At 39.3% G+C, this 144179-nt stretch overlaps 1 protein-coding gene across 2 annotated transcripts; it reads left to right on the forward strand.

The window, feature by feature from the left end:
* The first annotated feature begins 20986 nt into the window (after positions 1-20986).
* hk2 (hexokinase 2) lies at positions 20987-106810 on the forward strand. Of its 2 annotated transcripts, XM_041788479.1 has the most exons (19): positions 20987-21255; positions 31306-31468; positions 31948-32096; positions 33354-33473; positions 33810-34052; positions 39418-39513; positions 48319-48418; positions 57503-57686; positions 62827-62988; positions 66523-66756; positions 71326-71630; positions 71750-71898; positions 80745-80864; positions 82679-82774; positions 94119-94218; positions 94404-94587; positions 100000-100155; positions 100867-101103; positions 105067-106810. In XM_041788479.1, the coding sequence occupies exons 1-19, from the start codon at positions 21193-21195 to the stop codon at positions 105209-105211; spliced, it is 3006 nt and encodes a 1001-aa protein (XP_041644413.1). In that variant the 5' UTR covers positions 20987-21192; the 3' UTR covers positions 105212-106810. The 2 variants fall into 2 exon arrangements, with proteins under 2 accessions (XP_041644413.1, XP_041644414.1); XM_041788480.1 differs by lacking the exon at positions 33810-34052.
* Positions 106811-144179: the final 37369 nt, after the last annotated feature.

Below are 144179 nucleotides of genomic sequence, written 5' to 3' on the forward strand. Positions count from 1 at the left end.
ACGACTGGTTTTGTGACGCTTAAAGCTTTGCTACTTCTTTGCTACTACGTTGAAGTAGAGACTCAAAGGTGAGCTTTAAGGTAAACTTGGAATATAAATTGGCTTATAAAGCTGCCAGACAGAAGATGTATTTTCCTCTTCATTGAAAACATGCTGAACATTAAGATATCTGCTTGTATTAAGCATGAGAATGATTTAGTATTACACAGGGCTGTCAGAGTTTATCACATTTATGGTGGTTCAATTAAGGTTAACCTTTGGTGCAATATTTATTCTTTTAAGGAATCCCATGTTTTATTGTCCCCTTAAATCACTGCTGGCGTTTTCCTGCAGTCATTATTATTACTGTGGTAATAAAAATCATAATAATAATAATAATAATAATAATAATGATAATAATAATAAAAAACTAAAGATAATAATAATAATGATAATTAGAACGATAAAACTGATATGATTATGATGTTAATTATGATTGCTATTATTATTTATATTATTTTATTTTTATAAGTATTATTGTTTTATTATTGTTTTATTATTATTATCAAGACTCTTGTAGTTATTATAATTATTGTAATTGTAATGGTACTTTTATTTTTATTATGATTATAATTATGATTTTGATTATTATTATTATTATTATCACAATTACTACTTTAGTTACTATTATTATTATAATACTTATTATTAATATTATCCTGATGGTGATGATGATTACTATGTCATTATTGTTATTATTATTATTTTCTATTATCATTAATTTTATTATTATTATCATTATTATTATTATTATTAATAACATCACAATTACTACTTTAGTTACTATTATTATTATACCTATTATTAATATGATCCTGATGCTGCTGCTGCTGATTATTATTATTATTTTTAAAGTTATTATATCACAATTAATTCTATAGTTACTATTATTATTGTACTTATTAATATGATCCTGATGGTGATGATGATTATTATGTTATTATTGTTATTATTATTATTATTATTGTTATTATTATTATCACAATTACTGTTATATTTCTTTATTATTATTATTGTTATTATCATTATAATTATTATCATAATTACTATTATAGTTACTATTATAATCACAATTTCTGTTATAGTAATTATTATCATACTTAATATAAATATGATCCTGATGATGATGTTGATGATGATGTTGGTGATTTTTATAATAATAATAATTATTATTATTATAATTTTTATTATTATTATTATGCTAATGTTTTACGATCCACTGGAACCCATTCCTCCAAAATTATTCCCTTTTTCAAAGAAAACAACCAACATGGCCTTAAATCTTGACTTACTTTGTTGCCCTATCCTTGGTGACGATGGTGTTTTCCAGTGCTCTGACTGCTGTTTTGTCTCAGGATTCTATTGGAAGATCCGTGTTTCACTCCTTCTAAAAAAATGTGGGTTTCCTTCAATGTCTCGCCAAATGTCTCCACAGATTAGCTTGTGTTTTTCCTCTTGATCAGGATTTAGAAGTTTTGGGACAACCTTGGCTCACACATTTGTCATGTTCAATTTTCCATGCAAAATTTGTTGAACTGCCCCTTTATCAATCAAGAGCATTTCTGTTATCATTCTTATCCTGAGTTGCAGGATCATTTCCAAAGATTTGTTGAACGTTTCAGAAGTTTTTGATGTGCATGGGCATCTGGGACATTCATGATCTTGGACATCCTCTCTGCCTTCTCTAAATCTTTTGTGCCGTTCAAACATGTCACTTATTTTACCTTAATTTTATTCAGTTCCAATTACTTTGTAGAAATCTGTTTCACTTTGAAATTAAAGAGGCTTTATTGTATTTTTTCTGTCAAAAAGCCAAATTCTATTGACTGTAAAATGAGACATAACGTGAGCGTGACGGGCTATTGCTGCTGTAGTTTCTGTTTAAATAGTGGAGCTTGTTGGTGGATAAAACTCATGCCTTGGCTGTATATGGAACAATGCAAAAACATCTTTTCTGCCAAGAGAAGCTTTCAGCGTGCCTCTGTGCAACGCTGAAAGGAAGGGGGAGGAAATACTTTTTCACAGCACTGCAGCAAAAATAAATAAAAACCCTCAACAACAGATCAACTCACAGACAAATGACATTGATGTATGCACTTTTACCATGAAAAAAAAACACATTTTTTTAAGTCTGAAAGAGAAAGCAGGGGGTGCTGATGTTAGAAAACCCTTCCACAAAACCATAAAAGGCATTTTATAACAACCAGAGTGAGAAGGTGCTGATCATGGCAAGTGATGACGAGTGGGGTCGTGAATGCTGCTGCAGCTGAGCTTTCATTGATTTAGCTGATGGGGTCGAATATCTGGTTGGTTTGTTTCCAGGCAATATTGCATTCAAAACAAGTTGAATCATTTCTATGTCTAAGGACAAACATATGTTATCAGATCATATTTTAATCACCCTTTATCTGTTTTATGAGTTGTAGATCTTGTGGATGTCCCAAAGCTTTAACAGGTTTTTAGTCTCACAGGAAGCTTCCGGATATTGAGCAGAGATCTTAATAAGGCTCGCTGTGCTCCGATGTAATGATCTCCTATTGACTGGCATGTCCACAGATCTCTATATAGAGCAGGTGCTGATAAGATATAAGACAAGTAGTGGCCTCATTATTCCGTTAATTTTTTTCTATACTGGAATGGATAGTGTGTTGATGCGGTGACCTTTCCCAGGTGTCACCTGGGGCAGATGAAAAGAATAGAAAAGAAAATTATCGTCAGCCAAGTGCTGAAGGCACTGATAACACCCCGCTTCAGCCAGTCACAATCTGGGATCTCAAGACATCCAATCTAAAACAGTAATCAGGTTCAGGATGTATGACTCAGTGAGATAACACACCAGACCAGACACATTCAGCATAACAACCCCTCTGGCCATGCAGCCTCACTGATGATGATGTTCATGAGGAAGGGCGCAGGTTTTCCACAAGGGTCAGTCAGCCATTGGGAAAACAGTGGCCAGAGCTGCTGGAAAAAGCTCGATTCTTACGTTACTTAACACATTTTAAAAAATATGCTTTGTATTTTAAAATAGTTTTCTTCTCTCTCTCTTTTTTCTCCAGTGGAAGCCAATCAGCGACGAGGGGCCGTACTTTCAGGCGCAGCAGAGTCGTGACGTTAACAAGCAGCAGCAAGAGCTGGTGCAGTTATGGAGGAAGAGATTAGCGTGGATGCTGCTAAAGCGCCAGTTTTATCAGAGCTTGACAACAATTCTTTGTTAAAAGAAGAACAAAGAACAGCAGTGAGTTGTCCTCTTTTCAAAAACGACCAAAGTCGAGTACTTAGAGTGCTTAACAAATTTATTAGACCACCCTAACCCTAACCAAAGTAAGGTTTATGTCACAGCTGCCCTAAATTAACAGCATTGGTAATTACCAAAATCATTTTTTATGTTTCTGCAATGGTTAATACACCAATATGTAGAAGCTCTTTAACCCAAATGATATTTTTAATGCTAAAATAGAATTATTATTGTTATTCATGAATTTTCAAATTTACTGATTTACAAAAAAAACTGAAAAAATAGTAAAGCACATTAATATTTCTTGATTTATCTGTCAAATTATAGTTATTTACTTGCATTCCTGAACAGAAAAATAAGTTTTAGTGGTTGAATGTTATGCTTGATTGATTTCTGACTTCTCAGAGAAGCCCAGTGAGCCGGCTCAAATTTGGGTGAAATCAGTTTGAAATCCCTCATTCCTGTTCAAAATGGTAAAACGTGGAGAGCTGACTGAAAACGAAGAGTCTGCATTAAAGCACTTCATGATGCTGGATGGTCTCTGAGACAAATATGACAGGTGGTTTAATACATTTGTTAAGCACTGCACATGTCTATAGTCGCCATGTTTCGCGTTATTCCTCAGTAGCTGCACATGCGCAGCTCGATAGCGGCTACGTCACGTGTTTTGTTGCTCTGATTGGCCCGTAGAGATGTGACAGACAGAACCTTCATCCAATCACACTCCGAGATTTTTTCAAAGCCTCTGCCTTTTCTCAAGCGTTTCCTATTGAAGCTTTCCCAGGTGTCAGGTTACCTCCACTCACCTTGGAAGAATTTCCACAAGATTTTGGAGTGTTTCAGTGGAAATGTGTGCCCATTCATTCTGTTGAATATTTATGAGGTCAGGTGAGATTTTGGGTCAGAAGTCCTGACTCACAATCTCCGTTCCAGTTCATCACAAACCATGTCTCATAGTCCTTCTTTGTGCACTGGGGCACAGTCATGCTGGAATAGAAAAGGGCTTTCTCCAAACTGTTGCCAACATTGGAAGCATAGCACTGTCTTGGTATGCTGAAGCATTAAAGGGATATTTGGGGATTTTTTAAGTTTGAGGTGCTTGGGTATAGTAGTGGCATTAGCCTCCAGTGATTGCTGTGAAAGTTGATCCGGTGGTTATCACGAGCTCAGAGAGATCCGCGGCATAGTGGCTGTAGATGGGAACATTTTATCTGCGTAGTTTAACGAATTTTACATAAAATGGGCCAATAAAATATGCTTGCTCGCCTGTACGCTGTGTCCAAAACGTACAAAGCACTTAATTTCTCCCCAAAAAACACCTCTGTGTCAGGCACTAATTTACGATGCAACTTTTTTGTCTCCTTCTGCAGCGCACTGATGCTCTGATCAGCTGCGTAGATCTGCGGGTTTCTACAGGAATAATAAAACCACAACAAGCTAGAACAAAGATAATATGAGTGATTCCGACCTCCCTAGTGGTGTGGGTGTGAAAATGTGAACCCATGCTCGGGATCTCTCCTGCTCAAAACTTTTAAATGAAGTTTCTCTGCTCTCTCTTTCAGCCCGCTGACTCTCCATCTGTATAACTTCTTCTTTGGTGTACTCCGGTTCACACAAATATCCTCTGGTATCCACAGTAAACGGCACATCATCGTCACTCTAGTCGAAATCACTCATATTATCTTTGTTTTAGCTTGGTGTAGTGTTATTAATCCTCTAGAAGCCCCACACCAAAGTGACGCAAGTGAAGTGCTTTGTACATTTTGGACGCAGCGTACAGGCGAGCCAACATATTTCATTGGCCTATTTTTACATAAAACTCATTAAACTACATGGATAAAACATTCCCATCTACAGCCACTATGCCGTGGATCTCTCTGAGCTTGTACTAAGCACAGGATCAACTTTCTCAGAAATCACTGGAGGCTAACGCCACTACTATAGCCAAGTACCTCATAAGACTCAACTTCAAAAATTCTGAAATATCCCTTTAAGACTGGCCTTCACTCTGAGTCTAGCCCAAACCCTGAAAAACAGCCCCATACCGTTATCCCTCCTCCACCAAACTTCACTGTTGGCTCAGTGCAGTCAGGCAGGTAAAGTTCTCCCAGCATCTGCCAAACCCAGACTCCCCCATCTGACTGCCAAAAAGTGGAGTTTGTTCCGTCACTCCACAAAACATGTTTCCACTGCTCCACAGTCCAGTGTCGGTGTGCTTTGCTCCACTCCATCCAACCTTTGGCATTAGACTTGCTGATGCAGGGGCGTAGCTAAGGATTTTGGGCCCCCAGAAAGAATTTACACAGGGCCCCCCCTTAACCTGTGAGACAAGCAACATATGTTGAGTCTTTCTATTATTTATTTATTTATTTTGCAAATATCTATGCATTTTAATGTGTTTTTGAAGCATATTTTCTCCATTTATGGGGAAAAACATTTTTACTATGGTTAAATTACATTTACTTGCAATATTTCACAGCGCTGTACTACACCATTTGGACATTTTTAAGGGAGGAGCACTATTGTATTTTACTCTATTTCAGTCTGTTGACTAATTCAGTTAGTCCAGTGTTACTCGACCCTGCTTAACCAAAGAGCCAAATTTTTGAAAAATGCATTTGCAAGAGCCACAGTCTAAGTGGTGAAAAGTGGCAATGAAAATAGGTGAAAGGTAGCAAAAATGGGCAAAAAACAGCAAACACTGGGTGAAAAAGTGGCAAAAATGTGAAGAAAAAGTGGCATAAAAGGACAGAAAGTGTCAAAAATGGGTGGGAAGTGACCAAAAACTGAGTTAACGGTGGCATTGATGGTTCCAAAGTGGCAAAAACGTGGAGAAAAATGAGTAAAAAATGACTAAACTGGGCAAAAATCAGAAAAAGGTGGGAAAAATGGGCAAAAAGTGGCATTTTATTGCAAGGCGGCTTAAATAGGGGAGAAGTAGCAAAAAATGTAAAAAGGGGCAAAAAATTGCAAAAAGCAGGATAAAAGTGTCAAAAATGAGCAAGAAGTGACAAAAAGAAGTGGTAAAAATGGGCTTAAAGGGGGAAACACTGGTAGAAAAATGGTAAAAAAAAGGGCAGAAAGTTAGAAAAATGGGTGAGAAGTGACCAAAAAATGAGTTAATGGTGGCAAAAAAGATCCCAAAGTGTCAAAAACGTGGCAAAAAATGAGTGAAAAGTGACTTAAGTGGGCAAAAAGCATCAAAGAGTGGCAAAATGGGGATAAAAGTGGCATTTAACTGCATAAGGCAGCTTAAATGGGCATTGAGGATCACTGCTTTAGTCACTTTTGATTTAATAATGTCACTAATTACTAAGAAAAAATAAATCAAAATACACTTTTTATTGCAAGCTTCCCAAGGGCCCCTCCCTACTGTGGGCCTGGGTTATCAGTACCCTTTTACCCCCTGTGCTACACCCCTGGTTGATGTGAGGCTTGCATGTTGCTGCTCAGCCATGGAAACCCATTCATGAAGCTCCTGCTGCACAGTTTTTACACTGATGGGAGTGGAAGTTCAGAACTCTTCAGACCCTGCTCTGGGATTTTGCGTAGTTGCTGTTGTTCCTAAATGCTTCCACTTTCGAATAATATTTATTTGTAAATAAATATATCCCCTTGAGATGAATCATCTCGTTCTCAAGGGGGTCCCAAACAAAGATACATACGAGACAGGAACATTGCAAGACAACCCGTACAGTACAGACATTACAAAACATTAGAAGAAACATCAAAACACAGACATTACAGAATATTATAAGAGAAATACAATACAGACATTGAAAAGAGAAAACAATGTGACACAAACATAAACAAAACAATACAAAAAACTCTCCCAACCTGACTGAAACCAGATTGTTGTGGTGATAGAATAAAGAAATCATTGACATACAGAGGAAGGTGATCAAAAACTAATTTCTCAAATGTTTTGGCTACAAAATTGATTATGGAGATAGGCCTGTAGTTATTCATGTCATAAGTATCACCACCCTTATGCAAGGGTGTGACCCTGGCACATTTGCACTTCACCTGTGCTTAAAGAAAGATTCAACAAATCTGACAGTGGATGTGACAAAACATGAGATGCACTTTTCAGAAATGTAATCTCCAGGCTGTCAGGGCCAGTACCACTGCTTGAGCTAAGTTCATCTATGACCTGCTGGACATCACTTGGACTGACAGAGGTTAAGAAAAAAGAGGTGTCACAGACAGGGTTGCTCAGTGTGGGATTGTGATGGGGAGAGGGAAAAGGGTTTGAACTAACAGTCTTAGAGAAATGCTGACTGAAGGCATCATCATCTGGCGGCCCGGGGGCCATATCCGGCCCCTCAAAGCTTTCTGTGTGACCCCTGAAAGATCATTAAATTCAGAAAAGGAGGAAAAGAAGATGTTGTTTTAAGAGTATCCTTTGGCTGTAAATAACTGCAGCTTTTTAATCCATCCCACAAACAATTAACATTAAAATAGTTTTAGAATGACTTAACATTTGATCTGTTTACAGAAATTTACTGTTATAATGATTAGATATTTAAAAATAGGGTTAAGGTTGGCAGAAGTGCTATAAAAATGACCAGATAAGGTAGTGAAAAGGGGCTAGAGAGTTGCAAAAATGGGTGATAAGTGGCAAAATGGGTTGTGGAGTGGCACACAGGGACAAATATTGGCATAAAAAGTTGTGAAAAGAGGTTAAAATTTGGCAAAAGAATGGTAAAAGAGGAACAAAAAGGGGCAAAAGCTATCAACAGTTGGTTACAATGACAAAAAATTGTGCAAAAAAGTAATGACAAGGGTCTTTTACAGTCCAACAGGAAGTTCAGCTTCTGTGGTTAATGCTGTAACAACTGGTTATTACAGTACTACATTACTAGTAAACAACATTATGATGAGTAGCTTACAGAACTGCTCATAAACATTAAGAGGGCATCAAGTCAGCTAAAATAGGTAGACTAGTAGTATGAATGTCTTTGGAAGCATCAGACTAGTTAACAGTGGTTCATTTAACTTACTGTAAACCTGTCATGAACCATGGACTGAACACAGATAAAGCAGGACCCAAAATGCAGACACAGGAGACAGGTGATCGTGAAGCAAAATTCAGAATCTTTAATTCAGTCCGAAGTCAAAAACCAGGGGATCCAAAAACTCACAGGCAAAGGTACAATTCAGGGAGCAGGCTGGAGCAGAGTCGGTAAGGCAGCCGAGGTTGTGATCAATGTAACTAGACGAGAGTAAACAAGAGTGCTGGTACGAGACTGAGAAGGTCAACGGACTAACAAAGGAGGTGAGTGAGCAGGTGAGTATTATACTATGACTAATTAGTGATGCAGGACCGGTGTGAGGAGCAGCGTGCAGGACGGAGAGCAGGAGAGGGAGGAGATGAGGTGAGTGACACAAGAGGTAAGGAGAGTCAGTGAGGAAAAGGCGGGGTACGGTGAGTGGAGCGTGATCAATCTATAACCGAAAAGAGAAATTAGAACATGCAAAAATAAAGCAGACATGAATGTGCGAAAAAATAAAAGCGGAAAATAAACTTAACAGACAGGGATCGTGACAAAACCAAATATAAATTATAGAGGTTGGACATCTGACCAATAACAATTAATGACACAAACAGTCCATCAGTTTCAAAAGAAACATATGTGAGGTGGTGATTCATTCAAACAATATAACTCAACCTTTAGAAACCCAGCTTTGAAGTGTGAGCTTTTGGGAGTCTAGTTAGAGTTCACTTCACATCACATCGCTTACACTTGCAAAGCTGAAACAGTCATTTAACAGTATCCACGTTCATCAACAATCTATTTCCAGTATATATCTTTGCAGTACCGTAATAACCAGTTGTTACAGCGTTGAAGCTGAACTTCCTGTTGGACTGTATAAGAGCTGTCTTGTAAAGGTAAATCTCATAATAAACTCTAAGTATGACAGCTGACCACTATGTCACTCGACATTGAGTAAGATGTCAATTTGACATTGAAAGTGATATAATAACCATGTATGAGTGGATATGTAGGTCTGTATTTATGTCAGGTGTCATGTTATGTGTATGTTGGTGTTATGAATGCTTATACCATCTTCAAATGAAGTGTTACTGAAAGTTGTTTTGTTGGATTGTGGTTGTTTTCACGAGGTTCTGATTTGTTGGAAATCTGTGAAGTGAAGAGGTACATTTAGGGAACCTCTGGGGTCTCCAGTGCTGCTCAGAAGCTCATCTGAGCTGGAATTCTGGTCTCCCAAGGAGGTAAGTCCATCACCCACTCAGTAAGACCAGGATGTAGTTGCATGTCCCTGAGTATTTGCACATGTGCGCTGCGTGGAACTGAAGGTCTGCAATTTAACCCAATAGTCTTTCTGTTGTCTCAAATCCAGTGTATATAACATTCTTAGATTCTTAAAACACAAAATGTAGAACTCTGGACTGAAAATGAACATATTTATTACAATATCTGTCAAGTATTACATTATCAGATTTGAGAAAAATGTTATTACAATATCAGTCAGGATATTTTATTACATTATTGGTTAAGTTATTACATTATTGGGTTTTATTACATTTTTGACTGAGTTAAAGGCAAATTTTTATGACAATTTTAGGCGTTTTTACATTATCAGGAAATGATTACGTTATAGGGTGCTACAAAGCGACAAACGTGGATAAAAGAGTGGCACAAGGGGGATAAAAACATGCAGAAAATGTGGTTGGAATGGGTTAAAGAATGGCAAAAATTGAGTTAAAGAGGCAAAAAGTACCAAAAATGAATTAGAAGTGGCAAAAATTGTTGAAAAAAATGTAACGAAAAGGGGTTAAAAAGTGGCAAATTTAGAAGAAAAGTGGCAAACATGGATAAAAGAGTGGCACAAAGGCAATAAAACATGCAGGAAAAGTGGTTCAAAAGGGGTTAAAATCTTGCAAAAATTGGGATAAAGAGGCAAAAAGGGGAAAAAGTATCAAAAAAGAGGTAAAAGTGTCAATAACATGTAAATATTGGTTCTAAATTACAATTGTAGAGGGCCCATTCTCTGGGATTTTCAGGGGTCCAGGCAGTTTTGTTGTCAGGCCTGCTGCATTATAGATAATAGAGATAGATCTCACTGGTAAAATGCCCAGGGTTTTGAAAGAAAATACAAATACTACTGCAATAATATTCAAATCAGACCAAAATATTTATTTTAATTCTTGTGTATTTGAAAGTCTGGCCCCTAAAGTTTCTGTTGAGACTCAGGGTCAATCCCGTTTCTAGCCCTTCCTCTTGCCCCTTGAAACAGAGTTGTAAGGGAAGGGGTGAAAACATTCCCTTAAGAAACGAGACGCCATCACCACACATTGCCGATAAACAGCTGCGTCATCAGAGGTGACTATAAAGCTTCGACCATCCCGTTCATACTGTGTTGAACTTCAGTGGCTAAAGACTGAATTGAGAGAAAATACAACTGTTGTGTTTTCTATATTGATTATGCCGAAAATTGAAGATATTGATTATGGTATTGATGACATTCCAGAATTTCTGGGGTTTGTTATAACCATCAGCTAACAAATCAATGTAATACCTGGATTTTGCGTTTCTTGTTTGAGTTGTGCATGTATTTCTCAGGTGTTTTATACATGTTCAGGTCAACCATATCCTTTGTAGATCAGTATTATTCCCATGCCTTGTCCCTTCCTTTAAATAAGCGAATGAATTCAGCATTTATCCACGATAAATGTCTACCCTTAACCCTCATTGTAGTCCAGGGTGTGTGTCTATTAATAACCTCATTAAGCTCAGTATAGAAATAGTCCCAAGCATCATTAACAGTGGGTATTATCTGAAATCTATCCCATTTTATAGCAAGGATATCATTAATAAAGTTTTCAACATTGAAATATCACTTACAGTTGATTGAGGAATATCCAGCAGGGATGAAATTGTATTAACTGTCTTATTATTAAAGTAGCATCCATCTCAGTACCACACTTGAAGTCACAGAGCTCTTCAAAACGACCCATTTAGGATCACAAATAGAGACTACATGGCTTGGTGATGGATTTTTTACACAAATTCACTTTTTTCTTATACATGTGATTTCAGATGGTTGAGGAACAAGAACAGTGCCAAACAAGCTCAAGTGCCATTCCATTATTAACCGTGATTTAAATCAGATTAGATTGTCTTTACTGTCCTCGAGGGGCAATTTTAATTACATGTAATACAAAACCCCCATGGATTTCATCATTATAGATGAGATATGATACAACAACAGCAGTAATATTCACTATGTGTAATGGCAGAGGTGCCTACAGCTTATTAAAAAGCTGATGGAACAAATGAGCTCAGAGATCTATTATAGATTTGGTGCTCATGGCATGAATAAACCTCCCTGATGGCAGCAGTCTAAACATCATGCACCAGTCTCTCAGGAATAACTTTGTCATGTGTGGCTCTTGTTTGAAAAACGTGACGTGTTGATGCCAACAATCTTTGGCAAACTTGAACAATATTTAACAGCATGTTTTTGTTAACATCACAGGTGTTTCCAAACCCACAGAGCATTGCAAAAGTTCAAATGAACTCAATAAAAAAATGAGTAACATATTTTTTTAAAGAGAGCAATCAGCGTTAAATTCTCTCAGTTTTCTCAAGAAGTTCCCCAATCTGTGAAAACTGTGTCTAAAATGTAATCAAATAATTCCAGAAAAATGTTCCTCAACGTGAAATTGCGAAGGCTTTTAGTATCCCACCATCTACAGTCCATAGTATCATCAACAGATTTAGAGAATCTGGAGGAATCCCTGTGTGCACGGGACAAGGCAGGAGGTCAGTACTGGATGCTCATGATCTTAAAACTGCAGCACTCAAATCAGACTCCACCACCCCCACCTGCTCCTTCATGTTAGATCCTTGGTTAACAAAACATTTCTGGTTAATGACATAATCTATGAAAATAAACTTGACTGCATCCTTCTTACAGAAACATGGCTTGATGCAACTGGGAACAAAGAGCTGATAGAAACAGCACCTACTAACTTCAAATTTTTACACTGTACAAGACAAAAAAAAAAGGTGAAGGGATTGCATTTCTCTACCATTGCAATCTAGACTGTCGGACTGTCTGTCTTGGGGATTTTTCAACCTTTGAATATTTAGCTGTTGTTATTAAGTCTGTTGTTCCCACAGTCATGCTCACAGTATACCACCCACCTAAACTAAGAACAGGATTTATTGACGAATTTACTGAGCTGATTTCAAAAATATCTATTGACTACGACCACATTGCCATTTCTGATTATTTTAGTATACATATAGACAATTCTGCTAATCTAGACACAAAGCAATTTCTTAATACCCTGGATACACATAAGCATGGACACACCCTCGACATGGTTCTATCTAAAGGTCTCAATATAACCATAACAATCACTGATATTCTGGATATCGCTGTCTCAGACCATTTTTGCATCTTTTTCAATATAACCTGTTTCACCAGAAATGACAATGTGGTCAGAACAGTTAACAAGCATTTTATTGGTGAAAATGCATCTTATATGTTCATCCAACAATACATTAGTCATAATTTGCCCATTATATGTCATCATGCAGTGACATGATGGACTATTTCAACAATACAGTGAGTCACGTTGATAATATTGCACCCCGATCTCATTCTTTTGGTCACAACCCACAGCTCATGACCATTGGTGAGAGCAGGAACGTAGATCGACCGGTAAATTGAGAATTTCGCCTCTCGACTCAGCTCTTTCTTCACCACGACAGACCGATGCAGAGACCGCATCACTGCTGATGTCGCACCGATCCGCCTGTTGATCTCCCGTTCCATTCTTCCCTCACTCGTGAACAAGACCCTGAGATACTTGAACTCCTCCACTTGGAGCAGGATCTCATTCCCAACCTGGAGAGGGAATTCCACCCTTTTCCGACTGAGGACCATGGCCTCAGATTTGGAGGTGCTGATTCTAATCCCAGCCGCTTCACACTCAGTTGCGAACCGTTCCAGTAAGAGCTGTAGGTCACAGCCTGATGAAGCCAGCAGAACCACATCATCCGCAAGGAGCAGAGACCTGATCCTGAGGCCACTAAACCGGACCCCCTCAACGCCCTGGCTGCGCTTAGAAATTCTGTCCATGAAAGTTATGAGCGGAACCGGTGACAAAGGGCAGCCCTGGCAGAGTCCAACCCACACCGGAAACGAGTCCGACTTACTTCCGGCAATGTGGACCAAGCTCTGGCGCCGGTCGTACAGGGACCGGACAGCCCTTATCAGGGGGTCCAGCACCCCATACTCCCAGAGCACTCTCTACAGGATTCCCCGCGGGACATGGTCGAATGCCTTCTCCAAATATTGCACCCATAAAAACAAAATGAATTAACAGAAAAACAAAGGCTCCTTGGAGAAACGGGGAAAAAGCGAGGATGCTTAAAAGATCCTGCAGAAAGGCTGAAAGAAAATGGCAAAAGAGCAAACTCAATGTAAATTATGAAATCTACAAACACACACTAATCACCTACAACAAAGAAACTAAAATGTCAAGACAGCAGCACATCTCAAAAATGATGAATGAAAACAAAAATAATACCCGCTACCTGTTCTCTACAGTTGACAAATTAATTAATCCCACCAGATCAACCCCTGCTGACTTTCTCTCCTCAAACAAGTGTAATGAATTTGCAACACAGTTCAAGGAAAAAGCTACCACCATCAGATCTAACACTCTTCAATTACAAAACAGCAATTCTGACCTTCTATGTTCCTCAATTTACAACAATGCCAAGACCAACATGTGCAATTTTAAACCTGTGAACATAAGTGACCTTGAAGAAATTATCAAACACCTCAAGTCCTCTACCTGTTCTCTCAACCCCATTCCTACAAAATTATTTAAGTGTGTCTCTCATGTAATGTTACAGGATCTACTCTATATTATCAGTGCATCTCTTCAGTCTGGTGATTTCCCCATTTCTCTTAAGCACGCCATTATCAGTCCATTACTCAAAAACAACAAGCTTGATCCATCCAGTAATTAGCAACTACAGGCCCATCTCCAACCTTCCCTTTGTCAGTAAAATCATAGAAAAAGTCGTCTACAATCAACTACACAATTACCTCACCCATAACGATCTGTATGATGTCTACCAATCAGGATTCAGAACCAATCACAGCACTGAAACAGCACTGGTCATTACTGGTTATCAATGATTTAAAACTCAACAATGATTCAAACAAACTCTCCATCTTTGTATTATTAGATTTAAGCTCCGCCTTTGATACGGTTGGCCATAACATCCTACTCCATAGACTTGAAAATTCCATAGGCCTCTCAGGATCCGTCATTCACTGGTTTAAATCATATTTAAAGGAAAGAACATTCTCAGTTTCACTCTGCAAATTTACATCTGTAAATTTCAGTCTGGACTGTGGGATACCACAAGGATCAGTTCTCGGTCCACTGTTTGTTCAGTCTTTACGTGCTCCCACTTGGTTCAATCATTCAGAAACACACTGTCTCCTACCACTCATATGCCGATGATACACAGCTTTATGTCTCACTCTCCCCTAGCAATCTCAATCCCATAAATCATCACTGGATGTCACAGAATTTTCTTCAGCTCAACACAGATAAAACAGGATTTCTCTGGGAGCAGGTGGCCAAGTGGTTAAAGGCGTTCCCCATATATGCGGGCGGCCAGGGTTCAAATCCTGCCTGAGGTCCTTTACCCCATGTCTCTCCCTCACTCTTGACCATGTTTCTGACTCTATCCACTGTTCTCCTCTTTCTAAGGAGGGCAAAAAAAAAAACAAAAACAAAAAACCAGAAATCACCAAAACAGCCTTCTCCCATCTAAAAAAACGATTATCAGATTAGATATCAGATTAGATTACTGTACCGCTCTCTATCCTGGACTTCCAAAAAAGACAATAAATCACCTCCAACTCATCCAAAATGCTGCAGCCTGCATTCTAACAGGAACAAAGAAAATAGAACACATCACACCCATTCTGAAAAATCTTCACTGGCTTCCCGTCCAATATAGAATCGATTTTAAAGTGCTTCTTGTTTATAAATCACTGGATGGTATGGCATCCCAGTACATTTCTGACATGCTCACTCACTTTTACCCAACCAGGCCGCTCAGATCTTCAGGTATGGGCCTTCTAAATGTGCCTAAAGTAAAATACAAATCAGGTGAAGGTGCATTTAGCCACTATGGTGCTGTTCTGTGGAATAAGCTGCCAATTGACCTGAGGTCGGTAGACACTTCAAGTTCTTTTAAGAGTGGTTTGAAAACACTGCTTTTCTTGTATACCTTTGACTGTTAGACAAAGTATAATATATTGACATTTACTCCTTAGAGTACACATGACTTGCACTGTACACGTGTGTGTGTGGGTGTGTGTGTGTGTGTGTGTGTTGGGGGGGTGTCTTCAATTGTTGATTGCTTATTCTGTTCGTTTTTAACCTTCTATAAAGCACATTGAGTTTACACCTGTATGAAATGTGCTATACAAATAAAATTGAATTGAATTGAATTGAATTGGAGGCCCCAGGGGCCACTGCATTGAAAACAGGCATGACTCTGTACTGGAAATCACTGCATGGGCTCAGGAACACGTCCAGAAATCATTGTCTGTCAACACAGTTCACCGTGCCATCCACAAATGACAGTTAAAGCTGGATCATGCAAAGAAGAAGCCGTATCTAATCAGGGTCCAGAAACGCTGCCTTCTCCAGGCCTATTCAATTAGCGGTCCGGGGGCCACATGCGGCCCAGACCAACCTCCAAGTGGCCCAGCCTGTGGTCATGCCAGAGATGCAGAGGGCAACCTGTTTCACAAGTTTTCATAAATTCCCACAGTATTTTAAGACGTGAATGCAACATTCCGCGCAGCCTAGCAACAGTCTACCTATAATGCACTGCATTGTTTTGAAGCATGGATAGCAATGCTGACAGAAAAACGTCCCTTTCAACTGTAGCTAAGACTGTGAAAATTTCGTTTTTGTGCACTTTAAGATATGCCTGGGTAAGATGTGACTGAAATTATTATTGACAGTATTTCATTTTTTTTATTCTACTTCTTTTATTTTTATTCAAGTGAAAAAAAAAAATTCTACTACCTCAGGTTATGTTCAAATACAGCTCTGTTGTTGTGTTTTTATGCACTTTTTCATGTGCTTTCGTCATGTTGCCCTATGAATAAAAAGTGCATATTTTTCATCAAATTAATCTGTATCGGTTTGAAATGTGACATTACCAGCTGCTTTCTGGGCGCCGAACATGTCTAACCCAGCTTCATTTCAGCTCTTAAAGGTATAGCAGCTCCAAAATCCAAAACCTTAATAAAGACTTGGATCACTAATCCTCCTGTGGTAAACCTTTCTTTTTTTTCTCCTTTTTTTCATAATTGTGACTTCCTGTAGCAAACATGTCATCAAAGCTGTAGCTATAGTTATGTTTCTGATACCAGGATCAATACTTATTTTACCACGAGGGGCTAGTGCTGTACGATTGGGAATGATGTGCAATTGTAATTTTACTGAAAAGCAGTGATGATGATATAATACGTAAGTGGTATCATGAGTGTAACTCAGGGATGGGCAGCCCAGGGGCCACACAGCCCTCACCTTCATTAAATGCAGCCCCAAAGTCAATTCCAAATACTACTAATAATAAATCTAAAGAAAACATTTGAAATCTGCCATGAAGGCATGAAAGCAGAAACATTTTTCATCTCGATCTTTTGCTACTGGTATATAGCTAGTTATTTTATTACATTTTTTAAATTTAAATCAAACAATTCAATTTTTTTCCAATTCATTTGATTAAAAAAACATATGTATTACTTTTATTTTATTTGTATATATTTTCTTATTTTTAATTTCTTAATAAATATGTTTTATTAAACTTTATTTTTAGTTTTTATTTCATTGGAAAGTCTAAATGTATTCAACTTCTGAATTTCTTTTTTGTGTTTTTATTTCTATTTTCTTTTTATTTTATTTTTCATTCATTAATTCTTTATTCATTTTCAATTTATTTTTATTTGTATCAATAAATTTAATTTTAAGTTTTCTGCTTTCATTAAAATTACAAATGTATTCATTATATGTGTAACTATTTTCTTTAATTTTTGTTTCACTTTTACATTTCTATTTTATTTGACTTAATTATTATCCGTTAAGTTTTTCCTCAATTGTCATCTAAATTTCATTTTATATTTTTAATTTTGCTTTTTTTTTGTTTTTTATTCCATTAAAATATTTCAAATGTATTTTTTTCCTGAATTTATTTTAATATTTTATTTAATTTGATTATAATATTTTTGTGTTTTTTATTTTTCTTTATTTTCTTTTTTTAGTAGATTTTATTGGCTGCAAGTGTTTCTGTGAAAAAAAAAAGCGCCACTAAATACAATTAAATCCCAAGTAAGTATCGTTATAACTGCATCAAAAAAGCAGCTGAAATTGATTTAATTCTGTGTTTATCTCATTAAATCGATTGTTTCTATTTACACATGAGTTTAAATGCATAAATGCTGGTATAATAAATGATCAGGTAAGCACCATGTTCTTCTTTTCATTTAATTATTAGTAATCACAAGAGTTAAACTGAGAATATCTAAATCTGTAATAATTTGGCCCTTTGGCATTGAGAGTAACATTAATGCAGCCCTGTTGGTAATCAGAGTTGCCCATCACTGCTCTACTTACTCAGTTATCAAGGAAAATGTAGAGAATAATGACATTTTTGAGGTGTGCATTTCTCAACTAAAAAAAAAATATATATATATATATATATGTAACATAAAAAACACACAAAAATTGAAGTTTTTATAGCACTGCTTTCAAAATAACTTGATACTTTCCTAAAAAAAAAAAATTTCCCTTTTTTTTTTTTTTAAATAAAGGTACTTCTACAAAATGCAATTATGGCACTATTGTGAACCTAAAGGTCTCTCTGTGGGCTACTTAATGCAAATATAGTTACAGTCATTTATGTGATAATGTCACTGCACAGCCTGACATCCTAATTGTGGTTAGGTAAATTGTGCAGCACTGTAAGGGGTGTCCATGCAGGCTTTGAGTCCTGTTCTAATCAATGTGACCAGTTAATGCAGAGTAACAGTGTGAGTGACCTTCCTCTTTACCGAGAACTGATAGTCATACACTTGCAGACATCTCTCATGCTGCATTATAGATAAGTACCCTACAGTGAGGGATCTCAAGCGCTGTCACGATTACAGGGAAAAAACTCAAAAGGGAGGACCCAAATGCAGATAAAACAAAACTGGTTTAATTAACAAACAAAAGAACTACTACAACTAAAACACTGGAATCAAAATAAAAGAAACAAAACAAAATCCACAGGAGCACGAGGGAAGCACAAGGAGTGACTGCCACGAGGACGACATCAACAATGAACCGACACAGACACAGGGAGACACAGAGCTTATATACACAGGGAGTGATTAACAATGGCGGACAGGTGTGGACAATCAGACACAGGTGAAACTGGTGAAGGATAATCAAAGTGGAGGGAAACTCAGGCAGGAAGCAAAACTGGAATCACACACAAGGGAAGGCAACTACAAAGTAAAACAGGAAACATGGGACCTAACACAAGAAGCACACAAGGACTGAAAACTGGACACAAGAAGCTAAACTAGAGAAACACTGAAAACACAGGAGGATACAAAGAACCAAGGAGGGAAACTCAAACACAGGGAGTAAAACTAAAACATGAAACAACAAAACAAGAAGCACAGGGAAACTTAACATGAAACAGGGAATTAACTAAACATAAAACACAAGGAGCAAAAACTGAACATGAAACAGGGAAATAAACTAGACATGAAATACATGGAGTACTACACATGAAACACAGGGGAAAACCTAAACATGGAACACTGGGAATACTTAATACAATAAAAAACTAGACACATGGAAAATAACAAAAGTCCAAAATACACAGAAACAAAGACTATATAAAACACTAAATGAACTGAACTAAACACTAAAAGCTGAACAAAGGAAACACAAGGGCTACAGATAACATCTAAGAACTGAACACCAGAAATATACAAACTAGAAAACCTAAGTACAATGTAAAACTAAAAACATGGAAAACACAGAACAAGGAAAATGCAAGGGATCAAAACTAAACACAGGAAATACACTAGAAAAACTCATAACCTAACAAATCAGAACCTGGATCATGACAAGCGCTGCCATTCCAAGGACCCAAATCATGTAAAATTCAAGCAAGGAGCCCCCTTTCTATTACAGTGTTTCTTAGATTCCTTGTATAGAATTGCAAAAATAAAAAATTAAAAACACTACTTCCTAACCAATTTCTTATTGTTATTAACATGGTATAACATTTGTTTAATTAAATGTCTTTTTCTATAGACAGCCTTCTGTTTCAACAGTAATCTACAGTAATATGGTAAAGCAAATCTGTCATTTTCTCTGTCATTCATGATTCACAGCACGTCCTTCAGTGTCTGTTATTATTTCATTATGAATGATTGGCAGTGAAAAGGACACGCAAAACCAGGAATGTTTGTGCACCACTTTCAGTCTCTCACTTTCCACCTATTAATGCCACTATTAAGCCCTTTTCACATTTGTCTATTGCCTGTTATTGCCTCTATTAACCACTTTTTGCCACTTCTTAATTCTATATCTCCACCTTTTCTGCCTATTTTGCGACTTTTAAGTCATTTTGCCTCTTATTAAACCCCTCTCCACCACTTTTTCCTGCCTGTTTTTGTTGCTGTTAACCCATTTATCCCACTATTATCCCCTTCACCATTTTTATGCCAGATTTGGCTTACTTTAACCTCATTCACTGGTGTACCCATTTATGCCACTTATAACCTCTTTTCAACACCTTTTCTACCATTTTTTGCCCCTAATAACCCATTTTTGGCACTTTATTAGCAATTTCATGTCAATTTTGCACACTTTTAACCCATTTTATCACATTGTAACCCCTCTCTATTACCCCCAACTCAATTTTTGCTTCATTCTCACACATTTTAACCACTCTTTGCCCATTTTTGCCACTTTCCACTTATTGTTGCACAAGTTAACCTATTCATGCCACTACAATCTCATTTTCACCACTTTTTATGCCCATTTTTGCTCATTTTGACTACACTCACTCTTTGATGTACCCATTTATGCAATTTGTAAACCCATTAAACCCATGTTCTTCCTGTTATTGACAGTCTCTATCAATTTTTGACACTTTTCACTCAGTTTAATCTGTTTTAGGGACGGGGGTTTAAATTTTGAAGAAGGCTATAAACTATGGCAGGAATTTTTATATTGTTTAAAAAATGTTGCGTTTAATAAAGTGGTTATTATTCAGGTAAAATAGAATATGGTTATTACAGCTTAACTTTACAATGGACTATGATTTTGCTGACCGGACATTCCCCACCCAAAAAAAAAAAAAAAAAAAAAAAAAATGTCTGGGCGGCCTTGCAGAGGACTAAGAAATATATTATTAAAATCCAACAGCCTTGCACAATGTATCATGGCCTCTTATCAATGATGGACAACCCCGAATGTTTAGTTTAATGCGTAAGAAGTACTTTTTATTCCGGTTTTTCCACTTTTTCATCAGACCAACTTTAAGCAGAAAAAACGGATCTCCCCTTCTTTGCAGCCAATCAGCGCCCGCATTTCATAGTGACGTCACAGAACTACCAACTCCAGGAAGTTGAAAGTGACTCAGTACGACTTTCTTTTCCAAACTTCTGGTTTGTTTTAGCCGTTTTAGGCGTACAAACGATTTCGGTGGTTGGATAACGGTTGTTTAATTACTTGTAGAAGCTGTTACCGTCGGCAAACGTTGAGTCAGCGTTGAGCAGGAGGACGAACAGGACGTAAAGTTTTATTACATCACTAAAATAAGATGTCAGTCTCCAGTTTACTGGCTATTTGTTCCTCGGAACAGCGCGATGACCAAGTGGCAAAGGTGAGTATTTCAGTAAATTGTGCCCGGAAGTTGTTTCGGAAGGTTTTTAGACGGGATATTTGACTGTGTATCTGTCAAACAGTGACAATAGGGGTCAGGCAGATAGCACGACTCCTAGCATGTCGGTACGCGGTGATGTCACTACGTCACTTGTCGCCCGGTTTACTGTCATCAATATCACTGTTGTCCAGCCGGGAGGGTCTATAATGCCACGAAGGGGGCCAGCATTTAGCACAGCATGCACTGAAACACTCTGCCTGTCCACTGCAGGGATAATTCCCTTTCTTTTGAGCCTTTTTCTCACAGAGGACTCGGCAGCTTCAGGAAGCAGCTTCAGTTTTGGAGGCCTGGCAGCGTAAATGCTCTCTTTCTGTCACGGTGCCATGTAGGGAAACACAGGGAAGTACATGTTTCTTGTTTTGGCAGTATCAGCTTATACTGTACACAAACTAGGTGCCTTAATATCACTTAAGGCTCTTGGGATACAGATTTTTTTAGGCCCTCCCCTTTCCAAAGGGAACACTGGGACTGGGTGACAGTTTAGACTAACCTGACACACCAGATATATAGACTGTATAGCATTGGATATAAACTCTGCACAAAAAGTGAGGAAAATGGCTCTTATACCGCTGGAATGCCTATTTTATTTTCCTTTTAAATGGTGCCACATCTGTAGGGAACATGCATTTGTAGGATGAGCAGCAGAGCTGATTGCAAACTAAGATTTGGGTTTTCAGATTAAACATACAGTTTAACAGACTTTTACAAGGGCAGGAGCGAAAAGAAAAAAAAGGGCACATACATCGCGTTCTCGCCACTGAATAGGGCACTAAGTTTGGAGTTTAGTGTGTTTTTTCCACCCAAGAGGGCAGTTTAGTGTGTTTGCCACCAGGAGGGCACTTTAGCACACGTTTTGGCTCCCAAGAGGGCACTTAAGTGCACGTTTCACCTGCCAAGAGGGCACTTTTACAAGCATTTTGCCTCCCCAGAGGGCACTTTAGTGCGCGTTTTTCAACTATTGGGTCACGAGGGGGGGTGCCCGCCCCCCCGCCCCCCCCTGTGCACACCACTGCTGAGTAGTAAGTGAAATCCTAAAGCTCGTTCTACAGGCAGTAATGTGAAGCCTGGATTTCAAAGTACAGGAGGGGGCTCTATTTCAGCATGGCTACTATACCTAGAATTAGTCGTTAACACAACCATCATTTTACATTTTAGTTGGCTGTGAAGAGTTTCCCTTCTGGTATTCTGTCAGGGTGGGAAGCTTTGTCACCATTAGATGCATATCAAATTGAGATCAAAATATCAAAATGAGAAATAGGGATGCATGATGTTGGATTTTTGCACATATCCGATATGCCAATATTTACAGATTTATTTTAGCTGATGCCGATTAATACCAATACTGATATTTAAATATGCTTTTTGGACAAAAAAATGTCAGTTCTTTTGGACACTTTAAGGTTTAAGGATGACCAGGGAAACGAACTTTAGTCCTTTAAAAACACTTAATTTAAAGAATGAGGATAAATAAAGTAAAAGACCTCAACTGACATAAGTCTGTTGGTTCAACTCCACTAATTTATTAGCATATATGGACAAAATTTAATGTCAATTTATGCTGAAATACACAGGTAAAATATAGGATGTAAATATCGGCAGAAATTTCGGTGTCTACCGATATCGGTATTTGCCTTTTTAAGTTAATATCTGCCAATACCGATACCAGACCAACAATATTGTGCATCTCTAATGAGAATTTTTTTTTTTTTTTTTTAACTATAAGAGCTCATAGGGTAACAACGGTATCGGCTAGGTGTGTGTATTGGCAAGAATCTGGTGATACGATACATATCCCGACACAGGGGTGCCAATATCGATATATTGTGATATTTATTTATATATATATATATATATATATATATAAATATGTGTGTATATGTGTGTGTTTTATATAGGGCTGTAGTCAGCCAAAGAAAAACTTGGTCGACCAAAATCGCACCCAGACACCAATTAATCGATTGGTCGTTCAGGTTAAAAAAAAGTCATTCATTAAAAAAAAAAAAACTCGTTGGGGACTAATTCAATCCATCCAGGCTCCTCACTGCACCTGCTTGGAAGCATTAATATATCTTTACGGCTCATCCTGTCTTACTATATAAAATAATTAATTGAGAGACGATCAGCGCGCACCTGCCTTTGATCTCCGTGGTCCAGGCGCGGTAACTCTTTAATACAGCCTACAAAATAACCTCAGATCATCTCTTTTTCATTCATTTATAAGGGTAACTATTAACAGGATCACTTGATCCAGCCCGTGCCGTGTCATTTACGAGCATAAAGCAGACAGCATGCAGCGTTTGTTTACGAAGGTGAGAGGGAAGTTCGCTTGTTGGGACTTAATGACCAGCACACATCGCCTTTTATCACCTCTACTTTGGCCGACCAGGGTGATCTTGGTCGAACTAAAGCTTTTCGATCAATTAATTGGCCAATTGAATTGAAGTTGTCAGCCCTAGTTTTATATATATATGTATATATAAAACAACTATGCAATTTTAAGTTAATATGGAATATAACAGAATTAATATATTAATAAAATGTATTAAATTTATATGTATAGTATATAAATAAAAATATAAAGTGTATTATAAAATATATGGTCCTGCATGCAGTCTGAAGATGCAGATTTTTCCCATCTGTTGTAGTGAGTTAAAATGCTTGACTGATCCTCATGTCCAGCTTTAAGGACTGATGGACTGTGTTGTGAGGAGGGCAGGACGTGACGGGCTACTGTATTTTTATTGTACTACGGAAGCCGTCATTACTAACGTTCACTACACGGTGCAGGTCCTTACAAACAGAACAAAGTATTGACCGTATTTATGGTTACATGAGTAAAAATCAGAGGTAGCTTCAGCAGGCTTCTTTCACGTTAGCTGTTAGCTGCTAAGCTATCACTATGTTGTCAGGTCCGCGTGTTGTCTGAGTACTCTGCCGTGGCATATCTTTCAAATGACTTGACTTCTGTAGAGGTCTGAACCGTCTTTAATCTTTTAAAAGCTAAAATAAGTCCACATATCCACAAGGAATGCAGCAGAAGCCGCACTGCAGCGGCAGACATGAACAACCGGCTCGCTCAGATTGGGGGTGTTTTTCAAACCGCCATATTAAGTCCATCCCAAACCAATTAGCAGGGAGTGGTAGTGGGCAATAAAACCCTCCACCAGCGAGTCTGCACTGATGCCGACTCACCGAACACGTGCGTCGCTCATTGTGTCCGGTGGTGATCATGGAAGAAACAACCTTCAAATGTAAGTTCCGCGCAAGTGCCTGTAGGAACACTGTTAAACTGAGATAGTGATTGTCATACAGACGTTTACAACTTAAAATGTACATGGTATTGAGTATCAGATAAGGGCCTACCCTGCATTAGTCCAGAAAACGGCTGATGTGTTTATTTTGTTGTTAAGTGTTTTTTATTTACAGGGACTCTTTTATTGTTTTTGATGTCTGTGAAATTTCAATACAAACATAAGTAACAAGAAAAAAGAAGCTTTTTGCTGCTCTGACACTCAAAAATATTATCCTTGTTTTTGCATTAATTTCGGACAACCTGTTCTATGACATGATGATTAAATTACAATAACTTGACTTAAAATTAAATAATACATTAAAGGATTATTTATTAGTTTAAACTAATATAATTTCCTGAAGAGGAAGAAAATTAATATCTATACAGAAAAAAAAAAAACTCAAGCCTTGGACACTTACTTCTTCTGTACGATCTAATCCGCTCATTTTCTTGCTGCTGGATCAATGCAATAACAGCCGCTCCCGCAAGATGCTGCTGCGAAGCCATAGTTCCTGTTTCCGACTGAAAGAGGGAAGTTTGTCCCCAAGCCTGCCGCTGTATTTGTACCCTACACCTCGATGAAGGGGACTTCACTCAGCTGCGAGTGTCACTTGTGTGCACTCCGTCACGGAGGGGGAGGGTGTAGGGGTTGGTTTGAAAAACACCCTGGAAGTCTTGCGTGATCTTGTTGTCTAAGGAGAGGAGAAGAGGGAAGAGTCAACTGCCTGCAGCCGGTTGGCGGTGCCTGCCACCAACTGGAGGTCAGGGGGTGAAATTACACCACAAACTACTGCACCAACAAAGTAAATGATCAATTAATAAAATATCTGTACTGCATTTTAAAATATTGATACAGTATTGCGCCATGAAATATCTCGATATATCAGTGCATTGATATTTTCTTACACTGGCCGATATCGGCCGATATTCACCCTTTTGACAGACGTTGGTCATCAGCAAAAAATGTGGGCGTGAACCGAATCGTTTCATTTAACTGCTGATTTAGAGAAAGGATTTATTATCAGGCCCAACATGTGAGCTGTTGAACAAACTCTGATCAAAGTGAAATTAAAACATTCTACATTCTTGAACTACTTTTGTGTCCCAAAAGTAGTGAAATAATCAGGCAAAAAGTTTTAAAAAACTCGCAGAGAAACTGCAGAAGGCATGGATTGAAAAGCCTTCATCTAAAGCCTGGATAAGTAATGTCACACAATGTTTGTGTATGGTCCAGTTCCACAAAGCAGTCCGGTTTTGTTCAGTACAGTTCTGCCATGCTTTAGGACAGTAAACTCTGATCTTACCCCGGTTTCCTCAGCTGATTTCCCTCCAGTCTCACTCGTCAGGTGGGATTCCATCTCTTTTAAGAGATACAGATCACTTAGCTCAGCTCAGAAGAGCTGACTGTTTTGCTCCCTATCGCTCCCTAATTTGGTACCAGTTTGACTTTTTAAATGCTAAATAACAACAAAGGATGGAGGAAAGGAATTTCCCATAACTGGTGTACTTGGTCAGTTATTAAGGAAAATACAGAGAATAATTATCATTTTGAAGTGTGTATTTCTCAACTCAAAACATTCAAATATTAAGTACTTTAACTGTGCTGTTGTCAAAGAAAAGAAGTTTTTCCTTTTTTTGAAATAAAGGTACTTCTACAAAGTGCAATAGTGGCTCTATCATTAACTTAAAGGCCTTTCTGTAATCATTGTTTTTTACCTTTCAATTACTACTTGATACAGTAATAATTCTGTGATTGCACAGCCTGCATCTCGCTATACTTGTCACATTTTTATGAAAATGATCCAGCTATGATCAGGTCTTGATCAATCAACATCTCTAGTCCTTTTCTTTTACATATGCTCTGAAATATCCCGGATAAATATACTATATATCGGCCAACCATGGCTATAATTTCAGGTTCTCATGTGTGGAATAAGAGTGAGATGAAGAGCAAACACTCAACAGAACGCAGAAATGGAGGGGAAACAGCCGACAAAGTGTGTCAATAAAAACAGAGCTGATTTTCAGCAAACAAAAGTTTTTTTGTATATATTTTAGTTGCTTAGTGCCGTCACATGTGTTTGTTTAAATTTACATACACCCCCTTCACAGACCGTGAACACTCTTAGCTGGACAAAACTTTAAACACCATGTTTACCGTTGTGTAACATCCCCTCTTCTTTTAACAACAGTAAATGTCTGGGAACTTGTTGGAGTTTTGTGAGAGGAGTGTTCTGCTCTGATGTAGGATTCTAGTGGTTTTCTTTGCTGGATTTATCGTTTTATGATGCTCCATAGGCCTGGGCGATATGGCCTAAAAAACATATCACAGTATTTTTCTTGCCGTTGACGATAACGGTATTATATCACGGTATTACAAAATTAAAAAGAGATAATGCTTTTCAATCCACACTCAAATGTTATTAACCCTCTTCTCCCCTTAAAACAAGTCTTTGATGGTATACTCAATTTATGTCTAAAGCATAGGAACACAGAAAAAAATGTTTTTTAAAAGTCTCTAGGTTTACTTCTGTCTAACTACACTCCAAGTTTCAAGGGCTGACAGCTTCAATTCGATTGGTTGATTAATTGATCGGAAAGCTTTAGGTCGACCAAGATCACCCTGGTCAGCGAACCCCCCCCCCCGGTCTGATGGCAAAATCGTGTGAGCAGCTGGGAGTGCTGCTGGGAACAGGAGCAATGCAGCTCTTGGAATTACAGGTAGAGAAGCACACAAAGCTACCAGAGTGGGATAATTTCTGATATTTTACAGCACTGACGCTCAGAAACAACACATCAACTCGTCACAAACATGCAGGCTGTTTGTATTGAAGTGGCGCTGCTGAGTCTCTCTGCTCTGCCCTCCCTCACTGCATCAACTCCTGCAGTCAGTTTAATTTACCTGTCGGCAAATAGGCTGCGTAGTATCGTCTCCTTTTATAATCTCCTTAAAGTGTTCACGTTAGCGTTAGCTCCTCTTACGGTCACACAGAAAGGAGAGGTGATAAAAGGCGATGTCTGCTGGTCATCAAGTCCCAACGAGCGAACTTTTTCCCTCTCACCTCCGTAAATAAACGCTGCACGCTGCCTGCTTTATGCTCATAAATGACACAGCGTGGGCTGGATCAAGTGATCCTGTCATTAGTTACTGTTACAAATGAATGAAAAACGATGATCTGAGGTTACTTTGTAGGCTGTATGAGTTTAAAGAGTACCTGCACCGGGATCATGGAGATCAAAGGCAGGTGCGCACTGATCGTCTCTCAATTATTTCTATTATATAGTAAGACGTGATGAGCAGAAAAGATATTTTAATGCTTCCAAAGGCTTGTTACGTTCATTTAAGGATCATTTAGAGTACCACGCAGGTGCAGCGAGGAGCCTGGATGGATTGAATTAGTCCTGAACGACCAATCGATTGATTGGTGCCTGGGTGCGATTTTGGTCGACCAAGTTTTTCTTTGGTTGACTACAGCCCTACAAGTTCCTCATTTCATCAATATACTGATGAGATGTGTTAAGCTGCTAATGACTTGAACACATTTCCTGGTGAAGGCGTTCGCAATAAAAGCGTTTCAGAAAAATAACAGCCGTGGACTTTTATTTTGAAGAGCTTGATGGAAGTATTGTGTTTAGCATTGAGTTAGCTTAGCTTTGGCTGCTGTACCGGAGAATACGGCTAGTTTACAGCAGCTTTTCTGACCTTGTTTAACATCGCAGCCTGGATCTTTGACTCACTGTGGACTTAGAAAAGAAAGTCAAAAGTTAAAATAGACTTTTAAACAGTTCTTTATGCCGTTGTAAGAGAAAGAGCTGCAGCGCTGGGCTCTGAGACCAGCCGAAGCAGCACTTAGCTTGTGTTAAAGCTCCAGGCAGGCTGACAGAGACGGCACACTGACTTTGTTGCTGTACAGCCATCAGGCTTTGAGAGGAAAAAACACGTATTTTTACCTGCTAACTGTGCCTAGTTATAGCGGCAAGAGTCCTTGACTTTGGTTAGTTACTAGGGGTGAGTATTGGCAAGAACGTCACAATACGATACGCATCACGATACTTGGGTAACGATACAATAGTGTCACGATATATCAGGATATTATGATATTGTGATATATTGCGATATTTTACACAGTTAACTAAGAAAAATATAGAGATGATGTATATGTAAATCACACAATACATTGGTGGTGTTCCCGCTATATTTCATGGCAGCAAGACAGAGCTTGCAAACGGCATTTCCTTTCTCTAACTCGCTGTTTGTGCACCCCGTTTTAACTTTGAAGCCTAAATGCTTCCAAACGTCTGCTTTGAATTGTGCAGGTGTTGGTATTTTGTAAGCCATGTGGAGGTGCAGAAGTCGTATTTTACTAACAACTCGGCTAAAATATGAGTTTGTACTTTTTACAAAAAAATCGATATTAAGAGTTGAAGTATCGATATTGTATCGGATGTCAAAGTATCGCGATATATTGCGGTATCGATATTTTTTCACAGCTCTGTTAGTTACCTGGCTACACGTAATGCTAGCGCTAAACATGCTATTGACTAGACTCAGCCTGAGCTGTGTGTCACAACTCACTCGCTCTGCCAGCTGTGGGACGGTATAAATACCGCTGTAAACCGGTATTAATACCGGTTTACTGGCCACCTCTAATGCTCCAAGTGTTTTTTTATTGGTGAAAGGTCTGGTCTGCGCTGTGATGGATGTGATATGTGGTTTAGCATCGTCTTGCTAAAATAGTCAAGGCCTCTCTAAAAGAGACCTTGTCTGGATGGGAGCATATGTTGCATTAAAACCTCTGTCTACTGTTCAGCATTGATAGTTCCTTTCCAGATGTGTAAGCTGTTCATGCCATAGACCATGGATAGGATTTAGGACGAAGTTTAACATGTTGATTTAAAATAATTGAAATTAACCAGGTCACACTCAGTAAATAAAAAAAAAAAGACTGGATTCAAACTAAGGAGGCAATCAAGCAATCGAAAGAAAAAGTTACCCAAAAAACCCCCCACAATTACTAGAAAAGGACCAACTAAGACTATAAAACAAAAGCAAAGCTATGGCTACACTAGTTCAAAATACTAAGAAAACACAGTTGTCACTATAATTTTGGAGTCTAGGATCAAACAAAGAGGTGCTGCTGTCAGTGAGGTTCCCCCCTCAACTGCAGGCCGCCGTATTTTAAAGAGGTAGAGAGCCAACCAGCGCCGCGTCTCCTTGCTGCCACCCTACCGACCAATTACGCAGCACCACCTGGAGATATCTAAGATCCACACACACGACAAGCCGCACACTCACTCACAAACACACAGGACGAACAGAGGACTCACTCTCACACAAACAAGACAAAGATCCACATGACAACAGAGCACTCACTCCCACACAAAAGAACAATACAAAATACAAAACACAGTAATACAACAATCGAACACAATACAGCCACAGCTGTAACTACATGAAATTGAAAAATAATGTTTTTTTAAAGGCAGAAGTCAAAATCATGAGTTTAAAAGGTCAAAAATGAAATAAGTTTCTAATCATGAAATAAAAATCAAAATATGATTCAAAATTTTAAGTTGTTAGTCTAAAAGGTCAAACTGTGGGATTATGAAGTCAAAGTTTGGAGTTGAAAATGTGAGATAAAATACAAAATAATTGGTTAAAAAGGTCAAAATCTGAATTGAAAATTAGAATCATGAATCTTAAAACTCAATACTCAATGTACGAAATAAAATGTAAAAATCCTAAGTTTGAGTTGTGAAAAGCTAAATTGAAAATATGAAATTTAAACACAAATTAATTTCTTTTTCCACATTCCTGACTTATCTAAATATTTTTACTCCTTATTTTTTCAGATTTTATGACGTAACAAGGATATCCTAAATCATCAAGGATAAATTCACATTTTTATGCTTGAGGAAATCTGCAGACCTCAGACTGATGGGACAGTTATAAAAGAAAAATGAGACCATCCTGCGGGCCAGATTGAACTGTTCCACGGGCCAGATTTGGCCCCCGGCCCTTAAGTTTGTCACCCCTGCCATAGACACTAATGCACCCCCATACTATCAGAGAAGCAGGCTTTTGAATTGTACGCTGATAACAAGCTGGGTGGTCTCTCTCGTCTGTAGTCCACATGACAGTGTCTTTGGTGTTTCCAAAAATAATTCAGAATTTTTATTAATCTGACCACAGAGCAGTTTTCCATTTTTCTTCAGTCCAGTTTAAATGAGCTTTGGCAAAGAGAAGAAGGCAGCGTCTCTGGATCATGTTCACATACGGCTTCTTCTTTGCATAATACAGCTTTAGCCTGTATCTGTGGATGGTACACTGACTGAACTGTGTTGACAGACAATGACTTCTGTAAGTGTATTTGAGTCCATGCAGTGATTTCCTGTACAGAATCATGCCTGTTTTTATGCAGTATCACCTGAGAGCCCACAGATCACAAGCATCTGATACTGACCTTCTGCTTTGCCCTTTGTGCATGTTACTGAAATGTTGCCAGTTATCTTAAGTAGTTGTGAAATGCTCATCTAGCTGCTTTTCATTAGAACCACTTTTCCAGCCGTTTGATGCCCTGTCCCTACAATTTTCAGAATTTCTTTTTTGGAATTGGGGTTGGTTATCTTTAATATACTGCTGAACCTCATGTCATAATCCTTAACCCAGAAGACGTTTCTCTTCTCAAATGATTTAGGTTGACAGATACCTGCAGCATCTTCGGCTGTCAGATCAGACGATCATGGATGTGTCGTTAAGATTTCGACGAGAAATGGACAAGGGCCTGTGCAGAGACACCAACGCTACTGCTGCTGTCAAGATGCTGCCAACATTTGTGCTCTCAACTCCTGATGGAACAGGTAATTTTCAGTATGTTGAAGGTTAGAAAAATACCAAAGGGTATTGTAAATGTTCAGTTCTTTCTATTTTAATGGGATGATATGCATAAACTCTTCATTTAAAGCTTGATTCACTGATCTGAGATAAACTACTGGCCATTAAAAAAAGAGTATTGTTGGAGTTACTTTAACTGCAAAGATGCCTAAAATGTGCAAGAATTGGCCAGAAGCTCTTGTAATTATTGAATGACATTTCATTTGGTACTTAGAAATAAAATAGAAATTAGAATGATGTTTTCGTTCATTTGCATCATTTTAGAGGCATTATATTAATCAATTAGTTGGAAAAATAGTCCCCTGATTTATAAAAATTAACTGTGTGTTGCAGCTATATGGACTGCAAGCTTAAGTTTTATGTATGGATTGTATGGAGAAACTCTTGTTTTATATTTTGTAAAATAGTCTGTGTTCATCATGCTTTCTTTTCTTTCTTTTTAAAGAACAAGGTGAATTTTTAGCTCTTGACCTCGGAGGATCGACCTTCCGTGTGCTCCTGGTCAAAGTCAGTGCAGGTGGCAAGCAAGAAGTGGAAATGGAAAACCAAATTTATGCAATTCCTGAAACCCTCATGAGAGGCAGTGGCTCTGAGGTGAGAGACATTTTTCATGATGAACTTTGTCGACAATACTGATGAGCTGTCTTTGCTCCCTGAGGGTCTGAGTGAAGAGAAGCAGTATGCACATACATACTGTGTCTATGAAAAGTATTCCGCCCCTTTAATTGATTTTCTGAATCAATCATGGTCAGTAGGATTTGGCTTTTTTGAAACAAAAACCTCTTTAATGTCAAAGTGAAAACTGATTTCTACACAGTAATGCTAATAAAATAAAAATATGTGAAGTGAAATAAATGGCTGCATAAATACTCTCCACTTCAGAGTAACTGACCTAATTTAATGGAGATCGGCCAATTGGTGCTAGTAGTCTCACATTTAGTGAAATGGGGATCACCTGAGTGCAGTGAATGTTTCTCGAATGATTGTAGTATAAAGACACCTGTGTCTGGAAGATCCAGTCACTGGTTAATCAATATTCCTGGCTACCATTAAACCATAGGCAAAAGAACACTCCAAGCAACTTAGAGAAAAGGTTATTGAAAAGTACAAGCCAGGGGATGGATACAAAAAAATTTCAAGGCTCTGACCATCCCCAGAGTTCAGTTAAATCCATCATCAAGAAATGAAAGGAATTAGACACACGAGTAAATCTGCCTAGATCAGACCGTCCTCACAAACTGAGTGAGTGTGCAAGAAGAAGACTAGTGAGAGAGGCCACCAAGACACCTATGACTACTCTGAAGGAGTTCCAAGCTTCAGCAGCTGAGATGGGAGAGCCTCTGAATGTTCTGGAGTGGTCGAGTCAAAGCCCAGACCTCAATCAATAGAGAATTTGTGGCTGGATTTGAAAAGGGCTGTTCACACCTGATCATCATGTAACCTGACAGAGCATGAGCAGTTCTGCAAAGAGGAATGGAGTAAAATTGTTTTGTCTAGATGTGCAAGCTTGATTGAGACCTAGCCACACAGACTCAGTGCTGTGATTGCAGCCAAAGGCGACTCTGACCTGAACAGGGTGAATACTTATGCAAACATTCAATTTACATTACACATTTGTCTTCAATTGACATTACTTTGTAGAAATCTGTTTTCACTTTGACATTAAAGAGTTTTTTCCTGTGAAAAAGCCAAATTATATTGACAAATATTGATTTATAAAATGAATAACAGGGTAAACCATACAAAGGGGTGAAAACTATTTATAGTCATTGTATAACACTATACTAAGAAACAGTGAAACAGGTGTTCAGCTTTTTGATGATTATGCTGTAACTTTGTGCCTCTCTGAAGTTATTTGATCACATCGCTGATTGCCTGGCTGATTTCATGGAGAAACTTGGCATAAAGGACAAGAAGCTTCCCCTGGGCTTCACCTTCTCTTTTCCCTGTCAGCAGACGAAATTGGATGAGGTGAGTCATTTACAGCAGCAGTTCTTAAAAATTCTAGCCTCGTGACTCACCACCACCTTACTGAGAGACTGATGAACAGATTTCAATTTTAATCACTGAAAAATATTGCAGTTTGAACTTTAGATGGAACAAAACTTATGATAGAACAGAGGGGCAGGACTAGAGGTATAACTATACTTAAATTTAATATCATGATTGTTGTGATGCGTTATATGAAATCACCTCGTTTCGCATCAAAAAGTTACAAGTGCACAAGGACTTAACTCTTTTAGTATGCAGAAACATTAAAATATAATAAAATCATTTCCATTTTTCTACACCGCCTATCCCGTTCAGGGTCACAGGGGGCTGGAGCCTATCCCATCTGTCATTGGGCGTGAGGCAGAGTACAGCCTGGACTGGTCGCCAGTCAATTACAGAGCTGACATACAAACAACCAGGCACACTCACACCTATGACCAATTTAGAGTCACCAATTCATCTAACGAGCTGTGGGAGGAAGCCGGAGTACCCAGAGAGAACAAGCAGACTCCACACAGAAAGGCCCAGACCGGGATTCAAAGCAGGAACCATCTTGCTGTGAGGCCACAGTGCTAAACCCTGCCGCTGTGCAGCCTTGACAATGTGAAGTGTGAACATGAAAACCTTATCAGCTGTGCAATAGAGTGATGCAGGAATGAGTCCTAAAACACGGACACTTTTGGTTCCCTCGTCTAGGCGTCCGTGGGAGTTTTAGCCGAGTTTTCGGTTAGAAATGCTTAAAAAAAAAATCAGTGAACACAAACTCAAGGCATTTTTATGTTTATTTCTACGACATGAAATAAACACGAAGCACCCCACTTTTGAATTTTACATCTTTTTGCATCTTAATAAAGACAGTTGCTAAGGGGCAGCTAACTAGGACTACAGCATTTGTCGGGACAATTATACGTCATCACCCTGCGGCAACTGAGCCTGCCTGTCACTCGTATCCTCCAGTGATGATGTTAAATTTAGTCCACAGTGTTGTAGTTCAGTATAGCATGACATTAGCTTTTTACTTTCATCAATTATATTTGCACACCAAATATGATGCTTACATTATTAATTAATGAAAATTATCTGTACAAACAAAGCGCGGAGGCTTCATCAACTTTTATTGGACATCCACTGAAAAATCCCACTGGCTCGTTGCCGAGGGAACCCATGCGATGCCAACGTCCGAGTTTTGCCTACAAAATTACGTCATGACTGCACCACTCTATTACTCGGGTTGGGTATCATTTGGGTTTTTTACGTTACCAGTGCTAAATTTATACCTTTAAAACGATAGCGGGGCCAAAATGGTACTTAAATCGATACTCTTAGTAGGGGGAAAAGATAATGATCAACATTAAAAAATACTTCCAGAATTACAAAGGAACCTTTAAACTACAATTTCAGCAATATTTTATATTAAAAAAACATTATGAACAAATCCAGTGAACTGATTAACGTATTAAACCTTACTAAACTCTGACAATTTGTAATTCCTACTAACAACTCTACCCTCTCCTTTTAGCTACTTATTTTTTACTGACTTATAAATGTGTTATTTCTACTAGAATTTGCAACCTTCACTTAACATTTAACCACTTTTTTAAAGACTGCCTTTTTTTTGGTTAATTTGACTCATAAATTTAAATCTAATAATCCATGAAAATCCATTGTCTTAATTTTCCCCCCTTAAGGGCCTGGCCCCCCCAACCAAAAGTCTAGATTCACCCTTGCTCTGACATTAATGAACAGACCTTACATACAATGGGATAGAAAGGGCAACAAGAACAGGGAAGCAAAAGGTCTAAACATGATAGATAGATAGATAGAGAGATAGAGAGATAGATAGAGAACTTTTTTACTCTCCCGTTCATCGATCTGATCCATAGAGGTCCTGCTGCTCCTGCTCAGAGGTCTCTGTCTGCTTCCAACCTTTAAAACATTTCATTTTGAGACTGACCAATCCCAGAAAAAAAATGTAGAAAAGACAGGAGGTAATACTTAAAGATTCTGCATCGTCTGACAGTGTATAAATTATATTTTCTGTTGAGGTGGGCAGAGCGCTGTGCTCCCCACAAATAAAGTGCATTGCCCATCAATGATTTCTCCCCCCTCTGCCATCTATGTAAACCAAAATTGATCAATCCAGATCATCAAAAAGAGATTTTTTTCAAACAGAATCTCAGTGATCGACACCATCAATACTCTTTTTGCACTTTTATATTGGTAAGCTGTAGTGCACTCAGGTGAGTCAAATAAAGCATCAAAGATGGTGCATGAAATAAAGCTGTCCGTGTAAAAATCTCAGCCAAAATGGATATCCTGGCGCTGCACCAGAGACAACACAATAAGTCAATAAAACATGGAGGCACACGAGCAGAGCAGACATAACTCTGCAAGACCTTCATGCTCTGCTGAAGTAATTGAATGTAGGCCTACATAAATTACATTGATTCCAGCTGTTGTTCTGTGACTTTCATTTGGAATAGCAGGAGTTTGCATTGCATTGGCCAGGTACTGAAATGAAGCACCAAAATCTGCGTTTTGATTCGGTTCTGTAGGTATCGGATGTGTTAGCACTGTAGTCGCGCCGTTACCGGATTTCAGTAAACAGGTAGCAACAACAAATGCAATGTTTATGTACAAGATATTTGAAACTGCAGTGTGCTGTAGAAACTGCAGCAACAGCTGTACGAGGGGGGGCTGAAAGTTCATAGGCTGACCACGATGCAATGGTTGAATTTGACCAAATGTTTATTTTTCAACATGGTCTCCCCTGCGGTCCACACATTTCTTCCATCTGTGTTGCAGCGCTTGGATTCATGTGGTATAGAAGCTCTCATCCTGATGCTCAAAAAAGTCCTCAACAGTAGATGTGACCTCATCATCGGTCTGATCGTGCTTTCCAGCCAAAGGTTTTTTTCATGTTGGGGAACAGAAAACAGTCAGATGGTGCCAGTCAGGAGAAAATAGAGGGTGATCAACCGGTTCAAAGCCACAGTCAAGCACAGCAACTACACACTTGTGTATCGGAGCCTTTCCTGGTGAAACAAGACCCCCTTAGTCAGTCTTTAGGGCCGTTTTGACTTGATTGCCTTTTGCAGCTGCCTCAGCAAGTTGGCGTATTATTCTCCATTAATAGTTTGGCCTTTTAAGGTTGTCATTGAACACAATGCCCTTAGCATCCCAGAAGATCAAGGCCATTGCCTTCCCTACTGATTACACCACCTAGGCCTTCTTTGGAAGGGGAGAAGATGGGTGTTTCCACCGCATAGAGTGCCATTTGGTCTCTGGCTCAGAGTGGTAGACCCACATTTATCTTGGGTGAGGAAATGTTCCAGAAAACCATCTGAATGTGGTTCAAAAAGTGCCAAGTTAACCTGCCACATGACTAGCCTGGTGTGTTTTTGAGCAGGCGTCAAAAGCCATGGCACCCACCGAGAGGAAAACTTTGACATGCCAAGAATGTTCTCAGGATGCCTACAGCATTAGCTATGATTAACAGTTAGATGTCTGTCATCCATCACCATGTAGTGAACATGGTCAATGCTTTTTGGGTGGTGGCTATGGCAGGACGTCCAGACCTTGGGTCATCTTCAAGGCTCTGCAGCCCTTTAAAATTCAGCTGCCCACTTTTGCACAGTTGATAAAACTGGAGCATCATCTCCTAATGTAGCAACCATGTAGGCATGAATGTCCATGGGGACTAAACCCTTGATAACACCACAGTGCCAAATTTGATCCATATTCAGAAAATGTCTCTAGAACTGCTTTTCAAAGTGCTGAATTACTTCCACGTGGGTTCATCCAGAAGGAAACAGTGCAGTTAGTATAAGGAAAGGTTGAATTTAATGTTTATAAAGTTTCATTGCTTTGGAATAACTCCTTCTTGGCTAACCTATGAACTTTTCAGCCTACTCTCATAAACAGCCAACAGCACATACAGCAGCAAACAGAATATTTAAATTAAAAGTGTAACACTAGAAGAAGTGAATATGTAGAAATACATATCTACAAAAAAGTACTCACATAAAAGTAATCAGACAATGATGCAACTTAACAGGAAATATCTAGGTGCAGTTGCAGCAGGGAACAACAAATGTGAAGTTTTCAAAGTAAAAATTGACATAAAAGTGCTAAAGAAAGAAGAACGTCTATGTACATCACTTGGTTGTATATTTCAGGAATGGCAGTTTTCTGGGTGGCAACCTGTACCCCCACTCTAAACGCTTGTACGCCAACATTTATGGTGTTAAATCACAGTTTAACATACAGTGCCATGAAAAAGTATTTGCCCCTTTCCTTTTCCTGATTTTTTTTTGTACATATTTATCACACTTAAATGTTTTGGATCATCAAACCAATTTTGATATCTCACAAAGACAACACAAATAAATACAAAATGCATTTTCTAAATAATGATTTTATGTATTAAGGGGAAAAATTCCAAACCTTTCTGGCCCTGTGTGGAAAGGAAATTCCCCCTTTGTTAAATCATGAGTTAACTATGATAAACTGCAGTTCTTGAAAGCTGAGTTCAGTTTCACTGGCCACACCCAGGCCTGATTACCGCCAGATTTGTTGAATGAAGAAATCCCTTAAATAGAAGCTGTCAGACAAAGTGGAGCAGGCTACAAGATCTCAGAAAGAAACGCATCATGCCACGAGCCAAAGAAATTCAAGAACAAATGAGAAACAAAGTGATTGAAATCTATCAGTCTGGAAAAGGTTACAAAGCCATTTCTAAGGCTTCGGGACTCCAGCAAACCACAGTCAGAGCCATTATCCACAAATGGAGAAGACTGGGAACAGTGGTGAACCTTCCCAGGAGTGGTCAGCCAACCAAAATTACTCCAAGAGTGCAACGACGACTCATCCAGGAAGTCACAAAAGAACCCAGAATGACATCCAAAGACCTGCAGGCCTCAGTGGCCTCAGTTAAGGTCAGAGTTCATGACTCAACCATAAGAAAGACACTGGGCAAAAATCCGTCATGGGAGAGTTCCAAGACCAAAAACACTGCTGACAAAAAAGAACACAAAGGCTCGTCTCACATTTGCCAAGAAACATCTTGATGATACCCAAGACTTCTGGAGAAATATTCTGTGGACTGACGAGACAAAAGTTGAACTTTCTGGAAGGTGTGTGGCCCGTTAAATCTGGAGTAAAAATAACACCATTTGATAAAAAGAACATCATGCTAACAGTCAGACATGGTGGTGATGTACTGGGCTGCTTTGCTGCTTCAGGACCTGGACCACTTGCTGTGATTGATGGAACAATGAATTCTGCTGTCTACCAGAAAATGTCCGGCCATCAGTTCATGACCTCAAGCTCAAGAGCTCTTGGGTTATGTAGCAGGACAACAACCCAAAACATAACAGCAAGTCCACCTCTGAATGGCTCCAAAAAAAAAAATAACAAACAACTTTAAGGTTTCGGAGAGGCCAAGTCAGAGTCTGGACCTAAATCCAACTGAGAAGCTGTGGTCTGACCTTAAACAGGCAGTTAATGCTGGAAAACCCTCAAATATGGCTGAGTTAAAACAATTCTGTGAGGAAGAGTGGGCCAAACTTCCTCCACAGTGATGTGAAAAGAATTATCAACAGTTATCACAAACGCTTGATTTCAGTTATTGCTGCCAAGGGTGGAACAACCAGTTATTAGGTTCAGACGCCAATTACTTTTTCACATAACCCTCAACAAATAAAATCATCATTTAGAACCTGCGTTTTGTATTTCCTTGGGTTGTCTTTGTTAGATATTTAAGCAGGAAGGGTGCATGGCACTGTAGATGTCACTTGCTTTGTCTAATTTCTGGCACAAACATAATGATTAATACATTTGCACATTTGAGTAGCACATCTAATACTGCTGAGGTTTAAGTTGATGTTTTCCTTCCTGTTTCATGCTTTTGTGCTCTTTATAGAGTATTTTGATGTCATGGACCAAAGCTTTCAAGGCAAGCGGAGTTGAGGGAAAGGATGTTGTGAGCCTTCTGAGAAAATCCATCAAGAAACGAGGGGTAAGTGTCCTAATTACAGTTTAGTGGCTCTTTATGCAATTTTTTATTTCTTATACAGTAAATGCAAATCAGTATGTCTGCAACTAGACTAAAAGCAACACTTGGAGCTTTAAACTTTTTCGTTTTTTAATACTGTCATTCAAGTTTTGCTAAGGTTCCTCCCATTTCTCTGGATCTTTGTTGAGATGTTTCTACACCTTGATAGGAGTCCACCTGCACTAAATGAAATTGATGTGCATGATTTGGAAAGGCACACATCTCTCTATAGAAGGCCTCACAACTGACAACGATGTCAGAGCAGAAGCTCAGCCATGAGGTCAATGCTGCAGAGCTGTAGAGCTCAGAGATAGGATTGTTGACAGATCTGGAGAAGGTTACAAAAAATTCTGCTGCACTAAATGTTCCCAAGAGCACAATGTTCTCCGTAATTCTCCCTCCTTATTCTCAAGTTGTAGGGGGTTGTAGCAAGGTCAACAGTTTCTGTGCATGAAAGCTGGGAGTGCATGGAAAGAACTTGTGAAAGACAGTTCAGACCAGTCAGTGGATTTGTATAAGGAGGTATAATGCTGGCTGAAGGCTGAATAATTGTTCATAGTTGTATGAGTAGAGTACCTGGAAGGGGAGGTAGCCACTTAAGCTAATTTTCAAGTGTTTTCTCAGTACTTATTTCATTTTTTTAAATTTCTAATAAATCTGGAATCATTTCTAAAACTCAGTTTTCACTTTGACATGATGGGTTACTGAGTGTAGTGTATCTGCTGTATATCACCTCAACTATTTCCAACAAATTTTGAAAGCCAGAAAAATCCTTCGTTTTCATAACTATGATGTAGGGATACACAATTTTATCTGCATATCTGTGTTATTTCTACTATATTGTTTGGGCTTTTATACCTTTATTCATAGAAAAGGACAGTGAATGAAGTCAGAAACAGGGATGAGAGAGTGGGAATACAATACAATACAATACAATACAATAAGTTTATTTATCCCCGCAGGGAAATTCAATTGTTTGGAGTCTCTCTCATCAAGGAAGCACAGACCACGTAGGATTGAAACCAGAAGTTTCCATACACTATAAAGACACATAAGCTTTTTTCTAACTGTCTGACATTAAATCAGTTTAAGGTTTCCTGCTTCCTGGATAAAAAAGTAAATAAATTTAGAAAATAAGATTTCTTAGTCTCATTATTCTGGCATTTAGCAAATAGAAATAATTTTGGTAATCCTAACTTAGCTATAACAGGGAAAGTTCAGTCTGATTCATTGTCAGACAGTGAGAGTAAATAAGGGTTATGTGTCCTCTTTTTACAGTGTAAGTAAACTTCTAGTTTCAACTACATAGGGCGCCTTAAACCACTTTTAAAAGCATTAAGTATGACGTAAAAATAAACAAACTAAAAATCAAAACAAGGAGTTTGTTTTTCTTTCCATCAACTACATGAAACTGGCCAGTTGTTGTCTTTCACTACAGATGACGGCCAGTGCACAGTGAAGAAATGATTGCACATAACATCCAAAAACAGCTGTTGCATTTCCCTTTGTTATAAATGTGTAACTTCCCTGAAGAACCTGTTAGAGATCCATATTCTCACATGATTTTACTGTGCAGCTCCTTAGTTGCTTCAAGGGGTGGGCAATTAATCCAAAATTACAATAAATTGCAATATGGCCTGCTGCAATTTTCAAATTGCAGCAGAGATTACATATCATGCAATCATTCCAGTTCCTTTTTTTTAGAATAGTCTACAAAAAAAGTCACACTTTCTTCATTTTTTTACATTTTTCTGATTAAGTACAAGGATGACATAAACATGATCATTCCCTTCAATACAAGTCAAAATCATCACACAGGTATTTTTTTCAAAATTGTTCAGCCCTAGTTTAATCTAATATTGTGTTGGTTATAACATAGAAAGATTTAATGCTTTTGTTTGTTGGAAAATACATAAGATGAAGAGATGAGAAATACTCGCAGAGCAAATCACTGTGTCAATATCGGGGACAAAAATAGCAATTAGATTATTTTTCTAAATCGTTCAGCCTTTGTAGCTACTCAGTATTTAGGACTTAAAGTAAACTTTAAATTAAATACTTGTACTCGGGTAGATTTATAGATCATTCATTTTACCTCTAAGAAGTAAATTTTACTTGATTAAAATAATCTTGTACTTTCTAGCTCTGCTGTTGCTGAGCTTTCCTCCTCAGGTCTGTTTACCTCATTCTCTCCACTTTGATTGATCTGGAGTTCATTTAATCAGGCTGGAGGGTGGCGGAGCAGGGAATCACTCCCATGACTCCTTGATATCCTTGCCATCCTTTGGTCATTGCTTTGATGATTACATCCGGTGCATTTAAAGCAGTAATAGATATGTTGGAGCTTGGATAATTCATAATGTTTCAGTTAGAAAACAGAATTGATGACAGGGTTGCCCTGAGGGCTCAAATCTACAAAGAGCTGAGGGAAGAGAGAGCTATACCTGACTCAAACTAATTCTCTGGTGCCTTCCAGTCTTGGTCTTCTCTCACTGCTGTCACCATATAGATGAACTCTGCAACTTCTGCCTTCAGGCTGCATGCTTAGGAATGCATCTACATCCCAACATGTTCAGTTTTGATCAAGTCATCAAGTACATAATGTTGGTTTTAACTTTAGCTATCAAAATGATTTAGCTTGTTTGCAGGTGTATGTTTCATTGCATTAGTAGAGCATCTGTGTAAATGTGGTGTTTCTCTGAGTGGGAGTGACAAATTAATTATCACGATTGCTTTTATAAACATTGAAACTATGATTATTAATCTAGTATTTGTAATTTAAAAGGATTTTTTGTGTTGTTAAGGTTATATTGTAAACATAAATGTCTTGCGGTTTATCTGTTGCCAGGGCTGGACTTTGACAAAAATCTGACCAGGTATTCTTGGCCCACGTCTCCCTCTAATAATTAGTGAAATATGAACCAACATTGATTCACATTACCCATAATAAAGGTTTTTAAATGTGATCAGTAATCAGCCTCATCTATGAATGTGCTCTCTTGAATGGTACCTAATATTTAAGCTTAATATGAACACATTTAAATACAACAATTGCTGTCAATCATGTGACTTTGATTATGAGAAGGCAACAATCATGATCACAGTTAAATTGTAATAATTGTGCAGCCTTAGCTGTGAGTTCTGATTTGAACTTTTTTCAAATCCACAGAATCAGCAAAATATGGTGTTTATGGTGAAGTTTCTATGAGAGGGAGATAAAAGGAGATGCAGTAGAGATTGATTCAGACCCCCCCCCCACACACACACACACCCTCCGCAAATAATAGATAAAGCTCTCTTTCCCTGTAAGGGTACGGTGCAGTCGTCTGACCATTGACCAGTGAGATATCGACTGTATCAGAGCTCACTAACCAACCAAGCTGAGAGTGTCAGCCCTGCTCTCAACACTCTTTTCACACCAGATGTGCTCTTTATCTTTATGCTAGAAGGTACGCCATAAAGACAAATGTATTTGGCCATACCATATTGATTTCAGGTGTTTTATTCAGAACTGTTACTGCAGGCATACAAAATGGAGCACATCGCCATGCAGTCTCCATTTGCAAATGTTTGTGATCCTAAATATGGGTTCTGAAGAGCTCAGTGACTCCAAGCGAGGTACTGTGATGAATGCCACCATTAGATTTCATCCCTGCTGGTCAACTGTAAGTGATATAATTAGAAAATGCAAGGAGCAGGTTCAATGACTGGTGAAACGCATGGTCCGTTAAAGTCGCTAACGCTCTGCTGATTGCATAGCTGAAGAGTTCAGAACTTCCACTCTCATTACTGTAAAATAGTGATGCACGATAAGTATTTTACTTATCGATACTGAAAACCGTTAATTTCCTACTCCTGTTGGCCGATAACCAATAATAACTGATATATTTTTTTCAATTGTTTATTTAAAAAAAGAAGTTTATTTGATGTGTTTATGCACGTCTGGGGGTAAGAAGGGGTTAATATGTACTGAGCAAAGGTATTTACAACTAATTTTAACTAATATCACTCGTATTTTTCAAAAAACAAAGAAATGTTCTGACTTTATAACTGTTATTATAGTTCACTTTTTTTAGTTAAACATTTTTGTACCAAGTACAACATACACAAACAACTGACATAGGTTTTCCCCCATAAAACCGAATGATAACAGGGTGTTATGCTTAACAAATGGAGATATTAAGGGCTCTTTTTTTTTTTTTTTTTTTTTTTGCTGCTTAAGCTAGAATTAAAGCGAGCTGATGTTTTACATAAAGATGAAAACTATGCACTGACATAAGTCATATTAGATATAGGTTAAGAATGTAAAGTCCACCGTGGTCTGTGGCTAAACTTCTGTTCCTAACGTCAATCAGACTGAATGAAACCATGTCAAACAGAGCAGGCAGGTATATAGTGCTTAACAAATTTATTAGACCACCCTAACCCTAACGAAAATAAGGTTTATGCCACAGCTGCCCTAAATTAACAGCATTGGTAATTACCAAAATCATTTTTTATGTTTCTGCAATGGTTAATACACCAATATTTAGAAGCTCTTTAACTGAAATGATATTTGTAATGCTAAAATATGATTATTATTGTTATCCATGAATTGTTATCCATGAGTTTTAGTTGTTGAATGTTATGCTTGATTCATTTCTGACTTCTCAGAGAAGCCCAGTGAGCCGGCTCAAATTTGGGTGAATTCAGTTTGAAATCCCTCATTCCTGTTCAAAATGGTAAAACGTGGAGAGCTGACTGAAAATGAAAGAGTCCACATTAAAGCACTTCATGATGCTGGATGGTATCTGAGACAAATATGACAGGTGGTCTAATAAATTTGTTAAGCATTGTACGTCTATGAAAGTAGCGATGGATCAGGAGACTTTCAGACTGATTTTGTTGATATAACGTTGCGCCTTTTGGGTCTGGCAAACTTTCTGCAGTTTTCAATGCCTGCTTACGATCAGCGCTCTGCCTGGTATTAGCCGTTAACTCAGTCCTAATGCCTGTGGCTGAGGCTAGTGGCTACTGCTGCTTCGTTTTAACGTCGTTAGGATGATGACTCTTAAGTGACTTATAAGATCCGTCGAGGACTTCTTTCTACTCTTTGTGACCTTTGCAGGGCAAATTCTACACACACGGTCGTGTTGTCCTCCCCGTAAATACTGACTAACGCCACCGTGTTGTTAGCATTTTAGCACAGGGGCTGCTTCCTCTTCTTCTCTGGTGCTTAACAGCGGGTCGTGTACTGCGTGTAGTCTCGTGAGAAAGAAAACAAACATCAGCACTGCTGTGCTGACAAAAATATATATGTTATTGGGGCAAGTCGTCATGATATCGGACTTATTGGAATGACTTAATAATTTCCTGTTATCGGCCCGATAATTACCGGCCTCGATAGTTATCATGCACCCCTGCTGTAAGCACAGAAACTGTGCAGTGAAAGCTTCGTATATGGGTTTCCATGGCTGAGCAGCTGTATGCAAGCCTCAATTCAAATGCTCAGCATTGGAGCTGTGTAAAATACACAAACGCTTGACTGTGGAAGAGTGGAAACATGTTCTGATGGATGAAAGATCACACTTCTCTGTTTGGCAGTCAGATGAGCGAGTCTTAGTTTGGCGGATGCTAGGAGAACATCACCTGGTGGTATAGGGCTGTTTTTCAGGGTTTGGGCCAGACACCTTATTTCCATTGAAGGCCATCTTAATGCTTCAGCAAACCAAGACATTTTAGACAATGCTATGCTTCCAGCTTTGTGGCAGCAGTTTGGGGAAGGTCCTTTTCTGTCCCAACATGACTGTGCCCCAGTGCACAAACCAAGAGCTATAAAGACATGGTTTGGTGTGGAAGAACTTGACTGACCTGAAAACAGCCCTGAACTCAACCCCATCCAGCACCTTTGGAATGAACTGAATTGAGATTGTGAGCCAGGCCTTTTGGTCCGACATCATTGTCTGACCTCCTAAATGCTCTACAGAATGAATAGAAACAAATTCCCACAGAAATACTCCACAATCTTGTGGAAATTCTTCCATGAAGAGTGGAGGCTGTTAAATCTGCTAAAGGAGGCCAACTCCATATTAAAGTACATGTATTTGAATATAGTGGCATTAGAGTCCCTGTTGGTGTAATGGTCAGGCAGCCAAATTCTTTTGTCCATATAGTGTATTTGTGTCTGTAATTAGCAAGATGTAAATGGCTCACTCTGGCAAAGTATTAAATGCACTTTTTTTTTTCTGAAAATTTTTTTTCTAAAAACCTAACTTCATAGTCCAGCTTTATAAGCTAAAATTATTTTATCCAATCAACCTTAAAGGTCACATATTTTACCCTTTTGAGACAAGTTTATTCTGGTCTCAGAGGTCCCCAAAATATGCCTGTGAAGTCTGTTGCTGAAAAAACGCTCCAGTATTGGATTTTTGTATATCTAAAAATCAATCTGTTTCAGCCCTGCTCAGAACGAGCTGTTTCTGTGTCTGTGACTTTAAATATTAATTAGATCTCAAAATGGATGTGTGGAGGATCAGGAGAGGAGGGTGGAACTTTCTTTAAAGTGGGGAGGGCCAACCAAACCTGGGGGCGGGGCTTACTCCCCACATGACATCATGGGGGGAATAATAACCTGGGAATGGCTTGTTTTAGCACACATTTTCTGAAAGGTGGGGAAAGAGAGGTGGGGAGGGAATGGATTTTTCTTTTACTTGAGGGGATTGTGGACAGGCCAGGGGCACATATTTTTGTTAGAAAAGCCTGAAAAAAATATTTTTGCATAATGTGTCCCTTTTAAAGATTTACACACGTGGACAAAATTGTTGATACCGCTCTGTTAATGAAAGAAAAACCCACAATGGTCACAGAAATAACTTGAATCTGACAAAAGAGATAATAAATAAAAATTCAATGAAAATTAACCAATGAAAATCAGACATTGCTTTTGAACTGTGGTTCAACAGAACTATTTTAAAAAACAAACTCATGAAACAGGCCTGCACAAAAATGATGGTATCCCTAGAAAAGATTGAAAATAATGTGACCATAGGGACATGTTCAACCAAGGTGTGTCCTCTAATTAGCATCGCAGGTGTCTACAAACTTGTAATCAGTCAGTCGGCCTATTTAAAGGGTGACAAGTAGTCACTGTGCTGTTTGGTGACATGGTGTGTACCACACTAAACATGAACCAGAGGAAGTGAAGGAGAGAGTTGTCTCAGGAGATTAGAAAGAAAATTATAGACAAGCATGTTAAAGGTAAAGGCTGTAAGACCATCTCCAAACAGCTTGATGTTCCTGTGACTACAGTTGCACATATTATTCAGAAATTTAAGATCCACGGGACTGTAGCCAACCTCCCTGGGCGTGGCTGCAGGAGGAAAATTGATGACAAATCGAAGAGACGGATAATACGAATGGTAACAAAAGAGCCCAGAACAACCTCCAAAGACATTAAAGTTGAACTCCAAGGTCAAGGTACATCAGTGTCAGATTGCACCATCTGTTGTTGTTTGAGCCAAAGTGGACTTCATGGGCGATGACCAAGGAGGACACCACTGTTGAAATCAAATCATAAAAAAGCCAGACTGGAATTTGCCAAACTGCATGTTGACAAGCCACAAAGCTTCTGGGAGAATGTCCTATGGTCAGACGAGACAAAACTGGAACTTTTTGGCAAGGCACATCAGCTCTATGTTCACAGACGCAAAAATGAAGCATACCAAGAAAAGAACACTGTCCCTACTGTGAAACATGGAGGAGACTCTGTTATGTTCTGGGGCTGCTTTGCTGCATCTGGCACAGGGTGTCTTGAATCTGTGCAGGGTACAATGAAATCTCAAGACTATCAAGGTATTCTAGAGAGAAATGTGCTGCCCAGTGTCAGAAAGCTTGGTCTCAGTCACAGGTCATGGGTCTTACAACAGGATAATGACCCAAAACACACAGCTAAAAACACCCAAGAATGGCTAAGAGCAAAAAATTGGACTATTCTGAAGTGGCCTTCTATGAGCCCTGATCTAAATCCTATTGAACATCTGTGGAAGGAGCTGAAACATGGCATCTGGAGAAGGCACCCTTCAAACCTGAGACAACTGGAGCAGTTTGCTCATGAGGAGTGGGCCAAAATACCTGCTGAGAGGTGCAGAAGTCTCACTGAAAGTCACAGAAATCATTTGATTGCAGTGATTGCCTTAAAAGGTTGTGCAACAAAATATTAGGTTAAGGGTACCATCATTTTTGTCCAGGCCTGTTTCATGAGTTTGTTTTTTAAAATAGTTCTGTTGAACCACAATTCAAAAGCAATGTCTGATTTTCATTGGTTAATTTTCATTGAAGTTTTATTTATTATCACTTTTGTCAGATTCAAGTTATTTCTGTGACCATTGTGGGTTTTTCTTTCATTAACAGAGGGGTACCAACAATTTTGTCCACGTGTGTATGTGGAAGAGAGGAGGGTAAGCAGAGAAGTCGTCTACTCTTGATGTCACAACCATTTCCCTTCACATAAATTAACTCATATTCTTAAACCTCTATTCTCATTTTCCTATTTAATTCTAACCTCCAATCTACTGCCATTTTTAATTTTGGATGGCATTAATTGTAAGCTGGCTGAAGCATGAGCACACACACACTAATTTATAATGATTTCTGGGAGTAATAGTTAAGTGGATAAGCATGCTCATCAGATACTCATAATAAAGCAAAATGTGTCAGTGAATCAGAAGTCCCATCTGTTTGTTGTCTTATTAAATTATCGGTTTGAATGTTTGCCCTTAAATCTCTTTGCAGGACTTTGATGTCGACATTTTAGCTGTGATCAATGACACCGTGGGAACCATGATGACCTGTGGCTTTGATGATCATCTCTGTGAAATTGGCCTTATTGTCGGTGAGTGCAGCCCACCATTGGAAATCAATACCAAGAGTCAGTGAGGGACATTGAACCTTTCTTGTTCCCTTTAAACCCTCTGAAGCAGATTCTGACATTAACCATAGTTTTCTTCAAGCTAAGTACAAAATCTAAGAACACTCCAGTGCAGAGGTTCCCTGTGGGGGTGGGGGGATGCTTTCAAAAAAACAAGAAATTTAAAATAATTTAAAGTGGTATAACTTATCCATTTTTGTAAAAGATATCCTTAAATGAGTTCAGTTTAAAATAAAACAATACATATCAAGTGACATAATAGCTATTAGAGCACTGCGGTAGAATGCTTCACCTGATGTGCATATTTGTGCTAGTTAATCTACTTACCATACTAATTACTAATGTAATTTGATTTAATTTAATTACCTATTTGATTTCTTTAGAGTGCCAGAGGTATTAGGATGTGTATTAGTACCCCAATTTTCACAACAGGCTGGCAAAGACTATGGGTAGGTATTATGGCAGGGTGCACAATTTTCCCTCTAGCTTTCACAATGGCGATTTAACCCTCTGGTACCCCCTGTGCCAAAAAGGCACACTTAGTTGATATTTAAAAAAAAAAAAGCGGTGTCCTCTTTCACAATTAATATTGTCACATATTATATTTTTTTCATTTTTGCACAATTTTCAAAATTCTGTCTCAGCCACAACAATCAGCCCAACATAAATAAAGTAAACCTTTTTTATAGCGTTTATATCCCTGGTGTGCAAAGAATGCGCACTGAAACCCATTCAAACCACTTCTTTTGATCCATATGCCATTAAGGCATAATTCATGCATTTTCTGGTTTTTGGGCTTCATTTGAGAGTTAGGGCTTTACATTTAAACCTGGACCATTTTTTATCCTGTGACGTCACTTTTACCATATATGGGCAAGGGCAGGAAATACATGTTTTTTCCAATTAATTTAATTTACAGTAATAATCCCTGTGCATTTTTTGCACACTAGGAGGAAAATGAGGCAGCAACTTGTAGGGATATCAGAGGGTTATGCCATTGTTAGAGCTTCTAAGTGGTTGGTAGGTGGGGAAAGACGGCAGTATGGGATGTGCTTCCCACCAATCAGGGCTTACATGGATGACATGACACTGGTGACCACAACAGCACCATGTACGAAAAGGCTACTGGAGAGGCTAAATAAGGGTGCATTTGCATCAGAGCTGTTTGGTCCACTTTGAACAAACTCTGGTCCGTTTCACTGGATAGTCTGGTCTCGGTTCGCTTCCAAACAAACCCTGTTGGGGTTTGTTTAAAGTGTGACTGCACAGTGTACCAACTAGTGAACCAAAGGCAGGAGGTAATAATAAAGCTTAATGATTTACAGATTCATATATGTGATTTAATTCACTTCAATACTTGTCAGTACCTCGCTGTGCATCTGTGTAGCCATAGCAACATGTCGTAGTCTCTCGCTCACATGTTAGCTTGCCTTTTTCTTCTGTGCTCATTTATTCATCTCAAGTAAAGAACAACATGCTGGACAGCTCACTGCCTCGCTTGCTCATAATGCCCCAGTGCAAAAGCAGAAACCCCAAGACTGTGAATTTGCTGTTTTTTCATTGTTTATGTGGAAGAAAAAGACAGCATTCCAAAACATATCTATTACTGCATTTAAAGCAGTAATAGATATGTTGGAGCTTGGATAATTCATATTGTTTCAGTTAGAAAACAGAATTGATGACGGGGTTGCCCTGAAGGCTCAAATCTGCGAAGGGCTGAGGGAAGAGAGAACTATACCTGACTCAAACTAATTCTCTGGTGCCTTCCAGTCTTGGTCTTCTCTCACTGCACCTTCTGCCTTCAGGCTGCATGCTTAGGAGTGCATCTACATCCCAACATGTTCAGTTTTGATCAAGTCATCAAGTACATAATGTTGGTTTTAACTTTAACTATCAAAATGATTTAGCTTGTTTGCAGGTGTATGTTTCATTACGTTAGCAGAGCATCTGTGTAAATGTGGTGTTTCTCTGAGTGGGAGTGATTGTGTTTCACTGCACCATACAAGCATTTCTGACATGATTCTGACACACGAGACCTATGTGTGCCTATTAGAAAGCTCATTGTCCAAGTAGGTTATTTACACATGCATGCATTGATGCTGTGCCTCAAAGGCCCTTGTGCAGCTATAACACATCTTTTAAGTCCAGTCTTTCTTGTTTTACACAACTGTTAGTAGATCTGCCTGATTTCAGACAAATTAATTATCACAATTGCTTTTATAAACATTGAAACTATGATGATTAATCTAGTATTTGTAATTTAAAAGGATTTTTTGTGTTGTTTAAGGTTATATTGTAAACATAAATGTCTTGCTATTTATCTGTTGCCAGGGCTGGATTTGGACAAAAATCTGACCAGGTATTCTTGGCCCATGTCTCCCTCTAATAATCAGTGAAATATGAACCAACATTAATTCACGTTATCCATAATAAAGGTTTTTAAACGTGACCAGTAATCAGCCTCATCTATGAATGTGCTCTCTTGAATGGTGCTTAATATTTAAGCTTAATATGAACATATTTAATAGAAAAATTTCTGTCAATCATGTGACTTTGATTATGAGAAGGCAAAAATCATGATCACAGTTAAATTGTCACAATTGTGCAGCCTTAGCTGTGAGTTCTGATTTGAACATTTTTCAAATCCACAGAATCAGCAAAATATGGTGTTTATGGTGAAGTGTCAATGAGAGGGAGATAAAAGGAGATGCAGTAGAGATTGACACCCCCCCCGATAAATTAGCGCTCTAGAATTCCAGTGGGCGAGGTCCCTCACCTTCGGTTGCACCAAACCCACAGCACTTTGATGCATGGCACAGTGGGTAAGGCTGTGGCTCAGGCTAAGAAAGGCCAGTGGATGAACTGGGAGGGTGTAGAGAAGAGGAAGCTGAGTTGGAGAGACCTGTGGAGTAGGGGTGGGAGAAAAAGTCGATACGGCATAGTATCACAATATTGTGTCTGGCAATATATCGTATTGTCTCATCCACCAAGTATTGATTTTTTAAACTAATTGCTAATTTGAACGGAAGTACAGTGCTTAACAAATTTATTAGACAACCTGTCCTATTTGTCTCAGAGACCATCCAGCATCATAAGGTGCTTTAATGCGGACTCTTTCATTTTCAGTGAGCTCTCCACATTTTACCATTTTGAACAGGAATGAGGAATTTCAAATTGAATTCACCCAAATTTGAGCTGGCTCACTGGGCTTCTCTGAGAAGTCAGAAATGAATCAAGCATAACATTAAAGCACTAAAACTCATTTTTCTGTTCAGGAATGCAAGTAAATAACTATAATCTGACATGTTAATCAAGAAATATTAATGTGCTTTACTATTTTTTTCCAGTTTTTTTTTGGAAATCAGTAAATTTGAGAATTCATGGCTAACAATAATTATTATATTTTAGCATTAAAAATATCATTTTGTTTAAAGAGCTTCTACATATTGGTGTATTAACCATTGCAGAAAGATAAAAAATGATTTTGGTAATTACCAATGCTGTTAATTTAGGGCAGCTGTGGCATAAACCTTACTTTGGGTGGTGGTCTAATAAATTTGTTAAGCAATGTACAGTATGATAATGTATGATACAGTATATGATAATGGAAAAATAAAATCAATTGTTTGGACAATTGTTTTTCCGGTGAGGTAGGCAGAGATGACGGTCATAGAGCAGGAGAAGGTTAGTACAACAAACATGGCAGCACCAGGGGAAGGACATTAGGAATGCAAGCAGGGCATGAATGAGATGGACATGACACATGAGGTTTGCAAGAAGTGCTACATGAAAATAAAATACTGCAAAAATACGACAAACATGAGGACAAGACTAATGCTAAATCGTCGAAACAGTTGAAAAAAATGGTATAGATCACAATATATCACAATATGTGGTATCGCAATACTCACTGTATCGCAAAATGTTCAAAATCGCAATAACATCGAATCGTGACCCTGTCCAACCCCCCCTAGAGCTAAAACACTGGGTTGACAGGGGCCTGCCATGTGCTTTGTGCTCAGTGACAGCAAATCTTGAAAGAGTGTAAAATCAGTTTGTCATAAGTTAGATATACATGGAGACATGACAGGGTTTCAGAAAGTCTAGCAGCAGGAATTGAAAACAGAAGGCAACAGGTGAATGCAGGATGTAATCAGGCAGAGAGGACAGTTTGGTTTGTTCAGGAGGGAGAGAGTTAAAGGAGGCAGGTTTTTAGGTAGGCACCAGTCAGGCCAGTTAAAGAGTGCCAAGGACTGGGAGATGCAGGTAGATTTAGGAGGGAAACTTGTTGTGTCACAGGAAAAAGTTGGCACTAGTTTGAGGCCTGACATAGTGCTATGGTCTGCCAGTCAGTGTATAGTTTATTTTATAGAGGTGACGGTCCCATGGGAGGACTCTGTGGAGGAATCCTATGATAGGAAGACTAAAATATGCTGATATAGGAGCAGAAGCTGAATGGAAAGTTAGGACTCGTCCAGTTGAAGTGGGATGTAGAGGGTCAGCTCTTTCATTGCTTAGAGAGCTGGGAGTGCAGAGACAGAATTTGCAACGGTTAAGGAGACGTCAGATGAAGCATTTCACTGGATTTGGATGAGAAGGAATAATGCCAGCTTGGGGTAAAAAAAAAAAAAAAAAAAAAAAAAAAGGTTAACGAAACCCATTAACTCCTGTTAGTCTTAAGATTCTCATAGTCTGTTCTTTTCTGTCTGTTGATGGTGTAATAACTAGTCGTGCTATAGTAGGTAGAAGGGGCAAATAGAGTGCCAGCCTAGTCCATCAGGGGTTGAGTGCTAGCTCCAGTTAGGGCACCTCACCTGCTCTGCCTCCCCCACCCTCTTACCAAGCTTTCTCTCTTTCTCTTCTATATCTCTTATGTACTTTTGCAGTGTCATGTTGGTAGTAGGTAGGGCTGAACAATTTGCAAAAATAATCATATTGCAATTTTTTTCCCAAATATTGTGATTGCTATTTAATATGCGATTATTCTTGGGTTAATCTTGTGTATTTTTGACAAATTCAAGCAATAAATATTTCCATGAATAAGACCATGTGTATTGAAAACAGTGAAAATATTTCCAAAGCATTAATCCATAGTAGCATAGTGAATCTGTATTTGAGGGTGCAACAAGCTTTTAGCTATAAAGGAGGTGGCTGGGGTGGGGGAGGTGAGGCTGGCTACCAGCTGATTGCAGCTGAGGTATAGTTTCATGAAGTAACGCTAGGCTTCATCAGTTTTAGATTGAATGAGCTAACTATTTTTGCTTCTATTGCAAATGTGATGTCATTTGCTTTGTTTAAGGGTATTATCATTTTTATGTCACTAATTTTGATTAAGAAAAACATACATAAAACACAAAAAGGAGGATTTTTTGTAAACCATTGTAAAAGAATTGACGTTCGAATGATTGCATAATGTGCATAAAATGTCTGCTGCTGCTGCAAAAAAAATAGATTTATGAAACTGGTATTTTGACACATTTTTAGTTAAAAAAATATTGCAACTGCGATTTGAAGATTGCAGCAGGCCATATTGCGATTTAATCTAATTTGCGATTAATTGCCCAGCCCTAGTGGTAGGAATGGTAGTTTTCTTGTCGTTGGAGTCATGGTAGGGTAGGTAGCAGGGGCAAATAGAGCGCCAGCCCAGTCCGGCAGGTGTTGAGTATCAGCTCCAGTCAGGACAACTGACCATAGCTCTGCCTCCCCCACCCTCTTGCAAGGCCTGGGTCTGCTGAAGGTGACAATGCTGGTTGGCCATGTCTTAGGATAGGTAAGGAATAGTTGTCTCCGTGTTGGCATGGTGGGCGGTGAGAGCTGGCTCTGGGACTTTGGAGATCTCTCTTCAGCCCTCTGGAGGTGTCGCAGGCTGACTGGATGAAACACAGATGAAGCAGGTTCCCACTTGACTACCCTGATGAATAGCACCCAGTGGTCTGCACGGTTGACTTGTGGAGGCAATTAGTAATGGATTAGGGATTTCTTCACTGAGTGCAGATCCTCTTTGTAGGGCACAAGTATCTTGTGTTTATTCAGAAGAAAGAAATCTGCATTTCTCCCCCTGTACCCAAGGTTCAGCAGGAGTCTCCTTTCCTGCACCTAGGCTTTTTTGACAATTGTCTTTTCATTTCAGTGATTTCAGCATTGATTTTTGTTCGCAGTGTAAAGGTCTGCCCTTGCTCACTCAGCCCCACAGTCAATGAGCTATTTGAAGAGTAAATCTTTACCCTTAAGACCATTAAATTGCTATTAGTTAGTATTATAATACTGGCTCATAAGCTTGGTATCTGCAGAGTTTATTTTTCCAAAACAAACTGACATGCTATTTAGAGCAGTATAAAGAAAACAGCCTGCTGGTTCACGAACTAAACGATAATGAAAGGAGCATTTTTCATTCCTTAATTATCTTCTTTAGCAGAGGATTCTTCTTCCTTTTAATACAAGATAAGACAACCTACAACTCTTTGCATAAGCTTCATTAAAAGTCACACACCTCCTGACCGTTCATCAGAACAAGTGATAACAATGACTGTATGTCCCCTTTGCTGTTATACAATTACTTTATTCAATCAGACCTATGAGGAGAGGAGGGTGAGCAGAGTAGCTGTTTACTCTGGATGTCACAGCTATGGCTCTTCACATGAATTAACTCATATTGTTTATCCTCTATTCTTATTTCCCTATTTTGTGCTAACCCACAATCTACTGCAATGTGTAATTTGATATCTGCTGTTCTGATGCCATTATTATAATCTGGCTGAAGCATGAGCACCCACACACTAATTTATAATGAGCATCAGCTATTTTTCCGTCATAATGAAAATGAAATAAAGAAAACGTAATTATGTAATGGTAAGGTCTTTTGTTGGCAGTTCAAACTGCTTCACGTAATAAGCTGAAGTCAGACATAACAGACCTTTAAAATCTTTACATCGTAGAAACACGAGCTTTCTGGGGGTGGAGGCATATTCCCCTGGGAGAAAAAAGGTACATTTTAAAGTTGATAACATCCATTTAATGCACTTTAAGAGCAAAATTAAAAGGCTAAAACCATGTTGTGCTCCAATTCAATCAATCCAATTCCATCTGATCTGCCAATTCTACTTTCCAACTGTTTCATGGTCTGACCTCTTAATAAAGAATTTGGATAATACCAGTTTTTGTCCTTTAAACTCTTCAAAAACATTTATTTTACCCTTCTTTGATAGATTTCCAATTTAATGTCCATAATAAAACACTGATTATCATCTCTGATTTTAACTAAAACTTATTTCCCCTAGAAAGTTGTGTGTCCAACTCTTTATTTAATTTCACCTTTAGTCCCTTTTTTATGCTGAAAAGTTTTTTTATGTTATTAAATTATCTATTAATTTTCTATTGTATTAAATTATCTATTGAATAAAGTGTGATTTAATATTTTGGGTTATGTTCACATTCTGCAAGGAGTAACACCGGTTATCCCTCTTTGTTTCGTGTTACTCTGTGATATATAAAATGTAGATATATAATCATAGGAACATGGAAATGTAACTCATTACAACATGCTGGGATGTGGAGAAATGAAGTGGAGGGGTGGGGGAGGCATGGTGCAGACACCGCTGGTGCTTCATTCACTCAAAAGGGCTCGCTAGGATATTTAGGAAACTCACAGTTCTTTTCTTCCTCTTTGGCATTTTTTTTAGGAAAGTCAGATGAATGTCAGACTTTAGAACTAGGCCATGATGTGCACAAATGTCAGAATGCCAGAAAATAAAATAGAAAAAAACTGAGACAACTTTTTTTTTTTAAATATAATGAGTTATTAAATAATGGTGAAAAGAGACTAAAAATAGGTGAAAAGTGGCAAGAAATGGGGAGAAATTGGTAAAAGCAGCAAAAAAGGGGATAAATGCAGCAAAGCTGGCAAAAATGGACAAAAAGTGGCTAAAAGCAGCTAAAGTAGGCACAAAGTTACAAAAGTATTTTGCAGAAATAGGCAAAAAAAGGTGAAAAAATTGTTTTAAGAAGTGACAAGAATGAATGAAAAAGGGTAACATGGATGAACATAGTAAAAATTGGCAAAATAGACAAAAAGTGGCCAAAATGGGCAGAAAATGGCAAAAGGCAGCTGAAGTAGGCAAAAGTGACAACAAGAAGTTAAAAAAATGGGAAAAAGAGTGTCAAATAGCGGTGCAACAATTCAGCGATCTGGATTGATATATTGATTGTTTGAGCAATGATTCAGTCAAATCGATTTAAAGTATAAACATCGATATCCATCGCCAGTTTTACCTTACGCTTTTAAGTCCCCTCGCGTTTCCGCTTGTTCACTTTGTTGAAGACTGTTTTTCATGTAAATGCCTTTTGGCAATAAAATTCTCAAAACGTATCAATATTTTGTTTTTTTTTCCTTTATGTGAAAAGTGACAAACTGTGGTAAATGGGTTCACAATATCGTCTGATATCGATCGCAGGCGTCCAAATCGAATCAAATCGAAATCGAATCGTGGCAGACTTTGTGATATCGGCTAATATCAAATCATTGTTCTGAGACTCGATATCATATCGTATTGTGATGAAACTGGTGATTTACCTCCCTGCTATCTAATGCGCTCAGTTTAATATACTAGGTTTTTGATTTTCATGGACTGCAAGCCTTAGTAATGAAGACTGACAACAATAAAAAAGGCTTTGAATATATCAGTTAATGCATAATTAATTCAGAATATGTAAATGATTTTCTTTATGAATTAAACTGAGACCTTTACCTTACTATTCTTACATTTTGAGATGCACCTGTAAGATCTGCTGCACAGACTGAACAAATCAAGCCTCTCCAGCAAAAACTGTCTTGTATTGTCCGGACCCCCACACTTCTCATTGCCCTCTTTTCCCCTGTACAACTGCCCCCAAACCCACTGCTCTCTCTGTTAAAGAACCTGAGGTGTTTTAGTGTTGGATATTTGGGCTCATGAATAAATTTGATTGATGCCTTTATGGGAAAGTGTGGAAATTTGATAGAAATATCCCAAGCCATTATTTCTGTTATTTTTAATATTCTCTCCCTGACAGGAACCGGGACCAATGCCTGTTACATGGAGCAGATGAGGAATCTGGAGCTGCTGGATGGCGACGAGGGGAGGATGTGTGTGAACACGGAGTGGGGTGCTTTTGGAGATGATGGTGCCTTAGAGGACCTGCGCACTGATATTGACCGTGAAATTGATGCTGGCTCTTTGAATCCTGGCAAGCAGCTGTAAGTAGTAAAGAAAGAAGGCACCCTTCAGGACAGGCATATATCACAGACGCCTTTGTTGGTTTTTTTACATTATTATATTTTTGAAGTGAAATCCTCTCAGGTTCTCTGCTCCTGTTTTGATTAGCCTTTTCTGCAGCTGACTGGTTGTCATGGAAACCTTTTTTTTTTATTATTAATTAGGAATAGGGGAGATTTCCACAGCAGTCATTTTACATGACGTCTAAATTGTCATGGTATCAGTAGTGCTTGGACTTCAATTTAAAACTGACAGGTTCTCAGAAGCTGAGCTGGACTTCTAATATCTGTTCTTTCACACTGTGTCAAAGCAATGTGCTCAGAGGTTTTTACAGTTCCACAATGATGTGTAAAGATTTTCTACATTTCTGACACTTTAATAAGGGCTGAAGTCATAATCATGTTTATTTTGATTGATATTGAGATTGTAATTATTTTGATAAATGACTCATTGATTTCACATCTTCATCTGTGCAGAAAACAAACTAATTTTGCACATTATTTTGCATTGTTCCAGGGCTGAGGTTGTTTTAACTTTTCAGATAACCAACGGTGATATTCAAAGATTCTCGCAAACTTCAAGCTGAAATGTTTGTTCCAGGTCCTAGAATGGAGGGATCATCACCAGCATTTGAGGAGAACAAGCCTGTTAACTACGGTGGCTGGTAAAGAGAGTACAGATGAGGGATAAATTACTACTCCCCCATTAGGGCTGAAACTTTCAACCTGAACCACTGACAAATACTTGAGCTAGAGTTTTTCTTTATGCCAACTTCGCTCCTCTTCTCCTGACTTTCTTTGCCTCCATGTTGTCTTGCTCGCTTTAACTAGGCATGGGCGGTAATACCATACACCGTCCTATTAAAAAATACCTGTGGTATTGCTTTAATTAGCGTAATTACACCATGTTCCAAATTATTATGCAAATGACATTTTTCTCTGATTTTCCTAAATAGTTGATGACAGCATAATTTACTAGTCATCAGCTGTTAGAGCAGAATACAAGTTTTATTGAACAAGCCTGATGATGATAACTTTTTTTTTCAAAAATAAAAAACTCAAAATGCACTGTTCCAAATTATTATGCAGAACAAAGTTTTAAAACATTTTATAGGTTGTAAAGATTTGAAAATGAACATTTGTTGTTGAATTTGCTACATTAGGAGGTCATATTTACTGAAATCAAAAGCTATTTCAATCAAAAAACATCTTAACAGACCAAGTTCCATGTTAACATAGGAGCCCTTCTTTGATATCACCTTCACTATTCTTGCATCCACTGAACTTGTGAGTTTTTGAGAGTTTCTGCTTGAATTTCTTCGCAAGATGTCAGCATATCCTCCCAGCGCTGCTGTTTTGATTTGAACTGCCTTGCAGTAAAACCAAATATAGAAACTGAAGTCCATCTCCTCAACGTTCAAGCACTCAATGTTCCAGCACCTTGATACCTTCGAGATCACATTTTTCTCAGTCATTATATCACTTCATCTTCACCTCTCAATCTCCTGTCATTTTGATGTTTTCTTTTTCTTTTTGTAGCTCTCTTCTCTGCCCTCCTGCTGGTGTCCTCTACCATCTACATATAAACCATTTGCCATTTAGTGTAACAAAAGCTAACTATAATTGGCTGACTCAAGATAAGGTTATAATCAAACTAACACAGTTGTGGGCTTTTAGCTACTGTTAGTATAATGCTTAATGACTTGCAGTTTTCAGCATAGTCACAAATCCCCTGCATTCATGGTTGGAATGCTTAGACACCATTACTGAACAACCTCTAAAAACCAGTTACACTGTTATCAGCAATAATCATCAACCAGCTAATTACCTGTCCATGAGAAAAGCTGCTAGTTTTTAATCTAATCTAGCTTTAGACTGGTGCTGTTTCAGACTTTTTCTCGAGAACTCCTCATCAACATCTTCACTATCCATGACACATGCTTTATTCTGTTTGTTGATACATTTTTAGTTTGTTGTTTGATGCAGCAGGCTCCCTTTCATTTAGGTTGCTATGCAATGTTTGCAGTAGTTGTTAGTACTGGATCAGCAACTTTTCAGGCAGAGAGCTCTGCCAGAGGGGTTAAGAACAAGCATTTAGTTGTACAATAAAATAGAACAGATACCTTACTGATGTTGTATTTAAGAACACGGCAAAACTTTGTTTGCAGTATTCCTGAACAGCAGCCTTTAAAAAACAGTTTGATATGTGAGACTAGGTTAAAACCTAGTTTATATGGCTGACTCCAACTATCTGGGCAGGGCAGAGGCGACCTGACACACCATATCGACTGTTTCAAATATCTACTGCATGGACATATTTTACATTAATCTGGGAAAGGTTCCATTAAAAGCGTTTAAGAAAGGTAGGACTATTCAATATATATTCTCAGGAGGAACGTTTCATCTGTCACATTAATGCAGTGTTAATTTTGTCGACTAAAACTATGACTAAAAATGTTCGTTGACAGCCTTTTTTTTTCACAAGAAAGACTAAGACTAGTCAAAAAAGATCTCTGATGTCTAAAACTGGCTAAAGGTAAATTCAGTTTTTTTGTCAAGATTACTAAGGCCTTATGCACTGAGACGAATTCAGCAAAAGTTTTGGTCGCATCGGCATTTGAGGCAGTTTTCCATAGTCTTCTTCCCTCTTGGTGCATTTACATGGCAGCGTTACAGCGCCACTTACAGGCTTGTTATATACTACAGCATTTTCAGTCTTTTTTTTAGTGGTTTTGTGCTTACGCGGACATTTCCTGAAACAATCCCGTATTTACAGAAAGTTTTTTTTGTAAGGAAATGGAAATATATCGTATTTCTCTTCATGGGGACAAGGCCTAACCTTGCAAAGCAGATGGATTTCCCCATTTCTGTGTTTCTCACTGGCAAAAACAGCTTGCAAAGCTCCAATCTGAACCGTTTGAGCCCGGTTAGAAAGTGACAGGACCAATCAGCGATAAGGGGCAGTGCTTTCGGGCGACAGAGTCGTGACGTGAGCAAGCAGCGAGAAAAGGCCAGTGCAATTATGGCGGAAGAGATTTGCGTGGATGCTGCTAAAGCGCCAGTTTTATCAGAATTTGATCACATTTCTTTGTTAAAAGAAGAACAAAGAACAGCATTGAGTTGTTTTCTTTTCAAAAATGACAAAAGTTGTGTACTGACATGTCTACAGTCGCCATGGTTCGCGTTATGCAGTTCTCTATGGAGTTTACTCTTTCAGTAGGGGCGCAGCTCGGTCGCGGCTACGTCACGTGTTTTGTTGCTCTGATTGGCCCGTAAAGATATGACAGACAGAACATTCATCCAATCAACCTCTGAGTTTTTATTCAAAGGCTCTACCCTTTCCCAAACGCTATCTATGGAAGGTTTACCAGATGGATGTGTGAAACGCATTCATTTTGTGTCAGGTTAGACTAGGCCTAAAACTAGACTTAAATGTGATTTAGGTCTTTGTCGGACATTCAGAATCCATGACACCTCTCCACTGTGGGTAAATTCAAATTACAATGCATTTGTAGCTATTCTACCTCTCAGCTGTAGGGACCCCAGGTTTGGCAGGATGCATAGAACACACTGCTATGATTTGGTTCCAGATTTAGGCAAGAGAATAAATGCTTGGACTAAAAGGCAAGACTAAAACGTGCAGACTTTTTATGGACTAAAACTAGACTGAAATGTTTTTGAGTTTTCGTCGACATAAACCAGAATGAAACTATAAAGGGTAGAAATGACTAAAATGTGACTAAAACTAAAAGTCATTTAATTTAAAGACTAAGACAAAGACTAAAATTTAAAATAGCTGTCAAACTTAACACTATGTGCATGACAGGCCAATCAGAGTGACAAGACAAAATGACGTCAGCACGCACTTCTCTAGAGCTGACAGATTGCTGCTGCAGTAGATTGTGAACAGTGGAGCTTCTCAGTGGATAAAATCGATGCCAAGGCTGGTCACGAGTTGTGCAAAAACATGTTCTCTGCCAAGACAAGCTTTCGGTGTGGCTCTGTGCTCTCATTTCAAAAAGAAAATGTGGTCCAATTCCGATTAAACTGACGCTTTCCTACATCTACTTCTGAGCTGGTTCCACTGGAAGCAGCTTTGGGTACAACTAAACCCCGCTCATAACTACCGCCTTGTTCTTCTTAAATGATGCTGATTGGTCTGAACAGCACTCATTTTTGCACAAAGGTTGTGGATTGGAGATTTTTAAGATGGATACGCCTGATGACAGAGATGGAAGTCTGGTGAGATTAGGTGCAACCCATAGCTGATGTGCTTTCAGATGACTTAGGTTATAATTCTTCTCTGGCCATCAACACAAAAATAAACTACATCCTACAGCTCTAAAGCATTAGTTATTCACTTTGGTGTTGCTGATTTTAGACAGGCAATCTCTTCTAATTACTCATCAGTAATACCTCTATCCCTTTCAAGCAGTCATTACTTCTCATTTCAATGCTTTCACACACAGTATTGCTCTTGCAGGATTTTGCTGTTGGAACAGAATGTTCTCTCCATCTCAGTGTGAGCAGTCAGAGGTGATAATAGCAGAGACAGTTTATTGAGACAAACATAACACAACAGCCTGTAGCATGCAGAATCCATCCAAAAGAAGACATTCTATTGATTATATTCTCTAATGTAGCTGTTTTACTTAATATCTCTGAGTGGCAGGTTAATACATAATCAATAAATGGTCATTATATTATTGAAGGAAATTAAAGATGAAGCTATTTTAGTCACTCTGTGTTTATTGACTCTATTGAAGTGTGAGGCTGTTACACCTGTGATGCTGAAGGTGTGCTTTTATAAATGTGCAAAAGAGAAGACGAGTCCTAACACTGTCCGTTTAGCTCTGTCGGCTGACAGTCTTCCATAAAAACTGACCTTCTCTCTTTTAGTTTTTGGTTAATCTCTGTGTTAGAGGTTACTTTTGAAATCAAATACATCCTTACTGAAGAGAAAAGGAGAGAAATGAAGCATCACCCACACAGGTGATGTGTTTTAGCCAAACTTACAAGGATTGTTGGATCTAAATTTGCACCCCATGTCTGACTGGGATCTCTTTCAATAAAAATGTAAACTCTATTCATTTTTTCTCTTTTCTCCCATATTTGTGTGCAGCTTTGAGAAGATGATCAGCGGCATGTACATGGGGGAAATGGTGCGTCTCATCCTGGTTAAGATGACTAAAGAAAAGCTGCTCTTCCAAGGAAAGACTACAGCACAACTCCTCAAAACTGGACGCTTCAGTACCAGCTACATCTACACCATCGACACTGACAAGTACGCTTGTGTTTTTATAAAAATATCTAAAGGTGAAAACCCCCATTCCACCTTTTAACACAGTTATCTTGTTGTCTAAATCAGTGGTTCTGTACTGGTCCAGAGTCAGGACCCACCACCACCTCCTTGCGGATCAATCCCTACACAGATATCTAAAATTATTCAATCATAACCAAGTGTTTTTAATAAAAAAATGTTGCAGTTTGGCCCCTAAATAGAGCAAAACAAACATGTTTAAAATGTGCATCATCATAAGTTCATGTTTTATTCTACTTGATTGTCCTCTGGCAGCATGGAAGTTTGGTAGTTTCTCAAGGAATTTCCTCATTATCTTTGGGAAAACAATTTTATCATAGGGGGCATAGGATATAAGAAAGGTGAAACCTTGAAAAAAGACCTCGACTTCTCATTATCACTGGTAAACCTTATGAAAATGTAAGGATATACTGTATGTCACTTTTAAAGACATTTTGCCACATTTTTCCCTGGCATTCATTTGCCACTTGAAAGAGCTTCCAAAGCTACGGCCCTGATCCACCGGTTGTGAACCACTGGTCTCAATAAAATGTCTGCTGTGAAAACATAACATTGGATCACCAGGGGAGAGTTTTAACCCTGTGTAAACAACCTCTGAACAGCCTGTTTCAGAACAGTCTGTTATGAAGTGTGTCTGTTTAGATGCAAAGGAGCTCCTCACTTTTAGATATTTTTTGCAAATTTATGAAAACTGAAAAAAACTGAAATATCCTACCGACATAAGTAGTCAGACCCTCTGCAACAACACTTGGAATTTAGTTCAGGTTCCTCCCATTTCTGGATCTTTGCTGAGATGTTTCTACACCTTAATTGGAGTCCACCTCTGCTTGATTTAATTGACTGGCACAGATCTAGGGAAAGCTATGGGAAAATGTCTGCTGCACTGAAGGTTCCCAAGAGCACAGTGGCCTCCATAATTCTCAAATGGAAGAAGTTTGGCACAACCAGGACTGTTACAAGAGTTTTTTGCCCGGCCAAACTGAGCTATTGGGGGAGAAGGGCCTTAGTAAAAGAGGTGACCAAGAACTCAGTGGTCATTCTGACTGAGCTCCAGAGATCCTGTGTGGAGATGGGGCAAAGTTTTAGAAGGACAACCATCAATGCAGCCCTCCACCTTATGTGGGCTTTATGGCAGAGTGGCTACACAGAAGCCTCTCCTCAGTGCAAAACACATGAAAGTCCGCTTGCCTTCCATGTGGAGTTTTTGAAATCTCCATCTTCAAAAAATATCCCTTTAAACTAATGAACACACGTTACGTGCGTTAGGTTAACGGCCATCAACCATTCTCATTTTTTTTACCCCCTAGAAGTATTTATTCAGGTACCTTTATGGGCACCTTAAGTCCAGACACTTTTACGACTGCACTCTTTAAAGTAACCCTGCACGATCAGACAAGTTCATCTTGTTGGATAGATATTTGTATTTCTCAAATGTATATTGAACTAAAAAAACTCACTTAATATCCCAGATATTTGCATTTTGAGTAAATATGAGCTCATAAACTCAGCAGGAGGCTGCCATATTTAGGTCCGTGCTGGTAGTGTGATGTTACAATGCTGCAGCACTCCTCGCCGTTGCTATGCAGTAACCGTTTTTTAGATGGTTTTCCTGCTTGCAGCTGTTGCTGCCATAACAGCTGTGTTGGCTGCATTTACTTGCTGTCAAAGCTCTGTCATTCCTCCTAAGTTTTACCTCAATAAAGCTCCCTACAAGTGACTGGATTCAAAATACAAGCAGTATGTACATATGATGGGGGTTTCTCTTAAGAAGTGCTAAAGTGGGCTTTTACTTTGAGAAGCACAAACTGGAAGTGCTTTCATTCTGTGTTTATCTTTACCTGAACTGTATGGAAACAGAAAGCTCCATAACTAGTAGCAGTTTGGGGAACAACTTTATTAAACAGATGCATTTTAGCTCATGGCCTTTATCTGGGTCGTATATATGGCTCTGTATTTATCATTTTTCTGTCTAGATGGACAGATAATCGCTCATGGTGCAAATAGAAAAAAAAAAAATAGAAATACCTCAAATTTTGAAATTCTCCATGCGTGAGACGTGCAGCATTTCTAAGATGCTAACACTGGCTGACAGTCTGAAACAGCGGTTACTGCAGAGGAACTGTGAGGAGTGCTGCGGAACTGTGACGTCACTGCGCCAGCACAGACGAAACATGGCATCCTCCGGGTGAGTTTATAAACTCAAATGACTCAAAATGCAGATATCTAATGAGGTTTTTTTTTGTTCAGTATACATACTAGAGATACAAATATCTATTCAACAAGATGAACTTGTCTGATCATACAGGGTTCCTTTAAAGACCTCAAAGTCTGTTCTGCGATGTAAAGACACAAGTTTGTCTTTGGAGAACAGCAGCACATCTTCTATGTTGAGCTCTTTCAGTAGCTCTGAAGTCGTTGGTGACGATACAAGGTCGAGGTTTAATAACCCTCAATGTGATGGAAAAATGAGAGCAGACTTTGAACAGCTCACTGGAGTTCATGCTTTCAGCTATAGAGGGAATGTTAACAAAGGATTGAAGAGGCTTATATCTCAGGTTTTTGATCCATAGATACTCTGTATGCCCAAATATATCTGCAAAAAACCTTGAAACACAATAACGATGTTACTGTGGTATTGTAGACAGCAGACAGAGAATACTGTGTAAGACCTTTAGATTAGTGAAATGCTTCTAAGAGCACGACAAGGTTACATGAAGTTCACAGGCTCAGTATGAGTGCAACTATTACTTAGAGAAGCATTCATTAAGTCTGTAATCAATGAGAGCAAATACAAAAAGAGCTACTTACCTAACGATGTCTTTCAGTTATACTACCAAGAAGGCTGTCCTAAACTCTGTGTACCTAATGTTATGCTAATCTTTGCCACAGACCTTTGAACATCAGCAGATGCTGGCTTTTCATCCTGTCAGTTTAAAAGGGAACACAGCTGTGTTTCTACTTCGCTTACAGACTCACTTCCTAAACTCGCTCGGGGGGGGGTCTGCTCTCAGGTTGTTACAATTAGATTTGCACATGTTAAAAAAATCATGGTATAACACTTAAAAATAACTCATACAATGTTTGTTTTTTTTGGTAAAAGAATTTATCTTATGGCTACTTTGTTTGGATTTACACAAAAAGAAATTAAAATTTATGTTACTTTTGGCCACAAAGCATCACTATTTTTTTTGTGTCGGTCTTAGGAGGGCTCAGGTTGTCTTAGATATAAGTAGGGGGTTAGGGTTAGGGTTAGGGTTAGGGGCTCAAAGGAGAAAAGGTTGGGAACCACTGATTAAATGAATGGGCTAATAATGTTTTAATTCAGATTATAATATTTCCATTTAGCTTCTATTGGAGGGGGAAGCAGTGATCCACCATTTTCTATTGAAAAGATTGCCTGATTGAAATAATAACAACTCCTAACCTGTAATTCTAAACATTATTCTTCCTATTAATTCTGAAACATCTCTCCCTTTACTTAATCACACTTTCCTGCAGAGATGAAGAGGGTCTTTTGAGTGCTGAAGAGGTGCTTCGAGACCTGGGTCTGGACCCGTCGGTTGAGGACTGCATTGCCACTCAGAGGGTGTGTCAGATAGTTTCGACACGGGCTGCGCACCTGTGTGCTGCGTCTCTGGTGGCAGTGCTGCGACAGATACGGGATAACAAAGCAGCTGAGAAGCTGCGCACCACTATCGGAGCGGATGGCTCTGTTTACAAGAACCATGCAGAGTAAGTGTTCCTTCATTGTTCCCATGTACGTCGCACAAACACAAGCATGTACTTAGAAGGAGGCAAAAGTATTAGGATGCCGGTGTAGAGTGGCTATAGTTTCATTTGCTCCTTAATCATGTAGAGTTGAATAAATCCCTGCTTCCTTTCCTTTTCTCTTTCTACTGGCTGCTACAAGTGCTGACCTCACAGTATCAACCAAATACTGACAAGACGAGCCACTGTCTCTAGTTAAACTGTTATGGTTACATTGATTTTTTTGTGTACTCCATTAAGTCATAACTAAAAAAGAATCAAATATATTAACATACACAGTACATAGATATTACTCAGGTGGGATACCCAGATACATTAACAGCCACCCAAGTGTATTTGCTGTCCATTATTTCTTCTTTTAAAAAATCCATATATAATCACCACCCATGCACATGCACTTACACATGCGGTGCCTGTAAAAAGTATTCACCCCCTTTGATGTTTTACCCATTTATATATATTTTTTATAGATCAATCATGGTCAATATATTATGTACAATAAGTGACTGATAAACATTCACCACCTTTAGAGTGAGTTCCCTAATTCAACAGAGGTCCAGCCAATTGGTACTAGTAGTCTCACAAAAGACAGCCCAGTCACTGGTTAATGAACATTCCTGACTACCATTACACCATGAAGGCAAAAGAACACTCCAAGCAACTCAGATAAAAGGTTATTGAAAAGATTAAGTCAGGGGATGGATGAAAAAAATTCAAGGCACTGACCATACCCCGGAGTTAAGTTAAATCCATCATCAAAAAAATGGAAGGAATGTGGCACATGTGTAAATCTGCCTAGATCAGGCCATCCTCACAAACTGAGTGAGCGTGCAAGAAGGAGACTAGTGAGCGAGGCCACCAAGACACCTATGACTGCTCTGAAGGAGTTCCAAGCTTCAGCAGCTGAACTGGGAGAGACTCTGCAGACAACAGTGTTGGCCGGGTTCTTCACCAGTCAAAGCTTTATGGTAGAGTGGCAAAGAGAAAGACACTGTTGAAGGAAACTCAGATTAAATCTGGACTAGAGTTCACCAAAAGGCATGTGGGAGACTCCATGGTCAAGTTGAATCCTAAATCTAATGAGACCAAAAATTGAGCTTTTTGGCCATCAGACATGCCTGGCCTTGGAAGGTTTGTAGAGATAGATGATAAAATGAATGTGTCAAAATCTAGGAAAATCCTGGAAGAAAATCCTATTAAGTCTGCAAGAGAACTACAGCTTGGGAGAAGATTTATATTCCAATGAGACAATGACCAGCAGCATACAGCAAAGGTACCCAGAAATGGTGTAGAGACAACAAGGTGAATGTTCTGGAGAGCCAAATTATACTTGATTATAAAATCGCTAAAAGGGTACAACAGCCAAAGGAGTGACTACTTTTTGTAAGCACTGTCAGTGCACTACTGAGGAGTGATGTTTCATTTAAAAATTCAGCTTCTTACATTGTCATTTTAACATTTTTTTCTGCAGCTGCTTGCTGCCATTATCATCCGGTATTCCTGCACTCCAGATTGATGGTTGCATTACGTTACCCCATCAACAAAGAGCCTTCACACATGCAGCTCACTACTGTGATTACACATACAAGTGACACATTTCCAGAGGCAGGGGATGTTATTTTAGCATTTTTATTCAATATAATGCTAATGAATACAGCCAAAAGAACTGAAACACATTAAAAGATAAACCTACAGAATGGGAAAACCCCACCATCAACTACTCTAGTATGGTCTTATTCTGTGGGAAATACTACTATGGAGAAGATAAAACTCCTTTTTTTCAGGGTCTTTTAACTACTCTAAGTCAATTTGTTTTGGAAAAAAAACTCTGCAGACAAATTGGTCTTATTGTTTGGTAGCAATCTCAGATAATTAAAGAGCTCAGCTTACAAGCCAGTATTAGAATACAAACTAGCAGCAATTTAATGGTGTTGAGGATAAAGCTTTACTCTTAAAATAGCTCATAGACTGTGAGGGCTTTTAAGTAACTGCAGACCTTTAAACTGCGAACAAAAATCCATGTTGAAATCCCTGAAATAAATAACGACAATTGTCAAAAAGGCCTGGGTGTAGGAAAAGAGACTCCTGCGTCCTGTTGAACCTTGGATACAGGTTAGGCAGTGTGGATTCCTTTCTGGCCATGGGACAGTGGGACCAGTTCATTATCCTCGCAGGGCTTCTTGAAGGAGCATTGGAGTTTGCTCACGTCTACATGTGGTTTGTGGACTTGGAACAGGCTTGCGATTGTTTCCATTGGTCGTTTGGTAGGGCCCTGTGGTTGATGTGGGGTATCAGGGCCATTGCTTTGAGCCATTTTCTTCTGATGAAGGAAGTTAAAAGGGCAGACAAATGGACATAGAGAGAAAAAGACACAGTTGTAGCACACTTTGCTGCCAGTCATTGTTCTGAAATATCATATATTTATGCATAACTCACTTGCTAATTAACTTGGGCTCTTAATTACAGTAAAAAGAACACAGATTTTTGTATTTTAAGCTTTTAAATTGTGAATGACCCAATCTTTTCCATTTGTCATTGTTCATTTTGTTGGAACCTTTCCCCCCAGTACTCTTGGAGAGGGACCGAGATGCAGCTGAGAACCTCCACTTCATACTGGAAGTTGGACAAGTGCCACCGTATCTTGTTTTCTAATGACGAATGTCACTTGAACTGAATGTCTTTTTCATTGTTGTCTTCATGCATCGCCACCATATTAACAGAGGCAAGTCCGACACAAAAGGGAATACAAGTAGACCAAAATTATCTGAGTTTTCAGACTAACAAGGACAACGATTACATAACAGTTATTTTAATAAATTGATTTATGATCCAAATAAAAGTATCCCTTTGCACAGACATAATGTGCAACGAGAGGTTGGCTGGTGGGACGCTGATAATGCCGCCATTTTGCCAGAGGCAAGTCTGCTACATCATTCAGTACAGTAGAAAAGGATTGTGCAAGTTTTCAGAACAAAATGCTCAAACTATCAGATTAATATACAGTGCTTAAAAAATTTATTAGACCACCTGTCATATTTGTCTCAGAGACCATCCAGCATCATGAAGTGATTTAATGCGGACTCTTTCACTTTCACTGAGCTCTCCACGTTTTACCATTTTGAACAGGAAAGAGGAATTTCAAACTGAATTCACCTTTTTAGACCCAAATTTGAGCCGGCTCACAGGGCTTCTCTGAGAAGTCAGAATGAATCAAGCATAACATTCAACCACCAAAATTAATTTTTCTGTTCAGGAATGCAAGTAAACAACTATAATTTGACATATAATTAAGAAATAATAATGTGCTTTATTATCTTTTCAGTTTTTTGTAAATCAGTAAATTTGAAAATTCATGGATAAAAATAATAATTATATTTTAGCATTAAAAATATCATTAAGGTTAAAGAGCTTCTACATATTGGTGTATTAACCATTACAGAAACATTACCAATGCTGTTAATTTCGGGCAGCCGTGGCATAAACCTTACTTTGGGTGGTGGTCTAATAAATTTGTTAAGCACTGTAAATATATATAAATATATAAATACAAAATAAAAATATCTATATGTATATGAAACTGTATTATATATAAAATTATTTTATTTTAAATCATGGAGTACATCTTTCATTTAACTGAGAAAATAAGAGAGAGTATTCTGCTTATGTTTTACTGTCAGTTATTTTAATATGGATCATTTATTATAAATGATTCATTAAAATCCATGCAATCTTGAAATCCGAAAACTTTCACAATCATTGTCTACTGTATTGAATGACGTAGCAACTTGCCTCTGGCAACATGGCAGCGACGTCCAGCCAGCCAATCTCCTGTAGCGTATTATGTCTGTGCAAAGGGATACTTTAGTTTGGATCATAAATCGATTCGTTAAAATAATTGTGATGTAATCGCTGTGCTTGTTAACCTGCAAACTTGTGTATTTTTCGTCTACTTGTATTTCCTTACGTGGTGGACTTGCCTCTATTAATATGGTGGCGACACACGGAGAAAACAACCAAGAAAACCTTCAGTTCAAGGGACTACCAATATTAGAAGACGAGATATGGTGGTAATTTTCCGACTTCCGATGTGAAGTGGAGGTCCTCGGCTGCATCGAGGTACTCTTGGTATGGGGTAGGGGCTTTTATCACTGGGGAAAAGTACCTGGATGGATTGGTCTTATCAATAGTCAATAGTACCCTAAACAAAGTAAATGCATCTGGATGATCTCACCATGGCTTATCAGAAGGCTAAATCACTTGTTTATAAAAGCTGGTGTTGTGGCATTTTTGCCTTTGATTTGGAAACAGACCAGTTAAAGACTAAGAGGGATGTTGGGGGGTAAAGAAAAGGTAGCATGCAATGAGAGGTCAGAATCAAGAATGCCTCAGCTCAGCCTGTATGGTTTCCACTTCATAAGCTGAGTGTAAGTGTACTGTTGCATCTTTAGATTTAAATAAGCTGAGATGCACAAAAGGAAAAGGTTGGGAAAAAACAACACTGATAGTCTGAATTAAGTATGTCTTCTTTGTTAGGTTTTCAAGGAGGCTCCACAAGATGGTCAATCGACTTGTGCCTGACTGTGATGTGCGATTTTTGACATCTCCATGTGGCAGCGGAAAAGGTGCAGCCATGGTAACAGCAGTAGCTTATCGTCTAGCCGCTCAAAATGCAGAACGTCAGCGCATCCTTGACACCCTGCATTTAAGCCATGAACAGCTTCTGGAGGTGAAGAATCGAATGAGTGAGGCGATGGTGCGAGGTTTATCAAGGCAAACACATGAGCAGACAAGCCTGAAGATGCTTCCTTCGTATGTGAGATCAACACCAGATGGAACAGGTAGCGCCAGGAGGCCGACACCTTCAGTTTAACTTGTAACTGAGATGTGACTCATGTTCTTTGTAAGTTTTATTTAAGTGCATGTGTTGAGGGTTTTTTGTGTTGATTTTTCCTTTAAGAGCATGGTGACTACTTGGCTCTGGATCTTGGTGGCTCCAGCTTTCGGGTGCTGCTGGTGCAACTTAGAAGTGGAAAGAAACATACTGTTGACATGCAACAAAAGATCTACACTATCCCACAGGAGACCATGCAGAGCACGGGGGAAGAGGTAAACTATTGATTAAGGTTTGAATTACGATTGATTAAGTGCCCAGTTTTTCATAGTGGTTACTAAAACTGAAAGGATGACACCAGTGGTGGGCAGTAAATTGGTATAAATAACATCACTGGTATTATTTCTGCCAGGGGACAGATTTTTGCAACACTGTCATCACAGTTTTAAACACTTGTGTTGCCGCGCACACAACAATGCTGCCATTACAAAGTGATATGGAACAGCAGGTCAGTCTGAGTTCAGCCATCAATTTGTTTTGCTCCAACATGAACGAGCAGCCAGATAAAAAGCCAAACGTCATGTTGAAAAATGTAAAGCATGGTAAAAAAAAAAAGTAAAAGGTATGTTCTCTCCTCCTGAAGTTAGTTGTCTGTAATAACAGCAACATGAAGCGAGTGTTTGGTTGCACAGCCTGTCTGTTACTTAAACACAAGCTGGGCTCATGTTGCAGCAACTCGTATTACAAAAAGCCTAAAAACTGTTAAAAGGTGTGTTTATTCTGATGATTTGCTTCTTTAAGTCCATACACCGCATTCCAAATTATTGTGCAAATCATATTTTCCTCTGATTTTCCTAAACAGTTGATGCAAATGATAGTCAGTGTATTTTTCAAGTTAGAGCAGAATTAAAAATTTATTGAGCAAACCTCCCAATGATAACTTTTTTTTCCAAAAATAAATTCAAAATGCACTGTTCCACATTATTATGCGCAACAGAGTTTCAGTCTCAACATTTTATTGGTTGTAAAGAACTGAAAATGGTCATTTGTTGAATTTGCAGCATTAGGAGGTCATATTTACTGAAATCAAAGCTATTTCAATCAAAAACATCCACCAACCATCCACTACTCCTCCATCTGGACCATCCAGGGTTGCACGGCACTCATTAGTAAACAAGACTGTTTGAAAATGAGTCTTCTTTTATTTCTGGCTCCACTGCAACCGTTTCTGCTTGTGAGCATTGGTTGGGGATGGCTGAATAGTAGGTTTATGCATGACTGCAAGCCTCTGGAGGATCCTACAGCTTGAGGTTGGTGGGACTCCAGAGGCACCAGCAGCTTCAAATACCTGTTTGCTGCTTTGTAACGGCATTTTAGCAGCTGCTCTCTTAATCCGATGAATTTGTCTGGCAGAAACCTTCCTCATTATGCCTTTATCTGCAGGAACCCATCTGTGCTCTGAATCAGCAACAATTTTCTTCACAGTGCGATGATCACCCTCATTTTTTTCATGAAATTTCTAATGTTTTCATTCCTTGTCTGAGGCATTACACGATTTGAGGCTTTTCAGCAGCAGAGAGATCCTTTTTCTTTCCCATATTGCTGAAACCTGTGGCCTGCTTAATAATGTGGAACATCCTTCTTAAGTAGTTTTCCTTTAACTGGGCTCACCTGGCAAACTAATTAACACAGCTGTCTGAGATTGATTTCAGTGATCCAAAGAGCCCAGAGACACAATACTACCCATGAGTTTAACTGAAAAACAATCAGAAGTTTATGACGCTAAAATCCAATTTGTATAATAATATGAAAACCTTAGTCATACGTAAAAATCTTTGAGTTTTAATTTCTGATTAGTATTTTCTTTTGTCTTTATAGTTGGTTAACTTTTTAAAATTCAAGTGACATTACTGCAGTACACATATTCTTAAAGCCAAGGTTGTCCGGAAGTTAAGGATGTTTAAAGCTTGACTCTGCACCAAGGTTATAATCTTTTTTTTATTTTTCATTAGTTTTTATTTTTATTTTGTTTTCACTTTCTGTGTTCGATTTCAGTTTAGGTTTTTTTTTGTGTTGACTGCTGGTTATAGTTTAGTTTAGTTTTTATTTTGGAAAAATGCTTAGATTAGTTTAGTTTTTATTAGTTTTAGTTTTATATGGAGATGTCGTGGCTAAGTGAACATCGTAGGTTTTTAAAAACATATTAAACAGGCCACTCTTGACTTATGTTTTTTTTTTTTTAAAGATGATATTTGAATACAACTCAAGACATAAAACTACCATTGTGTGAAGTCTTAACCAATCAGATCAGCCATTTTACACTCCCCAAACTTGTGAGTAGGTGGCCAGACAGTATGGTTGTGTCAAATAGAGGGCTGCATTGGGATTGGTGGGACCCAACGCAAATCTGCTAAAATAGTAGGATGCTAAAAAACACTACAGGATTGGGATGTAGCCTAGCGACAGGATGATGAAGTCAACAAATGATGTAGAAAAGAAGCTTGAACATGGTCTTTACAAGAAAAGAAAACAAGGCAAGTCTGACAAGTTTTGTTTCTGCAGACAAGCTCTGATAGAGTAACAGATTAACATCTACTACTGAATACTAAATGATGTGACAAGAACAGTTTCATAAATAAATAATTATTTCAACTGAATAAGCCGGTTTGTGTTGTGAAAGTTTAGTAATGTTTATGCTGAGAGTGGCTAAATGAGCTGTCCTTGGTGCTGAAACGCAGCAGATTAGACTGACAGCTGCCGCTCAGAGACAGAGTGAGGGAGAGAGATGCTGTCCATCGATGGGCGATTGTACGTGCTTTTCTGCAGCTGATTCTTTTTCTTAATCATTTAGATTAATAGGTTGTTTGCAGTCATTTGATCTTCTTGGCCCGTTTTTGCACAAGGCACTGTTTTTTGTTTTTGATGTATTTCGTGACATTTTTGTTTCCCCTTGACCACTGGAACAACACCTGGTCTGCATTCTGGGACCTGAAGATTTACAAATTAAGTACTGCCCATGAATCTTTATTAAAAGCCTATAAAATTACATTTTTTCTCCTGCGTGGGCTTGTGTGGGCATGAATTCTCAGGGTTTTGCGAGTGCAGGTGGGTGCGGACATACACATTGCGGGGGCGGGCGGAGTGTAACACGCACGTTGCGGTTGCGGGCGGTAATGGTCAGTGGGATGGAGCGGGATGAAGATAACAGTTGGACACAGGGCTCTAGTGTCAAAGACTAAAACTAAGGATATTTTGTCTGCATTTTTATTTTATTTTAGTTAGTTTTGTAAGCATACATTACACTTTTAGTCAGTTTTCATTTTTTTGGTAGAGCGTAGTTGTTATTTAGTTTCAGTTAACTAAAATGATTTTTGAATTTTAGTTATTTAGTTAGTTTTAGTGAACTATAATAACCTTGCTTTGCACCACAGGGTTGATGTTTTACAAGCTTTTAAAGACAAAAAGTCCAGACGAGATACAACAGTAAAAAAATAGCTTAGGGCTCAGAGGGTTACTGCCATCACAGGCAGTTTTTTTTGGGGTGTGGGGGGGGTTGAGTATGCATTTAAATACATTATCTTTTTACATATTTTGATACTGTGATGAAACTGTTACGATGAAGGGCAAAAAACTCCCATGATATGATATTTAGGCCATATCACCCAGGCTTAGGTGACACTGAAGAGAGTGCTACAATTTTTTCAAGACTGAAATTTCACTTTAATATTTTAAACAGGAAATTTGATGTTGAAATGTATCAATCAATGTGCAGATTTTAAATTACAGTTTTCTTTGTCTCAACGTTTGACTTCAAGCTAATAGCAATTTTTGAAAAATAAAGACAATTTTACGAGAAGCAATGGAACAAAAAAACACATCAGAATTCATGAAACAGTGTTTGGCCCAATTTTTCTCAGGTAAGCTGTCAAAGGAAAACATTTTGAATGCCACCAATGAAAAAGAAAAACACCTACTTTTTCCACATGATAAACTTACATTTATTTAATATTCTAAATAGTTTTAGTGCTTCATGCACACCTTTTTATTTGAGTTGTGTGTGCATGTAAGCTATGCCAGTACCTGCCTGCCTAGCTCATGTTATGTACCAGAGCTGCTCATGCATACACCTCATTTTCTCATGTCTCTCTATTTGGCCATACGAGTGAATTTTACTGTATTATATCACACAAAGGCTGCATGATTAGTCCTAAAGGATTAGTCTCTGTGCATACATACATGTGTATCACTCATTAGTCTTGCCCTATACAGGCTGCATATAATTTAGCACTCATGCCACATACTAGCTGTACTCAATCACCTCTTTTATTTCTCTGCCTTATGCATAGTGCTGTTAGTCACTGTTACTTTGGTAACCATACAGGATGAATGAGACTGACTGTTTTCATGCAGGAGTTCAGCTAGAGTTTAGACAGAAAAAGAAAGACAAGTTTATATTGGTCTCTGAAGTTCCCAAAACATGCCTGTGAAGTCTGTTGCTGAAAAAAAACACCCCAGTACTGGAATTTTGTAGATCTAAAAACCCCTCTATTTCAGCCCTTAGACTGAGACAGAGGAGGTGTCGATTGTGAGGGAGAGACTGTCAGCTTTGGATGATGTGGATTTGGTGCCAATGAGGAGGATTTCTGTTTTATCACTGTTTAATCTAAGGAAGTTTGAGGTGAACCAGGATTTTATTTCAGATAAGCAGCTGGTGAGGGAGGGGGTTGAGATTGTGGAATTTGGTGTGCTGGATAGGCAGAGCTGGGTGTCATCCGCGAAGCAGTGGAAATAGATATTGAATTCACGGAAAATATTGCCAAGGGGAAAGAGGTAGATGATGAAGAGAAGGGGCCCCAGGGCTCTGTCCTGGGGCACACCTGAAGTGATGGGGGAGGGCTGGGAAGTGAAGGATTTGAGACGGATGAACTGAGTGCAGCCTGAGAGGTAGGAGTGAAACCAGTCTAGGGGGGTGAAACTGGAAGTGATGCCAATGGAAGAGAATCTACTGAGGAGGATGGTGTGAGAAATTGTGTCAAAGGCCGCACTCAGATCGAGGAGGATGAGAATGGAGAGTCAGCTGCTATGAGGAGGTCATTGGTGATTTTTAAGAGAGCAGTTTCTGCACCATGGTGGGGGCAAAAACCAGACAGGAATTGTTCATAGAGGGAGTTGTGACTTCGATGTGAGTGGAGTTGAGTGGCATCTATTTGTTCAAGAATTTGGAGATGAAAGGTAGATTAGAGATGGGGCGGAGGTTACTGTAATTGTTGAGGTCTTAATGGGGTGACAGCTGCAGATTTGAAGAGTGAGGGAACAATTCCAGTGGTGAGTGAGGAGTGGATGATGGCATATATGAGGGAGAGCAGAGAGGGGAGGTAGGATTTGAACTGAGCTGTAGGGAGGGGATCAAGCTAGCATGTGGAGAGCTTGGAGTTTTGGTGGAGGTCTGAGATATGGGAAGCGGCAGGAAGTTGGAAAATGGAGAGTGGCTGACAGTGCTGGGGAAGTTCAGAGAATGAGAGAGGCAGAGGGTTAGAGCTTAAATGCTGGTTGATTCTGTGATTTTTTTCATTGAAAAGAGTAACAGGGAGTTACAGGTGTAAGTGGAGTAGAGGTGGGAGGTTAGGGAGTCTGGGGGTTGGAGAAGTTTGTTGATTAGTAAAAACAGTGTCTCGGTGTTACCTTCATTAGAACTGATTAGGCTGGAGTAGTTGTTGGATTTGATTTGAGTAATGGAGTCCTTATTCTGTAATATGTGAGATTTGTGCATTTCTTCGTGAATAGTGAGACCAGTTTTTCTATAGAGACGCCTAAGTTGGTGACTTTTGGTTTTCATGGACCGTGAAGTGTGGGTGAAGGAAACAGACTGAGTTTTCACTGGAGCTAGAGAGTTGAGCATGCTGTGTAAACTATTGTTACCTCTGCCAAGGAGGTCATGTGATCAGCAGGGTTTGTTAGTTAGTTTGTTTGTTAGCAACATAACTCAAAAAAGTTGTGGATGGATTTTCATGAAATTTTCAGGAAATGTCAGAAATGGCATAAGGAAGAACTGATTAGATTTTGGGAGTGATCCGGATCACCTTCTGGATCCAGGAATTTTTTTAAGGATTTGTTACTATTGGGAGATAGGGCTAATGGCGGAGGTCTGCGCTCTCTTAGTGCTTTTCTAGTTGTAAAATGCAACCAGATCATCTGGGGTGGAGCGCAGGTTCCTCCAATTTCCCTGGATTTTTGCTGAGATGTTTCTATGCCTTAATTGAACTTCACCTATGGTAAATTACATGGATTGGACATTGTTTGGAAAGGTACACACCTTTCCATTCGAATAGTCCTTTTTGCTTATGAAGGTTCCCAACTGGGTACAATGACCTGGAAGTGTTTTATTGTCGGCCATGATAAAGGCTGTTCGGATTCTCCAACTGAAAGGGGGGGAGCTTCATTATGTCCTTTATTATCTCCTTTAGCCTAGTAACACTGGACCATCCTTTACCAAAGGAGAGATGAAAAGACGACCCACAATTCTTCACGTAAACTTCATTTAAAGTGACGCACCTGTTGATGGCTCATCAAAACATGAACATTTTGACTTTACCAGCCTCGATTTAAACCTTTTAACTTATAGTTCATGTGATAAACAGCAGGAAACGGGGATGAACAGAGGAATATTACAGAAATTAAAACTTTATCATTACACTTATAATGTTTTCATTTCCTCTCATTTCCATTTTTATCCAGATGGTAACCGTTCAGTCAGTATTTCAATCTGCATTTGTTTCACTATTATGAATATAAAGCATGTTGCTATATTGTGATTATTATATTTATCATCATAATTATGCAAGTAAGACACGGTTTATAGAGCTTTTCACATAACAAGCTCAAAAAAGACAGAACCAGAGTAGACTAGTAATTAATGACATTAATTAATTAAAGTAATTAATGACAGAATTAAAGAAAAAATGAACAGGTAGGGAATGAAACACAACAATTTAATATCCTTGTGAAATTAAAGGACTTGGATTTTATTCAGACAGTTCAGATAAAGAGAAATGTTTCTGATATTCTAGATGTTCACAGGCACAGTTCCTCGTCCTGAAGAGACTTTAGGATATAAAAATCTTAATGAGCTCATATTTATCACCTCAAGGTTTTCATGTTTTATTTGCTGTTCATAACACGGAGAACGCACCGAGTGGCAGGTGCGAATTTTGTAGTCCATCAGCGTTAAATTGTAGTTTTTACACAAATAACACGTCATGTCCATAACACCTGCTTAGGGAAAGTGAGGTCGGATTCCCTAGTCACCGCTGTTCTCATTTCCTATCCTCTTAGACCAGCCACACACTAGATGATTTTAAAATCTGAAACGATTTTCAAACCGTGGGAGACCACAGACTTCAGGACAGTTTCCAAAGATTTTTCATCTTTAATCCTCTGAGCGCACTCACTAGACGACTCAGCCAGAAAAAAACATGGATGTCTGTTGATACCGTCTTGCTGTCTCTCCACAACAGGCTGTCCTGGCATGTGTTACAGGTGCAGTAAAAATCATCTAACAAGGGAAAGACTCAGGATGAAATCCTGGCTGGAATGAAGGTATAGTTGTGTTTATGGTTGTGAGCAGTGAAATTATGTATGATTCGGCTGGTGACGATAGCCCATCTGCTCGCTTTCATTGGTTGTTGTGGGAACTCTGTCAGAGGCACTATGACCTAGAATCATAAATGTCAGACGTGTTTGATATTTACGATGCAGGGTCTGGGGGGCTACGACGCGATTTGGAGCAGTAAATGAATCGTGTTGACACCACACACATGCAGACTACTCAGACAAATAATCTTTTGCAACGGGGCTCCAGTCTGTATACGCCCCCATAATCATCGGGGGAGTCAAATCTTGGCTAAAATCGGGCTTAAAATCCTGTAGTGTGTGGCTGGCCTTAGTCCCACCTTTTCTTGGTCCTGTGATGTTTTTCACTGGGGTTAAGGAATAGTGGATAGAAGATGACTTAGGCCAGCCTTTAGGATTTTAAAGGGGACATATTTTACTCATCTAAGTCAAATTTATATTGTTCTCAGAGGTCCTCAAAACATGCCTGTGAAGTTTATTGCTGAAAAAACAATCCAGTATTGGATTTTTGCATGTCTCAAAACCCCTCTATTTCAGCCCTTCTCAGAACGAGCTGTTTTTGTGTCTGTGGCTTTAAATATTACTGATCTGTCTGACTTTGCCCCTGACCACACCCCTCTAAGGAAATGGATGCAGCACTCCTGATGTTACAGACACTTTTATCCAAAATTTAGGACCTGACTGGGATTCAAACCATCAATCTCCCAGACTGTAGTCAGCAGTGTAACCCACTGAGCTATCTAGCTTTTCAGCTGGTAGCTGAGAGGATCAGGAGAGGAGGGCAGAACTTTCCTCCTAGTGGGGGAGGGCCAACCAAACCTGGGGGTGGGTGCTTATGCCCCTTGTAGGGTCACTAGGTGAAAAATCTGAGAACGGCTTGTTTTAGCACACATTTTCTGAAAGATGGAGAAAGAGAGGGGGAGAGGGAATGGATTTTTCTGGTACTTGAGGGGGTTGTGGACAGGCCAGGGGCACATATTTGTGTTAGAAAAGCCTGAAAAAGTGATTTTTGCATAATATGTCCCCTTTCAGCCTGATTTAAGGCAAGATTTGCCTCCCCCGATGATTGTGGGGGTGTATCCTGATTATTTTACTGCTTCAAATCGCGTCATATCGTCCAAGACCCCAAACTGTAAATATCAAACACGTTTGATATTTATGATTCTAGGTCGTAGTGCTCTCTGGTGTAGTACCCACAACAACCAATGACAGCAAGCAGATAGGGCAGCATCACCAGCTGGATCATACGTAATTTCACTGCTCACAACCATAAACACAACTGTAGCTTCACTCCAGCCAGGATTTCATCCTGAGTCTTTCCCTTGTTTAATGATTTTTACTGTAGAATGAGAAGAAAATCTTGCTTTGTCTTATTTCTTAAAACTAAATAACTGGAACAAACTGCAAAATAAGACTTGTATAGTCAGCACATTGTTTTTTAACCTGCTCATAGCTCTGTGTTTTCTTGTATTTTCTCTCTGAAATGTGCCAGCTTTTCGACCACATTGTGGACTGCATCGCTGACTTTCTGGAATACATGGGCATGAGAGGGGCATCCTTACCTCTAGGATTTACATTCTCCTTCCCTTGCCATCAGAGCAAACTGGATCAGGTAATGTTTATTTCATTATAAATCAAAGCTAAAAACGAACTTTCAAACATTTGGTGCTATATTGTTCTTAGTTACAATCCAGTGTATTAGCTGCACTTTTATTACCTTCTTTTTTTTCATCAGAATAGTTGGCTGCGACTTATACACCAGGGTGCTTTCAATCAAAATCATCTTTACAGGTCAAGTTCTGTATTAACATGGGAGCCCGTCTTTGATATCACCTTAACAACTCTCTCATCCATTGAACTAGTGAGTCCATGTATAGTTTTTCTTTGAGAATGCCAGAATAGCCTCCCAGAGTTGCTGTTTTGAGGTAAGCTGCCATGCACCTTTATAAAGCTTCCTTGTAAGGATGCTCCACAGGTTCTCAACAGCGTTGAGGTCATGGGTGATGGTGGCCACACCATGATTTTTTCTTCCTTTATGCCCATAGCAGCCAAGGCCTCAGTGTGATTTTTGCAGCATGATCATTCATTATCTTACATGATAATGATTTCACTCTGGAAGGCACGGTTCTTCTTTTTGTACCATGGCAGGAAATGGGCAGTTAGAAACTCCACATATTTTGCAGAGGTCCTTTTGACACCTTCAGGCCCCTTTAAGGGGCCTACCAATTCACTTCCTATGATTCTTAGCCTGAAACATCCCTCCACCACCTCCTTGCTGATGTTGCAGCCTTGTTGGGACATGGTGGCCATCCACAAACCATCCAGAACTCCATCCATCTAGGCCATCCAGTGTAGCACGGCATTCATCAGTAAAAAAAACTGTTTGAAAATAAGTCTTCATGTATTTTTGAGCCCATTGTTTTATTTTGTGAGCATTGGTTAAGGGCTGATTGAGATACAGCATTATGCACATGGGCAAGTTCTGGAGCATCCTGCATCCAGAGGATCTTGGGGACTCCAGAGGCACCAGCAGCTTCAAATACCTGATGGCTACTCAACAGTGGATTTTTCACAGCTGCTCTCTTAATATGATTAATTTGCCTTACAAAAATCTTCCTTAATACATCTTTATCCAACAAACCTGTTTGCACTTTGACTCACAAACAGATCTTTTCACAGTACGATGATCTCTTGTAATTTTTCCTGAAATTTCCAGTGTTTTTATACCTTTTGCACAATACCACACTATTTCACACTTTTCATCAGCAGATAGAGGCAAACTGATAAACAAACCTGTCTGAGATTGATGTCCGAGATGGATACTGACAGAAGAAGCAGCACAATTGAAAACTTAAACTGAAAAACTAAATATCAAACATTTAACTGGAATCATATAAGGATAATAATTTGGCACACTGTAGTTTGGGCTGCACTCTGCTTCATGAAACTATTGTGGCAGTACTTTGCAATAGGGAGTGCAACAAGCCAGCTTAAACAACAGAGGCTACATCAGATTGAGGTTCATCAGATGTCCTCTTGTTCCAGTTCAGCTCTTTTTCTGGATTCTACAACCAGACAGCAGTATGCATCCGAATAGTACATTTCATTCTCTAATTAAAAAATGCAGTAATTTGATAAACAGCACTTTGGTTCCAAATAACAATAATAGATCTTTTGATTTTGATTTAACCTTTATATAACCAGATGAAAACCTGTTCTCTTTCACAAGGGTGACCTGGCCAAGAGGTCAGCAGCACACGTCATAATCTTCAGTCATCTGACGTCAATAATGTTCCTAAAGAAAAAAAACATATGATCTAAGGTTTTGACCTCCACATGATTTAATATTTTTGAAGTGTATGTTTGATTTGCTCTCATTATAAATCGTTGTCCTGAACACAACAATCCCCTGCTGTTTCTTTTCAGGGCATCCTTTTGAAGTGGACCAAGGGCTTCAAGGCCAGCGGCTGTGAGGGAAAGGATGTCATTATGCTACTCAAAGATGCTGTCCGCCGCAGACGGGTCAGTACAAATGAAAACATAAGAGAAAACCACTGTCTGTGCTGTGAGTGAGCTTTGTAGGATATCCATAAGAATTGTTTTACAGGGCTTTACCTTTAGGCACTGACCTTGTTATTTTTCTTCTTCTTTATTTCCCCTCTTTAGACTTACCTGTTTTTCTTCACTTACAATCAACATTTAATCTTTTTAGGGTTTTTATCCTAGAAGTTGTTGAGACCATTTTGTGTCTTTTTTGGTCATTTTTTTTTGTTTTCTTTTTTAGTTATTTTTGACAGTATTACTGTAGTGGATAACTTTGTTTACTCTGAGAGGGTTGGTGACTTAAAATGCCCCTTTGAAACCGATTTAGACCCACATCTTTGGTCCTCCAGCTATTGCAGAAAAAAACATGCATTGTATGATATTAAGCTTTCATTCTTGAGTCATGCTTCAGATTTGCAGGGGTTTTTTTGTCGCTCACCAAATGTCAGCCATTTTCCAAGATTCATCATCAGGACAATTTGCTTACTTTTTCTCCCTGGTTTCCTGTTGGAGCAATAATAACTAAGAGAAATAGTAAGAGCATGCAGAGAGTTTGGTTTACCTTTTTTTTTCATCTCTTTTCATTATGTGTAGTCTATTAAAATAAAGGCTATTTGGGTTTTAAAGCAAATTTAAGCAATAAGTTTTTATCACCCTTAACTTGAATTTCCCCTCTGGGGAAAAATAAAGTTTTTGGAATTGAATCAAATTCAGTATCAGATCCTCGCCAATGCCATTGGATACTCGTCAACTCCGTCTAATACTTGTCAACTCCTTCAGATACTCGTCAGCTCTCTCAGATACTCGTCAACTCTGTCAGGTAATTGCAACTCTGTCACTTTTACCTGTCAGACACTCGTCAACTCCGTCACTCTTCATCTCTCTCAGATACTCGTCAACTCTCTCAGATACCAGTCAATTCCGTCAGATACTTGTCAACTCTGTCAGATACTCATCAACTCTATAAATACTTGTCAACTCCTTCAGATAGTAGTCAACTCCGTCAGATACTCATCAACTCTATAAATACTTGTAAACTCCTTCAGATGCTTGTCAACTCCGTCAGATAGTCGTCAACTCCGTCAGATACTCATCAACTCTATCAGATACTTGTCATCTCCGTCTAATACTTGTGATCTCTGTCAGATACTCATCAACTTCGTCCAATACTCATCAACTCCGTCACTTTTATCTGTCAGATACTCATCAACTCCGTCACTCTTTATCTCTCTCAGATACTTGTCAACTCTCTCAGATACTCTTCATCTCTGTCAGATACTCATAAACTCTATCAGATACTTGTCCACTCCGTGAGATGTTTGTCAACTCTGTCAGATACTTGTCAACTCTGTCAGATACTCGTCAACTCCATCTAATACTTGTCATCTCTGTCAGATATTGTCAACTCTCTCAGATACTAGTCAACTCTCTCAGATACTCTTCATCTCTGTCAGATATTGTCAACTCTCTCAGATACTTGTCATCTCTGTCCAGTTCTCGCCAACTCTGTCAGATACATGTCAACTCCATCTAATACCTGTCAACTCTCTGATACTCTTCATCTCTGTCAGGTACTCGTCAGCTCTCTCAGATACTTGTCATCTCCGTCAGATACTCGTCAACTATGCCAGATACTCATCAACTTCATATCATACTCTTCAACTCCGTCACTTTTATCCGTCAGATGCTCATCAACTATGCCAGATATTCATCAACTCCATCGCTTTTATCTGTCAGATACTTGTCAACTCCATCAGATACTTGTCATCTCTGTCAGATACTCATCAACTTCATCTCATACTCGTCAACTCTGTCACTTTTATCTGTCAGATACTTGTCAACTCCATCACTCTTCATCTCTGTCAGACACTCGTCAACTCTTTCAGATACTAGTCAACTCTGTCAGATACTTGTCAACTTCAAGAGATACTTGTCATCTCTGTCAGATACCCATCAACTCCGTCTAATACTTGTCAACTCCATCTAATACTTGTAAACTCCTTCAGATACTTCTCAACTCCGTCAGATAATCGTCATCTCCATCTAATCCTTGTCAACTCCATCAGATACTCGTCAAATCTAATACTTGTCAACTCCTTCCAATACTTGTCAACTCCATCAGATACTTGTCAACTCCATCAGATACTTGTCAACTCCATCAGATACTTGTCAACTCTGTCTAATACTTGTCAACTCCTTCTAATACTTGTCAACTCTGTCAGATACTTGTCAGCTCTCTCAGATACTCTTCATCTCTGTCAGATTCTTGTCATCTCCATCCAATTCTTGTCAACTCTCTCAGATACTTGTCATCTTCGTCAGATACTCGTCAGCTCTCTCAGATACTTGTCAACTCCGTCAGATACTTGTCAACTCTCTCAGATACTCTTCATCTCTGTCAGATACTCGTCAACTCTCTCAGATACTTGTCATCTCCATCAGATACTCGTCAACTATGCCAGATACTCATCAACTTCATCTCATACTCGTCAACTCCATCACTTTTATCTGTCAGATACTCATCAACTCCGTCTAATACTTGTCAACTCCATCTAATACTTGTCAACTCCTTCTAATACTTCTCAACTCCGTCAAAAAATCGTCATCTCCGTCTAATACTTGTCAACTCCTTCTAATACTTGTCAACTCTAATACTTGTCAACTCCTTCCAATATTTGTCAACTCCATCAGATACTTGTCAACTCTGTCTAATACTTGTCAACTCCTTCTAATACTTGTCAACTCCATCAGATACTTGTCAACTCTCTCAGATACTCTTCATCTCTGTCAGATATTGTCAACTCTCTCAGATTCTTGTCATCTCCATCCAATTCTCGTTAACTCTGTCAGATACATGTCAACTCCATCTAATACCTGTCAACTCTCTCAGATACTCTTCATCACTGTCAGATATTGTCAACTCTCTCAGATACTTGTCATCTTCGTCAGATACTCGTCAACTCTCTCAGATACTTGTCAACTCCGTCAGATACTTGTCAACTCTCTCAGATACTCTTCATCTTTGTCAGATATTGTCAACTCTCTCAGATAATTGTCATCTTCGTCAGATACTTGCCAACTCTCTCAGATACTCTTCATCTCTGTCAGATACTCGTCAACTCTCTCAAATTCTTGTCATCACCGTCAGATACTCGTCAACTATGCCAGATACTCATCAACTTCATCTCATACTCGTCAACTCCATCACTTTTATCTGTCAGATACTCATCAACTATGCCAGATATTCATCAACTCTGTCACTTTTATCTGTCAGATACTTGTCAACTCCATTAGATACTTGTCATCTCTGTCAGATACTCGTCTCCTCTTTCAGATACTAGTCAACTCTGTCAGATACTTGTCAACTTCATGAGATACTTGTCATCTCTGTCAAATACCCATCAACTCCGTCTAATACTTGTCAACTCCATCTAATACTTGTCAACTCCTTCTAATACTTCTCAACTCCGTCAAAAAATCGTCATCTCCGTCTAATACTTGTCAACTCCTTCTAATACTTGTCAACTCTAATACTTGTCAACTCCTTCCAATATTTGTCAACTCCATCAGATACTTGTCAACTCTGTCTAATACTTGTCAACTCCTTCTAATACTTGTCAACTCCATCAGATACTTGTCAACTCTCTCAGATACTCTTCATCTCTGTCAGATATTGTCAACTCTCTCAGATTCTTGTCATCTCCATCCAATTCTCGTTAACTCTGTCAGATACATGTCAACTCCATCTAATACCTGTCAACTCTCTCAGATACTCTTCATCACTGTCAGATATTGTCAACTCTCTCAGATACTTGTCATCTTCGTCAGATACTCGTCAACTCTCTCAGATACTTGTCAACTCCGTCAGATACTTGTCAACTCTCTCAGATACTCTTCATCTTTGTCAGATATTGTCAACTCTCTCAGATACTTGTCATCTTCGTCAGATACTTGCCAACTCTCTCAGATACTCTTCATCTCTGTCAGATACTCGTCAACTCTCTCAAATTCTTGTAATCACCGTCAGATACTCGTCAACTATGCCAGATACTCATCAACTTCATCTCATACTCGTCAACTCCATCACTTTTATCTGTCAGATACTCATCAACTATGCCAGATATTCATCAACTCCATCACTTTTATCGGTCAGATACATGTCAACTCCATCAGATACTTGTCATCTCTGTCAGATACTCATCAACTTCATCTCATACTCGTCAAGTCCGTCACTTTTATCTGTCAGATACCTGTGAACTCTTTCACTCTTCATCTCTCTCAGATACTCGTCAACTCTTTCAGATACTATTCAACTCCGTCAGATAATTGTCAACTCTCTCAGATACTCTTCATCTCTCTCAGATACTTGTCATCTCCGTCGTCCCTCGTCAACTATGCAAGATACTCATCAGCTTCATCTCATACTCGTCAACTCCATCACTTTTATCTGTCAGATACTCATCAACTATGCCAGATATTCATCAACTCTGTCACTTTTATCTGTCAGATACTTGTCAACTCCATTAGATACTTGTCATCTCTGTCAGATACTCGTCTACTCTTTCATATACTAGTCAACTCTGTCAGATACTTGTCAACTTCATGAGATACTTGTCATCTCTGTCAGATACCCATCAACTCCGTCTAATACTTGTCAACTCCATCTAATACTTGTCATACTTGTCAACTCCATCAGATACTCGTCAACTCTAATACTTGTCAACTCCTTCCAATACTTGTCAACTCCATCAGATACTTGTCAACTCTGTCTAATTCTTGTCAACTCCTTCTAATACTTGTCAACTCCGTCAGATACTTGTCAACTCTCTCAGATACTCTTCATCTCTGTCAGATATTGTCAACTCTCTCAGATACTTGTCATCTCCATCCAGTTCTCGTCAACTCCATCAGATACTTATCAACTCTGTCTAATACTTGTCAACTCCTTCTAATACTTGTCAACTCCGTCAGATACATGTCATCTCTCTCAGATACTTGTCATCTTCGTCAGATACTCGTCAACTCTCTCAGATACTTGTCAACTCCATCAGATACTTGTCATCTGTGGCAGATACTAAACAACTTCATCTCATACTCGTCAACTCCATCACTTTTATCTTTCAGATACTAGTCAACTCTGTCAGATACTTGTCAACTTCATGAGATACTTGTCATCTCTGTCAGATACCCATCAACTCCATCTAATACTTGTCAACTCCATCAGATACTTGTCAACCCTGTCTAATAATTGTCAACTCCTTCTAATACTTGTCAACTCCATCAGATACTTGTCAACTCTCTCAGATACTCTTCATCTCTGTCAGATATTGTCAGCTCTCTCAGATTCTAGTCATCTCCATCCAATTCTCGTTAACTCTGTCAGATACATGTCAACTCCATCTAATACCTGTCAACTCTCTCAGATACTCTTCATCTCTGTCAGACATTGTCAACTCTCTCAGATACTTGTCAACATGGTGAGATGTTTGTCAACTCTGTCAGATACTTGTCAACTCCAGATACTTGTCAACTCTCTCAGATACTCTTAATCTCTGTCAGATATTGTCAACTCTCTCAGATACTTGTCATCTCCATCAGATACTCATCAACTATGCCAGATACTCATCAACTTCATCTCATACTCATCAACTCCATCACTTTTATCTGTCAGATACTCATCAACTATGCCAGATATTCATCAACTCCATCACTTTTATTTGTCAGATACATGTCAACTCCATCAGATACTTGTCATCTCTGTCAGATACTCATCAACTTCATCTCATACTCGTCAACTCTGTCACTTTTATCTGTCAGATACTTGTCAACTCTGTCACTCTTCATCACTCTCAGATACTCGTCAACTCTTTCAGATACTAGTCAACTCCGTCAGATACTTGTCAACTCTCTCAGATACTCTTCATCTCTGTCAGATATTGTCAACTCTCTCAGATACTTGTCAACTCCATCAGATACTTGTCATCTGTGGCAGATACTAAACAACTTCATCTCATACTCGTCAACTCCATCACTTTTATCTTTCAGATACTAGTCAACTCTGTCAGATACTTGTCAACTTCATGAGATACTTGTCATCTCTGTCAGATACCCATCAACTCCATCTAATACTTGTCAACTCCATCAGATACTTGTCAACCCTGTCTAATAATTGTCAACTCCTTCTAATACTTGTCAACTCCATCAGATACTTGTCAACTTTCTCAGATACTCTTCATCTCTGTCAGATATTGTCAGCTCTCTCAGATTCTAGTCATCTCCATCCAATTCTCGTTAACTCTGTCAGATACATGTCAACTCCATCTAATACCTGTCAACTCTCTCAGATACTCTTCATCTCTGTCAGACATTGTCAACTCTCTCAGATACTTGTCAACACGGTGAGATGTTTGTCAACTCTGTCAGATACTTGTCAACTCCGTCAGATACTTGTCAACTCTCTCAGATACTCTTAATCTCTGTCAGATATTGTCAACTCTCTCAGATACTTGTCATCTCCATCAGATACTCATCAACTATGCCAGATACTCATCAACTTCATCTCATACTCATCAACTCCATCACTTTTATCTGTCAGATACTCATCAACTATGCCAGATATTCATCAACTCCATCACTTTTATTTGTCAGATACATGTCAACTCCATCAGATACTTGTCATCTCTGTCAGATACTCATCAACTTCATCTCATACTCGTCAACTCTGTCACTTTTATCTGTCAGATACTTGTCAACTCTGTCACTCTTCATCACTCTCAGATACTCGTCAACTCTTTCAGATACTAGTCAACTCCGTCAGATACTTGTCAACTCTCTCAGATACTCTTCATCTCTGTCAGATATTGTCAACTCTCTCAGATACTTGTCATCTCCGTCGTCCCTCGTCAACTATGCAAGATACTCATCAGCTTCATCTCATACTCGTCAACTCCATCACTTTTATCTGTCAGATACTCATCAACTATGCCAGATATTCATCAACTCCGTCACTTTTGTCTGTCAGATACTTGTCAATTCCATTAGATACTCGTCATCTCTGTCAGATACTCGTCTACTCTTTCAGATACTAGTCAACTCTGTCAGATACTCGTGAACTTCATGAGATACTTGTCATCTCTGTCAGATACCCATCAACTCCGTCTAATACTTGTCAACTCCATCTAATACTTGTCAACTCCTTCTAATACTTCTCAACTCCGTCAGATAATCGTCATCTCTGTCAGATACTTGTCAACTCCATCAGATACTCGTCAACTCTAATACTTGTCAACTCCTTTCAATACTTGTCAACTCCATCAGATACTTGTCAACTCTGTCTAATACTTGTCAACTCCTTCTAATACTTGTCAACTCCGTCAGATACTTGTCAACTCTCTCAGATACTTGTTATCTCCATCCAATTCTCGTCAACTCTGTCAGATACATGTCAACTCCATCTAATACCTGTCAACTCTCTCAGATACTCTTCATGTCTGTTAGATATTGTCAACTCCATCTAATACTTGTCATCTTCGTCAGATACTCGTCAGCTCTCTCAGATACTTGTCAACTCCGTCAGATACTTGTCAACTCTCTCAGATACTCTTCATCTCTCTCAGATACTCGTCAACTCTCTCAGATACTTGTCATCCCCGTCAGATACTCGTCAACTATGCCAGATACTCATCAACTTCATCTCATACTCGTCAACTCCATCACTTTTATCTGTCAGATACTCATCAACTATACCAGATATTCATCAACTCCATCACTTTTATTTGTCAGATACTTGTCAACTCCATCAGATACTTGTCATCTGTGGCAGATACTCAACAACTTCATCTCATACTCTTCAACTCTGTCACTTTTATCTGTCAGATACTAGTCAACTCCGTCACTCTTTATCTCTCTGATACTCGTCAACTCTTTCAGATACTAGTCAACTCTGTCAGATACTTGTCAACTTCATGAGATACTTGTCATCTCTGTCAGATACCCATCAACTCCGTCTAATACTTGTCAACTCCATCAGATACTCGTCAACTCTAATACTTGTCAACTCCTTCCAATACTTGTCAACTCCATCAGATACTTGTCAACTCTGACTAATAATTGTCAACTCCTTGTAATACTTGTCAACTCCGTCAGATACTTGTCAACTCTCTCCAATACTCTTCATCTCTGTCAGATATTGTCAACTCTCTCAGATACTTGTCATCTCCATCCAATTCTCGTCAACTCTGTCAGATACATGTCAACTCCATCTAATACCTGTCAACTCTCTCAGATACTCTTCATGTCTGTCAGATATTGTCAACTCTCTCAGATACTTGTCAACTCCGTCAGATACTTGTCAACCCTCTCAGATACTCTTCATCTCTGTCAGATACTCGTCAACTGTCTCAGATACTTGTCAACTCCGTCAGATACTTGTCAACCCTCTCAGATACTCTTCATCTCTGTCAGATACTCGTCAACTCTCTCAGATACTTGTCATCTCCGTCAGATACTCGTCAACTATGCCAGATACTCATCAACTTCATCTCATACTCGTCAACTCCATCACTTTTATCTGTCAGATACTCATCAACTATGCCAGATATTCATCAACTCCATCACTTTTATCTGTCAGATACTTGTGAACTCCATCAGATACTTGTCATCTCTGTCAGATACTCATCAACTTCATCTCATACTTGTCAACTCCGTCACTTTTATCTGTCAGATACTTGTCAACTCTGTCACTCTTCATCTCTCTCAGATACTCGTCAACTCTCTCAGATACTAGTCAACTCTGTCAGATACTTGTCAACTTCATGAGATACTTGTCATCTCTGTCAGATACCCATCAACTCCATCTAATACTTGTCAACTCCTCCTAATACTTCTCAACTATGTCAGATAATCGTCATCTCCGTCTAATCCTTGCCAACTCCATCAGATACTCGTCAACTCTAATACTTGTCAACTCCTTCCAATACTTGTCAACTCCATCAGATACTTGTCAACTCTGTCTAATACTTGTCAACTCTCTCAGATACTTGTCAACTCCGTCAGATACTCGTCAACTCTATCAGATACTTGTCAACTTCGTGAGATACTTGTCATCTCCGTCTAATACTTGTCAACTCCGTCTAATACTTGTCAACTCCTTCTTATACTTGTCAACTCCATCAGATACTCGTCATCTCTGTCAGATACTTGTCAAATCCGTAAGATACTCGTCATCTCTGTCAGATACCTGTCAACTCCCTCTAATACTTGTCAAGTCTCTCAGATACTTGTCATCTCCGTCAGATACTTGTAATCTCTGTCAGATACTCGTCAACATTTAATACTTGTCAACTCCATCAGATACTTGTCAACTCCGTCAGCAGAGGTGGACAGTAACCTAGTATTTACTTGAGTAATGTACTTAGGTACATTTTTTCAGTATTTTTTTGGAAACTTATGACTTTCATTCCACTACATTTCAAAGACAAACATTGTACGTTTGACTCCACTACATTTCTAGGAAGCTTGTCGTTACTCATTCCTTTTTGGTTCAGCATTGCTTTGTAGTCAGATGTTGGTGTTTTTCTTTTCTAAAATGCAATTGGCCACACGCTGTGCTCCTCCCAGAAGGGAACCAATCACAGTCACCGCTCACACCTCGAATGGATTTGGAAATAGGCTACGTCATGGGCTTGACATTAACTTTTTTGCTCACTAGCCACAATTTTGATGTTGAAAACTATGAGCTGTATGTCAAATTTGGTACAAAGGGTATGATACAGTATGACACATGTGCTCTACTTCTCCTGTCCTCTGCTCTGTTCTTCTTTAAACTGTATGGTGGAAATGTCTTCATATGTGTGTCTAAAATTAATTAAAATATCTGGTTAAATAATAGATGACATATATTTAGTGCATGAAGCTCACATTTGCAGAACATTAAACAACTGTAATGTCTGTTGTTTAATAACAGGAGCAAAAAAAAGGCACTGTTTAGTTTAATTTCCTTTGACTCCAAAGTGAACGGTTACAGGCTTTTATCCTTCTGCCTCTGTTTCTGACTGCCTCAGTGAACTGCTTTAAAGTTTCAGAGTTTCTCTCGTCCTTTATATCCGTTAATTATCGATATAAGGCAAATCATTATACAAACGTATCAAAGGTATTAATGACATTTAAATTATGTGCGCATTTGCGCAGGTTTCATCATTTAGAATGCCCTCAACAAACAAAGAATATAGATGGAGTATTTACTCAAATAATATTCAGACACATTGCACACCTTGGCTCACACGAGCGAGAAAGACACAGCTGGAGCACACGCTGATGCACCGTGTGTTCGTGTGTGGAGAGAGAGGCGCGTGGAGAGAGAGGCGCTTTAAAGCAGAGAGAAAGTTCAGGTCTGAATTTATCCTCCAACATTCTGAAACTTTTTCCCTAAACAGATGCCTGTCTGTCTAAATTACCAACAGGCCAGCGCAGGTGTGTGTCCGTATATGTATGTGAGTGTCATGTTTATGTGTATCATACAGCATCAAAGCCCTTAGCACTGCGTAAAAACGCACGAATGGATGAAGAGACTAGCCACTTTTCAGTTGTTCTGAGGGAAATTTAAGGCTTGTATGTGCCAGAACGCCTCTCTGTAACAAGCCTAAATCATAAGGACTAACTGACAAGCACTTTCAGAGTGAAGCATAAGTTGTGACACTGATGAATTCCACCCAACATCGTGGCTAGTTAGAGGCACGCTGCTATCCGCCACGGCCAAAATCCACCCGCATTTGGCTAGTTGTAATGTTGGCTAGTAGTGTAAATGTCAAGCCCTGGCTACGTCAATCCTCGCTCTGTGTAGCAAGCTCTCCCGCCTTCATTCAAACAAAACTCTGCAATGGAGATGGCAGAGGAAACTCAAGCTAAAAAAGCTTTTTGGAGCAGAGTGGTAAACGCATGTACTTTTGAATACTCAAGTGTTTTTAAAAGTAACTACTTTAGTACCTTTACTTGTATTTGAGTAAGATTTGACCACGAGTGTCAATACTTTGACTCAAGTACTGGAGTTGAATACTTTGTCCACCACTGTCCGTCAGACACGATTATTTTTCCAAGTATGACTTGAAAAAGCCAAGTCGTCACAGAGGAGCTGCATGTATCTCATGAGCCCAGTGTTGGCTGTTGTTGATTTAAAGCACGTTCAGACAAAGAGCCTCCGCTTTCTGTTGGTTTCCCAGCTCTTCTTCCCATGAGATGCTGTTATAATATCCCGTTTTATAGGTCACTGTTAGAGAGTTTGATGGTAGGTGTCTGTTAGAACTGAGTTTGTTGTCTCTGCTTCCAGGAGTTTGACTTGAACTTTGTGGCGGTGGTTAATGACACGGTGGGAACGATGATGACCTGTAGCTATGAGGACCCCAAATGTGAGGTGGGACTCATTGTAGGTAAGTCTGGTTGCCCTTCAGCTTAACCTCTGGGGGTTATCTTTGCCGATTTGTGGACTCTTTTAAATATACAGGTCTTTTAATGCAAACAAACATTGTGGTGTTTTTTAAAGGCCATTTTCACTCCTGAATTGAAGAATAACTGGCTCTTGTTTTCCTTCCACACATTTTTGTAACACCTCTAGGCACAGGGACCAACGCCTGCTACATGGAGGAAATGCAGAACATCGAGCTGGTGGAGGGTAATCACGGTCGAATGTGTGTCAACGTGGAGTGGGGAGCTTTTGGCGACAATGGCGAACTTGATGACTTTTGCACCCAGTTTGATCACATTGTTGATGAAAGCTCTAACTATCCCGGGAAACAGAGGTAAGGGTGGTAATCTGACATGAAACTGATGTTTTTAGTGTATGAAAAACAACTAAAAATAAGGCTTAGCTCTATCACATAGGCATCAAGGATGGTGACTGTAAGCTTCAATCAAAGACACAGAAATGAGTTTTTAAGTGTCTGTGTAAATATTCAGCCATCTTTGCAGATCCCTCAAAGAGGAGAAGCGCGTATTTATTTGGGCATAATTCCAAACTTTTATACCGCTCATAGTTGTTTAGACTTTCCTCCACTTGAGAGTTTTTCCAACCTTTATGCACAAATGTATGTGTAATGAGCTCAATTCAATTCAAACCTTTGTTCATTCTCAAAAGGACATTTAAGTTTACCTTGTTGAGATTGCAAGTTCATTTAAACCACAGCACAATGAAAAAGGTCTAATCATAGAGAACAAAAGCACATGGTCACAAAAAAGATGAATGGAAATCAAGTAAAACAGCTGCAATGTAACACAATGGCTAGAAATCAGCATCCTAAACACTGCAAGAGAGGGAAGTACTTAAATCTTTAAAGTTTGTTGAAGGACGATCCATTAGCAGAAACATGCTGTTTTACCAAGTTCAGTACAAACTCAGTGGACTAGTGAGTCATGTATCAACAAAGATTCCTCTCCAGCAAGGTTGAGATGAGAGGTGTTGGTTTTCCAATGAAGGCCTTAAAATAGTATAAAGACCAGTTGGTTCAGTGGGTAGAGCAGGCGCCCATATACAGAGGGTGTTGTCTTCAAAGCTCCGGTCGTGGGATAGAATACCGGTCTTGGCGCTGTTTGTTGCGTGTCTTCCCCCTCACGTCTTTCCCGATATTTTCTGTCTCTCCTCAGCTGTCCTGTCCAAATAAAGTCAACAAGGCCCAATAATAATGTTAAAAAAACCGACTGTTTGTTGTGCCTCTCTTCAAGGGAAGGCCAACCAACCTTATTATTCAGGAAACAATGCTGAATGCTGTATCCATCACCAGTTGCATATCTAAGGTAGGGTCAACCGATTATAGGCCTGACTAATTATTGATGCCGATATTTGGCATTTGGCCAGTTATTGGTATCGGCATTTTATTCTCCCAATAATCAATAAAGGTAATTAATAAGAAGGTGCACTTCTTTCATTCCACTGCAAAGTGTGTCTTCCCCTCTGGCTTTATTTTCTTTCTCCACAGTCTCAACATCCACTATATTGCAAAAAGTAGTTGTTCACCTGCCTTGACTCACATCCTGGCTCTCAGTCTCCGTTCTGATTCATCCCAAAGGTGTTCTATCAGGTTGAGGTCAGGACTCTGTGCAGGCCAGTCAAGTTCATCCACACCAAACTCTCTCATCCATGTCTTTATGGGCCTTGGTTTGTGCACTGGTGCACAGTCATGTTGGAACATGAAGGGGCCATCCCAAAACTGTTGGAGCATGGAAGTTGGGAGCATGGAATTGTCCAAAATCTCTTGGTATGCTGAAGCATTCAGAGTTCCTGAATGTGACCTACCACTTTGTGGCTGAGTTGCTGTCGTTCCCAATGGCTTCCGCTTTGTTATAATACCACTGACAGTTGACTGTGGAATATTTAGGAGCCAGGAAATTTCACCACTGGACTCGTTGCTCAGGTGGCATCCTATCACAGTACCACGCTGGAATTCACTGAGCTCCTGAGAGCGACCCATTCTTTCACAAATTTTTGTAGAAACAGTCTGCATGCTTAGGTGCTTGATTTTATACACTTGTGGCCATGGAAGTGATTGGAACACCTGATTTCAATCATTTGGATGGGTGAGTGAAACTTTTGGCAATATAGTGTATGTCCTTTATACAGCACAGCATTGAAGTATCAGGAATCCTAGGAGGAAATGTCATGCTGTCTGTGAGGAAACTGAAAACTTGGGTGTCATTGGACCTTCCAGCAGGACAATGATCCCAAGCATTCCTCAAAATCCACGAAGGCTTGATTTGCAGAAGAAGTTCTGGAAGATTCTACAATGGCCATCACTGTCACCTGACTTGAACCCCATAGAAAATCTCTGGTGAGATTTGGAGAAGGAGGTTGCAGCATGCTGACCCAAGAATTTGAATGAACTGGAGGCCATTGCACATGAGGAATGGGCTACGATTCCTCAGCTGGTGTCTGGCTATACATCTGGTTTGCAGCAGGTCATAGAAGCAAAAGACTGCTCTACTAGGTACTAAAGATGCTTGCCATGAAGGGGTTGAATAATTTTGAGACTGGAGATGTCATAAGAAGCTTCATTTTCAGTTGAATTTTGGGAAACCACTTGAAGCATTCGTTGTGTTTAGCTATTTCAGTTCCTTTATTTTATTTGTTCAAAGCAAAAAGGAGAAAATCTGTACATCTTCACAATAAACCTGATTTGCAAGAGGGGTTGAAAAATTTTGATTGAAACTGTACTTTCAAGGCTCATCTTATTGTAAGGAAAGATCTGGCAAACCTGCAGGGAGTAACTTTATTAGAGCATCATCATTTTGGTCCAGCATGTTCTGTTGGGAGAAGATCAGTGTCTGATGGACTTGTAACTTCAGCAGTGAAACAAAACAGACCCTTTTTTTTCTTTTACTTTAGGCACCACAGGCCATGGTCAATAATGTTCAGTCAAATACTAAAAAGTCAAAATAAACTTTTTCTCAACAGTAACATTCTGGTTAACATAAGTAAAGTTTCAACTTATGAAAGATTTATAAGCAAAGTTTGTCCATCTCATGCGCTCCATTTTGGTTTAGTGGTGTTATGCCAAGTGCTTATCTGATGCAAGATCGAAAAAGAAGCTTCATATTGTCATGGGATTAAAACCAAGGAGCAGATCAGAGGTATTACTGTTGAGAACATTGATATTATGTCAACAAAAAGAGACAGTGGGAGTTTTTCAACGTTCTGAAGGCACATAACCCAAGAGTAAACAAACATAGAACTGAAAACACGATCTGACACATTTCATATTGAAGAGGAATCAATGTACTGTTTCACTGGTGGAGTTATTGCCTGTGGCTCTACAGCTACAGGCTGCCCATCACTGCAAAAATCTCCTCAGATCAGCCCCGTAGGGACAGGATGATGTTGCTTTTAATCAAAACACAGTTGGCTGTGTGAATCCTCTCTCTGCAGAGATAAAGATTGTTCCTGAGCTGCAGCATAGTTTTATTTGTAAGTACACAATAAGCTGCTTTTAACTGTGTAAAATTAATGCTAGAAATGTTTTGTGAACACAAATTATTTGTGAATTATGTATACATTATATAAAGTATTCAAATTGCAACAAATCCTTGGCCTGCAGCTTTCCAAACAAAAACATAGTTTTCAAAATAATAAGAGCAACTAGTATCGATCCAACTCAATTCTGCTTTAATCAAACCCTCTGGTAAAATATTAAAATTAAACTAGGCATGCTCAAAAAATTCCAATGCAATAAACACTTTCCAAAAGTTTGAATTTATCGTTTGAAGAATGGTTCCTCTCTCAGTATGTGCTCATTTAATACAAGCGTAGGCGGCTGTGCTTCAGCACCATGTCAGAGCGGTCAGACGGGCTCCAGCTGACTTTCACACACTCTCAGAGGAACTGGTGCCAATTTAAAGTTTTGAAGGAAACTACTTTTTGTTTAATTTCAGGAGGGACAAGCTGCAAATACAAGTTTCATGCACAAAATAAGGAAAGCAGGCAGACATTTAAACTGACTTATAGCTGACATGCACCTTTAATTTGTTTATTTACCACATTTCTTTCCATACACAAAATATTGATGAAAGTAGTGTATAATTCTAGTTCTCTGATATCATGCAGGCTTTTCTGCAGGCCAAGCTTTTCTGGTTTGACTTTGTTTTGTTTTTTAAAAGCAGAAAGAAGAGATGCTGATTTTTTTTTCCAGCCTTTAATTGAATCTACAGTGCATTCAGAAAGTATTCAGACCGCCTTCACTTTTTTCTTTTTTCTTTTGTTGCATCCTGAGTTGAAAAAAACAAAACAAACAACATTTTATTCCCACTTGTGTACAGTCAATATCCCATCATGACAAAGTGAAAACTGAATTTTGGACATGTTTGCAGATTTATAAAAAATAAGAAATTGTGATAAATGCATACATCCATTCATTTTCTATACTGCTTATCCCGTTTGGGTTTGTGAGAGGGCCGAAGCCTATCCCCATTGGGCGAGAAGCGGGTACACCCTAGATTGGTCAACAGTCAATCACAGGGCTGACATATAGGGACGGACAACCAGACATGCTCACATTCACAACTCCGACCCATTTTAGAGTCACCAATTAACCTAAGGAGCATGTCTTTGGTGGTGGGAGGAAGCAGGAGTACATGGAGAGAACCCAGGCATGCATGGGGAGAACATGCAAACTCCACACAGAGAGGCCCTGCCTGGGAGTCGAACCAGGGACCTTCTTGCTGTGAGGCAACAGCGCTAACCCCTGCAGCCTGTGATAAATGCGATATTTTTCATTTTGAATGAATAGTAAAAATGTCCGAAATTCTGTTTCCACTTTGTGTACTGTGTACTGAGTGTAGGTTAAGTGTAAAAAAACACTTTTTCAGGTTTTTCTAACAAAAATACTGTGTGCGCGCTTGGCCTGCCCACAACCCCCCCCCCCCAAGTAACAGAATAACTCATTGCCTCATCCCCTCTCTCTCTCCACCTTTCAGAAAATGTGTGCTGAAACAAGCCATTCTAAGGGGAGTTAGCACCACCCCCAGGTTTGGTTGGCCCTCCCCACTTGGAAGAAAGTTCCACGCTCATCTCCTGATCCTCCTCTCAGCTGCCAGCTTAGATGCTGGATAGCTCAGACTTGGGCTGGGAGATTGATAGTTCAAATCTCAGTCAGTTCTTTAATTTTGGATAAAAGCATTCTAAAGTCAGGAGTGCCACATCCATTTCCTGAGAGGGGTGTGGTCAGGGGCGGAGTCAGACAGATCAGTAACGTTTAAAGCCAAAGACAGAAACAGCTCGTTCTGAGAAGGGCTGAAACAGGGGGCGTTTTAGACGTAAAAAAGTCCAATACAAGAGTGTTTTTTCAGCAACAAACTTCACAGGCATGTTTTGGGGACCTCTGAGACTGATAAAAACTTGTCTTAAAATGGTAAAATATGTCCCCTTTCATGAGAATAAACATATCTCCTTTGCTGCAGGCTGTAGTATACTTTCTGACTTCACTGTGTGCCAGCATGAATAAATGCAGAACACATTTATTTGGTCTCTTAGCTTACATTTCTTAAAATAATAAGTTGGAACCTTTCTTTTATTTGAGTTATAAATTTAAATGTGTTTTGTTTATACAGTCTACTCAGTTTGAAAGTTAAGTTCCCGTACAGGTATAAATCATTATTCTACAGAAGCAACAGCCTTTTTGATAAATGTAGTGTTTCAGTAATCCACTCGTGTGTGTTCTTTCTTTGAGGTATGAGAAGATGATCAGTGGCATGTACCTGGGGGAGATAGTGAGGAATGTGCTAATAGACTACACTGCCAAGGGCTTGCTGTTCAAAGGCAAACTGTCTGAGCGGCTCAAGACCAGAGGGATCTTTGAGACAAAGTTCCTGTCACAGATTGAAAGGTGAGTGACAGACTGTTCTTGTGACAGTGTCTCCTGAATTAACCCCTGTTAACTCTCTGATACATGTGCTGAAGGAAAGAAGAGGGCAGGCGACCTGTCTACCAGGAAACATGTCACCTTTGAATTAAGAGGGCTGGGGTGCAGGTGGCATAGTGGATAGGTTGCATCCACTGTATTGAGGTTATAGTCCTTCAAACAAGTAGCCTAGGTTCCAATCTGACCTGTTCTGTCACTGATTTTCTTTCCTTTGTAGTAGTAGTCATGTGATGCTACTTACTAATGAGCTCCTGTCTTAAGTGTGCACGTCAACTTAGACATACTCTCAGCACATGCTCACCTTGGTTTTCTTTGGAAGTAGCTCTCCATTGTTAGCTGCTGGGATTCTTACTGTGCTTTGGGGAGCAGGGCTTTTCTCTGGTTCTTCTGGTGGCCTGGTCTGGCCCTGTCACTCATCACTGTACAGGCATTTTAGTGGTTATCGTGCACAATGTTATTTTAACATTCAGTTCTAACAACTAACAAAAGTACTGTGCCTTTCCACCTGAATGGCTTGTGTATAATAATTGGATTTTTCTTCTACCAAATTTAGTTGGAAACTTGTTTTAAATGTGACAGTAAATTTGATCAATTTAACTTGGTCCAAATGCTCAGCCTGCTGTGTATGTTACTAAAAGTGGCAAATGTTTTTTGCATGTCTCTCTGATCCTAAAGGGACCGTCTGGCGATGCGACAGGTCCGCTCCATTCTGCAGCATCTGGGCCTCACCAGCTCCACATGTGATGACAGCGTGCTGGTGAAGGAGGTGTGTAGTGTGGTCGCCCGCCGTGCGGCTCAGCTCTGCGGTGCCGGATTGGCAGCTGTGGTCGAAAAGATCAGAGAAAACCGGAACCTGAATCAGCTCTCTGTGACTGTGGGAGTGGATGGCACCCTTTACAAAACACACCCTCAGTAAGGAAAAGTCTTCTTTTTTTTTTTTGCTGTTTTACTGGTGGTTTCCAAAGCTTTGCTGAACACTTGTACTCCAAAATTTGACTTAAGAGATCTCCATTTTTGATTAAAGCAGAATAAACTGAATTTGAACAGTGAAGAGAAAAAACTACAGAGACATTAGATACTAAAAACCCAGCGAGACATGGGCCATATTTCAAGTTGAAAAACACACTTGATATAAGACACAGCTAACATTAGCATTCAGCCACATCCTTTCTTAAATTAACATTTTAGAATCATGGATAGGATGGAACAGGCATGTTTCAGATATTAATGCCTTTTTTTGAACACATTTATACAAGCCTGAAAAGAAAAAAATCCCAATTTCCAAACAAGGTTGGGATAAACATGAACAACAAATCAGATGTTGAAACTGAGACATTTTACCATTTCATGAAAAATAATAGCTCATTAATGGCAGCAACACATCTCAAAAATGTAGGGACAGGACAATAAAAGGCTGGAAAAGTAAGTGGTACTAATGAAAACAAAGATGGGCAGAAGTTCACCAATCTGTGAAAAACTGTCTCAGAAAAATGTTCCTCAAAATGAAATTGTAAAGACTTTGAATATCCCATCATCTACAGTCCATCCACGATATCATCAAAATATTCAGAGAATCTGGAGAAATCTCTGCACAAGGGACAAGGCTGAAGGTCAATATTTGATGCTTATAAGCTGCATTAAAAACAGGCATGCTTCTGTACTGCAAATCACTGCATAGGCAGGAACACTACTAGAAATCATTGCGTGGCAACAAAGTTCACCATGCTATCCTAAAATGTCATTTAAAGCTGGGTCATGCAAAGAAGAAGCCATTTGTGAATACGATCCGGAAATACTTCCATCTACTCTGGGCCAAGGCTTGTTTAAAATGGACTGAGGCAAAATGGAAAACTGTTCTGTGGTCAGATTGACCAAAATTATAATTTTTTTCTCTTTTTATTTTATGGGGTTGCATTACTGCCTATGGCATCGGCAGCCTACACAGATGGAAAGGCACTATCAATGCTGAAAAGTAGAAAGAGGTTTTAGAGAAGCATATGCTCCCATTCTGCTCTTTCAGGGAAGGCCTTGCAGTATTTAGCAAGACAATAACAACCCACATACACATCCAACACAACAGCATGGCTTCATAGTAGTAGAGTCTGGGTCCAGTGTTAATTTCGTCAACTAAAACTATGATTAAAAATGTTCATCGACAGCCTTTTTTTCCATGACAAAAACTAGACTAAGACTAATAAAAATAGCTCTCTTCCCTGTTTCTATCCAAGTCTATCCACTGTCCTCTGTCTAATAAAGACACGAAAAGGCCCAAAAAAAAAAAAAGAAATTACTAAAATGTGACCAAAACTAAAATGCATTTCATTTGAAGACTACAACTCAGACTAAAATTAAAATCAGCTGCCAAAATTAACACTGTCCAGGTCCTGAACTGGCCTGCCTACAGTCCAGACTTTCACCAGTAGAGTTGGAGCATTTTAAAACAACAGCTCTGACAAAGAATCCAGGACCGTTTAGCAGCTAGGATCCTACATCTGAAAAAATGGGACAACATTCCTCTTTCAAAACTCAAGCAACTGGTCTCCTCACTCCCTAGATGTTTACAGACTGTTGTTAAAAGAAGAGAGAATGCTCCCTACTTTCCATAAAATTCAAAATGAGCTAATATATTTCAGGAAATGAATCTATGATGAGCAAAAAAGCTAATGTCAAGCCCTGGATCTACAGTATATATTCATAAACACTAGTGATCATGAGGTGTCATAGCAACACATTTGTGAACCATGTTTGATTTCACAGTAAGAAATCACATTTTAGTGAAAAGTTATTTTGAGTAATTTTAGGTTCTTTACTCAACAGCATTGCACTAGCATTAATCTCTTCTTCTGTGTGTTTGTGTGTGTGTATGTGGGGCTCTACGGCCAGCTCCAACCTGCGGACACACACAGAGGAGAGGAGACGACATGTTGAGGGAGAGCAGGAGGAGGAACATATTTATGAATAAACTTTACAAGTAAACTTGCATATCTTGCAGTCTGAGTCATGATTCGTGCCTGACGATGTTATAAGTAATGTTTAGTCTTTATGACCTGCCCTTTAGTTACAACTATTAACTAAATGGATGTTTTGTATCTGCAGCTGCCAATGACTCACACCACTTGTCTGTTCAGACGTAGGCGCTTAAAGTCAGCAATCAGCAGCAGCAGCACACCCACTCTGTTCAAGGGTCAAACCTGTGGCCACAGTGTTAATGAGCACTGGTTAGAGTTAAACGCACTTTTGGCTCTGGTATTACATAGGGCATTGATCATCAGCTGCGGCCCGACGGCCAAATCAGGGCCTCCAAAGCTCCCTGTCCGGCCCCCAGAAGATCATTAAATTCATGAAAAGAGGAAAAGAAGATGTTCTGGTTTTAGAAGTATCTTGCAAAAATGGCCAGAGTAAGTGATGAAAAGGGGTTAGAGTAGCAAAATGGGTTGTGAAGTGCCACAAAGGGGCAAAAATGTGCAGGAAAGAGGTTAAAATATGGCAAAAATTGGTAAATGCAGAAAAAAGGGGCAGAAAGTATAAAAAATAAGATATTAGTGGCAAAAATGGTGCAAGAAAGTAATCAAAAGGGGTTAAAAGTGGCAAAAATGGATATAAGAGTGGAACAGAGGGGAAAAGCGGTTTAAACGTGGTTAGAGAATGGAAAAATTGTTTTAAGAGGCAAAAAGTATCAAAAATGGGTTAAAAGTGACAAGAATAAAGCAACACTAGCCTGGCAAAGTAGTAAAAGGGGTTAAAGAGTGGCTCACAGTAACAGTAATTGGCAGGAAAGTTGCAAACATGGGTTTAAGAGTGGCAAAATGGGTGAAAAGTGGCAAAAATTGTTTTAGAGGAGGGAAAAATTCAATCTTGGGGATTTTCAGGGGCCCAGACGATTCTGTGGGCTGGCCTGTCTCTTTGTGGCCTGCTGCATTATAGATAATAGGGATAGATCTCACTGGTTATACCTAAAAAATTCCTGCGTTTTGAAAAGAATTACAAATACTAATACAATAGTATGCTAATCAGACCAAAATAATTATTTCATTTTTGTTTATTTGAAAGTCCGGCCCCCAGAGTCTCTGTCAAGACTAAATCAGGCCCTTGTGCAAATGTAGTTGATGACCCCTAACCTAGGGTTTTCTGCTCCTTAAGGAAAAAAACCCAGGCTCAAAGACCTCTTTTGGGCTTTAGTGCCTTTTGTTAGTAGGACAGTGGATATAATCAAAAATAGGGATGAGGGAGTTGGGGAGAGACATGCAGGAAAGGGCCACCAACCCACATACATGGGGTGTGCCTTTCACCACTGGGCCATCTGAGCCCCATAACCGTGGACATGAACATGTTAACTTTGGTACTAAAGCGTTTGGTGTTGCTCCTTTTTCTTATCCTGCCCTTTCTGATCACTTAGAGCAGTGCTTCCCATCCTGTTTTCCCTACTTGTTTCTAAGAAAATCAAAGCCCCTCAACCAAGGGACCCACATGGAAAAATACACATCAATGTTAAGTGTTTTTATTGACAAACTCTCAACATAATAGGCCTTCAAACGCTTGTTCCTGACAAGAAAACCAATGTTTAAACTACCCATCATTACAGTGGTGTATTAGGGCCACTCTGGAAAAAAGAAATAATAAAGAGGTTCCATTTTTCAAGGAAAAAATACTTTTCAAACCTGACAGTTTTAAAGAAGAAGTCATTAATTCACAAGAAGAAACTGATTTTTCTTTTTACTTTAAATTTGATAAATGTGCGTGAGCCAGGACTAGATTAAAAAAGTTCACCACTGTTTTCAGTTTGGTTTCTTGTGAATTTTTGACTTTACACAGTTCACATGGATTTAAGAGATAAAACACTTCATTAATCCCTTTTCTTCCTCTTTCTTTCTGAAGTTTCTCCAGCATCATACAGGAGACTCTGCAAGAGCTGGCACCACAGTGTCAGGTGACTTTCCTCAAGTCCGAGGATGGAAGTGGGAAGGGGGCAGCACTGATCACAGCCGTGGCCTGCAGGATCAAAAACGGAGGGCAGATCTGAATCGTGACTCCGGTTGTGGACAGGAGGAGCTTCTAGGACTGACTTTCTGCACCAGGTCATCAAAGAAAGTCCCACATACTTTGACCTGAGTTTAGATCTTTGGTACTGAAGTTTTCAATCAACTTATTTTGTGTGAGGGGATACATATACATTTTTGAATATGAATCTTTCCCCAGGTGATTGCGTGTAACTACAGTAATGATTTAGTGTGAAAAGAGCTGCACCTTCTAAACAATCCGACTGTTACAATTGATTATTACACCCCTGTTTCTGGCACCTTTGAACTCCAGTTTATCCTCCTAGCTGGGAATTTTTTCTCAGTAGTTCTTATAATTTGAGTTGAATTAACGTTTCCAGACAGAAGAAATAGAAATAGAGAAATATTTTTATACAGGAACTATTTAACAGGTAAAACATCACAGTGTGCCTAAGAATAAGAAAAAAGGACATTTTAAGGGACTTGGCAACAACAAATACAACTTGAAAAAATTGAATGTAGCAATGAAATAAAGCACTCCTATTTGACTTTTTGAAGTCTTTAGAAACTTAGTTTTTTTTTTTATAATACTCTTAAGCCAGAGATATACCTGCTGTTTAACCTCATGTATGGACCTGGCTGCGTCATGAGCATTCATATTTGCCCATACATGACACATAGGATTCCTCTCGAGGGTACACGAGAGAGTTCATACCTGATAGGTGAGATGTAAGCTACAAATATGGCAACCCTCAATGAGGTTATTACAATGCTACTTCTGAAACCAGAACAAACATAATAAACATCAGTTATCAATATTTACATTAGATCAGCTCAGGCAACTGATGACTTGTGGTCAGACCAGACTGTCTACATTCAACATCGTCCTCTGTGCACAGATGTAACTGACATGGTGTTTTGATTTACTGAGTGCCTGTGTTAACTGGTGACTTTAAGCCAATTTGTTTGTATAGCGGCAATTCATAACAGAAGCTATCTCGAGCTTTACAGGGCAGGTCTAGACCGTACTCGCTGTGGCCCATAGTGGACCAGTGTTAATTACCACTAGCACAGGACTAGAAGTATTTAGCCCCGTTACAGTTGCGACTTAAACCTTCCCTAACTACACGCCAAGACTGTCAAGCTGATCAGACTCATGTTGCTCTCTGCTGAAGCAGAACTGGAGTTGGAAAGAACTAGAAGGAGAGGCAGGGGTGGGAAGAGCAGGAAGGGAGAGGGACAAGAGAAACAACAAAACAACAAATGAAAGACAAATTCATGGCAGTTGTGACTATAAATGTACAGTGATTAACAAATTTATTAGACCATCCTAACCCTAACCAAAGTAAGGTTTATGCCACAGCTGTCCTAAATTAACAGCATTGGTAACTAGAAAGGCTGTCTGAGGCGGCAGACCCATGCCTAAGCAGCGCCACCGAGGAACTCACGCTCTCATTGATTACTATGGTGTTCAAAATTTGAAGTCAGAGAAAAAACCGAATGGGTGCGCGGATCATCACCAAAATCGAATCGATTCTCCCCTGTCACTATCCCAATATTCCCTGAAAGTTTGGTGAGGATCCAACTTTCCGTTCTCGAGTTATCTTGTACACATACAAACAAAAAAAACCAAAGATACGGAACCCTTTACGTGGGTAATTACCAAAATCATTTTTTATGTTTCTGCAATGGTTAATACACCAATATGTAGAAGCTCTTCAACCCAAATGATATTTTTGAATTTCTAAAATATAATTCATATTGTTATCCATAAATTTTCAAATTTACTGATTTACAAAAAACTGAAAAAATAGTAAAGCACATTAATATTTCTTGATTGATATGTCAAATTATAGTTATTGCATTCCTGAAGAGAAAAATTAGTTTTAGTGCTTGAATGTTATGCTTGATTCATTTCTGACTTCTCAGAGAAGCCCAGTGAGCCGGCTCAAATTTGGGTGAATTCAGCTTAAAATCCCTCATTCCTGTTCAACATGGTAAAACGTGCAGAGCTCACTGAAAATGAAGAGTCTGCATTAAAGCACTTCATGATGCTGGATGGTATCTGAGACAAATATGACAGGTGGTCTAATAAATTTAAGCACTGTATCTCCCATTTTGTTGCGAAATGCTCTAACTGTATTGATGATGGTGCATCTCAATAAATTAGAATATCATCATAAAAGCTGATTTATTTCAGGAATTCATATGCATGGGCATTTTGAATGGCCAGCTTAAATGTGCCTTTATATGCGTACATGTAAACAGCAAGTATATCTCCAGCCTTAGTTGGCATTATGAACCAAAATATGAGACAAGATTCCTGTTAATAGTTTCTTCTAACTTTCACGGTTACAGTTGTTAACTTTTAGCTCTTTTTGACTTGAAATTTGAATATTCTATAGACTAGAATAAAACATAATAGTGCCATTGAAAGTGCTTCTTTCAGTAAGTATTTTCCATCATCTGCCATAGAAAAGATAGCCTTACTAGAATGACAGTGACTAACACATACTGGAACTACATACAATTCACACAGTATGTTAATGAATGCAGCCCAGGTCAAAAGCCTGTTGCCAGCTTTATCTCCTATTAAACTATAAGGTCTTATGAGAACCTGCTTATCTTTGGGAACCAATGATGTAAAATCAAGCATGTAAACAAAACAATGGGGCCTTCATTTGCTTACCTAAAGGGTAAAAAAAAGCCCCAGCAGTATGAATTAAAGGCCAAGGATTAGTAGCACTCCTGAGGGCTTATCAGGAAATAAGAAGGGGCTAGAATCTGTTTTTCTTTCCTGTTTTATTTGCCTTGTTTTTGTATTTATTTATTATTTCATTTGGATTATTTAATTAAGGTTGTATTCAGAAAATTAAACAAGTGGGCCTCTGACTGAAGACATCATAAGAATATCTAGCTACTGATTTAGAGCACAGTTATTTATAACTGCATTTTCTTGACATGTTTATGCAAGCCACACATCCTCATTTAAAATCACTTCTCTATTGAGTTGTTCACAAACAATATATTGATTTTCTTTACCGTACCAATTCAGCTACTACAACAATCAGAATATGGATCTTCTTTTGTTCCCTAGCTGAAATGAGCCTTTTGTGTCTTTCAACTGCATATCACTTGTTTATAGAAAACATGTTGTATTCCTGCTTTTACCTTAAAATACATGTTAATTACTCAATCTGCTGTGACAATAATCAGCTGACAGTGCTGCTGTCTGAATAGTCATCAAATAAAAACATCGACAATGAATTTGTTCTTGACTATTATTGACTGTCGCTCACTCTCTGTTATTCCAATGGACTCAAAAGATAACCTGAGTAAATACAAAACATCATTTTTAAATGATGACTTTATTTTTTTAGGGAAAAATGCCATCCAAACCAACCTGTGAAAAGGCATTACCCCCTAAAACTAAGAACTGGTTGTTCCATCCATGGCGGCAACAACTGCAAGCAAGCATTTGTGATAACTGACAATGAGTTACACTGTGGAAGAATTTTGGCCCACTCTTGTTTGAAGAATTTTTTTTAATCAGCCACACTGGGAGGCTGTCAAGCATGAACGACCTGTTTAAGGTCATGCCACAGCATCGCAATCAGATTTAAGTCCAGAATTTTACTTGGTCACTCCAAAACCTTCATTTAGGTTTTTTTAGTCCATTTTCTGGTGGACTTGCTGGTATTTTTCAGATCCTTTGTCCTGCTCCATAACCCAAGTGTGCTTGAGCTTGACGTCATGAACTGATGGCCGGACATTCTCCTTCAGGATTTTCTGGTAAAAAGCAGAATTCATGGTTCCATCAATTACAAGTGGTCCGGGTCCTGAAGCAGCAGCCTTTGTGTTCTTTTTGGTCAGCAGTGGTTTTGGCCTTGGAACTCTCCCATGATGCCATTTTTGCCCAGTCTCTCTCTTATTGCTGAATCTTGAACTCTGACCTTATCTGAGTCAAGTGAGGACTGCAGTTCTTCAGATGTTGTTCTGGGTTCTTTTGGGACCTCTTGGATGAGTGGTCAACGCACACTTGGTGTAATTTTGGTAGGCTGGCCACTCTTGGGAAGGTTCACCACTGTTCCAAGTTTTCTCCAACACATTTTCAGCACTACCACCCTGAACCTGCATGATCTTGGAAGCCTATCAGGATCAAACCTGGAAAGTGGCGGAGTCATGATGTAAGCAAGCAGTGAGAGGCTGGTGCAATTATGGTGGAAGAGATTAGCGTGGGTGCTGCTAAAGCACCAGTTTTATCAAAACTTGATGACATTTCTTTGTTAAAAGATGAATAAAGAACAGCAGTGAGTTGTTTTCTTTTCAAAAACGACAAAAGTCGAGTACTGACATGTCTATAGTCGCCATTGTTCACATTATGCAGTTCTCTTGGGCGTTTACTCCTTTGGTAGCGGCTACAACATCACGAGATTTGTTGCTCTGATTGGCCCGTGAAGATGTGACAGACAAAACTTTCATCCAGTCACCCTCCAAGGTTTTTTTCAAAGGCTCTGCCCTTTCCCAAACGCTGTCTATGAGTGGTTTACCGGATGGACGTGTGAAACAAATCCATCTGGCATGTCAGGTTGATGAAGCTAACCATATGTGAAAATATACCAGAAAATGATTAAAAGGGGCCAGTGATTTAAAAAGAAATATTTAATTAATACCTTGACATGCTAAATCACTTACATGATTTTCTTGGTTTATGGTAATAAACGGTTAGATTTGGTGAACAAAGAATATGTTCTGAAGTCTCATTTTAAGAACAGAATTGGAACCAGATAATTTATCATTATTACTATTAACTGGCACTTTAGCAGCATCCACACTAATGTCTTCTGCCATAATTGCACTGGCCTCTTGTTGCTGCTTGCCTACATCATGATACCACTGTGACTGAAAATACTGCCCCTTGTCGCTGATTAGTTCTGTCACTTTCTAACCAGGCCCAAACTGTTCAGACGGGAGCTTTGCAAGATGGATTCGCCAGTGAGAATCCATCTGCTTTGCAAGGTTATAAATGTCCTGCATTTGTTCAGTACCAGTACTTGGACTGGAATTTGTTCTCATTCTGTTCACATCTGATTATGTTTGTTATTTGTATGAAAGAGAATAAGTTGGCACAACTTTATTGTCCAGAATTCTCAGTGTGTAGAACTTAAAATTCTAATTTTTATACATATGAAAGATCAGTTATCTGAACAAAAAATAATTAGTTGGCATAACTTTTGCAGAGTGAAATTTTTAGTTTGTAGAACTTAAAATTCAAGGTTTTATCACATAGGGATTGTAAGTTACCTCAACTAAGGATTATTTGTTGGCTCAACTACTGGTAGTTTTCTTCAAAACTTAAAGGTCACATAATGTACCCTTTTAAGACAAGTTTATATTGGTCTCAGAGGTCCCCAAAACATGCCTGTGAAGTTTGTTGCTGAAAAAACACTCCAGTATTGGATTTTTGCATGTCTAAAAACCCCTCTATTTCAGTCCTTCTCAGAACGAGCTGTGTCTGTGTCTTTAAATATTAATGAGCTGTCTGACTCCTCCCTGACCACTCCCCTCTCAGGGAATGGATGTGGCACTCCTGATGTTACAGACGCTTTTACCCAAAATTAGGAAAGTGAGAGGGATTTGGACCATCAACCTCTCAGACCACAGTCAGCAGGGTAGCCCACTGAGCTACCCAGCATCTCAGCTGGCAGCAGAGAGGAAGATCAGGAGAGGAGCGTGGAACTTTCCTCCAAGCCGGGAGGATCAACCAAACCTGGGGGCGGGGCTAACTCCCCATGTGAAGTCAATAGGTGTAAAATCTGAGAACGGCTTGATTCAGCACATATTTTCTGAAAGGTGGAGAAAGAGAGGGTGGAAGGGAATGGAATTTTCTTATTCTTGGGGGGACTGTGGACAGGGCAGGGACACATATTTCTGTTAAGAAAAAAGCCTGAAAAGGGATTTTTGCATAATATGTCCCCTTTAAGACTTTGAGTTGGTCTCAAAACCCAAAAAAATCCTGTGTAGTAAGTTACCTTGAAATTTCTAGTTTTCAGAGCTTTTTTGTTTTTACAGTGTAGAGTGAGGCCATAGGCATTAAGGAACTAGGAATGAAAAGCAGGTACTTTTAATGACTTACCTGTAGGGGATGTCAATTAATCCTCAATGGGGGAAATGTCAAGATAAAGGGTAATTGTGAGGCTGGGGGGATTAAGATAAGAGCAGGGTGAAAAAGTGTGTTTAGCCTGACTTCATTGTTTCTCCTCAGTGTGTTAAATAATTTATGTTTTAGATGGGAAGTGTAAATGAAAAGACAGTGCAGCCAGGAGCGACACATTCACAAAGAAAGGGAAAGTTGTGTTGATTGCTTTTACTTGTAATGATAAACATTTTTAATTACAGAACCGGGGGAATGTATGTTTACATGTTTGATTAGTAAAGTCATTTTACCTGAAGAAATGTCATGTTCTTTCTGTGTAGAGTTTGCATGTTCTCCCTGAGTCATGCATGCGTGGGCTCTCTCTGGCTTCCCACCAACACCAAAGACATGCTTGTTAGGTTAACTGGTGATTGGTAATTGGGCCAAAATACCTGGGACAGGTGCAGAAGACTCCCTGAGACTAACAGAAATGGGTTGATTGCAGTGATTGCCTCAAAAGGTTGCGCAACAAAATATCAAGTTAAGGGCGGCATCATTTTAGTCCAGACCAGTTTTATTAGCTTGTTTTTTAAAACGATTCTGTTGAACCTCCATTCAAAAACAATGTCTGATTTTCATAAGCTACACTATATTGCCAAAAGTATTCACTCACCCATCCAAATGATTGAAATCAGGTGTTCCACTCCATAGCCACTTCCATGGCCACAGGTGTATAAAATCAAGCACCTAGGCATGCAGACTGTTTCTACAAACATTTGTGAAAGAATGGGTCGCTCTCAGGAGCTCAGTGAATTCCAGCGTGGTACTGTGATAGGATGCCACCTGTGCAACAAGTCCAGTGGGGAAATTTCCTGGCTCGGATGCCGAGGCACATAGTGCCCAGAGGTTGCCAACTTTCTGCGGAGTCAATCGCTACAGACCTCCAAACTTCACGTGGCCTTCAGATTAGCTCAAGAACAGTGGTAGAGAGCTTCATGAATGGGTTTCCATGGCCGAGCAGCTGCATCCAAGCCATACATCACCAAGTGCAATGCAAAACATCAGATGTAGTGGTGTAGAGCACACTGCCACTGGACTCAAGAGCAGTGGAGACGCGTTCTCTGGAGTGACAAACCACACTTCTCCATCTGGCAATCTGATGGACGAGTCTGAGTTTGGTGGTTGCCAGGAGAACGGTGCTTGTCTGACTGCATTTTGCCAAGTGTAAAGTTTGGTGGAGGGGGGATTATGGGGTGGGGTTGTTTTTCAGGAGCTGGGCTTGGCCCCTTAGTTCCATTGAAAGGAACTCTGAATGCTTCGGCATACCAAGAGATTTTGGACAATTCCATGCTCCCAACTTTGTGGGAACAGTTTGGGGATGGCCCCTTCCTGTTCCAACATGACTGTGCACCAGTGCATAAAGCAAGGACCATAAAGACATGGATGAGAGAGTTTGGTGTGGATGAACTTGACTGGCCTGCACAGAGTCCTGACCTCAACCTGATAGAACACTTTTGGGATGAATTAGAGCGGAGACTGAGAGCCAGGCCTTCTCGTCCAACATCAGTGTGTGACCTCACAAATGCGCTTCTGGAAGAATATTCCCATAAACACACTCCTAAACCTTGTGGAAAGCCTTCCCAGAAGAGTTGAAGCTGTTATAGCTGCAAAGGGTGGGCCGACGTCATAATAAACCCAATGGATTAAAAATGGCATGTCACTTAAGTTCATATGCGAGTCAAGGCAGGCAGAGCTGTATCTGGACATAACAAGAGGTAGTAGAAATGTTTTTTTTTTTTTCACTTGAATAAAAATAAAAGAAATTGCATGAAAAATAAAAATGAAATTCTGTCAATAATAACTTTGATCCCATCTTAACCAGGCATATCTTAAAATGCATAAAAACTAAATTTACACAGTTGTAGCTATAGTTGAAAAGGACGTGTTTAATACTCTATTATGGGGCTACTTCTGTCTGCATGACTAGCAACGCTTCAAAACATCGCAATGCATTGTACGTAGACTGTTGCTAGGTTATGTGGAGTGTTGCATCCGTGGTCTGAAATACAGTGGGAATTTATGAAAACTTGCAAAACAGGTTGCCCTCTGCATCTCTGGCATGACCACAGCCTGGGGGTTGGGGGTTGGTTCTGGGCCGCATGTGGCCCCAGGGCCGCTAATTGATTAGGCCTGTAGTATATAGCCTTCCTCAAAATATAAACCCTTTTCTTAAACAATGAAAGTAGGTTAAAGTGACAAAAAATAGATATCGGTGGCAAAAAAATGCTTAAAGTGGCAAAAATGGGCATATTGAATAGAAAAATGTGCTAAAAATTGGCCAAAATTGGCATAAAAGGTGGTAAAAAGGGGTTAACAGTGGCAAAAAATGGGTTAACGGGGACTAAAATAAGTGGAAAGTGGCAAAAATTGGTTAATGGTGGCAGAAACAGGCAGAAAGTGTGATGGAAAAGGTTTAAAAAGTGGTACAAAACTGGTTAGAAGTGGTAAAAATTGAAGTAAAGGTAGTGAATGGGATTCTAAAAGTAGCAAATATGGGTTGAAAGTGACAAGAATGTCATTAAAGTGGCGAAATGAGTAAAAAGTGTGAAAAAACTGGTGAAAAGTGGTAAACAATACTGGCTGGAAAAAGTGTTTAAAATGGGTTTAAAAGTGTCCCTTTTATCATCAGAAGCCAATAATAGCTTGACACACATTTCAGGTCAGGAGACTAAAGTATAATCTGTTTTTTCTGTCAGAACCAATAAACCCACCCTTTTTTGTTTTCAACCAAAAAATGAAAAAACGTTTTTTTTTTCTTTCTGAACAAAAAACAAAAAATTAAAAAAACCAAAGTCAAACAACAGCCAGATATTGGTTTTTGGATTTTATTTTTTTTTCGTTTTACCATTTTAGGTCTGGAAACCAAGAAATGGAAGCACGTGACCATGAGGTAAATGGACTCCCTACCAAAATAAAATCCAAACTTATAAATTAATAATAATAATAAAAAGATATGTTAAATATTTATTTTTGAACAATGTCACAGTGTTTATTATATACACCATTAGGCTCATTATGATAATTTCATGAAATAAAGATTTAAAATATATAATAAGAATAATAATAATGTGTGGCCACGCACTTATCTTTTTATTATTATTAATATATTTTTGGATGTTATTTTGGTAGGGAGTCCATTTACCTTATGTTCATGTGCTTCCATTTCTTTGTTGCCAGACCTAAAATGGCAAAATGAAAAAGGGAAAATCCAAAAACCAATATCGGGCCGTTGTTTGATTTTGTTTTTTTTGTTTGTTTTTTTTCCAGAAAGAAAAAAAATACGTTTTTTTCATTTTTGGTCAAAAACGAAAAAGGACAAAGGGCATTTTTTGTTTTCTCGTTTATTGGTTTTGACAGAAAAACAGATTATACTTTAGCCCCCTGACCATTTCAGCTCCAAAATGAGGTTAGCGAGGATGCTAACAGTTACCTCATCAGAAAACCAATGCTACTGATCCAACACACCTGCGTGTCATCATCAATAAATCACAGCTGGGGAGGGCCGAGCCTCTGGGTTTGTCAGGGGCCCGGACAACTCTATGGGCAGGCCTGCTGACAGCCAGGTACCATAAGGGCTCTGACTCGCTGGAGGCATAAAAAATAGTTTTAATAATGCTAAGAGCTGAGTTTTTTTCCTTAGCTCCAAGCAAACCTCGTGATGCCTGCTGGGCATTCACCTTTTGAATTTTAAGTATGCAGCCTGATTAGTGTTGCAACTTTGAACAAACACAATCATTGTGCTGTTCTCCATAATGAGCTAATTAGAGTATTTAGGTGAGCAGTAGGTATTTTTTTCATTTCAGTGATGAAGGTTTATGAAGCTGTATGAGCTTAGAATTCAGAGAAAAAGGTAATGAGTATCAAAATAGCAGGACTGATTCATGAGGACAAGGCAGAGAGATTGAAAGATACTCCATATGTGGAAGTGCTTTTAAAATGGCACTGCTGTTACTTTTATCTTTCATTCAGTAAGACATAATGTATTCATTTTGCTCTCTTTACCTGTCTGCGGTTCCATGATCACACTAGAATGAGTCTGTATCTTTTGAAGAACTGAACCCCCATCAGCTCCTTAATAGGTTTCTGTTGTCAGTTTCAATCTGCTCTCCTCACTGCTGCTGCAGGTGTATTGTTTCATTGTCGTGACCTTCCTCCACAGCTGTCACATGCAGTCGTCATGAGTGTTACCATGCACCCTTGACCACAATCACACCTGTTCATAGTCCCCATCAGGGACATTTATGATGCTGCTGTCAGCCTCTTGTTATTGCAGATGATACGGTTCTGTTGGCTTCTTCTTCTCCAGCAGGAATTGAGGTGGTTTGTGGCTGAGCATGAAGCAGTTAAACTGAAGGTCAGCACCTCAAAGTGAATAAGCTCAAGTATCTTGGGGTTTTGTTCACGAGTGAGGGTAGAACAGACCGTGAGATTGGTGCAGCATCAGCAGTGTCGCAGGTGCTGAGCCTGAGCTGAGATGGGAGGCAAAGCTTTGAACTTACCAGTCAATCTTTGTTCCAATCCTTGCCTGTCATCATGAGCTCCAGTAAGAATGTGATTGTGGATACAAGGACAAAATGCTTTTGTTCCAGAGGGTAGCTGGGCTCAGCCTTCAGTTCAATTCAAAAAACATTATTTGTCCCCTGAGCAGCTATTCAAGGCACTTAGAGCAGCAGCATTACAATCAGTTTGTTTCCACACTCATACTGTAGGCTTTATTTGTCAAACTTGATTGTCAACCTGTATTTTTCTGTATATTTCCATTGCCCTTTTTTGCTATTTTTTGCCCCTTTTCTCATTTTTTGCTCATTTTTAATCAATTTATACTGCTTTTAGCCCATTTTGCCACTTCTTTTGTGTCCCTTTCACCCATTTTTCGCCAATCTTACCTCATTTTTGCCACTTTTATCCCGATTTTTGCAACTTTTCGCCCTTTTGTGCCACTTTACACCCATTTAAGCTAACTTTTGCCATTAAATGGCACTTTTTCCCCCACTTCTTCAAGCCCAATGATCAGATTGAAGCTGGTGAAGATGGCTTTAAGCAGTACGATGTCATCAGTGCTCTGGACATGGACGCCATGATGAGTATGATCAACACATGGTTGGATAACTCGGTGAAGTTTGAGAAATCTCATGGCGTTAATAACACCCTGGACACTGAGATCATCCCAAAGTCTGACCCCAAGGAGGAGGAGACTCACATCCTGAATGTGGAAGGCTTTCTGCTTTACACCTACGAACCTTTGATTGATGTGCTGAACCAGCGTTACTTTATTTCCATCCCGTATGAAGAATTAAAAAAGCTCTAGGAACTACACAGTGCCAGATCCACCCGGCCTGTTCGTTGGCCACGTCTGGCCCCTGTATATGAAACACAAGAACATCAACATCTCTCCTCATATTTTCCAGCTTTTTGCTGTTTTTTGCCTGTACTATATTATTTCCTCCATTATTTTTCCTAATTTTTTGCCATGTTTTTGCTGCCCTTTGACCTTTTTTTCCACCTGTAACTCATTTTTTGTCCCTATTCACCCATTTTTACAGTTTTTGCCACTTGAACCTATTTTTGTTGCCACTTCAACCCATTTTTGCCACTTTTCACCACTTAGACTGTGGCTCTTGCAAATGTATTATTCCACAATTGAGCATTAACTTTAAAATTTTTGGGGAAGTCGAGCAAAACCGCTGCTGAATCTTTTTGTACGTTAACTGAGGTGAATGGAGAACAATGCATGACACGTGCACGTGTGTTTGAAGAAAAGATTTAGTGAAGGCAGAAAGGATGTGCAAAGCCATGAATGTTCTGGACGCCCATGCACTTCAAAAACTCCTGAAAAGATTCAACAAATTAAACAAATTATTAAAAATCGATAAGCAGAAAAGGTCTCCATTTATAAAGAGACAGCTCTGCAAATTATGCATGAAATTTTCGAACATGACAAAAGTGTGTGCCAAAGTTGTCCCAGATCTTCTGACTCCTGATCAAAAGGAAAAGACACAAGCAGATTTGTGGAGACGTTTTGGTACAACCTGAAGGAAACAATCCTATAAAATACGACCCTGAGACAAGTCAATGCTTTCATCATCACCAAGGATGAAGAAAGCACGACAAAGCAAGTACAAATTCAAAGCCAGATTGGTTGTTTTCAACATGGCTGTGTCCTGTGGACTGCAGAGGAGAGGGGCCATCTAGCTTATTATCAGCACAGTTCTAAATCCTGGATCTCTGATGGTATGGGGTTGCATTAGTCAGGGGCACTGACAGGGATTTTGGGCCCCATGAACAGAAATCTTACAGGGAAAATTTTGATACTGTTTCACATAAAAACTATGCATTATAATGATATTTACCTCCGCCAAGGAGGTTATGTGATTGGGTGGGTTTGTTTGTCTGTTAGTTTGTTTGTTAGCAACATACTCAAAAAGTTATTGATGGATTTTCATGAAAATTTTCAGGAAATGTCAGAAATGGCATAAGGAAGAACTGATTAGATTTTATATACCGTTAATTTTACAGTAACTTCCTGGCAACCCTTCTGCCAGTTGTTTACCATTTTTTAACAAGGGGAATGTGTGTGAGTGTGCCGTCTCCGCCTCCACTCGCTGTCTGTGAAAAGTTAGCCCTCTGCAGGCTGTCTATGGAGGAGGTGGACTGAACCATTTTACGTAAATAGGGGGGGGGATGTTCCCAAGAACAAATAAACTTAGTGATACCAATACATTGTAAATAAAATACATGTGTGATTGCACATTTATTACTGAGTGTCATATTATATTTCAGCATTATATTTGTATTAGGGGCCTCTCTGGGCCCCTGTCAATCATGGGCCCCTAGAATCCTTCTCCTTAATCTCCCCTTCCGTGCCCCTGGCATTAGTGCCTATGGCGTGGGCAGCTTACACAATGCCAAACCATCATAATAAAGCATCATAATAGGAAAAATCCAGCAAAGAGGTCCCAGGACTGTTGAGAAGTATGAATCCTACATCAGACAAGAATGGGACAACATTCCTACATCAGACAAGAATGGGACAACATTCCTACATCAGACAAGAATGGGACAACATTCGTATTCCCCAAAACTCTTTATAGACTATTGTTAAAAGAAGAGGGGATGCTTCACAATGGTAAACATTGCCCTGTCCCTTCTTTTTTGCTACATGTTTCTAACATCAAATTCAAAATGAGCTAATATTTATCACTTCTGTTTTTATTTATGTTTTACACAGCAATCCAACTTTTGAATGACAATAGGTTAAAAGTGGTAAAATTAGAGAAAGGAGGCCAACAGAGAAATGTGCTTAAAATTGGCATATAAAAAAAATGTAAAGAGGGATTAATAGTGGCAACAAATGGGTTAACAGGAACAACAGTAGGTCAAATGTGGCAAAAATGGGTTAACGGTGGCAGAGACAGGCAGAAATGTGATGAACAGAGTTTAGAAAGGGGCAAAATGGCTTAAATGTGCCAAAAATTGGTTAGAAGTGTCAATAATGTATTAACAGAGGACAAAAATAAGCAGGAAGTGGCAAAAATGGGCAGCAAATTGGTGAAAAAGGGTTTAAAAGTGTCAAAAACTGGTTAAAGGTGGTAAAAATGAGAGGAAAGGGGTTGGAAGTGGCAAAAATGTCATTAGAGTGGCAAAATGGGAGGGAAAAGAGATGAAAAGGTGATACAATGTGGTGAAATGGGTAAAAAGTGTGAAAAAATGGATAAAAAGTGGCATGCAGTATTGGCTGAAAAAAGTAGTTTAAAGGGTTTAAAAGTGTCACTTTCATCCAACAGGACAATCCAATTTTTTTTGGAATTGGTACATGTCAGGGTCCAGTGGGGGCATAAACTATGCAGAAGCCTGCCCTGGATGGACCCTGTTGGTTTGGGCCAAGCCCCCGGTGTTTACTTCTTATGGCTCCGCCCAGGCCCGGATTTAGAATGCATGAGGCCCCTGGGCCGTAAGTCTTGGAGGCCCCCCAACAACCACCCCATCACACACCACCCATCCCCTCCACCACACATATGTTGTACAGATTTACACACAAAGGTTGAGGTTGTGATCAGAGACTGCAGCTGTTGATCATAACCTTGAAGACAACACCTGTACTCGTACAGGATTTACTCATGTTTGCAGTGATACTGTCCTTGGTTAGCCGTAACATCATCAGTAGTAAATAATGCACACACACTTAATAGGTTAGCCCTGGCTACACTCCTTTTCTGCCACATCCTACCTGTGTTAGGTAGAGTTTTTTCTGCAAGTTCATCAGTCAAGACAAAATAGATCAAAGCTCTGAACAAAGAGTGGCTCTTTAAAAGCTGCAACCTGAATTTAAGAGGATCTTTCACACAAACTAAGCTTATACAAGTAATAAAATGAGCCAGACTGAAAGTATTAACCTTCAAGGGAACATTTTCATGACATTATTAAATGCTGAGGAGTTTGTCCACTTTCTGAGTTTATTTAAAGCTCTGATGCTTTTACATGCCAAAGATTTGGAATTTGCATGTTGTGTCACTTTGAAATGCTTTCGCTTTTAAGTTTAAATGTGGGATGCTGCTTTTTAGTTATTATTCACCCATAATGTCTAGCTTTATCTTGGCTTTGTCACTGTAACAAAGTTTCATGTGAGATCTACATTTTAGAAAGCTTACAAATGTTTTTATAGATGGTGAAAAAAAATTTAAAAATTGGATTATTACTTTTAAAACATTAAAACTGCTGGTATCCTTAAAGTGCCTTTGATAACATTTGATTCAGAGGATCAATGTGATTGATTATTGAAAGTCAGCAGGATGATGATGTGAGAGGATATTTTCCTCTCACTATGAGATAATAATAATATTAAGTTTATTTATACAGCACCTTTCAAGAACATCAGAGTCACAAAGTGCTTTACAAAGAGATAAAAGAAACACAGGCAATGGTGCAAAGGTACAATAAAAGAATACACAGTACAACACAACAAATTAAGTACAGGCCAGACCAAACAAGTAGGTCTTAACTTGCTTTTTAAATGAATCAACAGTGTCTACTGATCTTAAACCCAATGGAAGTGAATTCCAAAGAGTTGGAGCAATGACCTTAAAAGCACAGTCTCCTTTAGATTTCAGTCTGGAGTGTGGCACAACCAGCAGGCCCTGATCAGAGGACCGAAGAGTCCTGCTGGGATTGTACGGTTTTAAGAGTTCAGTAATGTAGGCTGGTGCCTGACCATGCAGGGCTTTAAAAGTAAACACGAGGATCTTAAAATGTATTCTAAAATGTATGGGAAGCCAGTGGAGAGAAAATAGAACTGGTGTGATGTGTGACCTTTTTGAAGACTTGGTAAGTAGTCTGGCTGCAGCGTTTTCAACAAGTTGTAGACGATTTATAGATGTTTTACTGAGACAGGTGAAAAGTGAGTTACAGTGGTCTAGATGGGAGGAAATGAATGTGTGAATAACCATCTCCATGTAATTTTACACTGCAAGAGATGCTCATCTCAAAGGAGGAAACTTTTCAGAAATCTGGGAGCAGCTGGAGAGACTGTTTTTAACATACACACACCGCTGAATCTGGAAGACTGGAACAATATGAAGAAGCTGCTGCAGTATCTTCACTCCATTGGAACATACAACAGAATATGATTAAGTATTAACAGTAATCGCATGGAAACAGCAGAGGGCAGCAATACGCCTTGGATGCGTCTAGTCTGCCGAAACCAGAGAAAAAGAAGAAGAGGGACTGTGTGTAACCGTTTGAGTCGTCCGCTCCAAAAGAACAAACCGAAATAAAATAAACAAAAGGTTGTACAAAGAAAGAAGTAGTTCCAGATCTAGATCTAGTTCTTGGATTGAATACACTTCAGCAGACAGAGGATTGGAGCTATATTGCAAACAAGTAAGTAAGTGAGCTTTTTCCCTCCATATTTTTTTGGGCCATGCAGTAATATGCTTTGTACTTGGCCAAATTTGCATTTCTACTTTTGTTTCAACTAGTCTAGATATATTATAACTATGGTAGTCTACTCTACATGCTGGGGCTTGTTCAGCTGAGTCAGTAAGCATTCAGCTTTCACTCAAATTCACTCATAGTGCTGTGGACTGTCCCAGAGAGTACGCCGCCCGACCAAGAGACAGAGGAGCCGCAGTAGGACCCCAAGTATGAGTCTCCTGGAGAATCTAACGCAAGTATGTAAAGTATGGAATTTTAATTTATTGTTTCTTTAATAAAATAGAGATAATTTAACTTCTTGAAATATAAAATTATGTTTAGGAGCCCCAAGTCCCAGTAGGACCCCCAGTCCCAGTGGATTCCTGAGTCTGGACAGACAGAGATCAAGCCATCCAACTGCAGCCCTGATAAACCCCGCCTCTGAAACCCTGAGTCCGAACACTCCAATTGGAAGACAGAGTTCAAGCTGCCCAACTCCAACCCCGATAAGCCACACCCCGAATGTGAGCACCCCAAGTTGGACACCGAGACAGAGCTGCCCCAGTACCCTGATGCACAGCCCCACTGAAACCCAGACACGGGACAGAGCCGCCCCAGTACCCTGATGCACAGCCCCACTGAAACCCAGACACTGAGACAGAGCCGCCCCAGTACCCTGATGCACAGCCCCACTGAAACCCAGACACTGAGACAGAGCCGCCCCAGTACCCTGATGCACAGCCCCACTGAAACCCAGACACCAAGACAGAGCCGCCCCAGTACCCTGATGCACAGCCCCACTGAAACCCAGACACGGGACAGAGCCGCCCCAGTACCCTGATGCACAGCCCCACTGAAACCCAGACACAGAGACAGAGCCGCTCCAGTACCCTGATGCACAGCCCCACTGAAACCCAGACACCGAGACAGAGCCGACCCACTTAAACCCAGATGAGAAGCTCCAGTGCAGCACCACATGGGATGGGACAACACATGTTCATCCAGTTGGTGAAACTCCTGGAGGAAATGAAAGACACCCAGAAGGCCCATACCAGGATGTTGAACAACCTCCTGAAGCAGAAAGAGGGTGTCCCAGTGCTGAATGTGCCTGAAGGAGCAGTGTTCCCGCTTAAAACAGTTGAGGATGTCGAGGCCATGAACACCAAGCTGTGCGACTCAGACTTCAATTCTGCAGTTGTAAGTTCAAATCCCTTATTCACTTCAAAATGTACTTGTATTTTCTAAATCTCTTATTCACTTCAATATCTGCTTTTTTCTAATCACATTGGTAGAATGTTAGGATCTTGCCCTTTGAGTGCATGCACACAATGAGCATCGATATCTAAGCTGTTCACTTCTTACGGAATTTCCTTCCTGTGACTTTTATCATACTCAGGTTGCCATGGTTGCAGATATTGGCGGAACTTCATTGGACGATAGTGTCAGAAGGATGATGGCGTTCATCATGACAAATCCACTGTCTCTCCAGTACAAACAAGTATGGGGAGATACCTGCAGTAATGTTTGTCAGGAATGGGACTCGAACCCGTAATGCAGCAGACCTTAGCCATTCTTGCTGTCAGGTTATATACATAGTCATACAATTTCCTGTACTCTTATACACATACACATTATACGCATACACATTTCTCAGTGATATAAGACTTTCGAACGTATGTCTTTCTCATAAGGTTTCATAATCTAAAAATTAAGCTATTTTTACTAAGTTGGCTTCTTGTCATTTATTTTTAGGAGCACTCAAGAAGATCGCAGCCACAAAGGACATCAACCAGAACGACGCAGAGGCGGCTCTGTCCAAGTGGTTCACGGGAGCCCGTGATCGAGGTGGGAATAGGGCCGTAAGAGCTCGGAGATCACATGGCAACACACCTGGCAACTCACAGGACAACACACAGGACACTGGGGCACAGCCCCAACAGGCAGAATATCATCTGCCACCGTCTTGGTATCTGACACACGCACCCCCACCCACCCACACACACACACACCCACCCACCCCCACCCACACACACCTCCACACACCTTGGTATCTCTCTCACACACACGCACACACCATAGCTGTCCATCATGTGCGATGATGATACTTGCTTCAGGGAGGGGAAGGGAGTGGGGGTTTCAGCGACGTTGCCGCTGGTGCCACTTCATGTGGTTGTGAAAGACAATGCATGTTCTTAGTTCAAGGGTTCCACATTTTCTTTTTTGTAAGTTCTGTTTATAAAATCATTTGTAAAGTTTACGATGTGTGAGCACATCCATCTGCAGGTGGGGAACAACCTACCTTCTGAGAACCCTCTTAGTTCAAGGGTTCCTCATTTCCTTTTATGTAAGTTGTGTGTTTATAAAATAATTTGTTATGTTTATGATGTGTGAGCACATCCATCTGCAGGTGGGGAACAGCCTACCTCATGAGAAGAACCCTCTTTATTAGTTCAAGGGTTCATCACTATCTTTTTTTTAAGTTCTGAGTTTATAAACTAGTTTGTATTGTGTTTTACGAGAGTTAAAAGGTAAATGTTTACTGTCTTTAGAATACTCGCATTTGCCCAATAATCTGGCTATACTGTTGCACTTTAAACAGTAGTTTTGTTGAGATCCAGCAGAGCAATGCTATTGCACTTTATTTTGAGATATATATATATATATATATATATATATGTGTATATATATATATATATATTTCACCCTGGTTAAATTTAAATTTGCTAAACTTTAGGCACTTTTTACATCTTAAGTTATTGTGTTTACAGTAGGGTTCATACTGCTAAAGTCTCCCATTTAGATCCCTTCAGGATCAACTTGACTGACTGGGTCTTAGATTGGGTCTACATGGGAAATTTTAAATCTTAGCCATGTGTGCGCCACCTGTGTTTGCCTATATGGGCTTGAACTGGGATCTGAATGGGCCTTAAGTGGGTTCCAGCTGGGCAAACTATATGCGACCCACCTAACCCACTTGGAGTACTAAATGGGCTAACACAAGTGTGGCCTACATGGGTTGCATATAATTCCGCACCTGGAACCCACATAAGGCCCATTCAGATCCCAGTTCAAGCCCATATAGGCAAACACAGGTGGCGCAAAGATGGTTCCGCCATAAAATTGCCCATTTGGAACCCACATAAGAACCAGTCAGAAACCCACATTAGCTCATATGGGCTAACACAGGTGGGCCCCTGGTGGAACCCAGGAGCAAAACCAGATGGAACCCTTGCCCATATGCCCATGTTAAAACCGATATGGGGCCCAGATGGAAATGTTGGCTGGGTGCGCTTGTTCTCTCCCTTTCAAAGAGTAATCCAAGAAAACAATTAAATTACTGGAGAAACACCAGTCTGTGCTGATCCTATTCTGTCTGACAGCAGGCTTCAATATCTTGGACTAATTTTGTGCTAGAAATCAAAAAGTCTCAGTCCCGGACATGCAGTGCGCGCTGCATCGGAGTCTTTTCATTGTACCAATCATAAACAATTCACAGTCAAACAGGTGTGATAACGGATAACTAATATCATCCCATATACAGATAGACTTAGTACAGTGTGTCTGTTAGCTTGCTCTATGAGCTGATTTATTTAAAAGTGTTTGTCTGATGTTAATGCGCACCATGCCGACGTTTGACCTCGTTTTGAAAAATAAATATCATTTCAGACTCACCACTTCTCCTCTAATAGCTACTTCACTTCATTTTCCGTTTGGATGTTGTTTTTTTTCCCAAACAAAATAATTTATTTCTGTCTGATATTATGAGATGAGAGGCACACATGGCAGCAGAGTCAGAGATTTGGCTTAAACATGTTTTCTTCTAAAGTGGCTGCTTGAAATATTAAAAGATATATATGTATCTTACAGTTTGTGATACTTTTAAAACTTTAATGGGGAAAAAATGGGGGTTAAATATGCCTACCCGCCGATGTGTTCCCAACTCCCGCTTCCTTGCTAGCAATCGGGTCTTCCTCTGGTTCTGGGTCCTCCTCATTCACACTTACAACACGACAAGTATGAAAAAAAAGTGGAAATATCTTCCAAATGTCTTATTTCTTCTGTCTCTTTCTCAGTTTTTGTTTTTTTTGCCTTTCTTTGTTCCGTTCACTGCTCCATCGTTTCTCATCCATTTTACTCTCCTTCATGCCTCGCCGCTCTCAGGGCCACCTGACTTGGTGACCACACAGCAACCAGAAAACTTGTATTTACAAAAAAATATATATAAACAAAAAATTATTCAGATTTTTTCATTCAAAGCAGAAACTGTATTATTATTTTAGTTTTTAAAAATAAAAAAATGAAAAAATCAAAGGCAGGATGACACAGTAGGCTGGGATAGGAGGCCCCCTAGAGGTCGGGGGCCCCCGGGCACTGGCCCAATCGGCCCGGTGGTGTATCCGTGGCTGGCTCCGCCCCCGCCCTGCAGGCATTCTGATCACATGCCTGAACTACCTCAGGTGGCTCATTTGGATGGGAAGGAGCAGCAGCTGTACTTCCTTTCAGATGTCTAAGCCTCTCACCCTACGTATCTCTAAGGCTGAGCCCAGCTACCCTGGTAAAAAATCATTTTGTCCACCTGTACACACAATCTCATTCTTTTACCCAGAGCTCATGATCACAGGCAAGGACTGGAACAGAGATTGACTGGTAAACTGAAAGCTTTTCAGCTCAGCTCCATCTTGACCATGACGGTCAGGGTCAACACCTACAGCACTGATGAAGCTGCACCAATCTCCTCTACCCTCTGGGAGAAATTTCCAACAGAGTACTATGGGCTTTGACTTGGAGGTGTTGACTCTAATCCCAACCTCACTTCCTGCTGGAGATCCCCAGTTGAAGAAACCAACACAACTGCATCAATCCAATAATAAGAGGCTGACAGCAGGATCCAAAATGCCCCCTATGGGGACTGTTGACAGGTATGATTGCGGTCAAGGGTGCATGGTAGCACTTATGATGACTGCGTGTGACACCTGTGGAGGAAGGTCACAACAATCAGACCCAAACAATATACCAGCACACTGTAAAAAATGTCTGTAAAATTAACAGCTAAGTGCTGTAAAACCATGACATCATAAAAATACAAATAGAAAGACATAGAAGCACTGTTTATTTGACAGTTATATCTTGTAAAACAAAGAACTAAAAACTTTTATTTTCAAAGTAAAATTAGGTGAAAATAATCAAATTTCTCTATTAAATTTACAGACTGTTGTAACTTAGAGAAAACCTGTAATGCAAAAAACAATACAATTGAGTTAGAATTACAGCATTATAGTGTTAAAAACAATGGCTAATTCCTGTTGGGAGCTTCCCTTTTACAGGGATAAACTGTAACGTAAGTAACTCATGTCATGTACCTCTGTAATAGTATAAATATAGTCAAAAACTGAAAACTATCATAGGATTTAAAAAGTGACTTTTTACAAACTTACAAGAGCAGAACTGACAATTAATAGCTGGCTAAAGGCTCAAAGCAACTTCTTTGTGTTTTATATCTCTTACACCCAAATTATACTACTACTTTCATTAACTACAGCAGATACTGCTGAATTCACTTTGACTTTACCTAATATAAAACATAAATCAGGCAAACTTTAGCCAGTCCTGGTTAGAATTAAATAGTTAACTGAATTAAGGACATCTAGTATGTCCAAGTCATCCTGTTTTTTATATTTATCACAACTCTCAAAATCCTAATTAATGGTATATCTCTAAATAAAACTAGCATTTACAATCTTCACAGTCTTACGTTTCTCGTCAAAAACTAAAAATTCCGTATCTTGATCTGTCATTTCAACACATCATAGCATTTTTTCAACGATTTACAGTCACCTCTCCTTTGATGGAGTTGACATTGAATGCATCATATCGTCTCGAGTCTCCTGAAAATTTCATCGCAGCTTTCACAAACAGATCTTACTTATCAAAAAATGGCTAGCGTTAAAGCTTGAGAGCACTTTTCAGCACAAGAAAATTGCCCTGTAGAGCTGAAATCAGTGATATTAGTAGGATTCTGTTGTACTACTGAATCATCACGAGAGGAAGCAGAGCTGGTCTGATGAAGTTCACAGATGGCGTCATAGACATAATATAAGTAGACGCCTCATTGACTGTGTTTTCCCGCTGCCGCTATACTTCAACATGTCCGCCATATTGCCTTTAGTCGTTTATATATAAACTGGTTCACAGGTATATTTTTTTGTTAATTAAATGATTCAAAATTACCACCAGAGGTGTGTCTGTTTTTCTTACTTTTTAGAACTTAAATGACACATACATGCTCATAAAAAACTTTAGAAAATTATTTTATTCACAGTAACATGCCATATTTAAGTTACTATACAGTATATACAGTCATGGAGAAAAGTATTGGCACCCCTGGAATTTTTCTAGAAAATACACCATTTCTCCCAGAAATTGTTGCAGTTACAAATGTTTTTGATATACCTGTTTATTGCCTTTATGTGCATTGGAACAACACAAGAAATCTGAAGAAAAAAGACAAAATTGACACAATTTTACACAAAACTAAAAATAAAAAAATGGACAAAATGTTTGGCACCCTCAACTTAATATTTGGTTGCACACCCTTGGGAAAAAATAACTGAAACCAATCACTTCCTATTACCATCAACAAGCTTCTTACACCTCTCAACTGGAATTTTGGACCACTCTTCTTTTGCAAACTGCTCCAGGTCTCTCAGATTTGAAGGGTGCTTCTTGCAACAGCAGTTTTGAGATCTCTCCATAGGTGTTCAGTGGTATTTAGAGCCGGACTCATTGCTGGCCACTTCAGAACCCTCCAGCGCTTTGTCTCCAACCATTTCTTCATGCTTTTTGAAGTATGTTGGGGTCATTGTCCTGCTGGAACACCCATGACCTCTGATGCAGACCCAGCTTTCTGACACTAGACCCTACATTGCAGCCCAAAATCTTTTGGATAGTCTCCAGATTTCATGATTTCTTGCACACAGTTAAGGCACCCAGTGCCAGAGGCAGCAAAGCAACCTCGAAACATCTTTGAACCTCCACCATGTTTGACTGTAGGTACTGTGTTCTTTTCTTTGTAGGCCTCATTCTGTTTTCTGTAAACAGTAGAATGACCTGCTTTTCCATAAAGCTCTACCTTAGTCTCATCTGTCCACAAAATGTTCTCCCAGAAGGATTGAGGCTTACTCAGGTACATTTTTGCAAAATCCAGTCTGGCTTTTTTTTATGTCTCTTTGTCAGCAGTGGGGTTCTCCTCAGTCTCCTGCCATAGCGCTTCATCTCATTCAGATGACCACGTATGGTCCCAGCTGACACTTTTGCTCCCTGAGTCTGCAGGACAGCCTGAGTTTCTGTGGAAGTTTACTGAGGATGTTTATCCACCATTCCACCATCTTTGCTAACTGATGTTTGCTATTATTAGAATCATTGATTTTCATTGTTATCAATATTGTCATTATATGTCCAACTGTCAAGATGTTTAAAATAATCTCAATGAATGTACCTGTCCACTTAACACATACAAATAGACGAAACACAAAATCTAAATTACCATGCAGGGTAAGATCATTTTTTCGAGTGCTGGTTTAGGATTTTAGTTTATATTTTTAATGAGCCTAATATCATCTGAACTGGTATATCTTTAAATACAGACTTGAATTTTGCTTGCTGAGTGGAAATCTTGTATAGTTGTTTTATTAGTTTGTTCTAATGATTAGCTTCTGACACATTTTAGGTTCACAGTTATCTGCCCTGTGACAAAGCTAATGGTAAAAATATAAATACAATGCAGAATGTGTGATCCTTAAAGACTGAGTTTAATACTCACTAGTCTCTTTTTTTCCCCACTATTGAATTATTTTTCCAGTGCTGAATGAATAATTGCATTGTGTTGTATAAATAAAGTTTAATGATTAATACAGACAAGTTCAGTTATTTATTAATTCAGTTATATTTCAGACATTTTAGAGTTTCATTGTCTTTGTTTTTGTGCATTTTCATCTTAAAAGATCACTTAATTTTCCTTAGTGATTTTGTGGCTGGTTACAAACTTGATAACGTGGAATGAAAAAAGTAAATAAATAAACACTGCAAAAAAAGCAATCAGAATCAATGCATTTACTCGAGTCTTCACTTTAATTACATAGTAACAAAATGGTTTAATATAAAAAAGTTTAATGATAAAAAGGCACATCTACAACATCAGCTCATGTTTACAGTTTAAAGGAGCAGCACACTATATAAACACTAGTCAGCTAATGGTCAAGGTGAAGTTTTATAAATGCAAGTGATAAAATTAAAAAGCAATAGCTGCTTGGAATCAACAGCTGTCAAGTTTGGATCAGAAGTGCTGCTCTTTAGTGTAGGATAATCCAGTCAGCCCTTGAGCACCAAACTGCACCTCTGTAAAACAAAGATTTACAACAGTTCATTTATGAGGTATAACATAACAGTTTCAAGCATTATGATAGAAAAGATTATCTGTTCACATTGGAAGCTTTTTGAAAATATTTACTATAATGTACCTTAACCCTCAGATCCTACTATGTCCGTTTTGAGGACATTCATCATTTTTATCATCATTTTTTTGAGTTGATAGTCACATTTTTACAGGTTGAGGCATCAAATTTTGCTGAAGTTATTATTTTCCTTCATTAAAAAAAAAAAAAAAAAAAAATGTGTTGCCCATAGAACTTGATTGACGCCAAATAGCTCCATCCATCCTTGTTTGTCTGAAATCGGACACATAGACTTCCATTAAAAACACATTTTTTGACTGTGTGTCTAGGGCACCAAAACAACTCATAGTAACTGTTTCTATGCAGTCACTCGATCACCAGGGATCTAAATTTCATCAATCCACAGTGATACAGCTGATTGTGCCAGCGCACCATTTTAACCCCTTCAGCAACGTGCATGCAAGGTTTTTTCCATGGGCTCAGAGTGTTTGAAGCGCTATTTCACCCACTAAACATCATCAGAATTAAATGAACCGATTCATGCCACTAGATATGGATGTCTGTGAGTGGGCTACATGTGTAAGCAAAAGTTTGTGTGCTCCTACGTGTGTGCTCGGTTGCGAATATGCATCTATGTTTACAACTGGACATACTGTAAGTGGAGTGTTTACAGTCGGAAACGCTACATCTGAGTTCTGCAGTCTGAGACTAAGAAAGGGGGACACTTGGACAATTTCAACTTTGCCCTCACTTCATAGCAAGTGGATGGACATGCATGAGAATGCACGGGTCATTTCGATCAATAGGTAAGAATATATCATATCACAAATATGCAGTAAATTTATATATGTGCATAATTGGCTTATTTGTGGTCACATTTTGGTTAGAGGTGGAAATGCACATGTTTGTGATTCATATCCTACGTATATCCTCAGATTTTTTATGCCTGTACATAAAATAAACCTTACATTAACAAATGCATTTGCTTGCATATAATTTGGTAGAGGACGAGGCTCGAGAAAAGGATGGTAAAACTGGCGTGTTTTTCGCACTGATAGACTCATCTGTTTAGCATGGACGAATCCAAGTCATAGGCATAGTGTACAATAAAAGGCATAAAAAGGGTGTAACATTGAATTTCTTTTTTTTCTTTTTTTTAGTGGTCAGAGTTGAAGTTCTTGAAGAGATCTGAAGCAGTGAAAGTAAAGAAAAATGTTGAAAAATGATTATTTTATTAACACCTTTCTGCATGTCCGTTTTCTGGACAAACAAGGACAGCTGGAGCTAAAATGTGGAATTTGGCACCACAAAAAAAAATTCAATGCATCAAAATCAGTTATACTACTCATCATTGACATGGCCCAGACTTTATTTATTGAAAAAAAGTTTTCTTAATCTAGATCATTTTATATGGGAAATATGGTGTTTTTGGGTTTTTTTGTACCAGAAAAAATACCAGTGACATGGTGTACAATAAATGGCATAAAAAGGGTGTAACATTGAATTTTTATTTATTTATTGATTTATTTATTTGTTTATGTGGTCAGGGTTGAAGTTGTTGAAAAGATTTGAAGCAGTGAAAGCAAAAAAAAAAAAAAGTTGAAAAATGATTATTTTATTAACACCTTTCTGCATGTCCGTTTTCTGGACAAACAAGGACAGATGGAGCTAGAACTTACAAGGGAGTGAGGGTTAATAAACCACAGTTTGAGATAAGACTTAAATTACAGCAGCTGTCATACATTTCGGAAACGAATTCACAGTGGTTACATGTTTCGTCTGGATGTGATCTGGTCTACAACCTTTTTGAATGTGAGTTTCAAGTTAAATAGTAACATCAAGTCCTATTGTCCTAAAGCGGCAATAGTTCCAGCTTTAATGTTAAATTGTATAAGGAAAACATCGCGCAGCATCACATGTTGTTTCATAACACATCAGTTTTTAAAGATAGCATGAGGACTAGTAAATTGAATTCTACAAAACAATAATGAACGTACCTCCAGACGGAAAGTAGTTCGTATAAAGTCCTTGTATCTAAAATGAAGGCTCTTCTTTGTGATCCTTACTAAATGTTTTATGGTATAACGTTTTGCTAACAATTAGTAGGAAAACACTGCCTGATGCACTTCCTTGTTTTGCCGGAGCGTGACCTGAAGGCAAAAGACAAAGTGATCAAAACAAAAGAGAGCAGAAGGGGCAGGGCTACATAAGGTGAATATTATGTCTATGGATGGCGTCATGTCGGTCGTGTGCCTTTGCTAACAGTTAACGTTTATCAGTCTGCCAGCTAGGAAGCGGTGGTTTTACGAGTGGATTGAGGACCAAAACACAAAGCACTGGTAAGTTAGAAAATGCTTTTTAAATTGAAACTGCTTCATCATAAACATTGTTAGTTCTAAAGATACGGTACTAGCTCGACATTTTCCCTGAAGGTTTGCTAACGTCCTCGTGTTGCTAACCTTGCTCACTGTTGTCTCTGTTGTAGCCACACGATAAATGTTGACGGTCTTTTTTCCAAATATTGTGGCGCTAACTACGAAGGGGTGCATTTTAGACTCAGGGTTTTCATGCCATATGCTTAGTGGAAGTTAGTTTGAAGGCCGTGTGGCAGGAGTGATCAGTCTGGATAGTTTTTTGGTATAATTTTTTTTTTAATTAAAAGGCATACATGTAAGGTTTATGTGCACTATCAAAAAGCCAGCATTGTATTTTTCTGTGTTTTTCTGTCATTCAGTTACAGCCTTCAGCACAGGTTTTTTGTGTCCACTGTGTAGTCAGAGGAGTTGGAGACGACGTTTTGGCGCTCACTGGAAGCAGACATTTTGTAAGCTTGTGATTTTCCTGTGTAACCAGCTGAGTGTTATGATAAATGCTTTTGAAGGGTGGTGATCATCAGAGGAAGGTAAATACTAGGTTGGCTTTTTTATTTGGTATTTTGGTTTTATTGTCAAACTTGACTCCTGTTTTTTTCTCCTTGTTTAAATGAATGTCACTGATGCTTAATGACTTAATTTATCAAACGCTGGTGCATGCTGCCCTTACCTTTAATTTGCTAAGAATGATCACCTGTACTTTTTGCAGTAAAACACTTGAGACAATGAGGGGTTATGTGCTGCATTGTAGAATTCATAGGAATGAACCACATTGTATTTTCAAATGTGTCAGCTGTGACTGCAAGTGATCATTTTGTATTATGCAGCTTTATAAGCTCATTTTAATTGTCTTCACAGTGCTCCAGACCCCTCTGTTACTGCTAGAGCAGTTACTACGGACTGAAAATGTGCCATTTCCATGTGTAAGTACCAGTTTCACACTGTGAACTAGAAAAGCACTCATCACTCTAACCCCATCTTCCAATAGTAAAGAATCCTTTAAAAAAATCTTCAGTATGACCCAAACTTTGTGATGGGAGTAAATTCAGTCAAGTTATATGCATATTCTGACATCACCACAGCATTTGCCGATTACTCCCTCCCGGTGGGGTGGAAGCACAGAGAGGCAGAGTACTGGCTTCGTTACGTAGGGACTGTCATGGCTGAAGTATTGCCTGCCGGTGCCAACAGAGGCACTGACAGTCTCACTCATGGTCTCACTGGACGACTGAAAGTCATGGCAGAGGGTGAATATTCCTCTATTCCTCCCAGCATTGTGAGTATTCTCACTACAATTCGCTGTCTTTCTCTCTGTTACGCTCCGACTCGTCTCCTCGACTGGACGTGCATCTTTCAAACTCTATAAACTTGAAAACTTTGAATAGAAAGACTATGGGATTGAAGTTACTCATGTCTGCCATCTCCTGGTGTAAAGTGGTAACAACAGTTGAAAAGCACTCGGAGAGGGCAGACCTCCGCCATTAGCCCTATCTCCCAATAGTAAAGAATCCTTTCAAAAATTCCTGGATCCAGACGGTGATCCGGATCAGTCCTAAAATCTATCAGTTCTTCCTAATGCCATTTCTAACATTTCCTGAAAAATTCATCAAAATCCATTCATAACATTTTGAGTTATGTTGCTAACAAACAAACCCTGCCGCTCACATAACCTCCTTGGCAGAGGTAATGAACTTGTTGCTCACTCAAAAGGGCATATCGTGGAGGGGCGACCTGTGACATGTCCAGTAGCTGGCTGTAAAATACATTCACTGTAAAATTCTCCTTTACTGCTCATGTGTCCAGGAAACAGAGAACATGCTTGGTTGATAGCATAAGTGACATGTACAGAGAAACTATCCCTCAGCCTACTGTTGTCAGTGAATGTGAAGATGCTCCTCAGAGCTCAGATAACACACCAACAAACAAAGCACTGAAATGTCAGAGAATTTTAGGCCCTGTCCACATGGAGATGAAAACGATATATTGCCGTTTTGTTTTGAAAAAGTTTCCCATAAAGAAGGGATCGTTTCAGGAAATATCCACGTAAGCATGAAACCACTGGAAACGACTGAAAACGCTGTAGTGCATATGCCAAGCCTGTACGTGGCGCTGTGTTGCTACCACAGAAGTGCACCAAAAGAGAAGAAGAACATCACAGAAAACTGACACAAACTTTCTTCTAGTTGCCCTTCTGGTTGTTCTCTGCGGTGGATTTAAGAACATATGGTGTGTGTGTTTCACGGGGGTGGTAAAGGTGCATCCGATTTTTCTGTAAAAGCCACAACAAGCTCAGTAGCTTCTGCAGCACGAACACAACCGTGTAGTCTGCTATTATTGTTTTGGCCAGACCCGTGCAGGCACCTTAAAGGAGTTACGCTGTGTGTGACATAATCGTTTCGAGAAAGATGTGGATAGCTGTCCACACGGAGATGAAACAGTAGTTGTTTATGGATTTATGCACTCTGGGACCCGTTTTCAAAAAGTATCGTTTACAGTCATCCAAAAATGCCGTTTCCGTGTGGATGAAACGCCGATACAACAAAAAACTTTTGTGTACACGCCTGAATTCGTCTCCGTATGAACGGGGCCTTAGTGATATCTTTCTAAGGAATGTGAGTTTATTCTACTTAAAACTGCAAGGGCAGCTCCTTCTTCCAGCTTCAACAGTCCAGACAATTGTTGAAGAGATTCAAAATGTCCATGAGTTGGGTCAGGATTGTACACTAAATAAACTACGTTCACTTCTGACAAACGACATGTGTCTAGCAGATGATGCTATTGCTAAAATCTGTGATTGTGTCAAAGATTTAGATCGGTTCTCTGATTGTCATCAGGGACCAATGAAAGGAATATATTCAAGAGCTCAGACATTCAAAAAAATGTTTAAATACATAGAGCCTGTGAAAGTACCGTTCGGAAATGATGAAAATATGACACCACGGTTTGCTTACTATGTAAAGAAACTAAAGAACCTATTAGAATCCCAACTCTGGAAGAATTCAGTATCACAACAGTCTTATGAAACAGATTCAGATGTTCAGGGTATTTTATAATAACTTATCCTATGATGTCGCACTGTACTTGAAGTACTTCATTAAGAAAAAGAAATGGTTTACATATTCACTTTTGAACCGACGGATCAAGCAGTTCAAATACGAAGAAGCAGATGCTCCCTCAAAGCCATGTGCTGCCAACTCAGATGCATCCAAGCTTTCAGGTCAGGCCATTCGGAACTGGAAATTTTTAAGGTTGCTGCCTCTATTAATTGGTGACAAAATTGAAAATGCAAAAGATAATGTGTAGCAGTGAACTCTCCATCTTAAAGATATTGTTGACATGATTTGCACACAAAAGATTTCACTGTCACAGGTAGCCTATCTTGACATTATAATCCAAGAATATTTGGAATAATTGAAGTGTTTATTTCCTGGATGTCCATAAAAAACAAAACACTATTTCCTGTGGCACTACCCAGCACTAATATTAAAATTTGGACTATGCGTTTTTAAAGTAAGCATGCCTACTTCGAGAACTAAGCTAGGCACTTGAAAAACAAAACAAAACAAAAAAACGTGCTTTTATCAGAAAGACATAAGATGTTTCAGGTATATCTTTCAGCTGGAACTGAACTCAGTCAGCTTCTGCAAGTCAAGGACACTTGTACTTTTTATCTCAATCTGTACAGCAATGCAGGCAAGCATGCTGTGAGGGAATTTGGCTTTTCAGAACACAACACTAGTGTTTCCACAGAAGTACAGTATAAAGGTACAGCATATAAAAAGTTTGTTTGTTTATTTATTTCAAGGATAGCCCCTTGAGATGCATCATCTCATTTTCAAGGGGGTCCTTACAAAACAAATACATTCATCAGTAGTACAAAATCATAATTAGAGATAAATCCAAAACACAATACAGAAACATTTAAACGTAAAGACACCCACTCCACACACACACTCACAATCACTCACACTTAATGCTCCCCCAAGCCTAGCCACCCACCCCCCAAATACACAATATACATGTACATATATATTCATACGTACTGTACAATTCATATACACATAGGGTACTCAACATCAAGATACATTGTAAAGCACAGTTAATGTATCTAGATATAAGGTACACAAGCATGAACAAGAGGAGAGTCAGTCCAGACAGACTGAATCCAACAAAGAAAAAGAGTCAAAAGCAGGAGCAGGATGTTTGACAATGAATAAGTAAAGATGATTTAAAAATATGAAAAGAGGTGATAGATCTAAGTGAGTAAGGTAGATTATTCCAATCTGATGGAGCTTTAAACTTAAATGCACGGCGACCAATTTCTTTTCTGATTCTTGGAGTAAAGAAAAATAAGTGATCTGTATTCCTTAGGCTATACTGTGAACTGAAAGGAATTAAGAATTGCTTCAAATACGTAGGAAAATTAAAATAAATACATTTAAAAGTAAATAACAACCAATGAAATTTCCTTCTGGCTTTGGGAGCCAGCCAATTCAAAGACTCATACATTAAACAGTGATGGGTCCTGTATGGACACCTGAGAACAAATCTACAAGGGCAAAAAAAGGGCATTATTTTGTGTCAAAAAACAAAGAGTCCATGGAATTTGGAGAACTTCTGATCACTTTAATTCAAAGTGATGCAGCTGTGTATTTCATGATGGACATGCACAAAACTAGCTACCATTCTGACTATCGTCTGTGCAGGGTTACAGTGTCTTAACATAGACATCTTGGTTGACTTTTATCCGTTACCATTGTACATTTTCAACGGACACCAAGTCATTCCTCTAAAACACAGTGTGTTGTCAAAATAAGCACAATCTTGGCTTGTTTGGTAGGGAAACCAGATGCAAATGTAAGCTGAGACAAAATGACAGTATCGGAAGAGAAAATAACAGTTTTGTTTTTTTATATTTTAGATGCCGAGATAAGAAGTAGTTCTTTTTACTTGAATACGGAGTATGCACAAAACTTGACTAAATGCTGCATTACTTGTGTCTTCCGGTTCTTTTAATAAAGTATCATTCTTCTTCAATTACAGAAATAATGGACTTGAAGCAAACATTTCTCCGCACCACCATCACTGAGGCCTTACCTGACCTTCCAGAGATGATGAAAGACATCCTGGAGGAGACCTTAAGGCTGGCTCAGACTACACGAATTCAGCCAGATTTAAGCCCGACTGCAACGTTGCAGCTCATCATCAAAACTCTGTACCGATTTAGAACATCGGGAACAACAAACAGCCTTGTAATGTGACATAATCAACAACATGTCCAAGACACCCCATGACCACGATTCAACAAGACTAGCATGTCGGAATTTTTCGTACATCGTTGTCTTGTTTGACGCCCTGACCTTGACGTTAACGACATGAATCCTGACGTCTAACTACAGGAGAACATTTGCTCCTTATCTTTGCATCATCATTTACAAGATTTACCACTTTAATTCCCTTTTATTCCCTGAAACTAATGTGTACATTTTATATTATCTACGGTTTCACATGCATACCTTTAGTTCTATCTGAAGGAGAGCCAGTCCATATTTTCCTCCTTTTAATACATCTGTAACTGTTGTCCATAATCCAATCCACAGTTGTTTATTATTTTACTTTTTTACGAGCAAAAGACCGCTACAATCACACGGAGCTCTTCTGTTGCAGAGTGATTGACAGTCTGTGGTCCGCCCCCTGTCAACCTGTGAACTCACACTCAGTCATGGAGACGGTGGTGATGTCAGCATGCGAGCGGGCCGGATCACTCTTGTAGTGTGGCCAGATGTTGGCCGAGACAGGACAAGATTTGGTCTTGTAGTCTGGCATAGTGCCATCATGAACGGCCAAAATATCATGTAGCCTGAGCTGGCCTTTACAATTCTTTGGTGTGGAGACATATGATGATTCTCAATTTATTGAGGAGGCAGATTTGCTGTCAGCTTTAAGGCCAATTCAAGCAAGAAAAGTCCTTGCAGCTTGGAAGCTGAGATGTAGGTCAAGTATTACAGCACAGGCTGCCAAGGGCACCACCAGGGATTTTGGGCCCCTTCCTGGGTATGGCTGGGCGATATATTGAGTATGCTCGATTTATCCCGGCTTTTGCCACGCACGATGTATAAAATGACTATATTGCGAATATCTGAGTATAAATTATGTGGCAGTTTAGAGCCGCCAGTGTGCATTTCTTGCTGGAGTTTCGCTTCTCCCATTGTCCCTGAATGCATCTCTCACAGCAGAGAGCTCTCTCTCCCTCCTCCTCCTCCTCTCCTCCGCCCATCCAGAAAACTCCTGCACATGCGCGTTTTTGTATCAGCGGCGAGAGAAGCAAGGGAGAGGAAGGTAAACGGAGCAGCATGGCGAGTTAGCGGCTAGTTAGCTGCCTTTTGAGATGGAAAACAAGAAACAATGCTGGATATGCAGCATTGAGCAGTCGTTCAACTTTGAAAAGAAAGAGGTCGAACTCACGTGGTATTCGTTGGTTAAAATACGCCGCAAGATGACTCCAAGATAACAGCAGCAGTAACACAACACGTCACTAAAGACATGAGCCCAGTGTTGTTGAAAAGCCAGGATTTAAAAAATCTCATAAAGACACTTAACCCAGAATACAAGATTTGCCCGGGCACCAACACTTTGCTGAAAACTCCCTGCCAGAGTCATACATGTCAGACAGAAGATGGCCTAGCAGCGGACAAATGTGATCCACTTCTCAACTACGGAGCTTATCTCAGTCTAACAGTTCAAAACACAGACAACAAGTAGTTAAAATGTTCCCACCGCTAGACCAGCTTTATCCTCCTGATGATCACACAGGAGAGTTTCTTGAATAAGGTCTAAAGATACTCTCATGTTATGAACTTGTCAGAAACTGGTCCAGCGTTCATCAGCACAGATAACGGACTAATATAATCACAGCTGTGAGACGGAATGTGGACTAGATTGCAGGGTTTTGGCCTTCGGTTACATGCAGGATTGGTGAGTTTTGTGTAGGTTTCCTTCAGCTTTAATGAGGAAAATAATCATTTTATAAACAGCAATAGTAAACATAACTCAGAAAACATTTCAGGACTTTCCATACACTGTAAAAGACAGAGTATTTCATGATTAATGTATTTTTGATTTATTAGTAAAAGACTGAGTAAAGTCCTTTTAAAAATAAAACTGCTAAATTTGACTTTATATTGATTTTTACCCTTTCTGCAAACAATTTTATTTAAAATCCAATAGAACAGTCTATTTTAATCACCAAACTAGTGTCATTTTGGGGTTGAATTAAATACAGCTGCTGAGAGGCCATTTCAAAATATCGTGACATAAAACTATGCATTTTAATGATATTTTTGACTATCATTCCCATATTTGTGAAAAGAACAACATGACAGTTACTTGGTAACTGTCATGTTGTTAACTGTAACTGTCCACCCACATTTTACCATGAATGGTCAATGCAAAGTACCACATGAATGTGGTATGCACATGAATGCATACGCCTGCTGATCGACGGCATTTTACGCTCAATCATGGCGGAGACAACAGAAAAAGAAATTTCATGGAGACCGAAATAGAGGTGCTTGTGGGTGAGGTGGAGGCCAGAAAAATTATTTTATTTGGTGGTCACAGTAGTGGCATCACTAATAAAGGAAAACAAGCGAGTGGCAGCATGTCCTCACCGCTGTAAATAGGGTGAGTACCACAGATCGATCTGCAGTCTGTCCCCTATGCTGTCAGGATGAATGAGTCGTGCTGACCCATGCCACAAAATTGGTCAAAACCATGTTTGAGGTACAAATAATTTGTACATTGTATGCACATTTTTTTCGGTTCACGTAGTCAAATCATTTTCACTCGGAGCCTTTATAGCAACGTGAGTGCAGTCAATTGCACCAGTTACATTTGGGAAACCGGACATTGCAGCAATTTGCCTTTTAATGTTGGCCTGTTCACCCATAGTGTAAGGAAACCTGGGCCCTGTTCCTCATACCTGGCTAACTCAGTTAGCTGGATAATTTCAGGATAACCAAAAGAAAAAAAAAAAAAGAGGAAGCTCCCTTCCTGAGAGACCAAGTCGACAGGAGCAATAATAATCCGTGCCACATTTCACAGGGAAAGACTGATCCGAGATTACCAAGATCGTTTATCATTTTCTGATGATTTTTTATATGACATTACTGTTTCAGTCCCCAGGGCATTATTTATTTGCAACAGCTGATAGGGCCATATATCGCCAATACTACCAGCGCAGCCCTATACCGTACTTACTGTCACTCAAACTTTGTGTTGAGGATTGCGTTTTTTTGCGAGTGGCACATACATGGAACATTTCTAATTCAACACCATGGAACAAATGATGTTCCCTTACAACACTGAATAACGTTCTTGTATTTTATTTTTACTTGTTCCCAAGTTTGAGTGACATTTGGGTTTGTTCTATATGAAGTGATAAAAGGAGAAAAAGTGCACACTATATAAATATAAAAACAGATAGCTGGGCCTATAGGCTCTATAAAACATATTGTGTCAAATTAGTGTGCTTACTAGTACCTTTAGAAAATACACAAGGTGCATTAATGATAGAAGGTAATTAATTTAGGTCATTAGGCTACAATGTGATGGCAAACATACATTTAAATTAATAGCCTAGGCTATAGCCTTATACAGCAATGCATAACTAGGCCTACATATCCCTTACTTGCGCATTAAAATTGTCTACAACCTTTGCCAAGCTGCATGTCTCGCCTTCACTGCAGCTGAGGTGTTGGATTTCACAGTTACAATGTTTTTGTAATTTTCAAACTCCTCCATGATTGTTTCCTGCTCTGTTTGTGTGAAAAATGTCATGCTCTCCTTATTATTTGCTATGAATTATGACAATCGCGATTTCTGTGATCGACACTGCTCCCTTTTTATGTAGATTGGGCACGCACAATTATCCTGATCACTCATGTCTGGTTCCAATTAATGTCACTGATTTAGCACGATTCAGCCGTGGAGGAACGGACTTAGCCAGCCTTCAATTATCACGTTAATTGAATCAGGCTAAAAGGACACTAGCTCTGATTATTTGAACCACGTACGAGGAACGGGGCCCTGATGTATTGGCTGGTCATGTTTATAGTGCCATCCAAAATGGCTGGCATTAGTGAGGGATGGCTGCGATATCCCAGACCTGAGGACAGAATTTAACTGTATTTTATCATACCCAAAAGGAGCTTTAGACAGGAAATGTAAAATTATATGTTGTTAATCATATCAAACACATACCTGTCGGCTAATTCCCGCTGGATGGAGCCGGTTGCCAGAAACCCCAGAGTGGTCAGCACCTGTATATGCACCAGGATGGGGCGATTCCGGCGGGTGGTTCTTACACTGGGCCCAGTTCAGCACATAGATCCAAGAACACTGCTCTAGGGAATCTAAATCGGCTTATTAGCCAGTCATCATCATGGGCCAGGAAATCTTCGTGGTCCCTGAAGTCTCTCTCCATCCTGATCCTACCATTTGCGTGATCATCCAGCAGTGCCAGCACATCCATTGTGCAGCATTACGCACAAGTGTTACCGCATTATTTATATGCTCACTCAGCAATTGGACTGTTACACACCTTGTCACAACTAATGCTAATCAATCAGTGCTATCCACCGCTCTATATCATTTGAAGATGAAAGTATGATATATGAACATTGTGCATACAGTAGTAGGCCTAATGGCTCACTAAAGAAACACATCTATAACTCTGCAGACTTGGGTGTTTATGATTACGCGGGTCTGTAAGTCTGATAGGTGATGACATTAAATGCATGAGATAAAACTGGCTTCAATTCACCACCTCACTATCTGCTCTGCAAGTTTCCCCCATCTCCAAAATGTTCGTGTGCAAGGATCAAAGTTGACGTACTGGTACACACATCCTCCTGCCAAGTTTATTTTTATAAATCACAACCTTTGCGAGGAAAGTGGCCCGTTTTGTGCATAAGCAAGCTTTATAAATGAGGCCCCAGGTCACTGATGATACTGTCCATAGCAGCAAGAAACATGGTTTATGAACTGTCTTGAGCTGTTTCCTCTTTGAGGTCTCATCATGGAATCGCCACCTTTCTTCTGGCGTCTGAACTCCTTGCTTAACTGAGGTGCAACATTCATTTCACCACTAAATCCGAGGCGTGGTCAGCCCGACGGCCCTGACAGGTCTATCGGGCTGACCACGCCCCCCTCCGCCCGATGGTCTCTGGAGAAGAGAGTCCCAGGTGTGGGAGAGCATGAATGCTCCCTCATCCCGGTTTATGGTGTTTTTCCCCCGCTTCCTGATTTCAATGGCCTCCCTAATCCAGCGCTTGTGTTTGTTGTTCTCTGACCCGATTACTGTTGTGTTGTCCCAGTCCATGATGTGATTTTGTCTTTTAGAGTGGTCTGATATTGCTGACATTGATTGCAAACAGGACAATAGCTTTTCTGGACATGAAAATCCACCACAAAGACGACGGCAGCATCAAAATAACAGTTTACAGAAAACCTACACACACTGATCAATATTTACTCTGGACATCTGAACACCCCACTGCACACAAAATATCAGTAGTCAGGACACTTAATGAACGGGCCAGCATCATCACAGACGAGGAGGACAGACAGGAGGAGGGAAAACACATCACGAGTAATGAGAAAACACAAAATAAACACGGCCGTAAAACCACACACCAAACTCAGACAGCTGCTAGTTCATCACAAAGACAAAATAGAACCGGACAAAAAATGCAACATCATCTACGAAATACCGTGCAAATCATGCCACCACACATACATAGGAGAAACAGGGAGAATGTTCAACACAAGAAAAAAGGAACATCAGAAGGAGTGCGAAAAGCAGACAGCAGGACGACTCACAAGGACAGAAAAAGAAAAGGCAGAACAGGAAAATCTCAAATCAGCAATATCAGACCACTGTAAAAGACAAAATCACATCATGGACTGGGACAACACAACAATAATCAGGTCAGAGAACAACAAACACAAGCGCTGGATTAAGGAGGCCATTGAAATCAGGAAGCGGGGGAAAACACCATAAACCAGGATGAGGGAGCATTCATGCTCTCCCACACCTGGGACTCTCTTCTCCAGAGACCATCGGGCGGGGGGGGCGTGGTCAGATAGACCTGTCAGGTCCGTCGGGCTGACCACACCTCGGAAGAACAGCATATAAGGACACATCACAGCGGCAGCTGACGCTTCTGAGGAAGACTGCAGATGACAGTCGAAACATGTCAAGGTAAAAACAATAAATTGTCTGAAAAAAAGAAACCCAAGTAGATTATTCATTTCGCCAGCTATCAACTTTGCCTCAGCTAGGAGAGACTCCCAGGCATCTCTTAGAGACTGCATCTCTTCTGTCAAGGCTCTGATATCGGCTGCCTCTATGTCAAGTGAGATTTTTTCTGACTGGAGAATAACTTTCCTGTTCTCAATCCTTTGCAGTACTTTCGGCCAGAAGAACAATGACATCAAATGACGTAAAATATTTCTTAAGACCATTAGCTTCTGATCTTGCTTCACTGGTGAGACTGCATGTCATAACTATGCTATCAAGGGCTTTGATGACAGAAGGTAGGTGTTTTGCTACAGCCTCAATCCTTGCTCTCCAGCGGGTATCAGATAGGCGATGCAATGAGCAACCTGTTTTCTCTTTGTAGATGGCCCATCACTCCGGGCTGGCACTTACAAATGTGTACAGGCAATTTATGCAGCCAAAAAATGTAGACACTTCTGGGCTTGTCTCTGCAGCATGCACACCAACAAGGTTTAATGTGTGGGATTAAGAGGAAGAATGTGAGGTTATTAAAAAGCCAGAATATTTTTCTCCACTATTTGAGCTTGGACTCCCTTGATTTTCCCAGACATGTTTTTTCCATTGTCATATCCCTGCCCTCTGCAATCATTGATGTCTATCCCATGGTCATGAAGAACATTATCACTCATCTCTACTATCTCACTCCCTGTCTTTTTATGAAAATCTTGGAATTCAAGGACCCTTTCAGTAATCTCCCAATCATCTGTTTCTTTGTCATATTTA

This window comes from Cheilinus undulatus, linkage group 5 (assembly GCF_018320785.1).
Source record: "Cheilinus undulatus linkage group 5, ASM1832078v1, whole genome shotgun sequence".
Classification (NCBI taxonomy): Eukaryota; Metazoa; Chordata; class Actinopteri; order Labriformes; family Labridae; genus Cheilinus; species Cheilinus undulatus.

Coding starts and splice junctions, on each gene's coding strand:
- hk2 (XM_041788479.1), top strand. CDS start 21,193: ATGTCAGTCTCCAGTTTACTGGCTATTTGTTCCTCGGAACAGCGCGAT. Junction 33,474..33,809: donor AGCAGACGAAATTGGATGAG/GTGAGTCATTTA, acceptor TATCCCGTTCAG/GGTCACAGGGGGCTGGAGCC. Junction 94,588..99,999: donor AACTATCCCGGGAAACAGAG/GTAAGGGTGGTA, acceptor TCTTTCTTTGAG/GTATGAGAAGATGATCAGTG.